This window comes from Daktulosphaira vitifoliae, unplaced genomic scaffold, assembly GCF_025091365.1.
Source record: "Daktulosphaira vitifoliae isolate Bord-2020 unplaced genomic scaffold, ASM2509136v1 Scaffold_1, whole genome shotgun sequence".
Classification (NCBI taxonomy): domain Eukaryota; kingdom Metazoa; phylum Arthropoda; class Insecta; order Hemiptera; family Phylloxeridae; genus Daktulosphaira; species Daktulosphaira vitifoliae.
In genome coordinates this window covers 56,007,918-56,148,633 of record NW_026099572.1, presented here as the reverse complement: position 1 = coordinate 56,148,633, position 140,716 = coordinate 56,007,918, and the positions used below count along the sequence as shown (strand labels likewise).

Here is a 140,716-nt window from a genome sequence, read left to right as displayed (position 1 = left end):
GCAAATGGCTACCGTATTCAAAAATATGCTATTTTTCTATTAAAATTCTAGGTTTTGTATTTTATTTTATTTTAAAATATCTTATTAGGAGAATATATTGACTTTCATGAATATTATATAATTTAATTGACATAGAATAAAGGTCATAAGACATAAGAAATTAAACTTATTAAATTTTTTTTACTTTTTTATTTTCATACTAAATTTAATAATTATAATTAGTATTTATTCATATATTATATTTTAAAATCAAAGAACTACTAATTAGGATATAATCAAAGAAATAAGTGTTGATGTTGCTTTTGGAATAATCCACCAATTTCTCTAAATGAAACACTATCTACAGATTTGCATCGAAGCGTTTCTTATGATAGTGATTTTAATCACTGTCAAATATCATCTATACTTGTCCCATCTATGTCTTGTCTACACTGTGCCTCGACCCCACTGTGCTACCGTTTTTTTAAAATAATAATAACTTTAAAAAAAATATTTTAACAATAATTAAATTATAATATTAAAATATATTTTTTGATAATGTACTTTTTTTACAATTAGGAAATTTTTTCCGATAATTACTTACTATTTGTAAAACGTATTGTTTCTGTTCTTCATTTGTAGTTAATATATTAATGTAGTCTTAAATTAATTAAATGCTACGCTAGGCTGTATCATTGATGACTCGTAATTTACTTATAGTATTTAAAGCATTTATGTAACTGTTGTTCGCACTCCAAAATGATGGATCAATTTTCAAAAAGTCAGTGTTCAGATTAAACAGTTGTAAATTTGATGGTAACTTACTATGAGTTATTTCGTGGGAATAATTACATTAAGATAAATATTAGTTCGTAATACTTTAAAAGACGCTAAAAGTATTGTATATTTGTGATTAAAACGTATCATTAATATATAATAATAAACAGGTAAAATATATTTAACGTGTTCACAAATTGTCTGCTGCATTTATACAACACAAATTATGTCAGTTGTCGAAAATAACTCAAATATACTTATCTTTAATAATAATATAATTAGTACTATCTTAAAATAATACAACAAAATGTAATAATACAATCAATTTTTTTAAATTTGTAATTAATCATTAATTAACTGTCCATAAAATAATAAATCTAATATAATTATCGTACTTGGCATAAAATATTAAACTTCTAGAATCTTTTTATAAACGAATATGCGTTTTCCAAAAAATAAAATGAAAATAAATAATTAAAAATCAACAAAATCAGTTATAACGTATTTTTAAGACTTTTACATGTTTTACTGTATGTAGTATTTTTGTGGGCTATTTATTGAGAAAACAACATTGAAGTTATTATTTTTGAATTTCTTGTAAAATTTCCTTTACTTGAGTTTTACTTTTATAATTCTAAGTTAAGAGAAAAAAAAGTTATGAGACATAGATCAGTTATTTCTATTAAATTTGACTCTTCGACTCAACTTAATAGGCCCGGGGACACGGGTTAACCTTAACGGATCGGTCCCAAATTTTGCACAGCTCATTTTTTTGATCATTAAAAAAAAATTAAGGGGTAGCGTAAAAAAAAAAAGATATTCGATTTTTGAGGGCCACCCTAGTCTACATAATCATTAGTTTTAACATAATAAATAATACTTTTTTAATTAATAAAAAAAAACCTCGTTTTACGTAAAATATTTTGAAAAAACAACAGCTACTTTTTGTAATGTGACGATATCTTGGTTTTAATATGAAAATATAACAAATATGTAATAACGTAATATTCCAAATAAATGTAATAATAAATTTTTAAATAATAAAACTTTAAAAGTCGAACGGAGTGTTAGGTTAGACAAAAAAAATTGTTTATGTACTAGTATAGGTATTTTAAATTATTTATTACTTAAACCGCTATTATAATTCTGTTTTTTAACAGTGAATCATTATTATTTTATAGGTTGGACTTGTTTACAAACAAATAGACGGATTACATGATGGTTATATTTTGGCTAAAACTCCTGAAATGGAGGAGTTATCTTGGGATACATTTTTGTAAGTTTTAGTGGTTACAGTAATTTACATTTTCAGAGAAAAGTATTTTATTTTTAATTTATGAATATTTAAAAATTTTTATGATTTAAGTTGGATGAATATACAAGAAGATCTTTATGATTTATCGTCTGCTCTTAATTTAACTAAAGTAAAGCATAAACCTTTTGGAACTGGATCTTGCTCAGCTCTTATTAAACTTTTACCAGGCTACAAAGACTTATTATTCTCACATGTTACTTGGAACTGGTAATAAAATTATTTTTTTTTTAACAAACATTTGAGTTGATTTAATTTCTTTTGGCACTTAGGTATGAAACTATGTTGAGGATACAGAAACGTTACCACTTACGATACAAAATCAATAAGATATCCAATCAGTTAGTGTTCGGACAAGATATAACGTTTAGCTCTTATCCTGGTTTTGTACATTCGTTGGATGACTTTTACATTACATCGGCCGGGTTAGCAGTGATGGAAACAACTAACAATATTTACAATAAGAGCTTATGGCTCGATGTTCAACCTATAGGGCAAGTAAGTCATTTTTAGATAAACAATTTAGTTAACGGCCACATTTTATATAATACAATGTTTTTATTAAATTATTTATTATTTTTATCAGATTTTTGTTTTCATACGATCTATGGTTGCGAATCGAATATCTCGCGATGGAACTGATTGGGCAAAAATTTTTAAACTTCATAATAGTGGCACATATAATAATCAATGGATGATAATTAATTATTCACTTTTTAAACCAAACGGCACGATTCCTAAACATGGATTACTGGTTGTACTCGAACAAATACCCGGATTTGTAGAAAGACGAGATTTAACGAGACATTTAATCAATCAAACTTATTGGGCTAGTTATAATGTTCCTGCTTTTCCAAACATTTTCAACATGAGTGGTAGTCGTGAAATGCAAGATCGTTATGGACGTTGGTTAGTTTTCAATACACAAAAACATAGATGGGGAATCCATTAATGGAATATTATCTGTTTGGAAAAATTTTAGACTTGCGCTTATTCTGATAAAGATATTTCTAAAAATTTTTAGCGTTTGATAAAGCAATAACAATTTTTATAGGTTTTCACATTCGGATACTCCTCGAGCAAGAATATTTGCTAGAGATCAAATTAAGGTAGTCGACGAACAAAGTATGTTAAATTTAATGCGTTCAAATGATTTTAAACATGACCCCGAGTCTGAATGCAACTGTACTCCTCCATATTCATCTGAAAACGCTATATCTTCTAGGTGAGAACCTCGAATGCTGTATAATACACAACATGTTATATTATAATAATAATTTTCATAATATAAAGTACATTTTTCTTGTACACTATAGTATATGCTTCTCAGATAATATAAAACACACCATTAATAACTTTTTACTCTTTCATATCATGCATTTAAACCGTCTACCGTTATAAGTTCAGTTATGTCAAAATTTCTATACAGGATAATTCTGGTATCGTGAACAACTTAACTACTTCCAAAATAAAAATAATTAAGATAATTTATTAATTACATTTTAGTATCAAATTATCAATAATCAATTATTTTTAAAGTCCATCTTTTTTACTGTAAATGGGTGTTAACTAGAGTTTTTTAAATGGCAACGTAAACATACCTAACATAACTATTTTATATATAAGAAAATAATCTAAATATCAAAATGATTAGTTGATAACAATTTTTAAACCATTATTTCAGATGTCACAAATATGTATATATTAACTGGGAGGGAGGAGACATGCAGCAAAGAAATGCCTATGATAAAAATAGTCACACTTCATACCTAGCCTATAATTTAAAGTGTTTATTACTTTCAAAATCAATAATTTTTGCACTAGTTTAATAAATTGCTCTTTAACAGTAATAAACTATATTTGTCAAGCTATAATAATATTATGTATTGCAAGCTATAAAAAAGGAAACTTAAATAATAGTCCGAAACGCATGCGCACATGAGACGGATTCAATCATTTAGACGCTTCTAAGAAAAGTAACCGTCAAAAAGTTTCCTCCCCAAACTGATAATATATATAAGAACTTAATTTCAGGTCGAATCTAACAAAAAATTAAACATTTGAGATGACTCATATTTTTATTATTTTTTTCATAGGAATGATTTAAATGATCCAAATGGTGTTTATCCTATTGAAGCATTAAAATATAGTAATTGGGGTGCGATAGATGTCAAGATAACATCAAACAAATTGTCTCAGAAACTCCAATTTATTGCTGCGTCTGGACCAACAAAAGGCACTAATGATTCACTGGGGATCTTTTGTTGGAGTAAAACGAATTTCAAAAATATAAGTCATTTAGGACAGCCAGACTGTTGGGATTTTCCGGCTAAAACTTACAAATGGAATAATTTTGTTAACCTTCGTTCAAATATTTCTAATTGGTTTTCTTTTGTTTTTAAATACGAGAAATATAATAATGCTTTATAAAAAAACACAATAAATTATTTTACAATTTATCTACTGAAAATATTTAGTGGAATCTAATTTTGTCTGTATTATATTTGTGATATTTTAACGCGTTTTTCATCAAAATTAACTCAATAAGTGCTGAGCAATTACTGACGACAAACATACACAAAAAATATTAATATAAAATTAAATTAAATGTCATAATTAGAGTTTGATTTTATATGGATTTATAAATTTTGTTTGAGACATTTTAAAAGAAACTAATTTAGTGCAAATGTGTTATTGAAATATAAAGTAACGTATTAATACTTTTCGTTTTCAGTGGAATTAACCTCCTATCCCCTTAAAATCTATAAACCCAGTTAGAACACATTAGTAAGTTTTCAAGTCTATTAGTTTAAGTTTGTACTGGCATGATTTTGTGTTTAAAATAGCTGAACAAAATTATTAATGCATCTAAATCTGGAATCTAGTCATAATACAATGCTTTTATAATTGCAAAACTTGGTTGTTGATATAAAAAATAGTGTCGCTTCACCCTTGTAATGTTAAAATAATACGGGTTTTATGAAACATTCTAAAATTTAAAAAATAGCAAAAATGTTGATATTTAGTAATAATATATATATTTATTTTTATTCATAGATATGCATTTCATATTATGGAATTTATATTAATTATAAGATATTTTTATTAGTGAATATACTTAAGATTCAATTTGATTCCCTAAAAATTGTGATGTAGTTCTCATAAATTTAATTTCGTTTCCGAAAATTCACCAATGTTCAAAAACTATGAACATTCAAAATATGTTTACTTCAAAAGAATTAAAATGAATTTATAAAAATTTGTATATATTAAGTACCTATACAAAATATTTTTACAATACATTCTGAAATCTCGGAAATTTTCTGACACTAATTCTATATTTTTTGCAATCACTATTTGATAATCATTTATATTTTAACTATATCTAGAAACTTTAAAAGGAATTTTTAATTTTGTAAAATTTTAGCAAATCATAAAAATACATAAATTTTAAAAAACCTTGAAAAATGCATAATAACTAAAATAAAAGATACCATAGAAACATACAAATTTTAAGAATGCCATAGAAATGCATAATGTTAAGAAGCCCTAGAAATGCACACTTTTAAGAAGCCATAAAAATGCTCAAAAAGTAAGAAGCCATAGAAATGTACAAATTTGAAGAAAGCCATAGAAATGCATAATTTGAAGAAGCCATAAAAATGCTCAAATTTTAAGAAGCCATAGAAATACATAAATTTAAGAAGCCCTAAAAATGCATACAATTTATGAAACCATAGAAATGCATAATTTGAAGAAGCCATAAAAATGCTCAAATTTTAAGAAGCCATAGAAATACATAAATTTTAAGAAGCCCTAAAAATGCATACAATTTATGAAACCATAGAAATGCATAATTTAAAGAAGCCATAGAAATACATAAATTTTAAGAAGCCCTAAAAATTGATAAAATTTAAGAAGCTATAGAAATGTATAATTTTAAGAAGCCTCTTGGGATTAAAGAAAAAACATTTTTTATGAAGCCATAAAAATGCTAACAAAATATTAGCATAAATATTTTTCACTATTTTATGTATTTACATTTAACATCATATTACAATATAATATAATTATTTCAACTGTATATTACACAATTGAAACTTTGTTATCTCTTAGATTAAAAGTCAACAAATAAGGTTATCTAATAGCTATGTAAATGTAATTCAATCAATTTTATTTAACAGTTACCATGTTTTCTAAACGTTGTAATGAACTATTGCTCCTTTTTGGCGTTTACATACTACAATGTTCAGCATTACTTAAAAATCAAACTTTGGTGGCTGTTTTAAAAGCCAATGGATCAATAAGTATTCAACCAAAACTTTACATTGCCAAACCAAATGAAACAATAGCTGGCAGGGCTAAATACATTCATAGTATCAACGAAACGGGGTACGTTTATTTAAAATAATTTAAAAACTATTAAAAGCTTAAAAGGTACATTGTTAATATTAATCGTGTAAATTATTAAAAACTACATTATAAATATCACAACTCTAAATATTTGATTTTATTCTTTAAACATTTTATAATATTTGAAACTCTTTGTTTATTACAAATATATATTTGTTTTATAGATGGAGCTTTTTAGAAATTCGAACATCGCCAAAAGCCAAAGACCCAGACCAAGCTTACGCAGCAGGATTTTTAGAAGGTGTATTGACTGCTGATTTAATATATTATCATTGGCGAAATAATATGAAAGATAATAACTGTGTAAAGGATCCTCAAATGTGTCCTAAGTTGACAGAACATATAACTAATAACAAAGAGTGGATAGAGTCAAGTTTAAATGCTTCTGATCCTTATTGGTACCAAGTGCGTTGATAAATTTTTGGTTAATAAGTTTTTGGTAAATTTCGAATCAAATGTATAAAAAATATATAATAAATATTTACTAGGTAGGTCTATACTTAAAACAATTAGATGGCTTACATGACGGATATATGCACGGAAAGTCTAAGGACACGCCGAGTTTATCGTTGAACGACATTTAGTGAGTAAAAGTTTCAATAATTAATGTAATAAAAATTAATAATTGTATTTAATCTGTATTTTAGTTTGTTAAATGCAATGGACGATATTAGTGATTTGATTAGTGCTTTGGAGCCAACTCAAGCAAAACTAAAAGTATTAGGAAGTGGTTCTTGTTCAGCTTTAGTAAAACTTTTACCAGGAAATAAAGACCTATTGGTGTCCCACGTTACTTGGTCTGGGTAGGTTAAATGTTTATTTTTTACGTATAATTAATCTAGACTTTAGTATTTACTGTTATATAAAAAGATGTTTTTTTACAGAAGAATATAAAAAAAAATTATCAATAGATTTAAATAAACTAAAGAATTTTTAATAAGTTAAGTAGTACAAATAAACATATTATACTTAAAAAATAAATTTTCATTGTATATTTTAATATAATTAATTTATGGGATTGGTGTAATAATCAGATAAGTCCAACTTTTTCAAATATAACTGTTTGTTAATTGACAAAAGTTGACATAAAGTTAAGTTTTCAGCGTAATTTAATACAAAAAAAAGTTCTATATTTATATTATTTGTGGAGATATTTAATTTAGAAAAAAAATTATTATTGCTTTAAAAATAATAATTTTTATCAAAATTTTCAATAAAAATTTGCTTCTTCTGGAAAATTAAAAAAAAGGACCATGCCCTTCCTTTTTGAATTTTTCATAATATTAAATAATGTCTTTGTTACAATGGTATTTAATTAAATACGAGTAAAGAAAATTAATCTTAATCTTATTAAAATATTGTTATGAAAAATTCAAAGTTTAAAATAATCACTTATACCGAATTGCAGATTGTTACCATCTAAGCTTCCTTAATACTAAATTATTCATTATTTTTACAGTTATGAATCAATGCTACGAATTCAAAAACGATACAATCTACGGTACAGAACGAGTTCTATATCAAAAAATTTGATTCCTGGATTTGATATGTCATTCAGTTCATTTCCAGGGGGAATTCAGTCAGGTGACGATTATTACTTGATTTCTTCGGGATTGGTTACAATGGAAACAACAATAGGAAATTATAACAATTCTCTGTGGTCAAATATCCGGCCAATTGGGCAGGTGAGTTTTTGTTTCTTACTAAATTGTGAAATTATTCAAATATTAGTTGTTTAAATATCAAAAAGATGATTTAATTAAAAATATGGCTTTATATTATTTTCCTTTGGTTAAATGTTTTAATATTTTTTTCGAAAAATTTGTTTTTACATGGATTTAAGTTTAAAAAATTGAAAACTTACTGATTAATAGGTATTAGAATTTGTAAGAGCTATGGTTGCAAATAGATTAGCTTATGGTCCTGCCGATTGGGTAAAAATATTCAAGCGTTACAATAGTGGTACATATAATAATCAGTGGATGATTATAAACTACTTTGCTTTCAAATCTGGTGGTCCGACACCCTCTCACGATTTACTACACATACTTGAGCAATTACCTGGTTATGTTGAATCGGATGACTTAACTGAGCATTTGATCAACCGAACATATTGGGCTAGCTACAATGTACCTTCTTTTCCATTCATATTTAATGTGAGTGGAAATTATGACATGCAACTACGTTATGGTGATTGGTAAGGAATTAATCATTCTTTTATCTACAAATATTGATGTTAAGGTGTCGTCGTTCTGTATGACTGACTATGCTTAACAGTTTATCAGTAGCCTCCATTTGAAGTTAAGGATACTGTAATTTATTTGATGTAACTATTCAACTTTATTTCTTCTACGATATAAAATATTAATTATTTAAACTTTCCTTTTTTAAATAAATATACTTCAAAAATCTATCCCATGTTCAATGCCATCTTCAATTGAATATCCTTCTTCATAATTTAATTTTTTTTTTTTAAATATTTTAGTTTTAGAACAAATTTTTCATTAATCTCATCCATTGTTTGTAATATACATGTTTGCAATATATGTACCTTAAAACTTTATTTTTTATTCCGGGACGATAAGTTAAGTGTTCGATTGTCCTGATTCTTTATTAGATCACGAAAATTAAGTATTTTTTCACAAAAATATGGTAATTATTTAACTTCTTTATTTATTCATCTTTTACATGAACTTATCTCATCGTTTAACTCAGTTTTTAATGATTAGATAGATAGATAGAAAGTTTTTTTTCTTATAATGATAGTTAAAATTCATCACGTTTCACGTGATTAAGTTCTTTCATTGTTCTTGTCAAAATAAAATATCAAATTGAATAATTACAGATTTTATTAAATACGTACATATTCGTGGGTATTCATTTTTAATGTTTTATCAGGTTTTCGTATAAAAATACTCCCAGGGCTAGAATATTTGCCAGAGACCACGTTAAGATTCATTGTGACAAGTGTATGTTACACGTGATGCGATCAAATGATTATAAACACGATCCAGAGTCGGCATGTGATTGCAATCCTCCATATTCGGCAGAAAACGCTATATCTGCAAGGTATTTGATATTAATTTCATAAATACGTAAGCCACATGTGAAAACCTATGTGTTATTTAATAGATGTGACTTAAATCCTGCCAATGGTACTTATCCTTTTGCTGCTTTGGGTCACCGATCACATGGATCGACTGATGTGAAAATTACTACAAGTCAGTTGTTCCAAAATTTACAATTCAAAGCTATCGCTGGTCCTACTCAAGGTACCAATAACACTTTAGGACCATTTTGTTGGAGTAAATCTGACTTTTCTCACAGTGTTCCACATGAAGGACATCCTGACTGTTTTGACTTCAGTCCAATAACACATCAGTGGTCTTTATAAACAGTACTTACAGTATATGAACACTTTTACAAACAATTTTTATTCTTATGTTAACGTTCTAAGACATTTGATCAACTTATGTGATTTTTTATCTAAAAAATTTCAGTCAAAATAAAAATAATACATATAGTTTTTAACTGTGTAAGTAATATTTACAATAAGCCATAAATCCGTTTAATTATACAAATTATATTTATTAATTCTGTACAATTATTATTAAAATATAGGATATTACACTCATACAAAATTTGCAGATTAGCTACTTATTTAAATTTTACTTCAAAGGTTACATACTTAAAGTTATAACATGATGAGACATAGTATAATTATGTCAATATCTCAAAATAATAAAACAAGTTCAACAACGAAAGGATTTTTAAATTCAACCTGGGTTTATAGAGAACTACTGTCATTAAGAAAGACATGAGAGAAATATAGATGGTATATCATTCCTTAACTAGTATATTTCTTTATTATTTAAGTTGGTATTTTCACATATAAGTGATTGAAATCACGCTCTGTGTATTTGAAAATCGATAAAAGTATGTATTGCAGCAGTTTTTTTTCTCTATTAGAATATCTAAGAAAAAAATTGATTTTTGTATATGATTGCGATTTATATAGCTTTCAATACTTGTGAATTTTAAGGGATGTAAATTTATTCTAAATATCATAATTTTAATTTTAAAATTTATTTTTTAAGTAAGAGTATTTGGTACTGTTGTAATTTACAACATATTTAGAAATAATTAGACAAAAAGAATTCTACAAAATGTCAATATTTAAAATTTTTGAACATCAACTTTAATTCTTTTGGGATGAATAATGTATTTTATTTGATAATTAAAATATAAAATAATATTTAGATTTAATATAATGATTCAAAAAAATATTCGTAAGAGTATTCTACCCAAGTATGTTTTATTTTTTAATTTTTTACAATACACACATTTTCGCGAATTTTTCAAATCTCGTTGATCTTCAAACAAATGAAAAAAATTAGTCAATTAAAAATTTCAAAATATAAGTGTTACAGGCGATCGATTAGAAATTTATTTAACAGTTTTCTTGGAAATTATTGATCATTATAAATTTTCGTAAACGAACAAATTGTGTGATTCAAAAAACTTTTCAATAATATGTAGTGAAATAACTTTTTTTTTATTCTGTCAGGTTTAAAAAACCTAAATTTTAATTATCCTTAATGAAAATTCATACTTATGGTAGTTTAATTATATGATATAATTTTTTTTTCATTTAGTTCTTATAATATATTTTTTTGGATGAACCGATTTTCTATTATTGCTTATTAAAGTTAAGCAATTTTTGACCAATTTTCGATTGATAATTTGCTGTTTAGTGTACAGTAGATGTTATTTCTCCACAATGTCAGATAAACAAGTTTTTATTGACAATTCTTCTTTTTATATTTGTCGCTTGCGATAGTAAAAATAAATACTGATGATAATTTATGATGCATTGAAACAGATTATTATTGTTACTAGTACAGTAAAAATCAAATTAATGATAAATTTTTATTTTAAATTCATATCTTTTAAAAATTTTAAAATTCAAACAATTGATCAGATGAAAAAAAATTACAAGAACAAAATTATTATTTTTTTTCTATTGAATCATACAATTAATAATATGGGTTCACATTTAATAAAGTGAAAATTTAGATTTTTTATCTTTGAAGTAGTGAAAAAAAAAATTGAATTACATTTTATTGTAGAGTTTCTTACCTTGACAATTATTAAAAATATTAAGTAATTTTTGGAAAAAATGGATGTTCATTCTTAATTGATTATTCTGTACTACTAATTTTATAGCAAACTTTTATTTTATTTATTGTTTTCATTGTAGCTAAAATTATTCTTCAAAAAGTTTTTTACCGTTATCAATTTAATTTATTTTAAAATAACTATCATGTTGATAATTAATTAAGTTATATTTTTATTTGTTTAGAGAATTAAGTATAATAATTTGATAATTATAGTCATCATTTCTACAGACTGAATAGTTTATTTGATTTACATTTGATCAAACATGTGACGTACCAAACTTCTGATAACAGACAATATATTAATGACAGATATAACACTTATAATCTTCACATATTCGCATATTCACTTATAATAACACATAAGCGGCAAACGTGATGATTATAACTTTTTAACGTCGCACAAGGTAGTTCAATATGACAGTCGTCACAAACTTCAAAAAAATAAAAATAAAATACTAACAATATTTTTTACACAAATAAAAATTCGTATTATTAAATGTATAAAAAAGAAAAATACAGTAAAGTGGAGTTGAAGCATTCTTTAGATTAGTTTTGATTGATAACTGACAATAATTTAAATCATTGTTGTAAATTTTTTTTTTTAATATTTACTAAAAATTACAAGATTTTTAACTTTAGAGTTGGCAAACTCTACGTTTTGGTACACTGGCAAGTGTACCAAAACGTTTTTCTTTTTTAATCATACATATATTACATTAAAAGAACTTTAATTTGAAATAATTAGAATGATATATTCCGTTACTATGTAAAATATTACAATGTTAGTTATTTTTTCCGAAAATTGTATGAATTTTGCTCTAATACTCAAAAACACCTAGAAATAGAGTTTTTGAATAGATTTTTTTTTTATCTCATAATACACTGTATTGTTTTCAATTTGATGTAGGTATAAGAAATCAAGTTTTAGATCATAAAAATTAAAAATAAATGAATTTTATATAATAATTATGCCCTCCTCAATACTTTCGTAAGAATGATAAGATTTAAAAAACTATGTTGAAAATATGGCACTTGTCTTAAGTACCACTTTTTAATTCAATGTCCGATAACTACTAGAGATCGAGATCGATATTTAGAATTATTTTTATTTTTTCATCATAAAATACATTGTAATAGTTTTATAAAAATTTAGGATTAAATAAATTGATTTTTTAGAACATTATCAATCTTCTTCTTTTTCTTCCTCGCCTTAATCCCAACTACTTGGGGTCGGCCAAATTTTAAAACATTATCAATAATTAAAAAAAAAGTTGATATGTTTTTTAAACTGTTCCAGTATTTTAGGCAGGACTATGACTAAGGGGAATTTTTTAAAATTACGATACTAATATCTTCAATTATCTTTTGAATGAATTTTAATTGTATTACAATATCTAGATACAATTAAAATTTTAAATTATTAGTAATAAAAATGTTAACTAACGATTTACACAACAATTTGAAGGAAGTGCATATGATCTTAATAACCTTAGTGTAATTAGCCAAAATAAGCTTAAAAAAACAATATTTTATTGATAAGGTAGAATTTTTCCTGCTAGATAGATAATTTATATTAAATTCAATCAGTACATAGCCAATCATTCAGTGGTGTAATTTATACCACAATTATAGCACATCATTTTATATTTTATTTTAATATCAATAGAACATGTATTNAATAACCTTAGTGTAATTAGCCAAAATAAGCTTAAAAAAACAATATTTTATTGATAAGGTAGAATTTTTCCTGCTAGATAGATCATTTATATTAAATTTAATCAGTACATAGCCAATCATTCAGTGGTGTAATTTATACCACAATTATAGCACATCATTTTATATTTCATTTTAATATCAATAGAACATGTATTACAGTAGCTATAGGCACATAATATTGTTGTTACAGTGCGATTTTTTACTACAAAATATACAATTTTCATGATCATCTATGTAAATAAATAAACACTTAAATTGGGATTCGATGATATATATTTTATTATTTGTATTATACATTCTCTTTTATTGTTACTTAATACATTCAAATTTATTATCACTGTTTGTTGGCGAATTTATACATTTTGTTATTCCAAACAATCTTAAGTCAGTAAAATGTTGTATTAATAAATATATACATTTTTAATAATTATTTTACGAGATATTGCTACAAATATAATAAGTCTTACATTTGAAACCGATCGCCCCTAATTACTATGGTAATTTGGGTAACATATTCCCTACGACTAAAATAATTGCATAGTGACGATATATTATTTTCGTTTTAAGGGGCAGTGAAAAACTTTCTTAGATATTTACAACTATACAACTTTTTTTTTCTATTTACCAATTAATATTTATCAAGCAGTATTTTGATATATTTGAAAATAATCAATTTGAATGAATTGTTGGATTGGTTTTCAAACAGTACTTTTTTTACAATAGACGAAATTTTTAATGATATATACTTTGTCACTTGAGTATTAATTTTTTTATTTACATTGTTATACAGACAAACACTCAGAAAAATGTTTCATAGAGTATTGTCGATGAAAAATGAACATGTGAAATTATAAAAAGTTTAGCTAAAAACTCTTCAACAGTTTAAATTTTTATATGTAACAAAAACACATTTAATGATGTTTCTCAAAATACAACTACAAATTGAAGTGTATCTCTATCGATTTAGAAAAAATTGTAAAAATCGTTTTAACTATTATTTTCTATTTAAGAACATTCTACTGCAATTTAAATCTAACCCAATCCATCTTTTTAGAACTTCTGATGAATCATATTAATACTGTTTATCAGTAGAAACTTGTGATATTTTATTTTTGGTGTCCAGATTTGGTTTAATTAAAAAATACTTTTGGGTTTGTAAGGGACAAAATATACATTGGAAGTATTAATACATCAAATTAAGGTAATATCTACACAGATAAAATTATAACAAATTTATTAATATTACTTTATTGGCCTGTACCCTTTGACCACATTTTCTAATAAATCAACAAAATTGACCTGCTAATGTTGTAGAGATTTTTTGGGCTCACATTCTTAATTTAAATTATGAATAAATTTATCATTCTCGTCACCAAATAATAAATTTAATGTGCATAATTACTTAATTAATTACCTAATTAAATTTAAGTAATAATTACTTAATAGTATAAAAATTCAAAGCATGTAAAAATAAAAATGTTTAAATTTTATACAAAATTAGCTTTATATTTATTTTTTACTTTTTTAATTTTTAAAAAATTTTGTCAATTAAAAATCTCATAGTAAATCATAAAATACTTTAAATTTTATTCATTTTTATGAATATACGGTTAGTTAAATTGGTTTTCATATGTTATATACAGGAAAACTCATTTCTCCATTTATCTCTCATTTATCTTTAGACGTCCTCAAATTCTTCTTAACACCATTCGCATATTTCGCATTCGATACAAAATTTTGAACCAAATCTGTCACGAAAGTTAGCGGGAAGATACTATGATAGAGCATTTTCTATTTTAGCTAATTAATAATAAAGTGTTGAGATAATAATTTTTCCACATTAACCAAAATCAAGCAAATTGCCATAAAAATATACATTTTATGTAAAATCGACAGAAAAATACTGTGGTAATAAAATTGATTATACGAAAAAAATCAGAGATTTTTATCATAAAAAGTATCTACTTTGTAAAAATATTAACCTGGAGACTTTTCAAATTATTTTTATGGTATTTATAAAAAATATACGTTATAAAAAAAATTAGTAAGTTATAGGACAGTAACATATTAAGGAAAATACATGATCCGAATGGTATGTGTTTAAAGACGGTTTTATCTAAAGAAAAATCATATTAACAATACTAATCTAAGAAGAGGTAAAATTATTATTCCATCAGGAGGCAAAATATTTCAAAAAGAATTACGAAAGCAGACTTAGGTTTTTTTTAAATATATTTTTATTTAGGTCACATTACAATTGTAATATGGCTTAAATCTTCAATCCATACAAATGTAAAATACTGCATATACTCGTATACATGCTTACAAAAGTTGTTTTAAATTTTAAGCAAAAAAATTTTCTAGAATAAAATTTTTTCAATATCATATTTTTAATTTATGCAGTGAAGAAATAAAAATATATAAATAATAATTATCCTGAATATTTATTGCTGATTTATAGAAAAATCCAAGTAACCAATACTTGTAACAGAAATATTGGTCATTAGTATATCTGTACATCACAGATAAACTATACCAAGTCACATAAAATCAATTTTTTAATCAATTAAATTATTAATCTTGCTAATAATTGAATAATATCAGAGACATTCACTTTACTTATAATTTCAAATGTCTAGTGCAATACTAGTATATGAGGTGAATCTTTTGTCATTGAACACATAATTAATCTAAAAATAAAATAACATTACCAATTTTTATATTTGTTTTGAAGTAATCTAAAGTAATGACTGAAAGTAAGGAGTGGGCGCTGCTACTTTTATTTAACACTAAACATTTCTTAGTGTCACTACTCCTCCCGCTAATGTTAAAAAAATTAATAATTTCTAAAATGCTGATCCAAAACTTCTTTTTTTCTTAATTTAATCATTATCTAATAAATAAAATAATTAATTATATATATTACCATTTGAAAAATTTAAGGGTTGACACCCTTATGAGATGTAAGAGGTGAACAAAAATACTTAATAACTGTTGATTTGAGAAAAATATGGTATATATTTAAGATATATAGTTAAGACACAACATTCAGAAGTGTATGGCTAATGTGTTTAACTAAGGCGTATAATCTCATAGATTATTCTGTCGAATAAGATTTTGAAAAAATCTATTATAGTAATTTTTTAACTAAATGCAATATTTAAATTGAAACAGTTAAATAAAGTATTTGGTTAAATTTGATGAAACCTATTCAACTCGAAGAAAATATCCTAAAATAACTCTTAACNATAAAGTATTTGGTTAAATTTGATGAAACCTATTCAACTCGAAGAAAATATCCTAAAATAACTCTTAACATTTTTTACTTGATTTAATAATGAAGATTTCAATCATAGTGTGTCTTTTTCTGAACTGAATGCTCAGATTCCCATAATGGAAAAAAATACGACAGACAGTCAATCGAATTAGACGAATTCGATTAGGTATCAAATTCAAATATTAAAAAATACAAAAGAATTTCTAGTTTCATATGAGAACATTATTGAAATACTTGCAATGCATAGTTTAATATATCTTACTGTCACTTTTTTATTTTCATTAATTTCTGTATAGTTTTTTTCAAAAAATATAATCCATCTGTTAACACGAAACTAGTGGTAATATTCGTTATCATAGGTCTTTGAACCTTGTTTATGGGTTTTTAATAAATTTAAAAAATATTGGCAGAGATTACCTGTAAAATTAAGAAATAAATATATTATTACCTTCATGAGATTTGAAACCATACATTCTGAGCATGCCTTATATCGTTATTTTTATAAATTACTATATTATTTGTAAATATATATATATTAGTATATACACCAGTAAGTACACCTGACGAAATTAATTATTTATTATGTATCATTTTTATAATATTCCATTTATACTAAATTGAATCAATGGTTATTACATGCATTTAAATGTTAATATATTTTTAACATCTATACAATTTTTACTTAAAGTCCTATTTTATGAAATATAACTAGTAATAAAGGACGCGAATAAACACTCAAAATTCAGATAAATAGGAATTAACTTTGTTAATATAGAAAACACAAAATTGTTTAGTTTATTAAATTATAAGGAACACGTGTTCAAAGTTATATGGGATAATTATAAGTCAATTAGAATAAAAAAGGTTGTCTAAATAAACATGTAAATACAATTTAATTATGATGCTGATGTGTCATTTTTTAAATACTTACTTGATAACACAGCTTATAATTTTTTTCTTTTGCAAATTGATGACCTATTAAGTGTGAGAACATAATTAAAATTTAAAAAATTATGCTAAACTAGATTCTCACAAAAATATTTTTGTATGTACATCAGCTAAATCTGTCAATGTAGCTAAACATATTCATATTTTCACACGTGTCATGAATAATTAATTTAGGTAATATTAACAAAATTGTGAATGATTTTTCAATTATTAAAACATAATAGCAAAAAAAACTTAAGAGTTAAATTTCATTAAAAAAAAAAATGATCACTATGTCTATCATTAATAATTTTTATAAAGATCAAAATTAATTTAATACTGCGTAAAAATCGTTATTTTTATAAAATGACTTAAATTATTTATAAATATTAGAACAAAAATGATTCAGAAAAGTAGTATTTTTGTGATAAAATACCATACACAACTATTTTAAAAAATGTACTAATAATTTAGTTAATTATTTCAAAAGCTTTGATTCTTGCTATACTTTTATATAAAGTGAATACGTTACAATAATTTAATTTTCACACATTTCTGTTATACTAATTGTGTATAACCTTTGCATTCCGAAAAACGTATCCGTCCCTTATGTAACCAATTACCCCACTTGAAGTTTATTAGAAAATATATCAGAAAAATATACTATCTACCTTAAAATTGGAGGGATCCTAGCTTGATTTACATTAAAATAAGTAAAAATAATTTTGAATAACCAAATAATGCACCTTTATTTTATTTCAATATATTCAATGTATACGATTTTTTTTTATCACAATAATATATATTTTATACTTACCTTTTCCTTTTGGAAATTATGGATAGTAAAAAAAAAAATTTTTACAGTCTTGACTTACAACTCCAATCATAAATCCTTTCCACGCTGGTTCACTATTAGATAAACTGAATTTCTAAAAAAAACTTCAATATGATATTTCTAAATGAAGTTCGATAATTTCTTTAACAAATAACTTTAACCAATATTACACAATTTAAAGGTTATTAAAATCTTTGTCTATAAATATTGAGTTGAAAATATTTGTATCTTTACAAAGCTAGGTAGACAATAATATTCTATAATACATCAAAAAAGCCTAACGCTCAAATTGGATAACACTGTAAATTCTGACAATTTCTTGGTATGCAGAACCGGTGCAGGGATTAAATAGGTAGCTCAGAAGATCGCCTGAGGTCTTTTTTACGTTTTTTTATAACTGACGTGTTCAGAATATGTTCATAAGTTCTAAATTCATTAATCAATTATCCTTGTTATCACTATCATTAGCGCAGTTATTAAATATTTATTATACGAAACGTTTAACAAGCATTTTTTTATGTTTTACGTATACCTTGAAGCTTAAGGTAATTCAAGCAGTTACTAAACACCATAAAGTTATTTAGGCGTTTTGCACAGTAGCCATCACAAATGTAAATGTATGATATTTAAAATCACTTCTAGAGCTTTACTGTAGTGTTCCATTGACCTAGATTGAACAGATTATATAGCTTATTTTATGGTTGATATTAAGTCATAAAATCTCAATCGCTGAAACCTAACTATGCCCCGGGAACATTTGTACACATGCAACTTTTGTGCATCAAATACAATACTGCGTTTGGTTTTAAAATAAGGTTTTGTTAAAATAGATGATATACTTGACTGGGCGGTAGATAATGTTCATATAATCCTTGTAGATTTTTTATCCATAAAAACATTGTCTTTACTAAACATGTTCATTACTTGAATTATCTAAATTTTCATTTACCCTTGGATGATTTTCAGATTCAATTTTGTAAAAGTTAATGACTCTTTAAAATGAATTGAGATAATGATGGGTGTGTACTGTACTAGTAGTATACTTCATATGTAATTTACTGAGCATTTGTTCATAGAATACGATATTGTTTTTCTATCCGTAAAAAAAGATGTTAAGCGTAAAAAACATAATAACCATTATAAACAATGATAAATTTAAATATTATAATGGGAATCATTATTCTACATAAGATTTGTAATCAAGACTTCTATAACGTCTAGACACTACTAGCGTCATGATATATTGGTTTAATCAGCAAACTTACTAGAAATATTGTATCGGACCTCCCACACATCACACGCGTTTACATAAAGGTAACTATAGCAAAAATTATATTAATTTTTTTTTTTTAAAGGGCACAATACATGTGCACAGAAAAAACTCAATATTACATCTTGCTTTGATTATGAGATTGTTGCAAATGTCAATCGATAGATCTTCTTTTTTCATTCATATATTTTGGATAAACGTTATATAATCTCAAGTGTTCACCGAAGTTGCTTTTCTATCGCTATAAAATTTAATTCAGGTTTCTCATTTAACGTATAATGTTTGTCCATCATCAAAAAATTTCACCAGGTCAGTTAGTATCAGTTTGTAATATAATTCTTATACAGTCGATTTATGCTATAACTTTACCTCTGACTCCGCACAAAACATCGTATTACATAAATATTTAAAAAAAATAAACACACTGTCAAATAAAAAATTAAAGTTGATTAGTATGGGAAAATTCTAAAGTAATACGTGCGAATACAAAAAAGCATTGTAGTGTACAATTAACAATATAATTTATAAAAGTCCTCACAAATCATTAGACTCAATGTCTTCTCGACACTTGTAAATGTTGGATTGATTAAAAAATAGTTAATTTAAAAGTTCAAATAATAAAATTAGTAATGTTTTTATTTAATATTTGATTAAGGTAAATATGATCTGATTTAGTTAATGATGACTATAAAAGACATTCATTAAAGTCTTTCAGATAATAAATATATTACTAATTAACTCGATATTCGACGTAAAATGTGAGAGCTGTCATTTTAATGCAGATAAAATACCGAATGGCAAAAATGAATTGCATTTACAAAAAACGTGATTTTGTGGGCGGGCAACTTAATGCCGAAATATTTACAATTGTATTTCTCTGATGGCGAACCAAATGTATGGACGCTGATAAACCCTTTTGTATAAAACATATACTCGCTGATTTTCTCTATAAACTGTTCAACAATGTATCAAAAACTAGACATTTAAACATATTTTTAAGTAAAAAACAACCAAGTTTTTATTGAGTTACAATTATGTAAATTTGTTGAAAATTAAAGCTAAATGACTGGGGATGACGTTTGATTCTCGAATCACGACCTTTCTAATTCGAAACCTGATACAATCTAAAACAAAAAGCGAGAAATATCTTACTCTACCATTCTAAATCCTTTTAAGTTCTTCATAATTTAAATCCTAATTAGTGCTTGTTAATACATGCAAATACGTCACAGACCTCCGTAAAAGCCAACGACATCATTTACGTCAAAATTTTTTTTTTATGTAAATAGAAAACTATTTTCAGAAAGGCGCATTTTTTCACACAAAATAAACATAAATATTTTATATTTATTAGAGAATTATAAAGTAATAAATACCATATCGGCCTTTGCAATGATAATAAAATATTTTTTAAATCTAGTTTTTTATTTCTTAACCGTCAATTTGTCGTTTTCAATATTTTTTTATCAATAAATAGTATTGAACAAATTCATACTACAATCGTAGTTCGACTTTATTTAAATTTGTACAGTCCAATACCTAATACGCAGTTTATTATGTATTATCATAAGGTAAATAAGCTAATGACTCTTGTGAATATTCTGTTATAAAATCAACAGAACAAACGGCTTGAAACAATTGAAAAGGAGATAAAAAAAAATCGTAACTACCAATAATACAATAATAACAGCTGAAATTTCATTAGTGAATTTATTACTTTTAATTAGCATGCAATTAATTAAAATATTCTACTTTAGTTATTTTTAATTAATATAAAACAAATTACCAAAAATAATTGTTGTTTAGAATGACACTTCACGCAAACTGACTTTCAGTATGCTTTGTTATATTCTATCATATGAATTACCGTTAAAATCTCACCACATGCAAATTTTAACCACAGGATATGATGAATGATTGTAAAAAATTAACCGTGTTTCAAAAGTAGTCTTAAATTTTTTGGATTTATTAATTGTTTAATTGTAAGCTAATTTTCAGTTAGTGACATTGACAAAACCATTTTGTTGATTACATTAATAATTTTTTTTTTATTTCTTATTATTTAGTTTTTTCTGAGTTAATATATCATTGGTAAAATTAAACAAAAGAATTGATGAAATTGAAGAGTTTTTTATTTGTACTAGAAGTACCGTAACAAAATTCTTTAATAGTTGTCTTCATATGTACTATTAAAATTTAATGTGAATTAATTCACAAGAAATAAAGATCCTTAGTATAGTAATTATTAGTAACAAATATAATTTATTAATTATAATATATTTAACTCCATAAAAATAAATTCAAGATATTTGCTAATATTAAGAATTTATCGATTTTGAGAATATATTTTGATTTCCGTTTATGTTGTCTGATAACAATTGTAATCTACACAAACTATAAAGTTTTCAAGTATCACTTGGAGATCTGCTAAAATAATAGAGATGCACAATCACAACATTATATTCTTATGTTTGAACTCAAACTTGTGAAGTACATAAATTTTATATAAAGATAATATCATTAATTTATCTGCATTCCTTTTGAAAATATTATTATTGCGTTGGTTACCTGTCACTGATGCATTTTAAATACATCCCATTATGTGCTCAATTAAATCTATTATTACCTTAAATCGTTTTGATTAGCTTAGTTTCCATGCCATTATATATGTGTGAAATTATATCTTTATAATTATATAATTATATTTTTATAATTATACCTTTGATATTATGTTTTGGTTAAATGTCGATAACACTATAGTTTGGTATTTGTCAATGAACGTTTTCAAATAACTCAATCCCTATAGTAATCCACAATTAGCTTTTGTATAAGAATTATATATAGCTCTTCTATCCACTGCGGCAGATATACCACCGGAGCAGATGGTGGAAATCATTTTTGCTGTTTGTAATAAGAAGTAGTACATTGCATGGATTATTCACCTAGAAAACGTAATGAGTTGCACAATTTCACCATAAAACATAATTATAAGATTCTTCAAGTAATTCTTAATGATACTTTAATCATAACACTAAAATACAATCCGTTCATTGAACCAGCGATCTGTTTGAGACTTCGATTCAAATACGAGGGCTATATCAAGACAGGTCAACTCCTCCTAAAAATAATTTGTTGACACTAAAATAAATATACCTGGGTGAGGGATTCTCCCTGTCATCTCCCTCAAATACGTCACTGCATTGACATTAAATTTAATAAAATCTGAAAAAAAATTCTCATAACATTGAATTATTTACAGTTTCATAAACCTAGTTTAAATAAAAATGAGTCATTTATTAGATTATTGTACGCCTACAAACAAATATCTATGTAGTTTAAGGTCAAATATTAAATTACTATAAGGATAGTTTACTAAGCATTTTTTAAACAATATCAACTGTATGACAAGGTACTAAAAGTATAAAATAACAAATCATAAGGTAAGTAGACTTCAGTACGGGGTTTTTTCCTTCTTTAAAAACTATTCGTGCGCTTATTGGCGATTTGGGAAAAAAAATAAAACATGATGTAGGTCAATTAAAAATAACCCGTGGATTAGCAAAGCGTCTTTTATCTATGAATAATTTTGCTTATATTTATAAATGTAGTAATTATTAACGTCTAAATGTTTTTGTTGTAAATTAGTTCCTTATTGTCGGGATTTATAGAGATATTGAAATAGAATTTATTACAGACTACTTGATCCCATTATCCATTACATTATAATTTTATATTTTTTGTCAAGCGACGACCTCTATAAAAATACCGTAATACGACATTGACTTACTACACAACACTAATTCTTTAAATAAATATTTTCTTTTAATTTATTTTATTTTTATCTAAATACGTTGCCTTCATAAAGAGATAAAAATACATTTTTAATTAACCTAGCAAACATGACGTTTGAAAACTGATAACGTTTGACAATTTTATAATGCAATAAGTTACCATAGGCATTGGTAAAACAATAAATGAATTTTGCGGATCTGAACTGTAGATTTTATCAGTAGATTCAATCAATCGAATTACCTTCAATTTAATGATACCAATAATATAAAAATTTAATAAGTTTTCTGAACTTATATTTGTAAAAATTTTCTTTTTCTTTTACAACCATTTTAATTTAGCCATGATAAAAATTTCAACTGGTACAATGTTAACGGAAAACTGTGAGCTACGATTGGTGGATTTCTATGGAGTACTACTATTTTTACAGTTACTACTACTACAACTACTACTATTGGGTTACGGTACGGCTTCTTCGATAACAGTAGTAGTGCGGTTACTTCCTACAACGCCAACTTATACCTTATGTTTTATACATTTAATATTTGTGCACTAATTGTACAACGTACGCACATATAGACCAGGGGTTCACAGAAACACCGACTTATCATAAACATGTATTTCTCCAGCAGCATGTTGCCATCATATTTTTGGAAGAAACGAAGTAGTATCGCAATGACGGTGATCTCGAGTAGGTCATGAGAAAATTGTAACTAAAAAAAGCGTTTTGATGAGACCCATACAGCTAACAAACGTTATGTTTACTGGATTCTACACAATACATCTTTTTGTGTATTTCATTAAATGGGTACTTCTTGGTTGTGTTAAATAGACAATAACACACTCGTTCGCGCACACACATAAATACAACACTCAGTGTCACAGGAGTTCACCGGGGGTTCGTCCCGCGATCAGGTCGTTCAACCCGTGCAATGTGTACAACGGCCGAACAAGAACACCGACATCGTTGAGAACAAGAGTTTCCTCGTGTTTTTCTGTGGGACAATATATTTGTAAGAGAAGACAACAAAAATTGTATACATTTTTCACTCTTTAAACACGTTTAGTAAACATAATGACTAAGGTAGTCACCGCGTGTATTTAAAACAGTTATTATCATAAAACACGCCGTGCGCATTTTGGCCACCATTGACCACGCAGTGCGCGTAACCCTATATAGAGGGGTCCCGTCTGCCGCGGTCCAGACATCGGCGGCGGCGGCGACCACGAGCACCTCTCTTTCGTTCAGTCGACCCGACAACAACACCGCAGCACCGGCACTAATCGTGGCCGCCCTCTCTTGTTCGCGCGTGCCGTACGCCAGTTTCGATCGCGGTTCCGTCCCGCGAATTTTCCGCCCCGTTTACGCTCGGGCAAATTATCGCGTGCCGAATCATCGTTTTTGAATGAAGAACACACGTCTAGAAATTGTGTCTCAGTACCAGAGATTGATCGACGTTACAGGTAATAATTCAGTACAACTACGCGTAACTGAAAATTGTCTCTTAAAGTATTGCATTCGATGACGATAAAATAATTTTCTAGAAGCGATTGGTAGGCGCGAATTTTTTTCCCTGTAAAAGTAAAGAGATAATATTATCGTTTTACAGTTATTGCAATTATACTGTGTGTGAAAAACTGCACTCGTCCATAGTGTAATATAATACTATAATAGCCATAGTAGGAGATACGATAGACAGCAACATTAACAGTTTTAGACCCTTTAAAAATGGGTTTATTATCAATGCATAGAATTTTCTCCTATGTAATATGACCAATAGCAATACAATTTCTAGGCGAACTCTTGTCGTGTCATCATCACGATTTATCCTAGTTGCCTCTACTGATTATACGGTTGTCCAAAATGACAAACGTACACGTGGCTACTATAATGTTATTATGTAATAATAAAAAAAAAGACGATTAAAAAAAATGGAATTCGTGTGACCAAACTTTTTCGTTTGTTCGAAACAAACGTCTTCCATCTTCGTTCGTCTTGAATATAATAATAATCTAAAACGGATCTCTGACTGTCCTCAATAAATACATGTATTGTACATGTAGGTTATTGTATATAACAAACATATACGCGTGGTAACGTTCAGGTAGACAAGACTTACCCTCTTATTGGTGTATACACGCCGATTGTGTCTGATGAAAAAATTCCTCGTCCCCAATCGACGGGTGTTCGGGCCAGATGCGTGCACGTTGATTGGGGGCGGCAAAACAATAATTTATTCTAGTCAAGAGTTGAACGGCCGGCGTTCTCAGGTCTATACGTCCATACTGAACTTCCAGTAAAGTTTAACAAACATAAATCAAAATAAATAATTATCCATCGACATGCAGCAAGGAAAAATTTCCATAATGTAATCGCTATAATTTAAATGCGTGTGACTCGTCAGCTCATAGTGACATAACAATGTATCGGTTAAGTGTTAAGGCTAAACACACAATTAAAATTCATTAATAATGAACATACGATCGGCACAAGAGAAACGATACCCGTGTGATTAATACCAATTGGCTTTTAACTATTTCACAATTACACTTTGTCATTGGCACGTGGTTTATTATTATTATAATGATAAATTATAGTCCACAGGTGCGCGTGTGTTTGTATTGTTTTATAAACACCTAAATACATAATAGTACAAATGCAGTTTGCAAGAGCAACTTTGTTTTTGTAAAATAAAACCGGTCGATTCGCAAAATCGAAAAATAACAATAAGTGCAGTCCATTGACGTTTCAAGTCCAGAGGTCATTTTTTTTTCAAATTAAAATCTATTACATAATATTTAATTTAAAATGTATATAAAACTGTCAGTATTTCCGGAACATTTTCAAAAGTTAATTTTTCGTGCCCATTTTGAAACCATCCCTGTAATGTAAGTAAATGGACAGATTTTCACAAAAATATACTAAATAATAAATAAATATCTAACGTATCTATGAAAAAAAATTATATTGATTTGTTCATTTTTAAAAAATATATGGCAGTTTTAAGGAAAAAAATGTCAAAATTTGCCGATTTTAAAAATTGTAACTTTTTGCATATTTCCCCCATTTACGGGGAAATTTTTTCAATTTTTAATGGCAATGTCTACGACTAGATACAATTTGTGATGTTTTGATGTATTGTTGAAAGAAATCGGTTCGGTGAGTGCTGAGAAAAAGTGGTAACAGACACAAAAACAAAAAAAATCACATCATAGTAAAATGAATACCTTCTCAGCTTCGCATCGAAGCTAAAATAGCACAGTTATGTTGTATAGTGTTATAATCTTAGTGAAATCCAAGTGTACATAATTATTGTGTAAATAGGACGTAACTAGTGGATAATATTTACTATCAATACTACTTACTATTTATTTAATTTGTGACGTTGAAATAATCGCGAATATTTTGTTCTCTCAAATAATTCTTTCTAATCAATTGTTATTCATAAGGACGATTACTTCATTTAAGTATACGATATATTTTACTATGAATTATGACGACAAAATTTATCTTGAAAAAATTTCAATTGCCTATTTAACACTTTATCATATATGGGGGCAAATATGATAAGTGTGCCAAAAAAATATGAATACATTTTTTTTGCATAAGATGTATTAGAAATAGATATTTTAAATCAGGCATTCACACTATTTATAAATCATATTTCATTATTTTACTTGTAGATTCACTTAAATCTAAAAAAATAACATTTTAAATTATAATTACCAATTTTTATTTGATTAAAAAAAAGTAGATTCACATATCTTATGATTTTTTATGCTGGACAAAAAGTATAAATATGTAACCTAGACTCAACTTCTTATCTTCTTATGCCCATCTATCCGTATGAAAATATGTAACATAACATATGAAGATATTAACTAAAAAGTTCCAACAATGATTAACTCACTATAATTAAAAAATATTCATTTATATTTATTTAGTTAATTAAATCTTTTATATTTATCTTAAAATTCTTTTTCATCTTTGAACTTTTAATGTAAAATATTTGTTCAATAAATTATATTCATTCGATAAAAATTTTTTATATAATTATCATTTACCTCAAATTGCCAATTGCATTATAAATACTAATTAAATTTCTCTGTTAATATTATTCTCGTGTATTTTTACTACTTAAAAGTTAAGTCGTTATAATTATCAGCAATTAATTTAACACACGTATACGATTAAATGTAATCTTACACATTAATTGTAAATATTAATGTTCTTTTCAGTCTCTTATCGCCACAAAAATTGAAACTGGAAGGATATTATATATTTTTTGTTTAATCAAATACAATTTCGCAATCAAAAGATCCGTGACCTTACACAATCTTCACTTCGCTTTAGTTTTAATTATTGAATTTCTATGTCAAACTCGATTTTTTAATGACGTAGGACGATTGACCAAAAAAAAAAAAAATGTAGCACATGTCGACCACCCACAACAAAATTGTATGAAATATGCTGATAATTTTTATAAAATGTTGAATCTAAACAAAGATATTCGATTAAACGTTTAATGATGTTTTTAGTGTATTATTTAAAATTGCGAATTATTCTAATCTATTTAGGTGCAGAAGAGTTTTTCATTAAATACGAATCCTATAAATTTATTCGTAAAACATGTATATTTATAATAATTAGAACAAACACATTTTACGTATCTTCTGGTATAAATTTTTTTTTGCACAAAAAATAAGCTATCTCAACTAAAAAAAGTAGAAATTTTTAAATGGTAAAATGATTTTATCTTTATTATTTACAAAAGTTATAGAATATGTCTAAAGATACGGTTCTTGAACTTTACTAGATTACACTATCTGAAGAATTCAAAGTATTTTAAATTTGCAATCCATTGATAACAGCTGATATCGATCTATATATTTGCTATCAAATGAAAATAAAACAAGATATATCATTCTCGTTCTCAACTTATAAAGTGATGGAAATTTTAAAAACAGTATTATCAGCTCTTTAAACACATTGTAAAATGTGTCAGTATAAGAAAACTTCCAATGATCGTTCATAACTGAATTTTAAAGTAACAAGATGTGATTACAGGCACGTATTCAGGAAATGTCTGAAAAAAGAACAATTATTTTGAGTTCTTCCATAATTCGTTTGCAATAAAAAATTTCAATTATTATTAATTTAGTTTTAATTCAATGTGCATAACCCCTAGCGTATTCTTGAAATTCAGTAAAATTAAAAAAAAAATTTAATTGGAGGACTAGTCATGGACCACAGATGCAAATAGATGAGTGCTTTGGTTGTTTAGCACCCACATAAGTTTTGAAAATTACATAGATCTTATGGGACGTTTTAAACATGTTTTTTAACAACCCTGATAATAGTAGTATTAAAGTGGGTCAAAATTACATTTAGCACACCCAAATTTCTTTCAATATTTACGCCTTTGACTTGAACAGAGTAAATTTAATGAAAGTTGGCCAACCCAAATATCCCTAGGCTAAATGCAAACGCGATCGGTACAAATATTATTTATTTATGCAGATGATAATTTGGTTAAATACACTTTCCTTATATTCAATCTGAAACAATCGTCTAATAAATTATTTACTTTATGAGAATTAATATTTGATTATTCTGCAGTACAACACGCATTTTTAGTAATATTACACAATAAACATACTTTTGATACACATCTATTACGATTAGATTTTTAATTTCGATTTTATTTTTCACTTATAAATAATTTAACCATGACGTAATTCTCATCATTGTTTAAGTGTATAAGACTATAAATTTTTATTATATTGAATTAATAGCCTGAACTGTGTATTACTTACACGACATTTAATCCAAAACACTGACGAATCACGATCAAACCATTTAAACAGAGATTGTCAAAAATAATCGATTTCTTTTATGGAAAAGTTTGACGCCTATTGGAGTTGACCTTCAAGTATTATGATGTTCCTGTGATAAAAATATTAATATTACAATAATTTACTATTGTAACTTTTTCATCCTAAACAGCCTTGTACTTGAGACAATACAGCACATTGCGTCGTTCAATAGCAAATTGATATTTCAATAATTAACAATATACAACACGAGTCCAAAAATACTTTTTGACCTTGTTTTGGAACCAAACTATACTTTAACAATGACTGTTTAGGGTTCCATCGCAATATAACACATTACATGTTTACCACGCTAAATAAAACTACAATAGTATAGTCAACCATATTTACTCAGATTATTCAGTAACTTTAACTCATTATCGTTCAAATGATAATTTTGTTGTTGAATCTGTGGTACCGGTAAAAAATGTATAAAATACGTATACGTTTACTTAAAATAAAGCGGAATGTGAAAAAAGTTTCAAAGGCAATAACATGTGTCATTATATATCCGTTAACATTTCATGCTTTGATAATCTTCTAAATCCTTTGAACTGAGCGGTCTTCCACAAAATAACCAATTTTGTTTGAACTATTTGATATTTATTCTTATACAAATATTTCCTATTTTATTTTTAATTTTATAAAAAAAATTGTTCTAATATTTACTACGTTATTTTTATGACAAATTGAAATGAACTAATTTATTTATTGTAAATTATAAAATTATGACAGTTTTCAAACAAAATATTTAATGCATACCGTGTGAAAAATTAAAATGTGACGAATTTAAAATACGTTGAAACTTTATTATTTAAATATTCTATCATGTTACTGAGTTAGATGCATTATTGTTTTTTTGATGAATTATTCATGTTATCATCTCGTTTAGTTTTTCACTAAAAAAAATTTAATAACACTACAGTAAATGGCTTTGACTAAAAAAGCCATTTTAATATCCATATGTTTTTACACAACAATATACAAATCGCAACTTGTAGAGACATGTGATTCGTTTATACAACATTACCTTGTATAAAATTTTGAGCAAGTACAAAGAATATTATTTTACATTGAGACGTCATTTTAGTATAATAAACACTGTTTCTTTGCTAAATTAATTACCGAGTTTTATTCAATCAACCAACTTTCTAATTTGGCGCATTTAAAAAATAATCAGCCCCTAACAACATTAGCCTATTCGTTGAATATCAAAAAATTAGTGGTAAGTAATACATGTCTACTTTAATTTAAACTATTTTCTTCGTCAAAATTTCCCCATAGCCTAAAAATTCTAAGGAATATTCGCGGTAACGATAGTTGGTATGGTATAATAGTGTAATGTATATGATTTGTAGTGGCTGGTCACTAACTAGAAATTAATGATGTTTCAACATCAATGCTTCAAACCATACGCTTATGATAAATACTCAACTCAGTATTTCAATCGATTAATTTTATTGATTTACATTTAAAGTAGTTTTTATCTATTTACAAATACCTGAATAACACTAGCGAATTGTTTAGATTCACTGTATTGTTTGATTGAACTTGACGTCTCCATCGTCTGATATCATTCCTTTAGCGATTATATTTAATGACAAACAATTATTTTTTTTTAAGTTTCCGTTGTCGTGTTAAAGTAATCGTTTTAAAACAGTTATTTTCTAGTAAATAGTTTACTATTTTTCACGTTTATGGACATATTTTTAGCCATAAGGTATTATACACACCAAGTACTACGGGTACATTAACACGATTTATAAAAACAAACAATATAAGCTCCTCGCCTTAAACTTAATCAAAATTCCGGATTCAAGTGACCTACATATTGTACCAGTTCCTATTTGATGGTTAACTAAACCATGTAAGGTATTACAATTACTGTAAGTACATTTAAAAATTATATATCTAATTAGTGCTTTGATTTGATATTTCTTCTACGTCTCCTAATTATCAATAGTCAATTAAATACTATAATTACTATTTTTAAACTTTTTTTTTTTTTTTTTTTTTGAGGAACAAAAAATGCGAGCGGCGACATTCTTTTTTGTTACATAGCTGTTGCACTATAATGAATTGACAGCTCTTTTTGCCTTTGCGTTACACTTTTAATTTAATTATTTGCTATGGATGATATACAAATGAGTATATACAATGTTTTTGTAAGAAATTAAGAACACGTTTTGACTTGCCGCTATTATAACCTTTATTATAGAATAATTTACATAGAAACTTGTAGTAATACAAGTTAAAGATAAAAAATATGTGAGCTTTTTAAAAAAAATACCATGTAATCGAATGATAGTTATTTTTTCCCCAACAGCGAAATATTATTTAGACAAGCGTCAGACTAAAGCGTGTTAGGATATAAATTTTTCAATCGCTAAAATAATATGCGAAATTTAGAAATAAGTGTAATGCATCTCACATGGTATTAAAATTAGTAATGCGTTTAATTAATTATAATTACGTTGTACTTTGTACATGCAATTTAATATTGTATTAAATTAACTATATAATATATTTTGTTTTATTTAATACCAAAATAATTAGTGATGGGAAATATCGAATAGAAACTATCGAACTATTCGATAGTCATTCAAAAAATATTCGAATAGTAAAAATATTCGATAGTCTATTTGAATAGTTTTTAAAACTATTCGATAGTTTATGCTAAAAATAAACTATTCGGTTGTATAAAAACAATTTGAATAGTTATACGATAGTTTAAAATATTTGAAATTGCCAATCACTAATTTTTACTATTATTAATTGTATAATAATTTATTTATAAGTATTCGTTAATTATCTTCTTATTATAATTAAGTATACTTAATAAAAAATTTTAGGTAGAACTAATCGAATATTTTTTAAAAACATTCGGTAGCCCATTCGAATAGTTTATGCTGAAAATAAACTATTCGGTTGTATAAAAACTATTCGAAAATGCCCATCACTAAAAAAAATGTTGTAGTTAAAAATCTAAAAAAAAATGTTTATATTTATATATCAACTAACACTAATATTGAAAATACTTAAACAAATAGAATAAATACTTAATAACCCCTCGCCCATTACAAAACAAATTATAGTTTAGAGATCTATTTTTGCGTAAATTCACATGTTTAATTTTACCCAGAAAAATATTTGGAATAATTATTAATTACTTACAATTAAAATTAGTTTTGATGAGATACCATTTTTTCATAAATCAACTAGAGACCTTTTAAACTTAGTGGAAATCGTCCGTTGAGCTGTTAATTTTATAAATGCATGGATAAAAAAATTTAGTTAAACCACACTCACTGAAAGAAATTTAAAATGAGTCAGAGGTATGCAGCTCAATACAGAAAGTCTAAACGGCTATTATCACTAGACAATACACATAAATTTATAATTACAGCAGTTATTCCAATAATTACAACTATTGAGAATTGTAGCTAGACGGTGTTGTCTAGAGTCTAATTATATAGCAGTATATCTGTTGATATTGTCTGTCAACGGGAAACAATGCAACGCCCGTTACACATGATATTATTATCATTATTATCATCGACGTTGATTATTATACTGTTCACGCCGGCGGGCAGCTTACGTTATTGCGTTAGGCGTATAAAAGTCCAATGCCAAAAGAGACTATAGTCAGTGCACAACCGACAGTCGCACGCAGAACAACAACTTTCGTCCAAAATTTAATATTTGCTTAAATGTTTTTATTTAATTCTTTAACCCTTTCGCTCGCCATCTGAGTCCTACTGTAACGCTAACTCGTCCAATTTTCCAACGTTTTGTATGGTTTACTCGAAACCAAAATCGCTAGCATCGAAGTCTCATAAAGTTATGTACAGAGCCCTTTACTTTCTGTTCTATCGTGATTCCGGTAAGTGTGCTTAAAGATATTAATATTCATTACTCTGACATTGGTTTTCCTCGTCGTTTTCTTCTTCTATTTTTGCTTATTTCTAACAGTATATAATCTGTGATGAATATCCCATCTACAAGTCTATCTCTTTTATGATCGTCACTCATTAATGCAATGTTTTCATATTATTTTTACTGCTAGTGTGTGTTCATGTTGATAGCGATTATATCGAACATATTATTTTTAACATAATAAAATAATATTTTTGATGTTTACACAACGTCCTCGGGCTATGGCGAAAAACAATAAATGTGGTTAATCGTTAGATCCGCATCCCGTTATATGTATTTGTTTAAGTTTTCGTTTATACATCGTAACCCATAAAATGCTACATAATAGTAAATACACTTATTTACTCGTCTCTTTACATTACCAAGTTTTTTTCCTATATAAAAATCGTTAAAAACATGCGAACACTCATCTCCGATAGTTAAGGCAATTCAATGGAACATAATACTACTCATGTTGGTCGCACATGGTTTTCTCCGATTATATACGTGAGAACCGGATTTTCGCCATCTAAAAACTCCGTTTGTGCAATTAATAAAATAATAATTTCAAACACATCTTATTATTAGTGTTAATTATTACGTACAAAAACGACGAATTAAAAATAATACTAAATTTACTCAGTAAAACAGCATTAATTTTACAAGTTTATCGTCTATTTTCCAAATATTGTTTGAACAATTTTCATAATAGATTAAAAAATTTTTATAGCGGTACACATCGATGCGATACATTCTTATTGTATGTTTAGTTTGTCAATGAAACCTGTACAACATTTTTATGATTACACATATACTAATGAATATCAATATTTAATGACTACTATGCGGTTCTCTATTTATATTTATTTTTCTCAATATTTTCTAATATTCAGGCTCATTATTGCTACTGAATATTTTACATTCAATACCTATTCCATGACATTAATGCCACTAAACAGATTAACATTATTATGTGTTTGACTGATAATAAGCTTAAGAGCAATTTAAAATAAAAGTGCACTTAAAAGACAGGGCATTTGAATATTAAATAATAAATAATCCGTTGAATGTTAAAAAATAGCATTTAAATTCAGCTAAACACCGGAAAGATTTTTTACAAAATATCTACCAGGAAATTTTTTAACGAACAATTTTTTTTTTATAAATACATCTACTGCTATTAAGTTTGGCCATGAAACATAACTTTAAACGTTGGTGGATACATATTGTAATATTCGAGTTGTACATTTTCCTGTAGTGCTTTATAAGTGAAACAAGTGCTACTGTTGAATTTGTTAGTTTCAAAACATAATATTATTCTTTTCTAAGGGAGCGAATAGATAAAGTTTACATTAGAATTTTTAAGTAGGTATAATAAATGTAAATAATATATTTATGTAATAATTTGAATGTACTTTATGATAAATGTATATTAGACGTTGTGTAATCTATTCAGTTCATAAATGGCAAAATTATTTTTCTTTTTGATCGTACATAACAAATTAAATCTCTGATGCACACACAAAGTATTCACCACAACATAATATTACTGACAGTTTGGTCGAAGTGCAGTTTGTACTTTCCGGATCAGATCTAATATTCTTGAAAGCTATTTTTGTAAACGCGGTAGTTGCATATACACGAGTATCGACTGATTGAGTAATAGATATGCTTTCCTGTACGATTAATCATATTATTGTATAACATGAATTTGCAGTTTAAAATTTTATCATTTAAAAACTGGCAAATGACATGATCAATTTGAATTCCAATGACGTATCAAAAAATAATTATTAGTCTTATAATTTTTATACTTATTATAGATCGTCACAGTGAATAATCACCAAGTTTAATTGTGAACTTGTTCATACATAACACTAGGCTATGAATTTGATCATTCTTTTTTAATAACAGTTAATTATGTCTCAGTATATAAATGTTGTAACGCTTCCTCGTTCTGGAGCTCTACGTTAATTAATTATTGATAAGCGACGAAAAAATAATTGTTCCAGAATTTCATTTAAGTCAATACGTCATTTTTAACATATATATCCGTGTTGATTTAATAGCTCTAGTGTGTCGTATTTAAAAATCATACTACGCCGTTATTCATTAATAGAATATTATTACTTATAAAGTCAAAATAAACTAATGAAAATTGTCAATTTTCTGTGAGCTTTAAATGCTTATATAAATGTAATTAATAAGATATTTGTTTAAGTTAACAGTTTTGTAGAAGTTAGTCATGAAAAATGGTGTTCTAGCCAAGTGATAACCGCCTGTGTACCTTATTTATAACCACACAGTTTCAACAATTAATCGTAACTAACGAATTTTATCGAACGGTAAAAAATCGTCGTATATAAATAATATGACAAAGTGAACTATAATGTTCGAAATTGAAAAAAATATTAATAATTAGTGGGATTTTTCTCCTAAAGCGTTCAGCGGATATTAATTTGAATTGTAGAGTTTTAATCCTTAGATTCGTTATACTCGTGTAAAAATATGTTTGCAATTAGGTATTAATTTATATTCACCCCATTTTATCCTACGTGGATTCTGCAAAATTAGTTATCGAAGACATCTGCTGCTGGCAAATGAATGTGTGCAATTGAAACAGTCAGCAAAATATATGTCACGCAAAAGACTCAACGTGACACGTGGATACGGTAGTAGTGAAGTATGGAAGTTACTTGGCCAATAGTGTTGTAATATTATAATCGACGTTAATTTAGAGAGAGCGTGATTTCGCACACTATTGCGGACATGCTATTGAAACTTTCAAATAGCAATGACGTGGACACAATTATTTTTAATTATAACATTAACTATTTATTTTTCAAGATAAATAAAAACAGTTTCTTGTCATAACGGAGTTTAAATTTAAATGGTTGCACATGATCTTGTTCGATTGAGGGGCACGTGAAAGAAACTCTGGTATAGCTTCTTATAATACATAAAACATATAAATACTTCTACTAGATTTTACAATAAGGCGTATTGTACTACCAATGCCGCGGGTGTTTCCTTTAAAACGACGTCGAACGTTTCAAAATATATTGCGTTTATAATAGTTTAACAATTTTTAAAACGTTATGAAGTTTGACATTGACTGTTCATAGATATATAAGAATTCATTTAATATTTTTACGAGACGATCAAAAGGACGAACGAAAATTAGTGTAAAGAGCATATATATATATATATATATATATATATAAGCTATTTAAGTGAAACATCATAAAAATTAATCAAAATCCTGGCCAAATTATTTTCTTATGATCATGTCATAAAATAATAAATAGTAATATTGCCATGTTTTTGTTATTTTTATAAATACGAAATATGTTAATAAACATCTAATTTAATAGAAGAATTATTGCAAGAAGCGTTTGCAAACAAACGCCAATGAATAAGATAAAATAAAATGTCTAAATTTTTACATATATGTACTAGAAATTATTAACGCATACAATGTAAGGGAAAATGTTGATAAACAGTGATAAAAATTTTATATTTGTGTATAAAATGTTGATACTTAATATCAAATCACACTACTTGTGTGTAACATTCACGTATATATTAAAAATATTATACAATTTTTGGATTATTTTTACAGTGTGCTATGCGCAACATTGAATTATTTTAATTCGTTAACTTTTCCGTTAAACGGCATTCAATTAAATGTTAAATGAGATAATAATTGTTGACAGCTGCAAAAGAAAAAGGTAATAAAACAAATTAAATTTGTACAACAGCTTATGCAATTGTTTCATAGACAAAACTCGAATTCTCTATATTAAAAATATATTTCCAAGTTGCTATTTTTTTAGCCAATGACGTACATTGTGGCTGTTAAAACTGTTGAAAAGGTTTTTTTGCTTTATGCCGTGTCACACGTGAGTTGAATTCTATACTACAGGCCAAATCTTACAAGAGTTAATTTCTTGTCTAAGTTTATTTATAAACATACATATGTATGTACCGCACGGCTTGGTAGCAAAATTTTGCCTATTGTGTAGCTTACACGACGCATTAATAAGCTACAGAATTTGACATGAAGTAAAGATATAATACATCTATAGGCGATTAACTATTTAGAATATTGTTTACAAGTTAAAATATTCCGATTGTTTTTTATTTTATGTGCAAAACGACTATAAAAATTAAAAATTAGTTGCTATTATATTTTTATTATTGTTTCATATAATTTTTAAACGAATAACACGTGTACATATTCGTTATTCGTTTAAAGTAACTACCAAATAATTTAGTGTTAATTTAATTTACATGAGTACCGATAACATTTTTTTTTTTTTAATGTATCCGTGATGTAAGTTATTCAATTGATTGATTCCATACAATACTTTTAATTTTATGCATAGCATACGATGGACAAATCGTCCAAACACATAAAACTTTAATACACTTCATTCATCATAAAAACGAAAAACACTAATGAAAAAAAAAGATTATTATTATGTGGTATTTTTCCGTATGACGTGTTATTAATATGATTTCCGTGACAAACAAAATTTTATCTAGCTTATAATTGGTAAATATTTATCTTAGGTTTAAGTATTTATTACTACATTGTTTTGGCGCGATTCTTGTACAGACAAAGTCAATATATGTCAAATCACTCTAGTGATGAGTCTCATACACAATATTTTTTGTAGATTAATCCTCTGTTATACCAAAGAGAAACGATAATTAATCATAATAATAAAAAATTGCCATTGTCACACTTGCTATAATAGTACAACTAATACACAAAGCAAATGATTTTTAAATTATAAGCTATAATCCAATAGTTAACGAATTCTTAAATTATAATTTCTATTCAGAAAATCATGAATATATAACTTATATAGTAACTTGGACTTTGATAAATGATGGATTTTCTTTTCTTTATATAATTATGTAAAAATCCTGAATTGTACATTGTATAGGATTCTAAATCCTGTTGTGTTGTAGTCTTTAGTACACTACTAGTTTACTAAAAATAATTTAACTAGAATTTCTCTTCACTATATTTTGTATGCATATAGAAGAATAGACTTTCAAAATTACTCTGTAGAATTGAATTAACATAAACTATGAATTCAAAAATGTATTTATCATAAGTAATGTGTAAAATAGCACCGCGCTTATTTACATCAAGTCCCTTGATGTGATGATTACAGTTTGAACACCAACCAGGTGCAGAATTCAGAGATCTTGGCCTTCAGACATAGCGGTCGTATCCTATTGTGCGTCAGACTTGTCCTGTTTCACTACTTCATAAAATTCATCTTTAATATTATTATACAGAGGACTAACATTTTCACTCTTTACATCCGAGTAAATAAAAAAAAACAATTACTCACGCATAATAGTATTGAACATTCCGACCTCGTTAAGGTCATAGACTCTTGGAACAAGAAACGTATCAAGGTCCTCAAGTTTATTACCCGATTGAACGCATCCTATTCAAAGCATGCGAATTACTTCCAGTTGATTTATTGGTGACTTAATTTTTAAGTACATATAATTTTTTTATAAAACTTGAAAACGATTTCGTAAGTCTATTCAGCAAGAATAGGTAAGAATATGTATTTTCCATACATTAGAACATTCTGTGTCAAAGGTTTCTTAACCAATACTTAGTTTTGAAGTATGCGTGGCAGGACAGTTTGCGTAGTTTTAAAGATTTTCAAAATGTTTAAATATTTAATTAAAATTTACCTTTATTGGACAAGGTTATATAGTACGGTTGGAATATTAAAACGCAACAAAGCGAAATTTAATACATTATCATATAGCATATTAATAAAATCAAAACTCTTTTTAAATATCTGCAAGTATCATATTCCTAAATGTGAAGTATATATCGATTACGCTCAGAAAATACAATAGATACAGCTCATATAAGTGCACTAATTATAATCAAATTATTTCTTATAATTGAAATCAATGAGGTCAACTCCTGTTATCTTACTAACAACAAAAAATGCTTTGAGTGCGCCTGATAATAATCAATTATTCACATTAAAGCATTGAAATTGCATACAGAAAGCGCCATGTCGGTATAAAGTTTTCTCTAAACATCTACAATATAAATAAAACTTAAGATTTTATAGTTTATTTTAGTGAGCTGTATAATGTATAGAATAAATATATATAATTAATTATAATAATATATATATATATATATATAATTAATTACAAAAATTCGATTCTAATTGCCATTGTTCTTGTAAAAAAAATTTATCCCTATTAATTTACATCATTTAAATAAATATATCTTTTTAAATCAAAATATAATCATTTAAGCTTTTATTTTCTTAGGGGTCATTCAAATATCATACCAAAGACGACTAATACTGGTGATTTAAGCTAATAGAAGCGTGGCAAGATCATATTCTTTATTTCGATGGGTTGAGAAGAATAACTGCTAGTTTCCAGAGCCTGGCAATCCTATATTCATAGACGGTTCAAAGGCCGAAGGAGACACTTATTGGATAATTATTTTATAACAAAAAAAATTGACTTTTATCAATTGGACTGTGAAAGGTTAGAGTTGAATTCAACTAGACAACAATTATTTTTCAAACACAAAACATATATGCATTTTTGTTTATTTTTATTATAGTGACGATAATGTTGAAAGTTGTTGGAGCATCATGGGCTCAAACAAAGTTATCATGGTGTTTGATAGTCACAATAACTTTGTTAGGACTTTTGTCATTCTATTTTGGAGACTCTATCACGTAAGTAAAGTAAGTAAGTTAGTTATTGAAAAATTATTAGCTAATAATTTATTTCAGGGACGAAAACGATGGAAAATATGCCGCTACAGTATTCTGGAGCAAAGAAAGTGGATTGCGTATTAGTTTTTGGGGTCAAAACAATGATCCATCGAGTATCCGAAAGGGCGCTGCCAGAGCTTATTACAGTCCGGATGTATTTAAGAATGGGTAAGTGTTACTGTATAATTTTTGTTACTATTTTTGAAATTTATAATATTATGACATCCATATTATAATATCTATAATCATTTAGATGGGCCGATTTAGAAATTGAAACTCAAGAGGAATATCCAGACTCAGTGCAAGCAATGGCAGCCGGGTTTTTAGAGGGTAGCTTATCATGGCAGATGATTCATTGGCATTGGAAAAATACTGTAGAAAATACTTGTGTTGGAAGAAAACGTTACTGTGAAAAGATGAGAAAGTTTTTAGAAGAAAATTCTAAAGAGGTTAAAAGATTGGCAGATAAACACGATAACGATCCATTTTGGCACCATGTTAGTATTCCTACACAAAAAAAAATTTATATCAAAATTTTGTTCAATATTATATCTATCAAGAACTAAATCAATAAGTAAAACAGTAATCATTTTCTAACTTTATTTAATTAGGTTAACTTATTCTACATTCAACTTAAAAACCTTGAAGAAGGTTGGCGATTTGGAGTGAAGAGAAGTCGACAAGACATTGATATACCTTCCATTGATTTCTTGTAAGTTGTTTTCCATGTATATATATATATATGTCTGTGTTATACATGTATATTTATTTAGGTAAACATTTTTTAAAAATATTTTTTCCACATTACCCTCTAGATTAGTAGTTAAGTTGTATAAGAAAATTATGTAGGCAAAATTTTACAATCAAATTCAATTTTACAATTCTTAAATTATAATATAATAATTATGGCGTCGGCATGCCAAGAATAATAATTCTCTTTCAAAACGTTGTTCCAACAAAACACATGCCCCATTAAGTCGTATGATATTACAGGTCGTAATATCAAACCTAAAGATTTGTAATTTTTCTAATAGTAATCATTTGAGCAAAGCTTCAAAAACAGCTGATGATCTTCTGTATCATAAACCTGTCCCTGAGGGTTTATGAGGGATTCAAAAAAACTGTTCAATATTTAAGACCGTTGTACTAATAGAAAAACGATCTACATTGTTTTTTTGTAATGGCAAAAAGTATTTTTATGTCCCAATGGATCACAACAAAATTAAAATTTTAATCATGAAATTTAGAATTAATATTTTCTCCAATTTTAAGTCAGTAACTTTCACAATACCTTTTAATTGATGATCGGTTTAAACCATATATATATATATATGGGGATCTAATGATATTGGGCATTCGTTTTCCACAAGCACCGCGCTTTTGTACAAATTCAATTGTGCAATTCTTAAATTATAATATAACATGCTTAAACAATTTTTTACAGAGGGCATTTTACTTCCAGTAATTTGATAGTTAATAGGTCCTATGATAATAATTATGTTTTTATAATATATAACACAATTTTTTTTTACTTATTTTAAGTCATAATTAAATAGTTGACTTTTTAAATATTTTTCACGTAATATGATATTTTAGAAATACTAGTTTTATAAAAAATTTCTGTAAAAGTATTATATTAACTTTTCATAAAACTTATCATGTTTTATTATTATTCTTAAAGTATAATTGATATATGTATATAAAAATATATATAAAAAAATTTTGTTAATACCTTTTCTATAGGCAATAATAAGTTCTACAATTAACATTCTATATATTTTATCGTTAAGTGTAATACTTATCGAGTTAAACTCAAAAAATAAAAAAATACCCTCCAATGTCAAATTTCAACCCCAATACGGCACCAGAAAGGGTTGAGTAAAACCGTCCAAATTTTGCCTACATAATTTTCTTATGCAACTGAACTAATCTAGAGGGTACTGTTATAAAAAAATATATAGAGAGAGAGCGTTATGTGGATATTTCAAATTAATTTTTTCAATTAAATTAATATTTTTTCAGATGGATGAATATTATGCCAGATTTGAAAGATTTTGAGAGAAAATTTAATAGTTCGAAAGATTTGAACCCAGATAGGCCCAGTTTGTCTGTTGCACTGTTGAAAGTTATTAATTATAAGCCGTTTGACTATGTTTTAGGTACATCATCATCGGGATAGTAAGTAAACGTTTTTATAAATGTTACCGAGATATACAATATTCATTTCTTTTTCAATATGCTTAGCTACGGATCTATGCTACGCATTAAAAAACGATATAATTTCGCTTATCATATCGACGATAACTCTGATAGCGAGGTCGTCAATGGTAGAAACATAGAGTTCACATCATATCCAGGATCTATATTTTCACAAGACGATTTTTACAAGATAACTAGAGAAGACCCAGGTTCACAAACTACAATAGTAGGCACACAGATACAAAATCATAACAGGCTACTTTGGGATAAGATTATGAAACTGGAACAAGTAAATAAACTTATGAAGCTCACTTTTATTAATAATTTTTGTATTTTTCAATTTAATAAAACCTATTATTTTAGGTGTTGTTGGGACCTCGGGTGATGGCAGCAAACCGGTTAGCTGTGGATGGAAAAAGTTGGGGAGAAATATTTACTAGAAAAAACAGTGGTACAGGTAACAAGCAGTGGTTGGTCCTTAACACAGATAATTCGTCAATAGATTTTCAAGTTTTTGAACAATTACCAGATTACGATTGCTCTGGAGACGTAACTCAGGAAATTTTATTTAATGGATACTGGGTTAGCAGTAGCTATCCTTACCATAAAGTAAATAAAACATGTATTTAGCTTAATAAAAATTTTAATAGATTCTTCTATATTGACCCGATTTTAGGTTTTTTGAAGATTAGTAATGTGCAAGCTATAGTTTTTCGTGAAAATCTAACTGAATATAAAACAATTAAATTTATCCCAAACAAATGAGTTTTATACATTTTATAACGATTTTAACTAAATTACAATGTATTATAAAGTAGCTTATTTTGCATAAATCACAATTGATAGATAAAAATTATGCTAAATTATATATGTATAGACTAAACATATATCTATATATCATATATTTCCTAATGTCACCATATAAAATTTTTTTTATAAAAATACATTTAAACACTTTTTTTCTAGGATTGTATTCGACTCAGTAATAACGATAAAGAGTATGTAAAATCTGATTCAGCCGAAAACTTACGACCAGACCATCCAATAGCAAACGTATTACACGAAGGTCAACAAAACGTCACCGATGTACAGTCAATGGTAGATTTGATGCGTGGGCCAGATTTGTCATTGATTAGTAGAAGTGATCTATTGGGTATCAAGACAAATACAATGTTCCGACACTTTTGGAATCAGTCGATGGTCCGACAGTGGATGAATGAAAGTGGTAAACAGCGGAGGCCAGATGCTAAGACACGACTGAGGCATGATCGTACTACAATTATCATTGATAAGCTTCCGGCTACAGCTGTGATCGACGAACGACTGGACATTGATAGGAATTACGAAGGTATTGTAGACTTAAAAGTGACAACAATACGGATGGAAGGATTTTTAGCAGCTGCTGGACCGCCTTTTACCGCAGACCGTTCCAAAGTTCAACCGTTTCAATGGTCCGATAGTTCCATTCGACATTTACCGCATAACGGACATCCAGATGTTTGGGACTTTGATTTGGTGGAAACTCAATGGGTTTGGTGAACAAAACATAATTCTCATCATTTTTTAGTTTAATTTTAATAGCTTAATACTTAATGAACCAAACTCAGTTATACTTTTAAATTATTAATTTTTTTATTATTGTGTTGTATTTTAAATTATTATTTGACCGAAATAAATGTATATGCGATTTTTTTTTACAAAAAAGTTATTACATGTGATACTAGAATATAGTCTAATAACTTGGTATTCTGATCAAAATAATATATATATATATATATTTTTTAAGCAATAATATTATTCGATTTTGACGGTAACTCTGACTTATATTGTAGTATCGCAGTAAACTATTTCTTTTAAATATTATTTTAAATATTTTATACTTTAGACAAATTTGTGTGTCGTCTATTATGTTCAGTATTCACTTTTTACCTAAGAAATTTGTTAAGAAATTTTTTTTTAAATAATTTTTTTTAGATATATATTGTGATTTATATTAAACACAAGTTATGTTCATTTATTAAAATTTATGTCATAATTTTCTGTTGGTAAATTTACTATGAAAGAGTTTATTCGATTGATTATAATCAGTATCAAAATATAAAACTCAATGCAATAATAGAATAATCACATAACAAGAGTAAACATTTGCTTCATTTGTAATTAGAGTTTTCAAACCAAGTCCTAAGAACGGTAATTAAAGAGATGTACTTTACAAAAATCATACTTTGCTGCTTGAGTTGATATATTTCAAATATTGATGTTACAAAAGATATCAACTTATCAAATTCTAATTCATACAATACTATTTAGGCCAAAAAAAGATATTCCAATAAAAATTCTACTCCGGATCCTTACCTTTCTCTCAATATGCTACCGAAGTTAACGGTATACTATACACTTTTAATTAAATAAGCATATACCTAAAATCAATGATGGGGAGCGAAATTTGGATTATCTTTTAAGCCACAGATTAATTTACAAAAAAACAGGTAGAATTTAGAATTTTATACTGTAACAAAGTAAAGGAAATTTTATGTAGTGCTGAGTTAAATAAAAAACAGAAAGTTAAATAAAATTTTGAAGAAAATAGTACACTCATTATACTATAGCGTGCAAAATTATCAAAGTAGAGTTTTTTTTTGTCTGTCTCAACTTTTCTAACATCTATTAGACCGATTTTTCTTGACGATATGTCAAATTATCATATATCTTATTTTGTTGAACCTATCGCGATCATAATTTGAAAAAAAAAAGGTAGCATAGTTGTATCGCGGCACAGTGTGGAAGTGTCATACTTGAGACAATTATAGATTATATCTGACGATGATTAAAATCACTTCAATGCAAATCTGTAGATAATATTTAATTTAAAAAATTGGTGGATTATACCAAAAGTAAAATGAATTCCTATTTCCTTATTTATACCCAGATTAGTAGTTTTTTGATTTATAGGTAAAATACACGAATAAATAAAAATTATAGTAATTAAATATTGTATGAAATTAATATTCAATAATTTAATATTGTAATTTTTATGGAAAATAAATTATAAAGTAATTGTATATTTTGTTATTTTTCTGGGAAACGTGTATAAAAATTGAAGAGCTTGATGAAAAACTTTTGAGAAAATAATTTTTTTTTAATTATATATAAATACACTGGTCTACAAAGATTTTTTATCACAGTAGGTAGTTTCGAAAAAACCACTGGATATACCCGATAATAGACTATTTGATAATTCTCTTCACTAATTAAATGAAATCAGATACTCTGATTAGGAGCTCAAGTAGTGTATCCAGCTACAATAATTGAATTTATGGTATGTTTCATTTACAATATATTTGTCACCCTGCCCGTCATTTATCAATGTTAATATTATCAGCAGTTCACAAATTATTATTATTACCCCATTGAGTAACTACCCTATGTGTCACTCCCAATTTGAAAGTTTATTAAATGAAGTTTTAAGGAATAAATGATAATTCAAAATATATTTTGATTGTTCAAAATGATATAAAATATATATTACTCAAAAAAAGAATTAGATTACAACATGTGGTAACACTAATTTGTGGGTGCATAGTAAACTTAATTTACTTAATGTTATACTGGAGAGATGAATATTATCGGTTTCTGTTATTACGTATAATATAGCTCATTTTTCACGTGTTTATGCATAAAATATTATATAGACCTCAAGTTACTTAGTGAGTACTTAGTTTGATCTGATTAAATCTATATATATATAAATTTATATATATATAGGAAGATTACATCCAATCAAAATTTTATACTTATGCTATAATTGAGCTAAAAATGAAAAATGTTATGTATATATTTTTTTAATAAACTCTTTTAAACAAATGGCTAATGTTAGTAACAAAGAAAAAATAATTAATAAGTCAACATCTCATGCTTCAAAATGTGAAATTGCTAACTGCAGAAATAACATAGATCTCAATACTAAAAAGTCTTACTTCAGGTTTCCTAAACAAGATTACTAGTATGTTAAGTAAATATTTCTTTACTGATTTAGCAAAAATATTTTGTAAATACTTTTTTTTTAATGTAAATTTAATATTAGAACACTAGTTCAATTTTTCTACAAAAAAGTATTAAAAATATTTTTATTGTCTTTCAAATATATAAAAATAACAAGATAATAGATATTTTCTAATAAAATATTATATAATAAGTTTTATAAAATATAGTTACTGTTTTTTTTAGTTGTAGCCAATGGGCTTTTGCTTGTGCACGAACAGAGTTGATTGATTTATTCTTAGAACAGGGATCTATGTACTTATATAAAACAAAAAAAATTTGTGAAGATCACTTTATAAAAGAGAATTTTAGAAATCCTGCTTCATTAAGTCAAGGGTAATTGTACATTAGAAATATTTACAACCATTAATTTGATTTATTTTAATATGTAGGAATATGGTGATAAAATCTTAGGTTTACATAAAATGTATAATTAAAATTTTTTTTTTTAAATGAAAAAAATTGAAGAAATAAACAGATTTTTCCTATAATGATTTTTTATACTTAAATAATATATGATATAAGTATAATATATATATATATATAGGATAGGATGATCAGCAAGTAAGGAAAATTATATCTATTATTCTCATTTGTAACAATTGACCTATCTACTTACTTTTTGAACACTATATATATGGTAAAATCCATCTAATATATTTTTGGTATAAAATCCAAAAGTTTTTTTCTATCCCTCTTATATTAATTTTTAACAAAATAATTTTTATATAGGAAAAATATTTGTTGCAAAAAGTAATTTTCTTTAATGTTATTAATTTCTGGGGTATTGAGAATATTTATTTATTTTGGAACAATTATAATTTGTATAGGCTCTTTTGAAAATTAGTAACTTTAACATAGCTAATTTCCCCTTACAAGAAATCTGAAATTTATACAGCCTCCTCATTTTTATCTGTATTATGAAATTAAATTATTCATTAAGTATTTAATTATTATCATGAAAACTCATAAGTTCTCTTTTTATTTTATATTCCACTAATGAATTGTTTTTAGGTTGTTTAAAGGTGTTATACCAACAAAAAATTTACCAGAACTTAAAACAATCATTCACATAATACGCGAGAATAAATTAACAGATGAACTAAGTGAGTCCAAATCTTGTAATATAAAATTAAAAAGAAGTTTCAGAAATCGGAAAATTAATTCTCGTTATTCTGATGATTTTGATATGACAAGCTACCATGGAGATGATGTAATAACAAAGTTAAATATACAAAATAACACACCTCGAAAACGTGGAAGACCCAAAAAAAATACTTGTTAAATTTGTAAAGTCATTAATTCATTAATTCATAAAAATTATAACTTATAGTATTATAAAAATATTTTTTTTTACAAAAAAAATTTTTTATTATGTATAGCTTACAAATTATTAATTGACATTAATTATTTAGATTTATAAATAACTAGTTAAAAGATTTATACAATTAGCAGTTAACAAACTGCTTGTTTTCTAAAAGTGGAACTTCTGAATGATTTAGAAGACTATAAGATTATATATTTATAAATACCAGTTTAATTGACATCAGAAAAATCTATCATAATAAATACCTTTAATGCTCTTTTATATTTATTAAATCTATTTTCAAAAAATGAACTAATTGCTAACTAAATAATACAATAGTCTTTAAGTGGATTTTGTCAATGTTGATATACTTAGTAATACGAATGCTGACTTTCTAGCCAGGAAAGGAGCAGAGAACACCTATGTTGGACCAGAACCAGTGGTAGGGCTCACTGAGCAATCGCTCAAAGCGTTACCCAAGAATTGGTGCAGAGAACAACACAGGAAAATCTGGAAGTACTTGGTAGTACCTAGACAATCTAAAATGTTTATCAAGACCCCTGGTTTATTGCTGGGTGATCTTAATAGCATGACTAGACATCAAATAAGCACCCTGACTGGTCTACTGACAGGACATGGTCACCTGCTTAAGCATCTTAACGCAATGGGGGTATCGGAATCACCATTGTGCAGGAAGTGTGGAGTAGAAGAAGACTCATTTCACATCATGTGCGAATGTGAAGCCTTGTCCACACTAAGATCAAACTACTTGAATAAACCATTTCCTGAAAAAGAGGATATTAAAAACCTAAAACCCAGAGAGATACTTAATTTCGCCAGAAAGACAGGACTCTTTGGTCATCTTTAGAGGTGACTTTATGGTTGGTAATGTATTAACACTTTGGTGATAACACTTAGGTGGGTAAACCGAATCAAGACAATTCGGTATGGACCAATGGACCAACAGGTCTGAGTGCATGGGCATTATGTCCACCTCAATAATAACTAAAACTAAAACTACTTAGTAATAGAAAAACTGATGCAGTTGAAAACTCAGCTATCTTATGCACATTACTTCAACAAATAACCTCTGAAGAAATGTATGAAATCAAGAATAAAATAATTAAACTTTGGCGATCTTACTTGAATAGAGTATATAGTATTTCAAACAAACATTAAAAAACAGTATAAAAATAAAATGCAACATGTACAGTACAAGGAAAAAATCACTACTATTACAAGACTTCGAATAGGATATACCCACAAATTCACTCTTACTCAATTAGTAAACATCCCAATTTATAATACATGTCAAACTTGCATATTAATTGAACACATCATAATCTACTGCCCAAAATACACAAATGAACTCAAAATATTAAAAATCACACCAACATTTAATGTAGCACTGAATGAGGACATATCAAAGAGAACATAGTTCTTTTTAATTAAACTTATAATTAAACTAATAGCATAAAACATAACAGTATGCAACTTTTAAAAGAAACTAATAATCGTGGTAATTGCTAAATAAAACAATGGTAGCAGAGTCAAAGTGTCATACTTGAGACAAGTATAGATGATATCTGCCAGTGATTAAAATCACCATCATATGAAACGCTAAAATGCAAATCTGTAGATAATGTCTAATTTAAAAAATTGGTGGATTATACCAAAAGCAATATGAACTCTTTCCTTATTTATATCCTGATTATAAGTTTTATGATATATAAGTGTAATATATGAATAAATTTGAATTTATTTATTAAAAATTTAATAAATTTGTTCAATTTCAACGGCCATTTGTATATAGAGATAGGTTGTTGGGATAATTTTTTTTTTACTAATAGTGCATAACATAAGTTAAATTTAACATATATCAGACGCAGTATTTTCAAAACGTTTTCAAAAGTTAAGTTGAAAAGTTTTACTTTTTAAACGTATGTTTCAAATTTTGTAAGGGAAGATGTCCGATTTAAAAAAAAAATTTTGTCGGATGAAGGGGTATATACAAAGTGTTTAGAAATAAAAGTTTATGTCGATCCGTACATTTTTTCAAAAATTATAGCAGTTTAAGGTTAAAAATATAAAATCGAAAATTTTAACATAAAAATAGCATGTTTTTAACAACGGTAGCCATTTATACATAGGAGATAAGTGGTCGGGACAAATTTTTTTTTTAATTTATAGTAGATAACATTAGCTTTAATTTAACGTATGATTAAAGGGCAAAGTATATCCAGAACATTAACAAAAGTTGAAAAAATTGTTATTTTAAACCTCCCCTGTGAGTAGGTTGTCAGGCTTTCAAAAAAATTATATCAAATAAAAGGGAAATTCATAAGGTTTTTGTTAAAAAAATTATTTTGATTCGTTAATTTTTGAGAAATATATGGCAGTTTTAAGATAAAAAATTGTAACAATTTACCACTTTTAAAAATCGTATTATTTTTGCAAATTATTCCCATTTACAGAGAACGAGAAATTTTTTTTCAATTTTTAAAGGGAATATCTTTAATTAGATACAATTTGTGATCTTTTTACGCATTGTTAAAAGAAATCAGTTTGGTGAGAAATAAGGAAAAGTGGCAACAGACATATAAAAATATATATAATATAAGGTTTAGTTATTTTATTCAAAAATGTGTATTTGTAATTGAATAATTATAAATATTCATTCATTACAAAATTTTGTTATAACATTGCATTGTAATAACAGAAAGAATTTTTTTTTTATGTTAATTATACTTAAGTAGTCTATTATTTGATTAGTTGTTATAGTGAACGCTTCGAGCATTGAAACTCTGCTTTATAAGTTTAATGGAAAATTTGCAGAACTTTCATTGTCTAAAACGAAGTATGCAAGATACTATTTGTTGAGAAGATAATAATAAAATTATTGTAGTGAATAAATTTTCATAAATCACCAGATACATTTATTAATAGTGACCATTTACCAACTCACAAGAGGATTCAAAATAACAACTTTTACATGAAAAGTTCGCCTTTTCAACTTTAGACAATGTTCCGGAAATACTGTAAGTTTAAATACATGCTATCCTGTTAAAAATCACAGTTCTTCATGTTGTTATAATTCTCTTTTTCAATTATTTATGTCTACACTTTAGGTCGAACAATAGTCACATATAAGGGAAAATTAATAACTTAAAAAAAAAAAAAAATAATAATAAAAAATTTGTTAATTATATTTTTTCAAGGGAGAATTTTTATAACTTAGTGTCTATCCAATGTATATATTTTAGGAGAGAAGGCTGCCTTTTTAAAAAAAAATGTTTAGTTACAAATGGCTTTTGATAAATTACTAATACAATTTCATAACTAATAAATTATAACTAACACAGGTCAGAATAATTAATCGACTTTTTATAATTTCTCGGTAAAAATTACTACACTTAATTATTAAATATCAATTTCATACTAAATTATATTACTATAATTAGTATTTTACTTATAAATCCTAAGACTTTTGATCAAGATATAATCAAGGAAATAGGAGTCGCTTTTGATATAATCAAAATTTATCTTCTAAAAAATTAAACACTATATATTTGCATCAAAACATTTTTTATGATAATGAATTTAATCACTGTCAAATATCATCTATATTTGTCCCAACTATGCCACAACCCCACTATGCTGGTTTTTTTTTTAAGATAATGTAAAAGACAGTATTTTCAATTTCAAGACTGTCTTTATAAAAAAAAATCACGTAATTATACATTAAACTATGATAACAAAATTAAAATTAAAATTAAAAAAAATAACCTTATTGAGTTTCAACACAAACCCAAAATATGATTACAAATAGTTAATTTATCATCTTAATCTATATGTAGTTAAATATTAAAAACCAAAAAAATATTAACATTGAAAGGTCTTTCAACTTAGTAAAAAGATAGTGATTTTAATTTAAAATGAATTGGCATATATTAAATTGTTTGTTTTACACTGATAAGCATTGATTAAAAATAGTATATGAGCTATACAAAATAAGCTCAAAGCTACTATTTTTTATGATGACAACTTTATCATATAAAATTATAATGAATATCTTTAACATTGACACTGTTAGGCATATAAATATATATATATGTCTCACATTTTAAACTACATTAATGCATTGTGTTAAAAAAACTATACTAAAAATCTTAAGGGGAGTGATTACGTAATCACTTTTTGTTTAACATAAAATATTTAAGTAATTAGTCATAATTACCAATTATAAATATGTATTTCTATAATAATTATAAAAAAAGTACAAGTTTTCATACAAAAGTAAGAGTAATACCTAAATGAATGTTTCTTCCTGAAAATTATACAATGTAATGGGAAACTTCTTACCAAAATGATAATAAAATTAAATGTATAATTACTCATTAAAAAGGGAAAACATTCAAATCATCAAATAACTAATTACTATTCTGGTCTTGACATTGCTTTAGCTTGAGCTCTGACACGTTTATCATATTCAACACGATTTTGACTAAAAATTGATTCACATTTGTATAATTCACTAGTTCTTCAAAATGTAAAATGTAATGAAATAGCAAATACTAATTACCAATATATTGTATATGCTTCAGCTTGGGCAGGATCTTTAATATTTGGTTCATTTAGAAGATCTTGAATACCAAGCAAAATTTGTTTGATAGTTATAGCTGGGCGCCAATCTTTTTCTTCGTCCAATAATGATAGACAAACTGTTCCTAATTAAATTATTAAAAAAATTATTTAAATTTTATAACAAAAGAAAATTCAAAATACTACCTGAGGGGTAAACATTAGGATGAAATAATGGTGGTTCAAATTTACACTTAGGAGGACTAGATGGATAATCATCTTTAAAAATCATACGTAGAAAATACATTCCACCTTCCCATGCAGTCTAAAGAAATTTTTTTTTACAAAATTAATTTTTATTTAAATTAATATATATAAATAATTTATAGGTATTAAACAAATTGGGTAAAAAAGAATTTAACTGTTGTAATTTTGTACATCAAAAGTTAGAAATAAATTTGTATTTTTAATGGAAATATGTTATAGTTCAAGTGCATACATCTTATACCTTCCAAAACCACACAATATACAATATACATAGTAAAATTTAAAAAACAAAAAATTTTATTTAAACTCTTAATAAAATGTAGTATTTAGAACAAAAATATTCACAATAAATATACATCAATTTTTATACATAATGATTTTTTAAATTTTTGCATAAGCTAAAAAACAATTATTATAATCGAGTTATACCCTTGAAAAATTAGACAAATATTGATATATATTAGCATGCATAGTGTAGTTTGATATATAAATATACAAATCATTTACAACTGTATTATACTACCATATGGGTATGACAGAATTATACAATCATGTTTGAGGGAAGGTATCCAAAGGATGATGTAGGCTTTAAATTAAGTAGTCAATTTGACACTAATAGTTTTATATAATTTATAAAAATAATCTATATAATATCTTCAGTTATATACTTATTAGAAGTTCACCAAAAAATAGAATTTTAGATCATGTTTTTATAAAAAAAAACATTTAAAAAATAAATTTTGGTATATATAGTGTTAATAGTCAATAGTTTGCTTCTTACTATTGAAACATAATCATAAATTAAAAAGATTTCACATAAGAAAGATTATAGTTAATTACTGATTAACAAACCACAACAGGATTAGTCTGTCCGGGAACTTCTCACGCAGCTTAGCAACTGTTTCTTTTGTAGTGTGGTAATTTGCACTATCTGGGTGGAACCATACATCCTCAATGGTTCTTTGATCAAATGAGGCTAAAGGAATTCAGTGAGCATTGCATAGAAACAAACTCTATTTGCTGTGACAGCATTTCCTTCTTAGTTTTCAAAAAAGTAAGGACTGATCAAACTCCACTCACACTAATCCATACTCTCAATGGATGCATTTTTTTTTTTTTTAATTACTCTTGGATTCTCAGATTTCCATATTTGTCAATTCTGCTTAATTACAAATCCATTTCAATAAAAATGAGCTTCATCGATAAAAATAATGCACTATGGAAAATCCTCGGCCTCTCATTTCTTTTTTCAGGATCCATTCAACAAATTATTGTCATTTTCCGTGGTCTGCTGGCTTCTCATGTTAATTAAAATTTATACCCACATAAATGTGAATCGTTTGTTAAAATTATTTGCATTATTGCTGATTCACTTTTTGTGCATGACAGCAACACGTTTTTCTTGGAATCACAGTAATAGAATCATGCACAACAGTAACATTCACCTCACTTCAAGAGTGTCCAGGGATTTTGTTGTCATATATAAAACAATTTTCTTAGAATTTCCTTATCAAGTGACGGACAGTTGAAACACACTGTTCTTTACTGTACCTTTCCATTTCAATACAACACAAGCAATCAATAAGAACCACAAAACCCCTTTTCAACATAAAACTTTAATGGTAACAGATAACAAAAATAGCAAAACCAATGCTACAAAAAAAAAAAAAAACGACAGTCTTTTCAAATGTGGCATTTATTATTGAGACATCTCATAATATCAATCATTGTATAATTTGTACAACATACTACCGTAAATCAGGCACTGTAGTATACTCATATAATAGTTGCCCCCAATGGGCAATAAAAAACGATAAGAAAAAATACATTGAAGTATGCAATTTTATTTCTTTAAAAAACAAAATTAATAAGAAAGAAATTTATTATATTTTCACTCACATTTTTCCTTCCTGGAATATAACATTCCCATATCATAAGATTCATACTACCATCAGGATTTTTGGCTGGTTTAGCAACAAATCCCTATATAAAAGAAATTATAGTATATTATGTCATAAGTAGTTGAGTAGCAAAGATGCATTAGAATCAGTGATATAGTCGTTAACTTATTAATGATTATACTAGGATGGTCCGCAAAATGAAATTTGATAAGAATTGATGTGGCAAACATTATTTAAAATGAAGATTAATTAATATATTTTAAATATTAAATAACTCAAAAATGAACTAAGATCACCTAATTTTTTTTTATTACTATGAAAAACAAATTAGGGTAATGTTTGATAACAACTGGTCAACTTCTTTTATGCTGCAATATGGTTGAAAATTGGACAAACGAGGTAGTTTTGTTTCATTTATAAATTCAATTATGACTAAAATGAGTAATGTTGATTTTCTTTTATAATCTTCATTTATCAAAAAAAAAGAATGTGTGTTTAATATCATATAGAAGAAATGCTGAATTTGTACAAAATATTTCAAAATAATAAGGATATATGGATAATAAAATAAGTTTGTCTGATATTACTCAAAAAGTTAAAATGTTAACTTAACCCCTTTAAATCAAGCAGTGAGGATTTTTCTACACAAAGAATATCTTAAACTAGTAATCTTACAAATGGATGATCCTTTCTCCATCCTTTACGTTCTTCTGTTAAGCGAGTTAATGCAATACCAGACATTTTTGCTAAAACAAAAAAAAAATAGAGAAAACATATTACACAACATATAATATTAAAAATTCATTAAGCCATAATTCAGTTATAATTTTACCTTAAAATATTGATAATTATTTTAAATTGTTTATTTTTACTTAATATTATTGTTTTGTACAGTAAATTTATAATAAGAACTATTTAAATATATAATTAATAATAATAATTAGAACTAGAATATTTAAATCACTTTTTCAAAAGAAAAAAAAATCAACAAAAGAATTTAAAAACACGGTAAGACTTTTGAAACGCCGAAATTAATTAGAAATAGATACTAAACGTAAATTGAAAAGAAAATCTAACGATAGAGGTATCTTTTATTTTTGCGGTAAAACCATGAACAAATAAATTTTTGGTATATCAAAAATATAATAATAACTACTTACAATTTAAAGACAATCTTAAGTAACTAAAGTAAACAATATAAAAATGGAGATACTATGAAATTGATTGTATTGACAAGTGCTAACCTCTAGTAAACACACGCGGCACGTCAACGAACGGTTAAATAATCGAAAATGTTGCTATTATTTGAGGGAAAATAGAAAATTTTGATAAATTGAGAAATTTACAAATCAATGTAAATCACAATGAGTGTCCACCATACAGGAAGGGATATCGACGCTAACGTTTTATCCAAGATAATAATATATTATAAAATGAACGTAAAAGGAGTAAGTAAACTAACATATAACAATGCTGCGCAGTGTAACCAGGTGTACGATCTAAATTGTACTTATACGATAATTAAAGGTAATATTTGTTGTACAATCCAAAAATTAGGATCGTGCAAAGTTATACGTCAAGAATATAATTTTACTTAAAAAGTAATAAGAACAGTGACATATCTTTATTACAATACTCAAATTACAGACTATTACTGTTCTCCTAAAACTTAAATATTAATTATCATTTTTATGTTTGTTAATTATTTTACATAAGGAAAAAATACCTTTATTATCTTTATACATAAGAATTATAGTTTTTTATTTTACTAGTTTGTATAATTCAAATTGTTATCTATATTACTTATTATAAAAATACTGATGTACATTATGACAACTATTTCTTTAAAAATAGAAAATATTTATTAAAATGTGTAATAATTTATCAATGTTATTATGAACACTAAACATTTATTTTTGCATGATTCTTTTACATAAAATACGATTTTGTTAATAATCTTAAGGGATCATGACGATTTATAATACTAGCAACACTGGTACTTTGTTAGAACCGCTAGTACATAGAAAGAGAATTATTGTACATTCAAACAGTGTATCCGTTGAGAGAAAATTTATTTAAGTTGGTATTTTTTCTATATTAAAATCAAACTGATTAGATATTGCGTTTCTTATGAAATTGTAACCAAGGGGGTCCTGTTTCCAGAACCCCAATGAACATAAAATCATAGTTGCAGGAGTGGTAGAAGGGTGAGTCAGCCCACTATTCTACATTCTATAACGTAGCTATCTGAACATTCACCCATACAAAATTTCTAGTTAGATATATTATAAAAGCACCGATCATTAGCAAGTAACTTGAGGGGACTTAGCTCTCCTTGACTAAACTTGACTTAAACACATTAGTAAATGATCCAAATAATTTAAAATTAAAATTTTTAGGAATGTGGTTATGTCTATAATTAAAAAAACTAAAATATTAACTTTGTTGATTCATTTAAAATACTATGTTGAAGTTTCAACTCAATTTTTGAAAAATAGGCTTGTATCACTCATGATTTCAAAATGAGGGTAATTAAACAAAATATTAGTTTTTCAACTTTTTTCAGAACGGTAGCGTTTTTCTAGAAATGGGCAATGATGATTTCCATGTGGGAATTGGCATTAAATCATAGTAATAATAGAGAATGTAGGAACATAGCTCCTCGTTACATGATGTTTTACAAGTTATCTGGACATCCTCATATCTCTAAATATCGCCCACACTTAATTCTGTGTCTTGCATCCTCGTCAATACCACCGCTCATTTGCACAACTGACCTTAAATACTTAAAACTTTTCATATCTCCAATCACATCTTTGATTATTGTCACTGCTCTCCTCATTTTATCTTCCTCGTGTCTCCTTTGTCAAACCCGTAGTCTATATACTCCTTCTTACTCCTATTATCCTTAAATCCTTTTCATCATGAGCTGATCTTCACACCTCTAGATTTTCGGCACCTTACTTTGTATTTCTCTAGTAATTTCATCCATCACTATAGAAAATAAGTAAGGGCTTAAAGCAGAACCCTGATGCTCTCCTACTCTTACCCGAAAACCTTCTGTCATCATTCGCGTCTTCGTGGCACCACAAAAGTATTAAAAAAGGAAAATTAATTATAATAACTGTTTTGCGTTGATTGGAATATAGACTAATGATGACTGAATGTGTCTATAAAAATACATGACACATTTTAGACACCCAACCCTATTTATGCCGTTCGTGATACATTATTTAAAGGCTGTTGATGACCCTGTTTTTTTATTCACTCGCGTATCTCTTTTTCTCATTTTACATAGATTATTTCCTAAAATACTCTAGTGTATTTTTTATGTGTGTTTCTATAGTCTTGAATTCAATTCAATCGCATAGTTAAAAACTTACCATTGTTAATATAATTAACACTATTCTTATTAATAAATACGATTTCATAATTCACTAATAATTTTCTTTTATTAACATACCTCCTATAAATTTAAACAACTACAAGTCAACAACCGAGATTCAATCATAATTATGATTATTATTAATTATAATCAGTGGATATCAAGTAAGAGTAGTTTTAATACATTAAATACACTAATCCAGTAATAACTAGAAATCAAAGTACTTGTATGTATTATGTCTTTACGGATGATGCTATTACCATTCTTCTTTATTAATACCATCCCCAATTACAGTATTTTTAGTTATTACATCTCCTTTATCTTTAAATATCGGCACCATAATACTATTCCTCCATTAATTTGATATTTTCCCTTCTAATAAGATTTTATTTAAAAGATCCTTCAACCACCTTATACCAACACCGCCTAATATTATCCATACTTCTACTGATACTTCATCTGGTCCTACTGCTTTATTCTTTTTCATTGATGCCTCAGTTTCCCATACGTATTTCTAATTAATTAAATCTACAAATCCTTCGTTCCACGAGATATCCTCTAATGTCTCTTTTGATACATTTCAATCAGTAATTTTTCAAAATACTTTTTCCACATCATCACTAGATAGCACCCTATTATTCACACTTTTTATACATCTTACATGGTGATAATCTTTAGACCTTTTTCTATTACTTTTGCAAAATCTATAGACTTATTTTTCACTTTTCTTTGTTCCTGCCTATCATACAACTTATCATATCTTCTAAACTTATGAAAAAAATATTAATGAGAACCTAAAATTTTTTTATTTGTTTTGTACATTTTTGTGTTGGTTGCATTGTTTTATCATTGAAACTAAATAAAAATCAGTTAAAAATCATATGCATTTTGAAAAAATTCAGAAAATTATATTTATTTTATATTTTATAACTAAAATATTTGGGGGGAAATTACTATTTTTTTTTTTAATAAAACCACATACGCAGCGTTTAAAGACATACATTTTTTTATGAAATATTGAATTTAGCTTAACTGTTATTTTAACTAATTAACTGAAAAAGCTAAGCTATTTTAACGGAAAATTAAATTAGTTAAGTTAAAAAGTTAAATAAAAAAATAATTAACTAGTTAAGTTGAAAAGTTAATCAAAAATAACTTATTAATTTATCTTTATCTTTTTAACTAGTTAATGCCCACCATTGTAGAGATGTATTTAAAGAGCCATTTTATGAGAGGCACGAGTGTTAGACCATAGAATTTTAGGACGTCATTGGCATATGTATAGAATATCTATGAACTAAGTACCCCCACTTTTGGAATATTTATGTTCCAAATATTACTTATTATGATACAACACATTTATTAACAAATTATCACTGAGTAACAATAATATATATATTTTTGAAAAAAACAGCTAAAAAATAATTAAAAGTATTTAAGGTGTACATAAAAATACATTGACTTATAGTTAATAATTTTTCATACATTTTCTATAGTAGGTATTATAATAATTTTCGATAGTCATATATTAGATAAGTCTTTTGCTCTATCTATTAGTATAATATGTATGGTTTAGTGCCATCTGTTATATTGGCATCACTGCATCCCCAAGTATTTTGTCCTATTTGTAAAGATGTGTCAGGTAAGTATTTGCTATAACATTTGGCAACACTATTAACCGAATGCCGATTGTCCGATATTGGCAATGCACAACATGTCCGTCAGCTAACCACGAGATTAGCGGTATTGCTTGTTTTTGTTTAATATGTGATTTATTTTTAACGTAATTATTTAAATTGTGTGTCAAAAACATTATACGTTTCCTTTTTATTATTATTCTTGAGTGTAGTGTGTGTTTTATTACCGTTAAACGGTTTTTTATCCTTAAAAATTACTTGAGGTTAGTATTACTATATCGTAAGTGGCCGTAAGAGTTAAATTTTAATAAACCGGCGTTTTAGGTTAGTTTAATAACAATAACACAATATTATTGAATGCTTAATGTTTGGTATACTACTGTTTTTAAGTGATGTAAATTAGTAAATTCAAAAAAGTTAGTATACATTTTCTCATCTTATTATATAATAGAACAAGGAAAAAAATTAGGATATACGAGAAAAAAGCACATTATACTAATTATTATTTAAATTTAAAAAAATATTTTTTAAATAATGAAGTAAAAATAAATTATTTTCTAAGTTTTAAAATATATAGGTAGTTAAAATTTTATTTAGTTTAAGAAAAGCAAATTCAAAATTCTCGAAATCAAAAGTTTTTAATTTTAAAGAAAACTAAAAGTCTAATTTATATGTGTGTTTGACATAAGTTTTGAACACAATTCTTTTAGTTTTTACTAATTAATTGTTAAAATACTTCTCCATACAACTTTTTAGAACTTATTGAATAAATTTGATTAACCTTTTGATTTTTAATTATTGATGTATATTAAGTTTTAGAGCTCTAACATTTTTTCTATATTAATTGGTTGTTTGTATTTTATTATTATTATTATTTTATGTATTCATTATGTTTTATTATTTTGATGTGTTTCTTAATTTCTTTTGCGAAATGTTACTTAATTATTAATTAATCATAAAAGTTAATGATAATTTTAATAATATGATGCTTTTATAACAATTCATATACTAGTGTTATTTTTCAAACTAAAATAGTAAATCCAACCGAATTTAATGGAAAAAAATATTCATTCAAATCAATATGATTTATTAAGCTTTTCCATTTCATGTTTTTTTAAACATTTAATGTAAGATGATTAACTATGTCTTACTCAATAATTTTTAAAAAAATCAAACCTATTATTATATTTTTCATTTTAAAAGTTAATAGTATCCTATTTTCTGTACTTCAAAAAAAAAAAAAAAATTATGTTTAAAATTATATTAAAAATATTAATAAAAATTAATCAAATTATGTTTTTCAAATAGAAACATATATATTTAATTAGCTTAAAAGTAAAGGAGGGTAAGTAGTAAGTTCATTTGTCCAGAGATAACAATATACAGATTAATATAACTCCTTCCACTTAAGTATAAAAATTCTAACGTCGTTTATAATACTGGTTCATAAATTGTTATCGACTAGTCATTTATTTTTTATTATTATTTTAAAGCTAATTTAACATATATGTTTCTATTTGAAAAACTTGAAATAAGTTGATAATATTCTAAACTATAGAGTTGGGAGGTAGGATTAATCTTTTTTTAATCAGGACATAGAGTACTATTAACTACTAAAATGAAAGAAATTATAATTTTTTATGATTCTAAAATATTGTGGAGGTATAATTACTTAATCACACTGTATAAGGTATTGAGAATAATGGTTCAAGGTAAAATATTAAGTCAAATAAAAAATATATATACAATAGATATCGAAACTATATAAATAAATCAAATATTGTATATGGATAATAGTTAAGCAATTTGTTCAACTCTTAACTAATTTTTCATAATTATCATTGATAGATTTCATAGATTTCATAGGTTTTATTTATTTACTTAAGATTGAAGATGATTTCTTATTAAAAATAATCATTTCCAAAATTTATTCTTTTTATCAAAAAACTGTTTTATATTGCTAATTAGCAAAAATAATGACACAACTCAACATTTTTTGAAGTTTCTGGTTTTTATACCAATATGAAAAAAAAAACAATATATTAAGTTTGAAAAGATTAATTAATTTAGGTATAATAATTTCTATAACAGCCCTGTGAACATTTTATTTTGCTTCTATTATTCTTGTCAAAAGGCGTTATTTTCTTAAGCACTAATATTACTTTTTCTATTAAAAAAATTATGGATTATAATTGTAAAGTATGAGTATGTTTGCACTTTGACAAGTATTTTAAAAAATCATGTGAAATACATTGTATTTGCTCTAGACATGTACAATTTTGTAGACTTTTTAATATGATTTTAAAATGGAAACTTAAAGTACAAAGTAGCTGCTATCTTAATAATTATTATGGGATAAGATCACTTCTATCGATTCTTAAATAATAATGATGATATGATACATAACCGTAGATAATTTTAGATATTGGATAAATAATACTCCTTAATGAATAGATGTGTCAAGTTCCCATATAGTTATTTATACCATTTTATAGATAATTATTACATAAAATTATAAATTCAATTTGAAATAAATTGTTGTCATTATCTAGACTCAAATGATAAATAACTGTTTCATTTAACATAAAGCAATTAATAAATTTTAATCTTGAATTGCAAAAATAGTTTGTTCAAAGTGCTAATACATGATTAACCTACATAAGCTTATTTTTTATCTACAAATGAAACAAAATCTATAAATTTTAACTGATTATCTGTTGGTAAAAACATTTAAGCACTAAATACAAAAAGAAATAATTATTTAACACAATTCATTTAAAGTATTAATGTAAGTATGATTTGTACTATTTTTTTATATATGTGATTAATTTTGTCAATTTTATGCATTATGTAAAATATATGGAAGTTTTTGGTATAACAATCTATGTATAAACCATTTTTTATTGAAAGTTTATTTTAATAAAAGTTAAAAAAGTGTAAAAGTTTATACATATTAATTTGTTATATTTATAGATATATTTTAAGTTTGAAAAGATTAATTAATTTAGGTATAATAATTTCTATAACAGAGCCCTGTGAACATTTTATTTTGCTTCTATTATTCTTGTCAAAAGGCGTTATTTTCTTAAGCACTAATATTACTTTTTCTATTAAAAAATTATGGATTATAATTGTAAAGTATGAGTATGTTTGCACTTTGACAAGTATTTTTATTATATATTTGAAAAATAATATTATTGCATTAGTTTATAAATAATTTATAATTTTATAGTAATTATGAATAAAACAACATTGATAATTAATTAGCTTACAGAATCATCAGTTGCGTTATATTTTAAACAAAATCAATAACCATGTAGTCTATGAAATAAAATTGGAATTATATTTTTACTATTGATAAAATCATAACTAAAATTTAATCAATCTTCATTACAATTATGTTTTACCAAACATAATTTACCAAAAATTAATAAAATGTGTGATTTAGAAAGAAAAGTCTATTTAATATATATATTATTAATTCATGACTGATTTTTTAGTTGTTTTTTAGTTAATTCTTAGTAATTTAACTCTCAAAGATTTTTTATTTTTTAATTTATTTTTCATGCTTTACAAATGAAATATAGGTTGTTCTCTATTAAAACAATGTAAACATTTATAATTGGGCTAACACCTGTTTTGTTTAATAACTAAAATAAATAATTCGGTAACAACAATTTTAATTCATTATTTAATTTTAAAAGTAAGACATTTTCATTAAATAGCAACTAATAACATTTTCATAAAAAATTATCAATTAGAACTTGTAATCAAATTACTCTATTATTAGTAAAACGTTTGGTGATGTTTCTATACTGATCAGATTTGTTGATAATAAGATAATTTGTAGTAAGAACTTTCAAGTCATTGCAATATTTGATTAAAGAATCCATATTATTGATATATATAAATCCTCTTTTGAGTCAATGAAATTCAAATAATGAAAAGTTATTCCTTAATCATAACCATATTTTAATGAATTTGTTTGGAATTTTTGAAAATTGAATTAACCCATCTTAAATTTAGATTATGTAAAAGAGGGGTTAGAGTTAAATTCCCTTATTCAATTTTTTTTTATATATATAATTAAAAATAATGGGATGGTGAATTATATATAAGAACTATCCCAAAAATCTATACTTATACCCCTTTGCTAAAAGTGGGTTGATAAAGAAGTATTTTTAGAGTTCATTCCTCCATTTATGAAATTCGAATTGATAAAAAAACTAAAAATAATTGAGGGTGTTTGATAATATCACCCTATATTATCAAACACCCTCACACAATAATGTATGCCTACATCCCTTAAGTCAAGTATGGACTCTTTTTAAATCAACTGGAGTATCGTAGAAAAGTCAGGCAATTGCAAAATTATATTATTTATGGCTATTATGAAGATTCTTATTTAGTAGTAAATAGCCAAAAACTATTTTTTTCATTCAGAATTACTCGTACTTGTTCAATGTTTTATTACCAATTTAATATTATCCTGAATTTCCTGTTTCGAAAAGCTAAAAAATCTCAATAATATGAAAAATTTAACTAATATATAAAATAAAACATATCCTGTGTAAAAATAATAAAAATATTAGATAATAATTAATTATTTTATTGAAAAAGTATAATTTCATAAATAGAATTTTATAATTTTAAATATCACTTTCGTTAATATAAATAACAATAAAAAATTGAATAATACATTTTTAAAAATACATTTCTTATAGAAACAAGTTCTTTTTGGATACTTTAAGTACAATCGTATGAATTATTCCTATTACTTATAAAATAATTATTGCCTATCGATTAAAAAAAAAGGGACTAATTATTGTACGTTTTGTAAAAAAAAAAATATTATTGGTGGTAGTAGACTTTGTGTGTACTTCGAGAAAAGTTTTATACCCTAGAACAAAATATAAAAATAGCACCATATGAGGTTATATTTATAACATACTCCATGTGTTTAACAGGTGTTTTTAGAAATAATCAATCTACTTTTCAGACCCTTGAACCTTAATGGTATTTTTACTTTCTGGTTTTTACAATATTTTATATTTGTTCATAATTTATTGAATTATTTTCCATTCGTTTGAAAATTAGATTTTCAAATAATTAAATTAATCATATTTTAAGCTAGAAATTGTTAGATCTTGTAAATATTTTAATTAAAATGGATATTAAATTACTGAAATATTTTCTGTGAAAAATAGTACAAACCGAAAGTTTTATATAAAATAATAATATACATAATATTTAATTATGGTAAAATATGAGTAAATTATTAAGTCAAGTACAAAATTTTTTAATATTATCTTGGATTCGTGATGAACATATTTTTGAATGAAAGATTATTTTTATCTCTTCCGGATTACACAAACGTATTATTTTTTATTATTCTAAATAAATTTTTAATATAAGATTAATATTTATGCAGTAATTTGTTAAATCTATACTTATATATATATATTTTTTTGTTTTTTTTCAAATATCATTATATTATTGAATGTTTTTTTTTTTTTTTTGTATATAAAATATTAATAAAATATGAACTTAAATTTGTTTGGAGAAAAATCTTAAGTTATTTTAATATATCAATTTGTTAAAAAATATGTCATAATATATGTTATTACAAATAAAATTATCCGATAAACAAAAAATTATATTCAAATCATTATTCGTCTAATTGTAATTAAATATGGCATAACGAATGGTATTTCTGTATATAAAAAAATTTAAGTGAATACCAAGTATTATAATATTATAATACTTATAATTCATAAAATTATTTAACAATATTTTTTCTCTATAATCTCTTATTCTTTGATATTTACTTAATCACTAATGAACCTATTGTACAAATATTTAAGTACAACCAAATACTTATTTACATACATTTCGAGAAAAAAATTTTCGTTGTATTATTAAGTTAATGATTGATACTATACATTTTGAATATGATAAACTTACTGTAATACAATCAATCAATAATATATCTAATATATAATTATTATTATTAGATAGGCGCACATCCCAGTTAATAATTTTGTATATATTCATTTTATCATATTTTTACGGGACACCATAATTTTTTCTGTAGTTCTATTTTGGATAAATAATTTCATAATTTATGTAATTTAATTAGTACGGCATTCAAACTATTAGCGTGACTACTACTTAGAGGAATACATCTGACCCTACCCTAGATCTATCAATCTGTATTGAGGTGTTACTAGTGATGGCAAATATCGAATAAAAACTATCGAACTATTCGATAATCATTCAAAAAATATTCGAATAGTAAAAATATTCGATAGTTAATGCTAAAAATAAACTATTCGGTTGTATAAACACAATTTGAATAGTTATACGATAGTTTAAAATGTTTGAAAATGCCCATTACTAATTTTTACTATTATTAATTGTATAATAATTCGTTTATAAGTATTCGTTAATTATCTTCTTATTATAATTAAGTATACTTATTAAAGTTTTAGGTAAAACTAATCGAATATTTTTTAAAACCATTCGGTAGCCCATTCGAATAGTTTTTAAAACAATTCGATAGTCTATTCGAATAGTTTATGCCAAAAATAAACTATTCGGTTGTATAAAAACTATTCGAATAGTTATTCGATAGCTTTTAAAACTATTCGATAGTTTATGCTAAAAATAAATTATTTGGTTGTATAAAAACTATTCGATAGTTTAAAATATTCGAAAATGCCCATCACTAGGTGTTACTCTCAAGCTCATCATATTATAATGAAGAGTTGTAATACAAATGATTGATCGTGTATGGCTAAAATTATTGAAATTAATTTTAACATTTCAATCTTCAAATATAATTTAATCACATAAAAATATTATTTTTAAATATTCTACCAATTGTAGAAATGAATTAAAATAATTTATTTTTATAATATATGGCGGTCTTATAAAACATTAATATCTTGTGGATTTAGACTTCAATATTTCAAATTTTTAAGCCTGTGATTTATCTTTTAAAAATTAATTTAAAATAAATGTTTTTTAATACGTTATTTTTATTTCTTTTAAAATTTTTTAATATTTATATACTGTTCTTATTAAAATATCTTTTAATTTAAGAATAATTTTGTTATTCGTTAAAGCGTTCAAATTGTTTTGCAATTTCTTATTATTTAATTGTTGTGTATAATTATTTATGTAAATGTAACATTTAATTTTTATTATCAGGCTGTATTGTCTATAAAAAAAAATAAGAAGAACAAAGGAATACGAATATTTATCCCATCATAATCTAAGTGCACACGTTTTTTATATTAAACTGTAAGTAAATTATTATTATAGATGTTTTTAAACTTCACGTGTTGAATTTTTCTTTTTAAAAGTATTAATATACTGTTCTAATAATATCTTAATGCATTTTTAAATTAAATATTGTAAATAACGATTGATATATGCATCAAAAACGCATGATTAACCACATTTTTAAAAATGTTATTTTTTTTCCTAAAATATTGATTTATGTTTGACGTTTGGGTATTAATTAAGTTGCAAAAATGATTATATTTATAAAAATTGTGTCATATTCATCGTGAATTGTTATAATTTTGATCTATTATGCAATTTAGCCACTTTCTTTGGTGTTTATGATATTAATAAATCTCATAAAACCTTAAAACTTCACCAATATTTACATTTTTTTTGTTTTTTTTACAGTGTATTTTATTAATGGCTATATTTGAAGCTATTTATATTTAGTACGTATTGCACACGTTCGTTTTTTATTTGCATGTATTTGACATTTTTAAGTTATTCTTTAATAAAGCTGATTCATTAAAATTATTATAGTCGGCATTTGTGCATACAAATATGATAACATTTATGAAAATAGAGTTTTAACCTAGTCTCTTTAATAACCACTTTATAAAACAGTTTGAAACCAACGTTTTTTTAACTGAATTTTATTTAAAGTATATTTTCTCATATTTTTTAAGATTTCATTTTTTAATGTTAAGATATTTGTTTAATTCTGACATATCTAATGATTAAGTTAAAACATCGCAAATATATTTTCATTATTGCGCATTTCCATACGTGTAAATTAATAATTGCCTTGACTCTTTGATATTAAATTGATCTTAAAAAATATTAATTGCTTATCTTATGATTTTTATTTCTATGTTCGTCTAAATCTTTAATTTATTATACTGACATTTTTCAATAGAACACTATATAATCTTAACAAATCGATTATCTTTATATATGGTTGCAATTATTCAATATTTTTTTCTGCTTAACTAGACATTTTTTATAGTTATAATAATGTTGTGAGGTTAAAGTTAACAATTAACACTTAAATCACGTGTTTAAACATAGAAAAATAAGATAATTTTCTAAACAAGTAAATTAGTAGTCAACATTTCAAATTTTCTAGTCTGTCCAGCTACTGGAAAACAGTTGTAGTGATTTAATATTTTTTTCCCATTTGAAATATTAATCTATTTTAAATTATTGAAAATGGTTAAATGTTTTAAAATTATTTATGTTATCTAAGATAAGCTTTTATACTTTATCTCGTACTTAAATATTTCTTCTAAGTACATGATTTTGTTGAATACTTTTTGTATATATTTTATTTAAATTATTATTTTTTGCAACATTTTTAATTAGTATAGTTTTGTTTTTATTGAATTCAAGGTTGACAGAAATTGTAGTCATATTATGTTGTATGATTGGTAGCTTGTCTAATAAAGGCCAAAATAAATCCTTTTTTTTTTTTAAAAGTTTTCAACAGCTTAATATATTTTTACCTTGAATCATAATATCAAACTTCCATAGCCCCAACTTAAATTTCGTTTGTTTTTATTTGTCTATTTTTTCATAATTTATTCACTATTAAATATTGTATGACCTTAATTTGTATACCTATTAAATTGAAGTATTATCTTGAAAACTACCTAAGAAATTTTTTAATTTAACTTTTACCAATGTTCTACGTACTGTATAAGTTTAGTTTAATTATAATTTATTTTTTATTATATCCTGATTACTTGACTATTTAATTATATTTGACTATTATATTGACTATTAATTGACTTTTGTTTTACTAAAACAATAAATGGTTTCTAGATCATCTTTCTAAGGTTGTTAGTACTTTATTTTTTATTAAATTAAGTTAACGTGTATATTTAATTTTTTTATGGATTGTAAATTAATCTTATCTTTGGTATATTTTGACAACGGTAATGACAACTGGTATGATATAATCGATTTCTCAAGCCAAAATTGCTTAATGTTCGTAAAGTATATTTATTTTATTTTTAATAAATGATAATGTTTTAATAATCAAGGATTTGTAGCTTCTATACCGTTTGTTTGATACTGGATAAGAATAAATAATTCTTCGAAATGTCATTATAATACAGTAAAAGAACTAAATAATGGTAGAGTTTTTGATTTTACAATATTTAATTTATTTTAATATATTTTTAATTCTGCTGCGTATGCTGTTATATGGAGGTCAATAATATGGCTAATAATTAAGAAGAGTTTTTAAGCGAAAATGTTAAATAAATTTAGTCGCTAAAAATGACCAAGAAGCAAAAACGAGTTATTGTCAAACGTGTTCGTTGTTCAAATATTGAAAAGTTGGGTTTTTTATTATTCGTGTAACGTGGTATACACGTATTTCATCAGAATTTTTATCTAATATTCGTTGTAATTCAATTCTTGATCTGTTCATACGACGCAGATGTCGGAATTGTGAACAATATCCGAGCCAGCTGAAATTTGAGGTATTTTTCATTGTGTGGGATATGCTCTTTTAAAATGCTTTAGACTACTTCACGTGTATTTTTTTTTTTTATCGGGTTAGGTAGTACCAAAAATTTTCAATGCAAAACTATATTATAATAAGAGACATAATTATTTAAAGACGACTAATGCAATTTAATGTTAACCTTTATTTTATTATCATAAGGGAGACACTAGCTGCATTCACACAAATATTTTCCAAGCAATCGTCATTGTTCCTCATTTCAATTAGTATTATCTTTTTTTTTATGACTGTAAATGAATTATTGTCACTATAAGAGCTATGGAAACTCGTAATAACCGTATGTTCTTGTTTCTAATGAAATATTCTTACCTTTGCATGTTGAATTTTAAATTTAATCCAATGTCAATTCGTAATTGCTAGGGTTGTCTCATGTTTCTTAACAAGTTGTTATATACTACCAAAAAAATAGTATATACTACTAAAGGAAGCTGTGTAGTTTTTGTATAAACTTTGCATACCTGTATGAAACGTGATACTCCCGAGTGGGCGTTGGGTAAATGCAGCTTCGCCACGTGGTCTTACTTGCTACACGGTCATTTTCGTTTCGGCATTCTGGTCGCACTGTACAGCCGGTACCCCTCCGTCCCGTTTTACTACTATAATCACCTACGATGTGACCGTAACCGGCATATACACCCTCCCACCCGTCATTTCGTTTCTTGACGACTATACACCATGCACGGTGCCGCGTACATGCAACTCTGCCGGCACAGCACTAGCTTACACACCGCCACGCCGCAGTGCCATAATATTCGCTGCTACCACTTTCTTGTGTTTCGTTCCGTACAGTCTACGCCGTGTCGACCACGTAGAAAGATTTCGCAGTAGTCGTTCAGTTTTCGCGTCACTCAATTGTCGTGTCGTACGTTTATTTTAATATTTGTATGTGAATAACATCAATAGTTTGAACATCAGTGTTTAACCGCTTTATGAAGTGTTAGCCGGCAAATATAGTATTAATTTGTGCTCACCTATATTAATATTATTTTTTCACGCGTACAGACATTTATATTTTCAAATTAATATATTTTAAGTCTGTACATTCACTATGGCTCCGGACAACACGAAAAAGGTTTGTTAATAATGTTTTTTTATTATTAATTTGGACCGCGCACGCGTTCTACACACTACACGTGTGCAACGATACCTTTATATTCTCCACGTTATCGTCTCGTCCTGCTCACAACGTGGTTTTTATCGGCACCGCGTAGACTCGTCATGCAGTTTTCATGATAAATCCTCGACTATTATTAGAATATTCGCGGTTTTAATTATTTATTTAGCGTTATTTGAACTTGAATTTTGAATTATTTTTGTACAAAATTTTCCCTTTGATCGAAAAACTTGCCTGTCCGTATCATACCGTCGATTCTCCTCTCTTGCCTCTCTCTTGCCCCCTCTCTCTGATAGCTGTCTTTGCCACGCTGTCGTCATGTCGATTTAGTATATGGAAAGCATTAAAACGTTTGTTCTGACTTTGATGCACATCGTCATCGCCGCCGCGAAAACTTCTTATAACATAGTTTCGACATAACCTTAAATATTCAAAAGCATTACGCAGTGACATTATCACAAAATGTACAATTTAAATATAGCTACTCGACACAGCGTAGCAGTTAATATGTTATCGGTTTGATGTCCTCAGCTGTGAAAATACTGCCTTCCTACAAATATAACATGTGACTAAAGAAGCTTTCCTAGTTGTATGTTTGTTATTGTAGTCTGTCACTCTAAAAATGACTTTACGGGGTCAAGAACCGCTGAAAATGCTATGGAAATTTTACTCGTAGTTTTATCTAAATTTAAGTGTATGTGTAGTTCTTCTATCTACTATTTACACCGCTTTCAACCTTTTCATGTAACATTACATAATCTTTAGTGGAAAAAACCTAAAGGTCGAACGGTGGTGTTATTATTACCTGTTCAGAATTAGGCCCATTTATTTTTTCATAATATTTAAACTTGTTTGGATATCAATTCAGTTTTTCCCAAATACTATAGATGTCTTCGGGATTTTAGCTGCACGAAATACGTATATGTTTTTATTTTTTTTATCATATGACAATAATGTTGATAATTCAACGTTTTCAAACATAGTGCTATACTTTCACGTTACCTTAACGGAATGTAATAATATTATAACGTATCATGTCTTGTACAAAGTATAATGCCATTAGATTTGAATCTAATTACCTTTCTAAATTATTTGTACTTGTGCTTGAACACCCTGAGGGAAGGCTAATCGTTTCTAATTTAAATGTAGTAGTTCAGTGTATTTTAAATCTAGACTGGTTTCTCGCAAATTGCTGGTTAATTTGCTGAATCAACCGCAAGAAAGGCTTAACTAACACACCGCAACTCATCCACTTTATGCCACGCGATCAATTATTCAAATTAATACATAATTTAGTGTATAATAAATATGTAAATGAATCATTTTTTCCTGTTATTGATTTGCTCGTTGATGATTTATTATGGTGCTGCTAAATTAGATCGTGTAATTTCATTTATTAAAGTTGTTCGTTGCACGCTCTTTTTTCATTATTCAGCAGCCTTTGAATTTGATTATATTCAATAAATTATCTATAAATAAATTTTAATTTTTTTTTTAATTTGATTAAATTTGTATAGTATTCTTAATTTGAACACCTAGTTAAGTGATTTGCGTCATTAATAATTTGACATTTTTATTGACGTTCGGTGTTTTAATGACAACCTTATCTATGTCAAAAAAAAAAAAAACAATATATTTTTTATTATTTACTGCAGTTTTATTCCATTGTTGTTCCGACCGCATCTGAACATACAATTTAGCGTAACATGTACAGAAGCCATAAAGTTGTTACATATTTTTAACATGTATTTAATAGGCCACAGGTACATCATACACTATAGAACCATGCGGATTATTAAACATAATAACTATTTCTAGATGGGTGAACTCGATAATACATCGTATCTTACACGTTGTGTTTGTGCATGAAATATGTCATACAGAATTTTTTCGTTATATGTCCTTCGTTGATTATTTTGCAGGTTGTTAGTGGCGTAATCAATTATAGTATCGTCAACTTGAATAATATTAAGAAATATTAAAAAAAAAAAAAAAAAAAATTAATGATATCATTTTTGTCGTAATTCCATTAAACAGCTCATATTATGAAATAATTAATAATGAATTGCTCGTTAATAGTTTATCTTTTAATATTAATATCGATTTTATAAATTGGCCTCTCTCTCATTGCTTAGGGCTTGTTAAAATTCATCAAAAATTTTGTTGATTTATATTTCACTCTCCACCGTTTAAAAATCCTCCCACGTTTGATAGCCATTCTAAATGAGCTTTGAAATTTTTTTTATGATTTGTGAATTTAACCAGAATTTAAAAAAATTCACACGTTTATGACTGATAGTGTGCTTTCCGGTAGACATTTTTGATGGTGTTATCTCCCTCGATTATAAATTTCTGTATCCATCACAGTTGGTTTCTGATTATTTGTTGCTTATATTATCTATAACTAATAATTCATTTTTATTCTAACGTATAAAATAAGATTTAACAATATAGTAGATAATTTGTAATTAAACGATTGATGGAGTCTATCTAAAATGCCATTGTCTATTGAATTTAAAAAATAACAATTTTTTTCGTCAAGGCCTACGGGCAAATCTTAAAATCCATTTACATTTATTTTTGGGGAACCTTTTTTGTTGGCCATAAGAAAGTGAGAACGGCGCTCTTCGTCAGGGGTGTAGACCGTTTTGCACAGAACAATTTTTATTAAGTTGTATTACCACCACCAGTCTTCATTTTTCACCAAATTATAAAGAAGTAATTTGCCTGTGATTTAGTATCTTTACAATTTTTATGACACAATTCTAAAGTTTTTTGTTGAACATTATTTTCCAAAATTAATTTAAAACCAAAATATAACGAAATTTACTAAAATTACTAGTAAATATAAAATGATTGAAATTATATAAACGAAAAAATAGAAACGCTAGATTTCAAACATTTTGTGATTCCTGACATCAATACTGATCAAATAAAGTTGTTTCACTCAAAACATGTATATAACTTTTTTCTCTTTGTATAACGTACTCTTAAAAAAGGATTTACAGGTGAATTTTCAACAGGTATAAAAAATATTGTTCTTAGTTGTAGTTCTGGTCCGTTTCATATGTTGTATATCTTAGCTAATATTGTGTATTTGTAATATGATAGATATTTTTAAAAAAAATTTCGTTGATTAGAAAATCGATGATCCCCATGAAACCAAGTCATTCTTATCAGCCTATTATTATTAGATTTTTTTTTGCCACGAGTATGCCGGAAGAAAAGAAAAAACACCTTTCATTTTGCAGTAGTGTAGGAGGCTCTAGTTTTCGATCATGACCCATTATTGTACCAGAATTGTCTTTAGTACAATGATCGACCATTATATATATATATATATATATATATATATAATCGCACGTCATGAACGCGAAGAACACATAATACAAAATCATATAAGGCATATTGACTGAACCGGCTAAACCTGTTTATACATATCTCACTATGTACTCGACGGTTGATACTGTTTTAAATCTGTCTTATAGTATAAAAAAAGGATCAGGTATGCGGTCCGATTTCTTTCTCCATCTTAACACACAATCACTACCGCAGTACAGTAATCGCCCTAAGTGAGTGGGGCTGCTGTTGTGGCGCTGCGGTAGTCAGCGTTTGCCGGTTCAAAATTTATCTTAAGAAGAGATTGAATATCTTTACACGTGTTCATGATTTCGCTAAAAAAAATTGATTTCTTCTTTTAAAAGTATTGAAGAATAATCATAGCAACCAACAGAAGTTGCTTTAGAACATCAGATACACATAAAAATATGTATTCAATAGTTAAATTTGATTGATAGTGTGTACTTCATTATTTTTGTGCAAATTGTAGTTTATATGTAGTTATTATTTGTCACAAGTATTTCGAATTATGTTCATATCGTATTACATAATATAATTTGAACGACAGCAAAAAGTAATCCGACTTGTAAAAAAATGTTTAGTTAACATTTTTTTTATGACATATTGTTGTTTAGTTATTACCTGCAAAATAATAATAATTTTATTCGGCGGATGTAATTTTTGTGAAACTCATCTGTGTCAGCAATCATAGACGGTAAATGCGCGATTTAAATGGACTTGCTGTTGCAGAACAAATTCAAAAAATAAAAATAACAAAAAACTATTTATTTGAAAAAAAAAAAAAAAAAAAATAGTGTCGTACATTTGTTGTTAATAAATTAAAATGTAATTTAAATAATGCTTATTATAATTTAATTTGTTTGTAAATAGATAGTTGAGGTAATAGTTAATATCCTTAAATTTTAGTTTATTAATATTTTACTTTATTAAATATTCTTACGCAGTAAATCCTAGTTTATTTCCGAATTTTCGTCAAAAACCAGTTTTTATAAGTTATAAAATAGAAATAAATATTTAGATTTTAACAAGTTATAAGTTAATTTTATTTTTATTACAAATATAAATAACTAATACAATTTAACATTATTTTCAGGTTTTACACTCGTTTCAAAGTGGATATCATACGATATGTTCAAGGTGAGGACTGTATCGCTGGGGAGTATTATAACATTTTCGACAGCCGTCTTATACCTCGGTTATCTTTGGTACAAGCGCAAGAGGGTTTTGTCACATCGCCTGAGTGACGATAAGAAATCAGGTTCTGAATCTCCAGAACTTACAAAAATTGACGATAAAGAATTAATAAAGGCATTGGAAAAAGCCTCTCGTACTCTAGAATTATCAACACAAATTGTCGAAGAAGATTTTGGTGTAGAATATTTAGCTCATGAAGAAATCATGGAGCCTGCTGTAAATCTAGTTGAAATTAAAGAAGTGGAAAACTGTTGTAGCCCAGTTCGACAAGAAATGAACACAATTTTAAACTTACAAGTGTGCATAGAGTCAAACCTTAAAATGAATAATGAAGTTGAATCCTTAACGACGGACTTTAATAATATAAATTTAAATTCAGGTTCAAATAAGTCAGTAGAAAGTAATGTACAACCTCTAAATAACCAACAACTTGAATTACCTAGTGATGAAAAAGAATGTTGGATTGAGATGGTTGAGAAAGAAGATCGTTGTGAATGTCCTAAAGCTAGTGTAGCTAAGAAAGGAAAAAAAGATGAAGAACCAATGTTATTTGAAGGTTTAAAATTCAAAGGAAAAAAAAAAAGAAACCGTAAGAAGAAGCAAACAAAGGATACTATTAAATTATCTACTGAATCACTAAAAAACAAACCAAACAGTATGAAACCAGCCAAAAAAAATACTATATTAGTAGTTGAAGAAGATTGTGATTCAGCTCATAGTGTAGATCATAGTATTGACACCAATGATGCCCCAAATACAATTTATTCAGATATAAGAAGCGAGGTGAGTTTCATTCTAATATTTTGTCATTAAAAATATCATATCAATTTTATTAATATAAACTATCTAATATAATGAATTATATTTAATAGGGCTCACAAGACAGTGGTAAAGGTGGAAGTTCTATATCTGGCGAGTTAAGAACAATATCAGATTCTGACGAGCAAATTAGTTATGATTTTATGGTTCCAATTGATTTAGTTGGTCCTATTATTGGAAAAAAAGGGGCATTTGTTAAATATATTAAAGAAAAGAGTAATGTTAGGCTTTTTGTTGAAAACAAAACGCAAAGTCCTGAAGATAAATACAAGATGTGTACTTTGATTGGTAAATATTTTATTTTTAATTACATTTTGTTAAAACAATATAATATTTATTTTTATGATTTGAACATTTTTTAGGTTCTGAAATAAATATAAATAAAGCATTAAAATTAATAAGAAATAAGTTTCCAGAAAGAGCATATCCAGAGTTTACATTGGAATGCGTAACTCCAATTATGATGGAACCTCTAATTTCTCAACTCTTTAAAGTAAGTAACTTTTAAATAAAAAAGTAATTTTTTACTAATAAAATTTAATTGAAATTTATTTTCTTATTAGTCGGAACTAATTGAAGGAGTTAATAATCATGTGATAATCACGGATGTTGTTGCACCAAATCATTTCTTTGTACACAATGCATCCAGTCCAGACTATGCTTTACTCTCATCATTGAATTTTGCAATGAATGATACATATGGCAGTAGTAAAGAAGAAATACCTGATGTAGATCTAAGCACAGTTACTCATGGTATGAATAAATTTTGTTTAACGTAACTATAAAAAAATATTAATAATGAATTGTATTTATAGGTTCTGTAGTAGCTACATATAGTGAGGGTAATTGGTATCGAGCTCAAGTGATGGATGTAGATGAAAAGAAGTATGAATCTGCAAATGTGTTCTTTTTAGATTATGGTGGTTGCAAAAAAATTGACCAATGTGATATGAGGCCAATGCATGACTCTTTAATAACTTTAAGTTTCCAAGCAATTGAATGTAGTTTAGCTAATATTACTCCAGGTATTTATTTAAAATGTTCATATTTATACAAATTTTAATGGCTCATTTCTTTTAAAGCTTATGGTGAATGGTGTGAAGAATCCCTTAAAATATTTGAAGATTTAACCTCTGGTAAAATGCTATTTGCCCAAGTCATTTACAAGTCTGATAGTGTACAATATGTTAACCTATTGGCATTTGATGGATTAACAGTAAGAATTTATATAGAAAAAAATGTTTAATTATAAATTAATCATCTATTATATTTGTTTTAGACATTATCTGTGAACGATGAACTGATTAAGTGTGGATTTGCTGTATATATGCCAAATGGTATTTACCAAAGTCAAACTGTTAAACCAGCTATTGAGCTTGAAATCACGTGTGCATCTACTTAGACTCATTTGGTTTATGGCTTGATTAATTTTATTTTCTGACTGTTGTGTTAATTTAATTTTCATTCATTGTCTTAACAATTTTTTTTCCATCTGAAAATTTTCATTTTAACTCATTGAGGTATATTATATTTTTGGACTGTTGAAACACTCATTTTTTTATATTAAATTAGTATTTTTTATTTATTTACTTTTGAAAACTGCTAATATAATAATTTAATTATTTATAAGATATTTAATTTTGACTTGATATAATATATTAATAAATCAACAATTTATTTGTTTTCCTTAATTTCAAGTACCAAATTTTATAAATTAAAGAAAAATATTTTAAAAATCATTGCATATATAACTTTTTATTAACTATTTTTTAAATATTTTAAATACTTTTGGTCTGTTTGTATATTATATTTAATTTTAAAAAGTACAAAATGACAAAAAAAGTATACAGTTAATAATTTAATTTCTACAATGAATGAATTGTATTGTTTTGCATTTTTAGTTTAATAATTATAAGTTGAAAATAAAAAAATGTTAAAATTTGTTTTTTGATCTTCGTCAACTGTATTTTAGTAGAATTAAGATATTTTAAAAAGAGAAAATCTTTTAAAACTGTATGTTATATATTTTATATATAGGATTATGTAATTACTTTAATTAAAATTGTCTTTGTAGAATGTCAGTAGCTCACAATAATGTTTTATTAGAAGTATTATCATCTCAATATGGTTTCAATTAATGTAAAAGATATGTTACATTCAAGTTTTTATAATAAGAAAGTGATGAACCTTAAACAAACTTGTAATGTAATTTTGTAATTTTAGTTTTATATATACTATTTTATTTTTAAATTATAAATGAATATCAAATTATATATATATTATTTATAATAAAAATAAATATTGTTATCTATTAATGTGGAATAGTGAAAATTTTATTATAAGGGAAAAAATTACTTGTTATCTTATTTTTTTATTGTATTGGTTTTGTAAATATGTTTAGACTGATTGCAATGAAAAATATGTATATACGGTACTTTAGATGCAAATTTCTCCTTATCTAACAAAAAAATCAACTTCATTTTTAATAATTTAAAAAAAATATAAAATTTGATAGAGAAATTTTTATGTTCAGACTTCCTATAGTTGACTAACAGGTGATAATAAATGTAAGGTTTGTAGAACATCGATTTAGTCAACTGTGGCCAGTGACTTAACTAGAGTTAACACTTTGAGGTTGTTAATATTTTTATAGGATTTTAAAGTCATGGAGATTTCTCTCCTACACCTGCCAATGAATTTTTGAGTTTTTTTTTCCAACTAGGCGATTCATATTTAACAAAAAAAAAGATAACTACATCATTTCATAATTGGCTATTAATGTTATAAAAATTATTTTTAAATATTTCTTGTCGCATAAACGACGAATTGTCACTAATTGGTAACAATTTGTTAAAGAATACACTGCCCCTTGGTTGTCTCGTAATGCTTCTTACTGAATATTGCAAAATTCATAACATTCTAACATACAATTGATTGCAAATTTTTACAAACAATTCAAATTTACGTATGTGTACATTGAAAATACAATATAATGGAGCTTGAAAGTTCGTGTACCCATAATAATTAACTTATAGAAACTTGAGACACTGCAATTTTCTCAAAACCTATTACTGGTGTGTATAATCAGTGCAATTATACAAAGTTTAATTTTTTGTTTGTTTTATTTTATTAACTGTTCTTGAATGTTTAAGAACAAATAAATTTTTGACAATAATTTACCCATTAGTGAATTGAAAAAAATTCTATAAAATCAACGTTTTACTATAATTTATTAAAATTTTGTTCCGAGAATTCATAAGTTATTATCATGAAACAAGTTTGTGTAATTATTATCATAGACATAAATTAGATAAATAAATAATGAAGAATAATTCAGGAAACTAACTTTTAAAAGGATTTATCAAAAATATTTAATGCTTTATTACAGAATTATATTTAAAACCACACTATTTTGCGATTCTTTAAATATCAAAATTAATACATAGAATAACACAAAATAATCAAATTCACCATAAAATATCTTGGGGATATCGACTGTAATACATTAAACAAGATATATATATCATTTCTTTATTAATATAAGTCAATGATTAATAAAAAACTCAAAATCAGTATTTTACAACAAATATCAAAATCTAGTACCAAGAATCTATAATGACTAGTGTATATGTTCACATATTCGGTGTCCATTGGCCAATCACAGCAACTTTTTCTGGTTGTTAATAAATTCAGGTGTCCAACTTGCGATATAGCTGGACGACTCCACAAGAGCCACCACGACCCGCAACTTTACCGCATCGATACTATTCACATCGGTAAAAATTAGAAAATTTATATCAGGAATGTATAAGATTTTATATATGCGAGTATTGCATATAGAACACTATATGGTGTCTAGTTAGACTTTTATGTGGCCACTAACATAGACAAGCATACTAATATCATTTAGTTAGGCGATACGGAACAATGAATTCAGTCAAACGATATTCATGAGCTCCTGGTACTAAAATTTTAACTTTAACCTGAAACAACGCTGTACCATAGTTTTAAGATAACTTATCATAAACATAGATTTACGTTACACGATAATTCATCGGTTAAGTTGGTTGGAACAAGTTATCAAAACTTATCTTAGCATACAATTAATGTTAAACTCACTAAGGACTATTAAACTCCAGTAGTGTTCTCAAGACTATATGAAAGGTTCAACTTTAACTTCACACTGTTGGCACATTTTTTTTGTGAAAAAAAAAAATAAAATAAACAGAAGAGCTCATTAAAATTTGTATTTAAATTGCATATAATTTTCTAATATTTTGATTGGAAAATATCGCTTAAATAAATAAATAACGGCTATATTTATTGTTGACTTTTTTTATGTAACTCAGTTTTAATATTTTTGATTGAATTATCAAAGTTTCTAGGTCTGAGACACTATGTATTTGAAGAATAGTTTGTATTTCGATACAGTGGCAGATCTTGGATATTTTGACAGAAGGTATTAGCATAGATGACCATCGTTCGAGGTTAGGAAACCGAGTATCATGACTAAAATGAGAAAAATTGAACTTAATTCAATTTTTGATTGTTACAAATATCATTAACACTCATAAAAAATCAGTAATAATTTTACAACATAAACAAATCTTCACATTACTATTAATGAATTTCGTAAGAATAACTGACTTTAAATATTTGATTAGAAATAATCAATAGAGAAGTATTACTAATATTATAGTAAAAAGGATTTAAGATGATACAAGAATCACAAAAAAAAATACACAAAAATAATAACCCATTAAACATAATGTATAATGTTTATAACTGTAATGATTAAAAAATTATAAATGACATTTACATGTGTAGGTGGTAATTATAAATATTTCTATAGTTGCAATCAAAACATCTAGGTATTCAATAAAAAATATGTATAAACATAATAGAAAAATGAAAATAAAACAATAAATTTGGGTTGAGACTTTAGTTTTGAAAAAAAATACTTATAATAAGCATATATACTCAATAACATAAAAAATTGAAGTTATTTAAAAATAGATTAATAAATTAATAAGTGGTTGATGAACATTTATATCATTGTTTCAGTTTCACTTCAGTATCATTATTATACACATTCATTTATTTATTAATTATAAAAATCAACCATGACTCAATAATTTCTAAGATACTATACTTTACAATTAAATTTTTATGTACACAAACATAATTTAATACTTTACAGAAGAAAAAATATTGATTAAAAATGTATTTATATTAACAAATAAATGAGTTAATAAAAATTAATAATTTTAGTCTCGTATCATTTATATTTATAAATATTTTACAAATGCCATGCACTAACAAAATAAACCAAATTGTTTTACTTAATCGTTAACACACCCCTAAACATGTTGCCAATGTTATAATATATAAATCCTTAAAATAAATTTGATAGTACTTTTAAAAGAAGACAAATATAAAATTGTCAATGATAGACAATTATTAGCATTCATAATTAATTACTATTTTATTTCATAAATAAATAAAAATATATTTGTTGTTTAAGATAACCCTGCGTTTGCTTCCACATACAGAAAAAATTAAATACTACCCAATGTCTAGGGAGGCCAACTAAAAAATATAAATACCTAATGATCCAATGGCTCACTAGGTATTTTTGCATTTTGACATTTTAATATCTAAAAAATAATAATACAACAAAATTAACTTATACAAAATATATTCTCATTATTCAATATTTCACAGAGTACAAAAATACATACCACAAGTGTATGTAAAACTATTTATCTGCTTTTATTGTCAAATGCAGATAGTGCAGCAATAGTGTCATTTCTTCTATAATACAACAAGTATGGCATGCATGGAGGTTTTGGTTGATATACTTCTTTATCAGTCACAAATCTAACAGTTGCATCATCAAACCGTAACCACCGACCCAACGCTACATAGAACACATCAGCAAAATAGTGACCTTTTGTTGCTTCTTTTCCATCATGATAAACCACTAAAACAATATATATTACTTGAATTCATATATTTGACACAAGAAAAAAAAAATATAAACATAATGGTATTATCTTTAGAATAATTCAATTTAAGAAAAATTCCATACACACTAGCTGAAGATTATATACCCATCTTTTGCACACCCACTAAACAAACAACAAATAGTTTAATGAGCTGGCTTAAATAAAACGGGGTTAAATATTTAATAACTAAATACACTTAAATTATTTCAGCGTTATCTTTAGAACAATTCAATTTAAGAAAAATTCCATACACACTAGCTGAAGATTATATACCCATCTTTTGCACACCCACTAAACAACAAGTAGTTTAATGAGCCGGCTTAAATAAAACGGGGTTTAATATTTAATAACTAAATACACTTAAATTATTTCAGCGTTATCTTTAGAACAATTCAATTTAAGAAAAATTCCATACACACTAGCTGAAGATTATATACCCATCTTTTGCACACCCACTAAACAACAAGTAGTTTAATGAGCCGGCTTAAATAAAACGGGGTTTAATATTTAATAACTAAATACACTTAAATTATTTCAGCGTTATCTTTAGAACAATTCAATTTAAGAAAAATTCCATACACACTAGCTGAAGATTATATACCCATCTTTTGCACACCCACTAAACAACAAGTAGTTTAATGAGCCGGCTTAAATAAAACGGGGTTTAATATTTAATAACTAAATACACTTAAATTATTTCAGCGTTATCTTTAGAACAATTCAATTTAAGAAAAATTCCATACACACTAGCTGAAGATTATATACCCATCTTTTGCACACCCACTAAACAACAAGTAGTTTAATGAGCCGGCTTAAATAAAACGGGGTTTAATATTTAATAACTAAATACACTTAAATTATTTCAGCGTTATCTTTAGAACAATTCAATTTAAGAAAAATTCCATACACACTAGCTGAAGATTATATACCCATCTTTTGCACACCCACTAAACAACAAGTAGTTTAATGAGCCGGCTTAAATAAAACGGGGTTTAATATTTAATAACTAAATACACTTAAATTATTTCAGCGTTATCTTTAGAACAATTCAATTTAAGAAAAATTCCATACACACTAGCTGAATATTATATACCCATCTTTTGCACACCCACTAAACAAACAACAAATAGTTTAATGAGCCGGCTTAAATAAAATGGGGTTTCACTAAAACAAAAAATTGACGAACATAAGTCAAGGATCAATATTTCCTACAAGCTAAATTAAATACAATATAGTTTGAGGTCATGGACCAAGTAGATTACAAAAAATATAAGGTTTAACACATTTCAGGTTAAATAAAATGGGATAAGATTATTTTAGAATGAATTTTTAATTAAAAATTTTATGTAGAAATAAATAAACATTTAGTAGCTTATCGATATTACTAAAACTTATAATCAAAATGAAAAATCATTATTTAATACAAGAGTAATTATCTAGTAACAAATATAACTACTATAATACATATATTTAAGTATTATTAAATATCTTACCAGCAAAAAGTTTGTATTGTCGAGTCTTCAAACTATTCTTTGAATTCTTTGATATCAACTCTATAAAAAAATATTAAAATGTTATAATCAACAAACACATTCCTTGTTTAAAGGAATTATAAAACTTCAGTAAATTAAGAAATTGAAAATATGACTTTATTTCAAGGACAATATTAATTAAAATTCAGGTTAAAATAATATTGAGGTGTAGAAATAGTTCTCAAAAAATCATTTAAATACATTTTATTTTTGCTTATTAGTTAAATTAATTTTAACTAATTAACTCTTTAAAATTTTGGAAGAAACAGAGATAGATTTTAAAGACAGACGTATTCTCTATAAGATTTATGAAGAACAAGAAACCATTTTTAACATTAATACAACAACAGTGACTGCCATAATCCAAAATGGGGTGAGAAAAGGGTGCCCACTTTTACCTGCATTTTTTAATGTATTTATTGAAAAAGCAATAAGCGTCATAAAACTTTGGTTAAAACAAAAAGGAATTGCAGTGAAAATAGGAGGGGTACTAATAACAATGATTTGCTTCGCTGATGATATAGTCGTTCTTGCAACATCTGAGGAAGACTTACAAGCAGCGTTAGATGTAAAGAATACTATGCTCAAAGAATATAGTCTGAAAATAAATGTAGCCAAGACCAAGGCCCTAGTATGCTGCAAGAAAGACATACCATATGTAAAAATATATATTAGAAAATAAAGAAATTATCCAAGTAGACTATTTCAAATACTTAGGCAGCATTATAACAGATGACGATAAATCAACCAAGGAAATCAGGAGCAGGATAGGTCAAGCAAAGAATACATTCCTTAAAAAGAGAAAAATACTAACATCAAATATAAACATAGTAATGAAAAAACGACTCATAAAAATATACGCCTGAAGTGTGGCATTATACGGAAGTGAAACCTGAACAATTAATAAGAAAGAAAAAGATATGTTAGAAGCTCTGGAGATGTGGTGTTGGAGAAAGATGCAGAGAATAAGCTGGACTGATAAAAGATCAAATGAAAACATCCTGAGGACAATAGATGAAAAACGAACACTGATTGATATTATAAAGAGAAAGAGATGGCAGATGATAGGACACACGTTGAAGCATGGAGATAAATTGCATAGTTTAATAATTGAAGGAATGATAGAAGGTACAAGATCAAGGGGAAGACTTAGGACAAGGTACATTAGCCAAATAATGCAGGATGCAGGAGTCACTTCCTACAGGGATTATGGCGAATGATAGAGAAAAATGGAGAAGCCATTTATTGTAAAACATTTGTTAAAAACCAATCTTTGGATTGAAAAAACAAAAAAAGTTAAATTAATATTTAAAAACGACCCAAGTTGTAACAAGTTATTTGATCAAATATTACAATCTTGTTTTGTTTGACTCAACACTAAGCATTTGAAAAAAAAAGACTATTTTAAATACTACTCTTATGAGTCTAAATAATTTACCCAACAATTTTTAACCAAATCAATAAATAAAACAGATTTGAAAAAAAAAATTATGGAATCACTATTATTATTATATTTGCTAAAAATGTATTGCCTACTTGGTTCTATTTTAAGGTCTACAGAAAAATCAACATTTTTAACTATTTTTGTCATTTTCTGTTGTTTATATTCAAAGCATTTTAGGTGCAGTAGTAAAACATATGGTAGCTCATCAATAGTAACTTGTTGATAAGCATCAACTTCACGATTTGTTTTGGGGCATGTAAAGCCTTCAAGAGTATCTTTTGTAACAAGCATGTCTAATGCTTCCCGTACTGATTTAGCTTTCTAAACATAAATAAAAATGTATATAATTAAATAATAGAATAAATAATAATTCATTAAAATTTACTTCAATATCAAGTTTAAGAGTGAAAAAAGGTTCAATATTTTCTGTTGGTTCACTTTCACCATTTTTAACAGTTCGCGTGCGTAATTGTCCACGGAATATTTCAGATAATGGTGTTTTTTCAAGAACTGTTCTTCTTGTTACCATCTTGTGTTTACCATTTACTTCCTGTAAGGTAAAAAATGTGGTAATACGACATATGTGTTTAACAATAAAACTATGATCAATTACCTTCCATTCATTATTATTATCAATGCCTTCAGTTTCAGAAAGTGCTTCACCATTGCTAACATTGGATTTGCTTAATTTTATCAACTAAAAAAAAATATTATGTGTTAAATTTCAAGTATATTACAAAAAAATTATAGTAGTAGTAATATTAATAAAATTAGAGAAAACTTTTACTTCAATCATCTCATCATTTATGCCATTAAGAAGATAACTCATGAATTCCTCAGCATCTTCTTGACGACCTTCTTCAAAGGAAGGAAGTATCTTATACACATAACTTGGTTCAAAAGCTGAGCCAACATCAGGAACATCTTGAGTAGAGACAGAAGATGCTTGTCGCTGTTGTTGAGTAGTCCTCCCATTTTTGATACCCAACTGCTGGAATTCACCAACAAACTGAACTCTGTAAAAATAAATTAAATTAAAATAGGTTAAATAATAACTGATTTAACATTATAAATTGATAATTTTATTAATATAACATTGCATTATACTAGTACAAATATCAAGTATATCAGATGATTCTAATATATGAATACTTACAAAACAAAACTAGTTTTGAAAATATATATTTTTTTGATAATAACATACATAACTTAATTATATATTAGGAAGTTATCTAATTAAAACATTACTAAAAGAGTCCAAATATAAAAAATTTAGTAACTTCAAAACTTGTTCATAGTTGTACTGACATAAAAACAAGCAACTAGTATACAATTTTTGAAGCAGTTAAAAGTATTTCTTTAATAAAATGTATTAATAGTCCAATTACAATATGTAATCCAAAAAATTAGAAAAAGAAATTCTTAATATTACTTTATTTTTGTAGGTAATTCAGTTGTTCATAATGATATTAAAAGATTGTAGTCATAAAAATTTAATCTAATGGGTATATTATTATTATAAAAACATTAATACTTCAATAAAATCAAATTAATCAAGTTATTAATTATCTTTTAATAACAAGTAATTATACACTTACATGCTTTCTAAGATTGGAGTTGATGACTTTTGCGTAACGCGATTACTTCGATTCTTTAATTTGAATTGTACACTTTTCATTAGATTGAAAAATGGAGGACATGTCAATAATGCTTGTAAAGTGGCATTTATATAACAACGAGTGTTACGATTTATAAGTCCACGTGGTTGCAAATTAACAGTCTTGTGATCCAAATTATAACCAGAGAGAAATTCTAAAATTTAAATGATATTTGTAAAAAATAATTTAATCTAAGTATTATTTTATCTAACAGAACTTACCACCTAATCTTAGCATGTAAGTTGAATTTTCATCAATACTTGATATAGAATTACTACTTGAAGGTCTAGGTTTAGGCTGAGTAGGTTGCTTCTGATTATTATTAGTGACAAAAACTGTTGACCTTACAGTACTCTCTGGAATACTTCTAGTTGGCATCACTATGTTTTCTGTTTGACTGGTGCTAGAAACTGGTTGGCTGCTACCATGCAGTGTAAAAACTTTATTATCACTAGTACTAGGGCAACCAGAGAATAGTCCTGCCCAAGTTTTAGCAACAGGCTTGGTAGCTACAGGTTCCACAACTTCAAGTTTAACTGATGGAATAGGTGGCTGGGAAGAATCTTGACTTTTATTAGATTCTGGGTTTATTTTTCCTGCTGGAATAGATGTAAATTCTTTTTCTGTTTTTTTTTTATCTTGGACTACATTTAATGAACCATTAGTTGGAACTTCCTTTTTTTTTTTACTTTTGTTAACTACAGGATGTTCTTTAACTTTTTCTTGAATTTCATTTAATGCAATATTTTCTACATTTGAAGAAATTTCTTCCAAACCAACTTGTTGATTTTCTTTTAAAAGTTCAACTGATTTGGTGTCATGGGCATCTTCAATTTTAACATGCTCTAAGTTTTGGTGAATTTCTTCACTTTGAGGAATTGAAGATAACATTTCTAAATCTAAAGGTGAATCACCAACAATGTTTTCTGGTACTTGAGGATAAATACTATGTACAGGTGGTATTGGATTGATATTGGGTTTGCATGATTCGACTAGAAGTGGTTGTTGAGGTACTTGACCAGCTGGAGGTGAGTGAAACATAGGTGGACCTGGTTGTGGATATGGATTATACATACCTGGATGTGGATGGGGATACATTGGATAAGTAGGATGTCCATGATGAGGTAAATACAAAGGACTATTTTGAGGAGAATAGTAATAATGTGGTGGTGGAACTGCAATATATGCAGGTGGTGTTTGGTAGTTAGCCATTTCTATGTTTTCTGGATGCCGATATCCCATATCATTATTTCGTTTCACATTTGGTGGAGGAATACCTTTTCCATTCCTTGATAAATTTGGTCGTCTGTGATTAGGGTCCATAGGTGGTTCTGGACCTGGATACATCGGTTGTTGATATGGAGACATTGGTGACTGAACATATCCATGTACAGGAGGAGGTACATTTCCCATGTAAACTGGTGGGTTTGGTACCATTTGGTAAACTTGCTGAGGAGGACCAGGGACAAAATTACCACCATTCATTATAACTTGATTCTCTGGTTCTCCGTCACCATTTACTGTTGGATGACCACTATCTATAAATAAAATTGAATAATAACATACACATTAAACGGGTTGTTAAACAAAACATACCATATTCATCAGCTGCAGTATTCCAGTCAGCTATATGTGTAATGTTTCCCACTTCGTTCACATCAGGTTGAGGAGTTGGTTGTTGTTGGTTGCCTCTAAATGTCCAAGGAAAGTCAGGGTGTTTGAATCCATCTTGTCCAGATACCCATGACTCGTTACGTGCGGAATAGAGCATGTGTAGCAACCGACCACGTTCCATGTCATTGATATCTGTGAAGTCAAGAAACTCAAATTCCTAAAATAAACATTAATCAATAATTAAAATTTCATAAATAGTCAATTAAAACAAAATCGTAATATTATTTATTATTTTTTAAAAGTTATAATAAAATATAAATATATATTTTTTATTACATAAGGTAGCATTTTAGAGCCAAACATTAACTTATTTTTATAAATTATCAAAATAAAAATATTTTTAAATTTCTAGGGTTGATACAAGTTTAAAATAACCATGGCAATAAAATTGTTAGGTAAATAATAAAATTAAATATATGATAGTGAATATTACTGTTAACTAATAGAGCAACTATAATTTTTTCGATTCTGATAATCACACCAACGTGAAAATCGACTGTTAAAAAAATCTCTTCAGTTTAAAACTATCAAAACAATAGTTTTAATTTGAAATAATTTAATTTTCCACATTTGTAACGCTCATTTGCAAATAATTATCACAAATAGCTGACTTCAAAGTGGAAATATTGAAAAATAAAATAAAATAAAAATAAAAATAAATGATACATAAAACCTGTTTATAATTTTTTTTTTTTTTAACATTTATAAATACTATATAAAGTACTTAAAAGAATTATTATAAATTGTAATTTTGACAGAAACTTTTTTCATGGGGTAAAAACTAAATTGTATAACTAGTTTATATCTGTGTAAAATTATAACAAATGATCAAGTAATTTGAATTAAGTACAAAAAATGTTTTAAAAGAATCCAATTTCCTTAAAAAAATTAAAAAATGATTGTTTTCAAAAATCATTTTAGAATAAAATGTTAAATTCAGAAGGGCTCTTGTTTTTTTTTTTAATTTAATTTGAGAAGTTTAAACAATTTTAAGGAAGAGAATATTTAATAGAAAGTGAATAAGAAAAACCTAATTAATTAGTAAACAAATGATACTGGATAAATTCATCACAATGTAACATTTTTTAAAAGAATTAATAAAAAAAAAATGATGAACTCTATTCTTTAACAGGATTATGCAAATAATTAAATAATTTAAGAAGTAGTAGTTTGTTGTAATCAATCAATACACTAAATTTTGTTTATTAGTTCATTGTTCGTAAACAAACCTTTACACATTCATTAGTTTTTATAAAGATATTCTAAGATGCGTCATATGACTTGATATTCAATATCTCGTTATAGCTAATTTGTAATAGATGATGAAAGATGTATAATATTTAATAGTTACTTATAGAATTATTCTACAAGTATTTATTAAAATAGGTTCATAGTCTATTAATATAATATTTAACAATTGTAATTTTCATTATTCTGATTATACTTATTACAAAAAAGTAAAATCGACTGTCTGAAAATCTATTACAATTTGATGTATCAAAACGATTCATCAATAATAGTATAACTTACTGTACCACTTTTGTAACGCTTATAATTAATTATAAGTTTATTACTAGCTGACTCAAATGTGGAAAATAAATATTTGTATCTAACAAATTTAATGTTTAAAGTTACAGTCAAAAACTATTAATAATCAGGTGAAGTAAAAAATATTTCTCTTATGCACTAAAAATTAAAAAATATAAATTATAAAAATTTGATTACAAATATCAATTTTAAATACTAATAACATAACATAAAATAAATTATCTAACTAACGATATAAAAAAAAAAAATTAAGAAATATATGAAACTATTTTTTAATAACTGTTTTATTGTTAATATGAACTTGAATGATAACATTTAATGAAAGGTTAAAAAAAAGATATACTTAGATCAATGGGGTATAAATATTTTTTTATTGGACATATCACTATCTTAAAATTATTGATTAAAAAAATTTGTATAATTTATAATTGTATTTTCGACAATAATAGTATTTTAAAAGGGTTCAATAATTTTATTATAAAAAATTATCTCGAACAACTTAATTAATTTAAATAATTCCATTTGAAACTTTACAATTGCTTCTAGGAGTTATGGAATTTTTGTTTGTAACATATCCAAGCTATCGCCCTTACCAAATATGCACCGGATACATAACCTCAAAAAGTACTGGATTAAGTAGCTGAATAACTCCTAAGGCCTCATGTATGAACAAACATCTAATGATACTGTACTTTAAAACGTGTTATCCATATGTTACAAGAAATTTCTAAAAGTTTTTAACTTTATCTTAACAGTTTTAAGGAGAAGGTAACAATGTAACTCTAATGAATTATAAAAATGTGATCTAAACACAAGGGGATTTCATAAAATTTGTCGTAAGGGCCTGGACATTATGCTTAATATTTACACCACGTGTAATGATCTAAGTATTTCTAAAGACTAATACAAAAGACTGCTATGGGTCATATTTCAAACGTTGACCTAGTCGTTGGCCAGGTGGCCGATGATGAATGTTAATTATTGTTAGTGTACCTGTGTAGTGTTGTCCATGTCGGTGGAGGTCCGGTACAACGTTTTGCTCTATCATTCCATGATTTTCGTGTATCACAATCGGCCGGTTTGTTGGAGATCGTTGAACGGGATGGTGCGCGAGACGTTTAAACGCAGCACGGGACGAAACATTGCAATGTAGAACTGCTCGAGAAAAACAGAGTGATTTGCGAGTGAGTGAGATGTACAAATTGTTAAAGAGAGAAAAAAGTCAAATGATAGTGAGGCAAGGCGGAGAGAGACGCAGAAAAATGTTGTAGTTACATGTAAAAAAAAAAAGTATACGTATACACCGTGTGTTTCTCGCACGCAGAGAGAAATGCCTGTATCTGTGTGTGTACAAGTATGCCCTTTTAATCGTGCGTCCCCGGTGGTGAGCGCCGTCGTCGTCGCTGCCGCCCGTCTACTAATCGAGTGTGTTGGTGCGACTGTTGACCATCCGCTACAGTTGCCGCGATAAACGTTACGCGCACGATGATTGGTGACCACAGCAAGCTTTGGTCGTTAATAACCAATCAAAATTGCTAATAAGTTTGGTTTCGCAAAGGTCCTCTTGGAGTAGAAAATTATGTGAAATTTTATACCCATATTATTAAATGACAACATTAAACGTCCGGCTGTTTTAATAGTTATGATTATAGTTCCTGTAAATGGCGGATATGAGTATTCATTACCTATTGATGATTTTTCTATGAACCGGCGTTCGTCAATCGTTTTAACATATGGTCATAGATATTTTGTGAGGTTATTGATGAACGCTACCGGAAGGCGGTTAAATATGAAATATAATTTTATCAATATAAAACATTAATATTATTCAAAAACTCGACGAATTGAATTTTAACGTTTAGTTGTTGACACTAGAAATCGAGTTTTATCCGCTTATTATAGCCGTTAATTATTCAAATAATTGAATAATATCAATACCTTAAGTGTTTCGTATTACATTAAGTTCATTGCTTATAAATTCATATTTTCAATGATAACTGAAATAATATTTACTAATCTATAACTTATGTGAACTAATAAAATCGTTCAAACAATTTACTTTTATTTAGTGTTTTTTTGTGAAGTGAATAACTTATAATTGGCTTAAAATAATAGTCTTACATAAAAAAACAAAACCCAGTACACTAGGTTCGCGACATAGTTGGGGATAAGTATATATACCAATGTTATAAAAAACGCTTTGATGCTAATTTGTTAAATTTAACAATTTGTATTTTAATCATTTTTATTATTTAAATATCACTTAGGTATTAAATGTATGTAAATAATTTTTTTTTGCTTTGACGGCTGATTGTTTTTTTGTAATATTGTAATACACTACAAAAACTTTAATTATATATATATTAAAATTTGTTAAATCTTCCAGAAAATTTTCAAAAATTGAGTTAAAAATTTTTCCATTTGATTTTCATGAATAGTAATGAATATATAACAATTAATTTATTGCTTATAGTAAGAATAAATAAATTTTATTAGGATTAGTGTTTTTTTTTTAAATTTATTTCAGTTTATAATGCAGTATTTTTTTTTAATTTCATATTTACGGTAGTGTAATTTTGAAATATTTTCTTAACTTCAAAAATTTATTTCTAAAATTTCTAAAAAATGCCAATTTTTGACACTTAGGGTTCAAGTAGATTTAAATCAAATTCTTTTAAAATATTGTGTATTAAAATTGATTCAGTGAGAACTGAAAATTTTAATGGACACAACTTAAAAAAAACGCTTTCCATCACAAAACTAATACCTTCTCAGCTTGATTAGGTTGACGCCATTTATACAAATTACATAGATTTACTAGAGTTTTCGATTAAGTCAACGACAAACTATTAATAACTAAATTACACAAACTTGGATTAAGTAATCTCATAGAATCTCTTAAAGCATATATGTTTTTGCGGCTATCTGCTTAGAGGATAGGATTAAAAAAATAAAAATATGGGTGTTCCATCGAATTGCCAGTTATCTCTTTTATTTTTTCTTGTATCTGTAAATGATTTATTGCATTTTTTTTAGTAGTGTAAATTCTTCTTATTTGCCGACAATATGAAAATGTTAATGCAAATAAACTCAAAAGATGATATTGTAGCTGACTAAAATCTTTTATTACATTTCGTAACTGGTGTAACTTAAATGGTTTGTTTTTTAATTAAAATAAAAGTGCTGTTGTATGATTTTCTTGTTTAAAAAAACAATACAATCGTACTATAATATAATTGATATTACTTTAAAATCAGTTGACTCGATTAAAGACCTAGGTATTTTTATATTAGCTGATTTCAGTGTTGAGAAGGAACGGATTCCTGGAACGAGTTCTTTTTGAAGGAACGATGCTAGGAACTGCTTCCTTTTAAAATAAAGGAACGAGGAAAATGAACAAATTCCATTTTTTAAGGAACGTGAACGGAAATTACAGTTCCTAAAATTTTTTATAAACATGTTTTAGTGTAGTTTTCTTCGTATCTAGACATTAAAATATTATGGTATTTTTAGTTGACTTTTGACAATGGAAGTCCCCTATATACCCAGCCGAGATCGTAGGCTGTTTAAATGAATCAATTGATTATAGATAGAGTTATTATCACATGTAGGTATACAGTAAATATTTAATATATGTGTACATATATTAAATAATGCACCGAATATTATCGTCGTTTCTTGTTAACTAATTTATGTTAAAGGTTTTGGGTTTTCTGATTTATTATTTCTAACTTATATGTAGACAATAGACATTGGTCGCGTTGACACAAGTCGTTAGCATTTACTACCTGCTTATAAATATAATTTTCGAATACTTTTAGATAAGGAATACTACAAATTTGTTTTGTATTCGACTGCTGATGAAAATCATTGATGACCGTTATCATGATCTCATTGCCACAATTTTTTAAATAACTTATAAAAGGAACGAAGAGTGGAACGAGTTCTTATTTTGGAGGAACTGGATCTGGAACAAGTTCCTTCTTAATATAAAGAATTAGGATCTGGAACGAGTTCATATTTTAGAAAATGAACGGGGAACGGAACGAATTCCATTTAAAAAGGAACTTTCCCAACACTGGCTGATTTATAATTTAAACACACATAAATACATTGTATGCGAAAAACTTGCGTCTCTTAAGTTAAATTAAATTATTAAAAAATCCATTTAAAACTGTTCTCGTTAATTTTTTATTTTTGAGAGTTTACAAAAAACATTTCTATTAAATCATCAAAATTTCTTAGATTATTTTATCATTATATGATGGTACTAAAAAAACAGTTAAATTTAAGAGTTGTAGAAATTGTAAAATATTTATCAATTTTTGAGCTTCTAAAAAATATCTAATTGAAGACATGATACCTCAAAATTTGAAAAAACTTTTTTTATACCTCCTAAATAGGATAAATCCCCCGAAAAATGTTAAAAAATCAATAATTTTCGACTTTTTTTACTTAAAATTATCATAACTTTTTAAAAAAAGAATGATTAGAAAATATTTTTTTTATAGATTTTAATCTAGTTGAACTTGTAGTCACGAAATATTAAAATCACATCTCTAAAATGAAACATTTTTTAATGATCATAGACTAAAATATATTTTGCTAAACCGAATTTTTACATTGATTTCAAATCTGGAATTAGATTATTACTAATTAGAAAACAAGTATTTTCATATAATAAAACAAAATAAGTTTGTTATTCAGTTATTATTGATTTTGCATATGTTAAAAAATTTTTTATTTAAATATCATGCTTAACATATTTTTTTGATCCTTTAAAGTATTTTTATGAAAGTTTATAATTTAAAAATGTTGAACTTTTAAACACTTTTTTAACTCAACTTGTCAGTTTAAAATTCACATCATTAAATATAAAATTTTATGAGAATTTTTGTAGTTTTATTTATAGAAAATTTATCCGGAAAATTCAAAATTTCATTTAAATCTATTTTTTTTTTGTATTGTATTGAAATAAATATCTTCAATTATTATTATTTTATGGTATACAAGCAAATAAAATCTGTAATATTAATATTAAAATTAAATAACATGAATAGTTTTTGGTAACTGTAAATTGATAAAATATAATGGTATGTTTTTTATTTTTTTTCCTCTTCTCTTATTATTTACTTTTTTTTTACGGAATGCACCCCATATACGCTTCTTATACACTGCGAAGAAGCGTATTTCTTTGCAGTGCACTCTGGTAACGGTTGATGAAACTTAGTATCATCAAACGGCTACAGTTACCCTAATATTATTAAATATAGATTTGAAATAACACGAAAAATGATATTTATTGATACAAAATTCAAATCTTAAATTAGGTTTTTTATTATGACATTGTTGTTATTCCTATTTTTAACAAAACATGAACAAAGTAATGTACACCCAAAGAAAAACCTCAATCAAAATTGAAAGAGAAATTTTATCAAGGGTTTATGATAATGTTTTATTAATACGAACAAAATAACTATTCTTATAAATAATTATTGTTCAAGACAAGAAAAAAAAATATCATATTGATAAATATATCATTGATTCAATAGTAATGATGTATTTATCAAGTTGAACAATGAATTTATCATATAGATCGAGGTTTTTCTCTTGGTGTACGAGAAGAATTAGAGAAAGAAATGTCAAAATTAGAAGATATACAGCAACAACTGGTTAAAACTCAATCTGATAAATAAAATGAAATTATTAAGCCCCCCCAAAAAAAATTCTTATTAGACCATAGTGATGCAGGTGATGATGTTTTATTCTGTAAGTTTTTGAAATTTTGAAAAGAAGAAAATTTGTTTTCAGTTATGACAAAGGAATAAAAAAAACCCAGCACAGGGGGGTCGCGGCACAGTGGTGACGTGGCATAGTTGGATCAAGTATAATGATATCTGACAGTGATTAAAATCACTATCAAAAAAAAACGCTTCGATGCAAATCTTTAGATAGTGTTTAATTTTAAAAAATTGGTGGATTATTCCAAAAGCTTCTTTAACTACTAGTTCCTTATTAATATCCGGATTAAGATAAAGTATGTCGAATAAAAAAGAGATTATTAGAAAATAGTATTTCCCATAAAAAAATTATATTGATCAATACACTTTTCAATAAGTTATAGCATTATAATGTTAAAAATGTAAAAAATAAAATTGAGAATTTTCACACAATAATAGCATTTGGTAGCCATTTTCACCTTGAAGATAAAATAAAGTCCGAAATTTTTTTTTTCCATGATAAAGTATATTACATTAGCTTTAATTTAAGATATATATAAAAGTGTCAGACTTTCCGGAACACTTTCAAAATTTAAGTTGAAAAAGTCAATTTTTTGTGAAAAAGTTGTCATTTTGAATCCCCCCCTGTAGGCAGGTAAAAAGTCAGATTTATAAAAAAAATATACCAAATGATAGGTAAAGACATCATGCATCTACAAAAAAAAGAATTATATTGATCCATACATCTTTCGAGAAGTTATAGCATTATAAAGTTAAAAATATAAAAAAGAATTTTTTTACAAAAATCGTATTTTTTTTATTAAGTTTAATGTCTGTTTTCACCATGAAGATAAAATAAAGTCCGAAATTTTTTTTTACCATTATAAAGTATATTACATTAGCTTTAATTTAAGATATATATAAAAGTGTCAGACCTTCCGGAACACTTTCAAAAGTTACGTTGAAAAAGTTCTACTTTCTATATGCATTTTTATGTTTTGAATCCCCCCTGTATTTAGGGAAATGGTCCGATTTAAAAAAACAGTATGTCGAATGAAAGATCTATATAAATACTACTTCTCATAAAAAAATTGTAATGATTCATACATTTTTCAAAAAGTTATAGCATAATAAAGTTAAAAATGGAAAATACAAAATCGAAAATTTTCACACAAAAATAGCATTCGGTAGCCATTTTCACCATGAAGATAAGATAAAGTCCGAAATTTTTTTTTTTCATGATAAAGCATATTACATTAGCTTTAATTTAAGATATATATAAAAGTGTCAGACCTTCCGGAACATTTTCAAAATTTAAGTTAAAAAAATTAATTTTTTGTGAAAAAGTTGTCATTTTAAATCCCCCCTTGTGGGCAGGTTAAGGGTTAAATTTATGAAAAAAATATACCAAATGAAAGGTAATGATATTATGCATCTATATAAAAAAGAATTATATTGATATGTTTATTTTTGAAAAAGTTATGGCACTTTTAAGTAAAAAAAATTGAAAAAATTTCGAAAATTAGCGATTTTTAAATTTGTAATTTTTTTGGAGGTTTCCCCCTTTTACGGGGAACGAGGGAATTTTTTTCAATTTTTAAGGGTAATGTCTTCGACTAGATACGATTTGTGATCTTTTGACGTATCATTGAAAGAAATCGGTTCGGTGAGAGCTGAGAAAAAGTGGTAACAGACACAAAAAAAAAAAAAAACACATCTTAGTAAAACCAATACCTTCTCAGCTTCGCATCGAAGCTAAAATATAAGCAACATATAATATACAGGGTGTTCAGTAAGTAAGAAAAGGAGTTTTTATTGTTCTCATTGTTTGTAACAATTTACCTGTTTCCCTTATTTACTGAACACTGTATAATAATGTCTTATTACGAATAAAAAACTTATTTCTTCATAATAAAAAGTAATTTAAAAATATTGGATTATCGTTATGAGATATAGCTATATCTCATATATATCTATTATCTATATATATTTTATATTAATATCATTATTTGATTTGGATGGTATACCATAGTCTGATTTTTATAAGGATGGTAACTTAACGATATTCTTGAAAAAAAAAAATGGTGAAAACATTCAAAATTAAAATTTTAATTTTAAATATAATTTTGTTTTCGATATTGATTTATTTTTTCATACGATTACAGAAAGAATTTTTTTTTCAATATTGCAATATAATATCGCTGAAATTCAGTATTTGATATTCAAAAATATATCGTTAGCAAACCTTACTAATTTTTAATAATCTTAAAAAAAAAGTTGATACGAACATTCTAATTGCAGATTTGAAATCAGTACAAAAATGTAGTTTTTATGATACTTTAATTTTTACGTTTCTTTTACACACAAGTAGTGTGATTTTGACATAAAGTATACAATATAACATTTTTAACAACATTTTCCCATACATTTTACATGTATGTAAAATTTTGGATATTTTTTTTAAGAGTGACATGATAGAAATTAGAGTTTCATTGTAAAATAGTTAATAAAAATGAAGTATTATAAAAATGAATTATTACCGATTAAAATAAATAATATCCTAACGCTATGGTAAATATTTACTGTAATGTAGGATTTTTATCATACTGTATTAACAAATTATTTAAGTTTGGTTAACTTATCCTGATCCCCTTATTATAATAAGTTTATGTTTATATTGGTACATCAAAAGATTATTATTATGCAAAAAGACTTTACGTTATTTTTGAAAAATGTTTAATTGAACATAAAACATTAAAACTACTTCCTAAATATTAAATTATTATAATAATAAATTATTTCTTTTAGTAATATAAATAAAGTTTATCAACAAGTTCCCTAGCTGCAAATTGTTACGGCAAAATTAATGAATAGAAGTAAATGTTTAATCATTAAACAAACGTAATACGTGTCACAGTGTCTTATTTTTGTATGTCATGTTATTGTTATTTCTAAATAAGAAAATTCAAAGAATGCGACTGCATTAGAATCTTTAAATTTAAATAAATTTTTTTTTTCACCAGAATTGGAAAAGGATTTTTTAAATTTATTGCATTAGGACTAAATTTGTATACTTATACTTCTGTTATTGTTACTTATATAGAAAAATTAAATATTACAATTTTTAAATAAGGAACACAAATTGATAACATAACAAAACACTCAATGTTTATTATAATAACAATGATAAAAATAAACAATAATATATTACTTTTTATACATAATACGGGAATAGCCATAAAGCCATTAATAATTTGTATAAAGTGATTAAATTTGGGAATTTTAACACAACACATTTTTTTATCAATTCAATAAATCATTTTGTGGCTTAAAAAATTATTTTCAACATATGCATTTTTTTTATACAATACAGGTATAATGTTAAATTATTTATTCACACGACATCTCTTTTCACAAAAATTAATAATTAATTTGAAAAAAGCTTCTTTTTAATAAAATATAATCTTGACCAGTAAAATATTTAATAATAATTTTTAACTATTGTCTGTAAAATACTTTAAATAAAAAAACATTTTTTCTTATCCATTTATTGTTGTTTTTAATCATAAAATTTTTCATTTTTGTATAATAGATGAATCAGTTTGTATACAGTAAATTTGTTTATGAAAACAGATGCCTCACGATGTAGAGGAGAGTATTTATTTTGATCTTACTTATATAACTCTTAAAATTAAACACACAAAAAAAAATATATATTAAAAATAAAAATTGTGTACGGCTTGTATAAACTCATATACAATCTTGATTTTGTATATAATTTTTTGCATAATTTTAGGAGTTATTCAAATAACATTAAAGTACAATAATCTCCACTATATTGGCTTTGTGTAATCAGTTTAATACAAAAAAAATAATTACATAACAAATTTTTGTATGATACAATCACACAAAACATATATTTCTTACACTAACAACAGAAAATACATATATCAATTTAATTATTGGTATAAGAGTTAACTTTAGTCACCTTATCAATAATGGCAGGTAGACAAAATGTTTGACATATATTTTATTTTTATATAATATATTATATATATTTTATAGTACTGCTACGTACAAGATACTCTACACTTTTTAAGTTTTAGATTAAATTTAAAATTTAATTTTTTCATATATATTAATACTCTAAGCCTTTTTATATATTGCATAAATTCAATTTAGGGCAGAAGTTATATAAAAAAGTGTCATTTTGAAAGTATTATTGAAATTACATTAATTAAATTTTACAGCTTATTGGGCGCAATTTACAAAATTATGTATAACATTCATAGAATGATACAAAATTTTGTTCGATCGCCAATATTATCACTTATTGCCTTTCAATTGTAAATTTACAACATTGTTGCATGTAAAATTTCTTAAAAACTGTTTAATAAAAATTACATAAAATATACATACATGAGACATCAAATTTCAATATTTTTGACCTATTCAACTTAATAACATTAACAAAAAATTTAGCATTAGCATATTTTCATAGCATTTTTTAGAATCGTTGGTATAATAAATTATAATACAAATTATAAATTAAAGTAAAATTAACGTGAACAAAATTTTTTTTAATTAAAATATATTATAGAACTATTAAAATAAAATCCTCAAAAAAATATTAATACAAATTTTAATTTACTAATAATATTAAATGATTTTAACAAAACAATATTGTTTTTATTACATAATAATACTTTACTGTATATTTACATGCACGGCATAATAACAATATAAACATTTAATAACAATAATGCAATTTTATTAACTAATCAACAAACATCTATTGGTAATTATACTTTTCGAGCAAATTTAAATAAAAATTCTCTTAAATAATTACATTGGTGAAAAATCTGTCAAACTGACAATTAAAATTTATTATACTTTGTAAAATATTATATGAAAGTACACTATTTTTTATATTTCTTTAGTTTGTTATATAAAGTAACGCATTAATGAAAAAAATTACGTTGGAACTGTGTTTCTTTTTATTATTACATTCTATTTTAAATGACAATGATACCTTTAGGAAAATTATACATTTTTTCAGTTGATACGTTCATCTGATTCAAGCCCAAATAAGATAAACGATCATGTAGAATGACAGCCTCCAAGTTTAAAAATTTAGGGACCTCTTTCGTCAAAGCGCAACATAAAATTTAAGGTTTAAAGAACGCCTACGATTCAGAATTCTCAGTTAATGTTAGCCCTTGGGCTTCTGGGCTTTATCTAATTCGATAAAAATTTTATGTGGTACTTTTATAAACTTATTATAGTTTTAATATTTTAACTTGAATAATTAGTGCTTATAATTAGTAAGCTTCTATAATAACGCACATAATATTGAACTCTTTACACAATAATCATTTTCTATATATATATACAATTTAAAAACAAATTTAATAACATTTTCAGATAGCTAAAATCTGATTATCACATATAAGTGATATTCTTTTTGAGCAAACCGATGATAATAGGTATAATGTTTATTAATTTGTAAAATGTATTTATTATCTTAGTTTTAATCAACAAATGTATAAATACAATACTTTAAAAGCCGAGCAAGATTAAAATTTTTATTCATTTTATTTTAACTATAAACAAAAAAAAAAAAAATGGTTTGTGAAAATTTGTTTTTATTTTTGAGTTTAACTATGACTTAAAAAGACAAGAGAAGAATATCTAGTAAAAATAATAATTGTTTATTTTAAAAAAATGCGTTATTGTCCTTATTATAGCTCAAACAAAGTCAATTATAAATATTAATATATTAGTATTGAGCATGGTTTAATTTTTTTCAGTTTCTTTTCCTCTCCGTCCGCATTTTATGGCAATGCAAACAAATATTAAAAATGACAAAAAAATAAAAATGTTCATAATAATAACATTATTTTAATTGTTTATCCTAAATTGTATAATTATAAACTCCACATTTACAAACTAAAATATTTTGCTTTTGATGATATAATTTGTCGTTTAGTTGAGTCTATACATCAAATAAAATCACAGAACTGTCTCCATTTCTGCGATTTCTGTCCTGGAAAAATTTTTTCGATTGATAGCAAACATTTAAAAATTAGTTAAATAGTTAAAGTATGAATAGTATTTCAATAGAATGAAATCAAAGTCGAAGGTATGATAATTGCGGTAATTTTTGATAATAAATAGATAAATGATAGTGTAGAAATATTAACTTCATATTCGATATTAATTAAATTACATTACTTATTATGGTATTGAAAAATATTAAAAAACATTCTTTATTCTTTATAAGATCAATGAAAACTATCTAGTTAAAACGAGGTATGGAGACTTTTACTGTGTCTATATCAATTACTACTACACGATATAAATTAAGGAAATTTCAAAATCCAAGTTATTAGTTTTGTGAGATAATTAAGTAAACTATACAGTGTTTTAATGAACATTTACGGTTCAATATGTATTGTTGTTGGATTCAAATCGATCTTATGTCGACTATTGTTCTATTTTTCATTAGTGTCATTGAATTCATATAGTACAGACTAATTTATTTTACCTGACTGGCTCATGATCAAATCTATTTATATACTCTGTCGAAACAATACTTGGTCTCACGACGTCTCTTTGTCTTAATGGTGACGCTGGTGAAAATTGGAATCTATTAATCAAATAAAATAATAATGTATCAAAAATACAAGTGATTTAAATATTCATATACTTATGCTGTTTATTAATTACTTAAATATTAAAATTTAATCTTGCATTTGATTAACGCACATGCTACTAACTATTTACAGTTCAACAGTGTAAAAAATATACATATGATTGTTCAATATTATTTTCAACAGCATATAATTATTTTGAATTATCTAAATTGCTCCTAAAGCAGTTATTTATAAAAATAATATTAAAAGCTATAACAGTTTGTTACTTTAAAGATAATCCCATTTTTTCGAACCATTTCTATACAATTAAATACGTATAAGCTTGTAAAGCGCATAGGTTCCATATACCCAAACTTATAATAATACAGCCTAATACTAATATTCAACGCGGCAAAGCAATTTTTATGCTTCATCTTTCTACCGATCCTATGTTCTTTTTTCTTTTATATATTCTTACTGTTTTTTATCCGGATTTTTATCTTGACCTTCAGTCAAACACTGAAATAACCTAGAAGAAGATGCCGATCTCTTCCTCCTGACGACACAATGCAAAACATAGTTTCAAAAAATCCTACGTTGTTAAGTATTAAACAAATTATAATTAAATTACCTTCTTTCAGTTTTTAACTTTCTCAGCTCTAATTCTTTTTCTAATTGTTTCATTTTTGAATATGTACTCATTAGTTGGCTCCTGAGAAGTTGATATTGTGAATCACATACAGCATCTTTACAACGACGAAACTTCAAAAAATCTTGGGCTTCGTACACGGCACCTCGGAACGTTAAAGACTTTCCCATGCTCTATAATTATTTAGTATATTAATTTTGATGAAATTATTTTCAGAAATTTTTATGTACTATAAATTACACATATAAGTACACTAAACAAATAAAAAATATCTAATTGCATTTTAGCATTAGTTACCAAACTTATAAGAGCACAACAACCTCCTTGATCTGTTTTCGCTAGTTTCTTCCGGAAAAAATTAAAATACAAACACTCCAATAGTAATATCAATGCTGCTAATAATGTACCACCCATCAACAACAAAAAAGCTGATAAAAACTGTTCTAAAGCCAAAGGGTCACTAGTAGCATGCTCATCGTGATCATCTGGTTTACAAGTTCCGGTCATCCAAAATCTTTGCAATCTTTCCAAATCACCTGTATAAAAAATTTAAAAAAATTAAATCACAATCTCAAATATGAAGTTTTAATTTCAATAAAAGGTAAACCATTTTCACGGAAGTCCAACAAACGTTTGTTAAACATTTGAACATATTTTGAGTTTCTCTGGAATGCTATTGCATAACCAGTTTTAGCGTACCAGGATCCTACGGTTAATAGTCTACAGTCATCGTCTTGAGTTACTAAATAGTCTAATACAGTGCCGTCATAGATAAATGCATCTAATTCACTAATGAAGGTAGATAAAAATAATATAAATACTAAACCGATAAATAAAGATAAAAATTTAATTTTACCCAGTCAATAAAGAATTAAGTCCATCTTGAACTGTTGATCTGTTAAAGTTCTTCATGTAATTGAACATCTCGGGAAAATATCTATGAATAGTTGAGTCAATGTGTGAATGTGGTACCGTTCCAAATTTAAACATAGGTTTGTGACTATGAGGTTTACTGAGCTATAAAAAATATACATTGTTTAATTGTTGAACTCCAATAAGCTATGGACAGTTTATTAATTAAAATAAATTTTTCATGTAAAATATATTACCCTGTAATCATCAATTCCAAGAAAATCATAATACTCTTCTCTAGTTATCATGAAAGCTGCCAAGTTAGCAGTGTATATGGCCAAAAACACAACAGCGAACATAGCCCATATATTGGTCATGAATCTATTTTTTTGTTTTAATTTTTAATAAATTATTTTACGTAAGATAAAAAAAAAATTGTTAAATGTATACCTGGAAGTAATTCCCTTAGGTATATCAACTTGAACTGCTGCTTGGAAGAGTACAGCCCATATTAGCCAGTATGTTCTGAACAGAGAAAATCGGTGATTTGGTGCTTGCGATACTGACTGAAACAGTATTTTATCAGCAATAATAAAATAAATAAAACTATAATTATGACTTTAACATGATACCTTCATATCAAATCCAGAAGGACTCATCCATTCAAATGCAAATATAGAAAATGTCGCTGCTTGGATTGCTACTACTCCTACCATCATCCATGATGCAGTGTCGAAAGGTTCTGTTAAAAATCAACAAAGAACATTAATGTTATTGGAATAAATATTTTAGATTTGATTTACCTAAAAATGCGGTTGGTGAAATGATACCCGTACGTTTAGTGACGGCTATAGATATTCCTGTTTCCATGAATGGAAGACTAAAATCGACCACAGCTTCACGATCCGAGTTAATCATCAAAGAAGTCATTACCATATCAGTTTTTCTATTTACTAGGTCCGAAATTAAACCATTCCATTTGCCATTCTATAATATAACATATAATAATATCTAATACATTAGTAAAAAGTCGTTGGCTTTTAATTAAAATGAAATACTGACCTCTAGCGTTCCCCATTTACCATCCTCAACACGAACGAGCTCATATGTGAAACCCAAATCTTCTGCAAATTTTTCCAACAAATCAATACAGAAACCTGAACAGCACTGGAAATAACTTCCGTTGCGATGTGCTATTGGAATATCTACCCTAATTATATATAAAAAAAAAGAAAGACTATTTTTATAAAGTAATTATTCATTGTACAAACAGTTAAATTTTTAAATAAAATATGTTTATGATTATCGAAATTTCACAATAAGTATGAAATAGTTACATAGTGTAGTTAAATAAAATTATTATAGTGTAAATGGAACATGGCAATAGTTTAATAACGTGGTTTTGATATTAATTTAAACTTAGACAACTTGAGACAGCTGTGATAGCATGAGTTGATTATTAAATAGATTTGTGATAAATTGTTTAATGGCGGATGAATCACAGCCGTTAATGCATGCACAATCCCTCAAGTCAATTTATTCATTGAATTTCTGTTAATTACGTTTATTGAATACACTTAATTAAGCCATTATGTTTATAATAAGTGATTTAATATAGTTTTCATTAAGTAAAACTAGATAGAAAATGAACATATAATCTGTTGACTCTTACTCTTCCATATCTTCTTCGCGTGCGATTCGACATATAACTCCTCTGTTCATACTACATTTTCCAGTAATTGGATCTGAAGGTGCCATAGTAATATAAGGAGCTTCTTCAAGAAATGTTATCTTCAAATGAAACTTTTCTGGCACTCCTTGAGGTGGAGTATGACTGTCACCAGGCCAAACAATGTCTTTAATGTATAGCCCTTCTCGTTCCCAAGATTTCCAGACTCCAATCTACGAATAAATGACTTACTGAATTTACTTTTAAAAAAGAAATTAACTAAAAAGTAATTTATTTAAGGCGATAATAACACAAAAATGAACTCATTCTACTTGTATGAGATATTATAATTGGCAATAACCATGAAATATTTAGTCAATATTGTCTAATTAATTGAAATGAATTATATTTTTTGTTATTTAAGTTAGAGGAAATAATTAATAAATTAATTTAAATAATAATAAAAAAATCTGATAATTTTTTAATAAAAATCGTCATGTAATTGTTTATTTAAGATAAGGATGCAGTTATTTCATATTTGATAAAGTAAGACTATAATTATAGATAATGGATATACTAAATGTGTAAAGAGAAATAATTGACATTGTCTCCAAATAATTTAGATTATTTTACTGGCAAAGAATAATTTATTCATGCACACGTATTTTGTTGGAGTTAACGTATTTCTAGTAATCAATTTTCTAAGCACGTTATGGCTCACATCAGAAAAATATCCCGTCATCCACAAGGTTGCTTAATGTTGTTTTGAATGTGATAAACATATTAAAACAATGTAGTCGCACAATAAATGTTCATTAAATAAAATTTACCACCTCTCACCTCTTCCCAAACGAGAGAATTCCCAAGACCAGGTCTAAGATTCATGATTTTCAGCTCTGCAGACTTTAAAACACCATCTGCTGTAAATTCTATCTTTGGTTTTGCTGGTTCAATATTCTCAACACTAACATTTCTCAAGTATCTGAAATAAAATTTTTCAATTCGTCAGTTGAAGTAACTAAATAGTTATGGTTCATTAAGCAATTCATGGTTTAGATTACAAAGGAAGTACCACACAAAACAAATAAAATATGTTTCCATTTGCTAATAGCCAATAGAATTAGTAGTGAACATATATTTAGGGTTATCCTTGGGTTTTTTATATATGTTTCTTAATAATATTCAGTGTGACTCTTTCTATAATTTAATGTATCAAAAAACGTAATAAATGGAAATTGACAAGGGTCCCGATAATTTATTAATATTATACAATTCTTAGTGATTTTTATTTAAGAACTCTATAGGAAAGTTAGATTATTCAATAAAAATATTATTTTTCTTTCAAATTGGCGTTGAATAGTCTATGTTAAATTACTTTTACTTCATTTATTTATCAGGAGTATAGATTATACCAAACAATAGATACTTTAAGCTGACTAAAGTTTGTGCAGAAATCTTAGATTTAATTTTGCTTCACTCTTTTACCTGTTTACCAAATACTCTATATTTGATAATTTATATAATAATAACCTTGGCCAATCCCAAGTAGTTGGGATTAAGGCGAGGAAGAAGAAGAAGATTTGATAATAAACTAGCTCTTTACATAAAACGAATATGAGTAACAATTTGTAAAATACCATTGATATTTTTAATTTATTTATAAATGTGATCATTTTTTTGATTAGATAAAGAAAGTACTAACTTATAAAATTTGTCACCAGTCGTCCAACGAGATTCTCCATCACCTTCACATGATAATTGTGTTGATAATGTTTCATTTACATTGTCAGGATCACTGACAAAATCTTCTACTCCATATGCAAATACTCTAATTGCTGTATTGATTTCTTTAACTAGACTTTCGCTGCTGGTGTCAAAGTGAACTCCTAAATTTACCCGAAATACATTTAATATGATCAAAAGATACAGTTTAAGTTAGAAAACATGTTTTTCGATAAAAATTAATTTTTTTGAATCAAAGTTAGTTATAAGAAGAATATGTTCTAAAAGTTTGTTTTGCAAAAACATTTAATGATACATTTAAGATAAAATTTTCAAAATAAAAAAAATTTTCTCATTCAGCTTTAAAGAGCATAAAAATTTCTATGAATAAAATAATTCTAACTCTAAGTTACTTAGATTAACATATGTACTAGTATTAAATCCGATATCTGTAAATATTTAATTCTTAATTTTGTGATTAATAGTGGAACAATCCAAAAAAGCATTACTGCTTGTTTTAACAAATATTTGAAAAATACTTAAAATTTTTTGTCTATTAAATGGCCATTTAAATAAATATTAAAAATGATTGAAAAGTAAAAAATGTTATTGAGTTACTTATGATATAAGTAACTTTATACTAATATTATGAAATTAAATTATTTGAGTTTTCTACCCACAAGATTGTTTTATTTAAAACTTGTTCTTTCTGAATGATTTTATAAAACTATATGAAATTTAGTTATTTAGCCCAAACTTTATTTACTTGGCAATTATTTAAGAAACTATAATTTTTTTCAATTGTTTGTAAAAATTAATTTTGTATTATTTATTTTGACTTGTATAATTTTACATTTATTTTTAAGTAATGTTTTTTACTAACCAAAATATGGAATAAATTATTTTATTTTGAGAATATAAGGTCAAAATTATTTCCTTAATTGAGGACTATATTATTTATACTCATGAATAAGATTGAAAATTAGTTTTATTATTTGAAAATAGCGTTTTCTTGGGAAAAATTATTACAAATCTTGCATGGAAAATTATTTAAGTACACTCACCCAGCATACCGACGGGGAACAGTTGGGGTGCTTGTAAATTTTCCATGACACTTTGTGTAACTACCCAAACGTAATTTTCTCCTGTTATTTTGTAATGTCTGGCTGCTGTGAGTATTCTAAGAGCTTCTTCTCTGGTACAGTAAAGTAGCATAACTCGTGATTCCGAATTGACCAATTCCAATAAATCCTGACTTTTGGTTACCAACACATTATTTAATATTGTGAACCTGTGTATTATAATATGATATATTGTTTTTGTAATTATTGAATTTACTAAGCTGTTACATTTTAATGAAACACCTGCGTTAAAAAATTCAAATTAGCCAGTCTAATTGAGTTTATAATTAAATATATATTTAACCTGTTAAGGGAAGAAAAAACGGCAAAGATACGACCTTAGAGCCTAAGGTTATAAAGAACATACTTGTGAATGACAAGCAATTAAAAAATAACCATTGACTTTTTTTTAGATAATTATTGAAGAATACAGTTAATAAGAGGCTTACAACAACTTAAAGTGTACAATATAAAATGATGCTTTATATCAAAGTTATAGTAAAATATGTCTACATAGTCAAGTGGTATAAAACTCATAGACAAATCGTGATAAATAGGTATTTTGTAATTATCGATGTTGACCCTTAAATTTAAATAAACATATATAATAAGAACTAATTTACATTACTAGTTCAATTACAGTATTTCGTATTAAATATAGAAGATCTGTTTTCAAATGGATTCATTTAAGTTTGACAAATTTGTGTTAGCAGTTGCAATGTGCTATTTTCAATTCAATATATAAATTTAAATAAGTCAAAATAAAATTAATATCGCAGTTTGTTTATGTTCCTATATTTGTCAATTAATTATTTAGCATTAAACACATTTTCAGTACATTATTTTCGACTTGTGGAAATCGTATCTCTAGAGAACCGACAATACCAACTTAGAATTACAATGTAATGACATTAATTTCCGTAAACCCGTATTTCCGTTTGTGAAACATCCGTATTTTGCATGAATAACGTTCACTGTTTGTTTTTGAGTCGAAATTCCGGATAAATTAGTTGTGTTAACCTATGAAATTCTTCGCTATAGCTGTAATATTTTAAGGCTGTAAGTGTTAAACGTTGGCGGGTTTAATAAACATCATATTGATTTGAAATGTACTATTAATTTCAATAAAGTAACTTAAGAAAGCTCATTTTAGATAAACTTTTAATATTACTTTGTTTCATTGTAAAGAATAAAAATTATACGTCTTAGTAAGAAATATTACTGTATCTTTTGCAAATTATATTATAATAAATAAATAAAACTTATAATTACACCCATAAAGCAAAATAATTAGTAGAAAATTACATTTTATGCAGTATAACAAGTAAATTTGTTAACTATATAAAGGTTGTTAAATTCAGATGAGTTAGGAACACGCCAAAAAATAAATTATATATATACGTTATAAATTAAAAATCTTCTAGTGTATCATAATATTAAATATAATACTATCAGTATGAAAATTGTAGTATTTATTTATATTTGATGTTTTTTTTAGTATGGACTCTTATTAGGGTGTGATGTTTTAAATTCATTATTATTCATTATTATAATTTTGTTCCAGGACTATTTCCATTTATTGACGAATTTTGTTTTAACTATTCAGTTTATTTTTTAAAGTTTTATTAAACGGTTGGTTTCATTAAATTCAAAAGGCTACGGACATTTCAATAGCAGGTAAACAAAAGCAGTGAATATATGAATTTGAATTTCACAATTAGTAATATAACGTTTTAACGACTACTGAATATCAATTCAACTAAATGTATAGAGTTTTGTTATTTCAAAAATCAATATTTTTACAAAATTCTGTAAGTACCTCTCGATTTTTATAAGAGATTTATGAATTATAACTCTTTTATAAAAATTGGTATAAATCATAACTTATGATTTATACCAATTACTTAACATAGTTGAATAACTTTAAGTTGCAAATCATATTTTATACGTATAGGAATAAGAAAAATTGTGTTAAAACTTATTTAAAATCTCATGGGAGTTAATTACAAAGTAGATTCATTTTTTTTTTTTTTTGAGAATTTACTGGTAAGATATAGGTAAGTTAATATTTTATCATCAATAATGGCTATTATTAAATTCAGAATTTTTAAAAATCAAATATTAATATTGTTTTTAATATGATGTATAATATATTCCAAATAAATATCAAAAATAATAATAATGCTAATAAATTCAATGAATTAATAAAAACATTCTTTCACTAGCTAATACAATAAGTTATATTAAATATATTTTTAAATGAAAATCTTATTAAAAGTGCTATGCTTATTTTTTAAAAATAAATCTCGTTAAATTTATTACAAAGAGGTTGAGTTATAATGCGGAGTTCGATGAAAACTGCAAAGGAAAAATATAATAAATTACAATATAACCCAACCCTTACCTTATATGGGCAAGAGAAATGTTAAATAAAGTTATTAAAGGTACGAAATAATTCTCAGTTATGTAAGGTAAAAATTGAGGATATGTTGTGTTTTTAAAATGAACACCTTAATTATAACTTTTTAAATTAATTATGATTAAATAAAAATTCCACAAAAGAACAATATCTGTTTTTAAACTCACCCTTAACTTAAAGACTACGTATCAAAAATAATAAGATATTTTGTTGTTAAAAAATTTTGTGAAATTAACACATATATTTTATTATTCTTTAAAGTGAAGCTATACTTCTAGGTTTTTTTTATGCATCGACATAATAAAATTATGCAGCTAAAATAATAAAAATGGTTTTGCAATGTGTTGAAAAAAATATGGTGTTTTTTTAAAATTAATTAAGTGAAATATGCTAGATTCATCTATTTCATTAGATTTATTACTTCTTAATTCATTAATTTATCTTGTCACATCCTTAGAAAACGACGCATTGTTCGTTTTCTGATTACGTCATGACTTACCCAGAGACGGATTTAGTACTTTGGGGTCCGCAAGCATATTACTCAGATAGTCCTAAGTGATTATGGGTCGGCCATAATCATGAGATAACTTTATTCTTATATACAGATTTGTATATAAAAAAAAATTATTAGTATACAGAATATATATATTTTTTACTTTTCACAAGTTAATAGTATGCAACGTTTTATAATTTCCAAAAAAAATTTTCTCTATTTCTCCTACATTACCCTCAACATTTTATTGACTTTAGTTTTTTAATAGAAACACGTATGATTAATTAACTTACTAATAAAAAAAAAGATCTATTTGAGGAATTGATTGGTCGATAACAACTTTTATGTTCTTTGTTCGTTTTAATAACAAGACGGAGGAATATTGCGGTATATTAATATCAAGAGATAAAAATAAACAGAGTCACGTTTCAACCTCAGAATTCATATTTAAAAATTAATAACTATCAAAATATTGGTCCAAAAGTTGTTATTGATCAAATTTTCTAATAAAATCTGTATAAAATACCCATAAAACAGTTTGAAATCAAAACTGTTTTCATAAGTCTTAAAACTTTTTTAAACAATCTTGACAAAAAAATAAATGGAATAACGTGAAAACATCCTAAGTTGTTTTAAGTTTTTGTAATATAGAATTTTAGATTAATGTTAGAATTTTAAAAATAGAAACTTATGAGAATCATCAATTGTAACATTATTATTTTATTAAATAATGTATACGACCACAAGAAAATTACTAGCGAGACGTTACACATATTCTCATGTACCTGACCCATTGACTATTTACAAAAGTTCACTTAAATTTCTGACATAAGATTTTTTTAATAATAAGACATAATATTTGTCGCAAAATGCCGAAGTCCCTCGTAAAAGTGAAATATTTGACTCATGGTGCGATAACTTATGAATTCCTGGTAGGAAATTTCAATAATGCATATTTTTATTTGAATGGTAATGGACGCCATAAGCCGGTGGCTTATGGCGTAACTATTGACTTTTTAACGTCGAAATTTTTTTTATTAAGGCCCATCACAGCTTAACCATAAATACTTTGGAGTGGATAGTTAGTCCGTTGTCAGAGACAGAGATGGTGATTCCAATAACTGAACTGATCTCTTCCTTAGCAAACGGAGCCGTCCGCGATCGAATCTCGGACCTGAGATTATTGCTGAGTTGCCTGACTACAGTTGCGCATGGGACACTAAACTATACAAATAATGGGATAATATTATGACGGTGTAATTTTTTTGAAAAAACGGACATATTACCGCATACATTAGGATTTATAAATTCCTGGTACTAGATTTTGATATCTATATAAATAATCATAGCCAGTTCAAAATTTTAATTATTTAAATTCGTTCATGATTTCCTAGAGCAAAATTTATTTTTTTACAAATTTTTAATCAACTTTTAACATTAGCATAATTTGGATTTTTATCATAAGAAATCTTATTCAGAATTAAGATAGAGTTTTTAAGTTATAACTTGTAACCGTAATACAATAGAAATACTTATGTGCTTAAAATGTGCAGTAATAGTAAACATTTTTCATACGTATATCTCTCACCGTAAAAATCCTAAGAAAGCCATTTTGTCAACATTTATTGGCCAAAATTTGTTCGAGAATCTTAAACAACAATGTTTATTTTGTCTGTAGGGTAGACATTGCCTTAAATATTACAGTAGTACAGCCTCTTGTAACATAAGCGAAAGATGCTTTATTTTATTAACTATTAGAACGACAAAACTAAGTTTATTTTTAGGTACTGCGTACATATTTGCAAACTATGAAATTGGTTATAAAATATTAATTCCTTTACGATAGTGAAAAAATATACGTGTTTAGAATTAATAATTAAATCTTATGTCAGTCTAATTTATAACGAGAGATAACGATAAATTGTTTATTTAAGTGTTGTCTTATAAAAATTTAAGGCACTTTAAATAAAAAAATGAAGATTTCTACTTTAAAACAGCTGACTGGTTACTGGCCACTTTAAGGTATATAATAATTTAAAAACATAAAATATTAATGGGCTTACTTAAATCTGTCTTGCATGTCAGCCACACGTTCTCTGACAGCTTGAATGAAGTCGTCATGTCCTGCAATTTGTGATGTTACCACAGAGAACTGATGCCACTTGTATCTCTCTAATATGCTTAACATGGCTGCCGTTTGATGTTCCAGTGATGGAGCTAACTGCAATTGTAGACTAGACCTCGAAGCTCTCTGTAAAATATAAAATTGGTTATTTTTCTATTAGGACTAAGAATAACTTAACACACGATTAATTGTCAGTAATGAAAAGTTCATTCAAATTAATTTTTTAGTTTTAAAATGTATTAAAATTTTATTTCGCTGTATATTTTGTTTTATTATAAATTAAGATTTATAATACACATCGGTTTAGATATGTTTAAGAGAAACCATTCGAAATAAATATAGTTTTTTTGCGGCCATAAACATTGCGACTTATAGTTGTATTTGCAAAGTATTTACTAAATTACATATATTAGATTACTGCAAAAGCAATTACGAAAATTCTATTTAACAATTGTTCCATAATGAAATTATTTGGATGTCTGTGTTTGTTTAGACAATATTGCTATCTTATTATCGAAAATCGTATAAAACTGGGATTTGTTATAAACTAGTACAGATTTTAGCTAAATTATATAGCTTTAGTAAAATGAAAACGTTTACCAATTTAATATTTTACATCTACAGCACTTGATAAATTACTAAGGAAAAAATTCAACTATTGAAATGAATATTTTTAATAACAGTTATTAGATTGTATTTGAAGTAATGCTGAGCTCCAAAATAAAATATAAAATCGTTTTAAAAGTTTTAATCAAAAAGTTTTTCAATTCATCTATACTCTAGCACAACAGTATTTACTGTTGTTGAACTATTGAACAATAATAAAACAACTTTAATAAATAAATTAATAGAAAATACCACTATTAGTATTTCATATTAGTAAATGAACCAAAGTATTTCTAAAATTATTGTTTGTAACAAATACAATTATAGCTATTCAATAAAAATTGGTTAAGGTAACGATTTTGTTTACATTTCTAAATAGATAAATATAACTTTTTTGTTAAAATTTATATATTGAATGAATGGGCCTCTTCTTAATAATAATTATAAAAAATGAATAGAAATTAAAAATCGTCGCTTTTTTCTAAATTAAGTAGAATTTTTTTAATACGTGTGCATACAATTAAAATTTTTCTAAATAATCTTATAGTATAAATCAATCTATTTCACCACAAATCTTTCTAATATAATTTATAGCCTTACTCCGAGATAATTTTTTTACATGTTATGTGTAAAATTTGAATAGTTAAATCTAATAAAAACTAATACTTCTCAAAAATTAAGTTTTTACTTTAAAAGAAATTTTTATCTTATTTTTTTTTATTCAATTTCTGTAAATTTAATTTACTCATAGACTTCTATATTTCATAAGCTATACAAATGGTTATAGTAATATATCATCATTGGCGTAACTAAAGGGTATCTTTTAATATCGCAAATCTTTTAATAGGGTTTCCAATATAATAACCCAAGTTGTAGTATTAACAATAACTACACCCGTTTGAAACTAGGCAAAAAAAATTGTTTGTTCAGGTAATCTTGATTGATTGTTAATCGATTAAAAAATCCGTGTGTTAAAAAAAAAACTCATTTAATATAATAAAATAGAAATAAAAAAATGTATCTCAAGTAACACCAATGGTTGTAAAAAGGTGCATTGAATTTACTATCGCCCAATAATAAAGTTATAATTATACCAACAAAAATTGGCGAAAAACATTTTTTTAGATATGAATTTCATTATGTTTTACACTAAAAAATATATTACGGATAATAAAATAAAAATTTCATGACAATAAAGTTATGACAGGCATACTTTTATATAACTTTATATTATGTGAAAGTACCTACGTCAAAATAAATAAGCAACAAGCATTGTATGCCAAACTGATGTTATTCAATTTTATTTTCATTAAACCATAAGCTTTGTGTATGTATTTTACTCATGCACTTACTCTTTCCAGTCCCGAATTGTCAGCATTCCAAGCTATCACTGGTATACCCAAATACCCAGCCAACTGTAAAAAATATTGAGCTGACGCTGTACTCCTGCCGTATTTTTCGTAGTTCATTAAGTATAATATTGCCGAAACATTCATGGTTAGGAAATCCTTACATAGTGAGTCTAGTATAGCTGGAAAAAAATAAAAAATCGAAAATATTTATGTGGTCCATTTATTGTTAGTAAATATTATTTTATATCCATTTTGTTTTTTCGACAAACATGACTAATTTTCAAATTTTAACTTTTTGGATTTTAGTAATAGGGAACTTTTACACAACGATTAACAATTTCAACTTATCACCTAAGTTAATAGTAATAACATTATAATATTATTATAATAATTTATAGATATGAATTTGAAAACAATGTAAACCAGTTACTACTTTATTTTTTATTAAAATATTACAACTTTTTTGTCATTCATACTTGGTTTGTTAAAATTCTTAATTTAACTGACTAAAACTTCACAAAATAAAGGACTTGAAAAGTTTGTACACTTGTTTTATTCTTTATGAAACAATATTACGAAATTTTAGTGTTTTGGTTTACTTCAGAAAACTTATATTTCACCAAAAATATATTACAACATCGTATACAGATTGTCTCATACTTGTCTGGCAACCCTTATAGTTCTTAATAAATTATCATTCAGTAAAAAATTCATTTTTTAAAATATTTTTTATCATTTTAGACTACGTTTTAAATATATTTCTTTATTATTTATCACCAATAAGAAAATGCATTATTTATTTTTGTTAAAATTTCAAAATAATCATTTTTGAACGTTTTTCTTGCAAAAAATGTTCATTGGACGATAACAATTTTAGAACAAGCACTCATTGAGTTAATTAGAAAATTATTTTTTAACTAAAAAGTTGGTATTTAGAATATAAATCATAATTATATCATTCTTCAAAATCTTCGAGTATTGAAAACTATACTCTTATGTTAGATAATAATTTAACATGTATTCCTAGGGTATTCAGGAAAGTATTCTGCTCAAGTATAATAATTGGGTTAGGTTCAAAAAAATGAAAAAAACACAAATTAAAGTCTACGTTTTGATTGGCTAACAAGAAAGACAAAATTTTTATCGTCTTTGTAAAACATAACCTATAGACGTACTAAATAAATGATAGATCATTTTAACCGATAGTTTGACGTCATATATATCCTTTTTTTTTAACAGGTCTTCGCATCATAAGAAGTCAAAATCCACCTATTACCAGTGTAATGTAAAGGGACTCTCGAGTACTCATTGTCATTCAAACATCCAATAGTTGTGCATAAAAGATACTTACCTACTCACATCACGTATTTCCTTTTTTTTTTGTCACTCTATGGAAATCCATAATGACTTAAATCGTCCATTGTTTGTGGTTCCTAAGCAATCAACCACGCCTTACTATATTTTCAGCTAAAAACTCCAGGACAAATTTTTTGAATCACTTAGCAGACAATATGTTACCTCAACACGCAGTAAGTCGCTGAGTATAAAAAAACTCGACAGAAAAAATTATTTCCAAAGTATGAACAGTGTAATTTTCAAAACTTTATATTCAGGAATATGTTAAAATATTTTTTATTTGTTTTCAAGTAGTATTAATATCTAGTTTATTAAAATATGTTTATGCATGTAAGGAGCATTGACCTTATAAAACCTACATAAACCATATGTATATAGTAATATTAAAACTTAGGAAGAACGTGCTTCCTAAGTTTTTATCTTATGTAAACATTTATAATCGGTAAAATTTTACTGTTTATACTAGATTCAATGATTATTAGATTATTAGAATATTATTTTAGCAAAAAAAATATTTATTCTAACAAAAAATTTGTGAAATCAATTTTTTTTTGTTAAGTGCCAGAAAAAACATATAGACTGTATATTAAAAATAACTTTAATGGTGTGAATAATTTTTTTCTCAGAGTAATGTAAAATTAATGATCTAAAAAATCAAACATAATCATTGTGACTTTAGTATTATTTATTTATGCCATTTTTAGTTACATTTTAAATATTATTTTGATAACTAAACACTAAAAATGTAATATAAAGAAAAGTTATAAAGCTTTTTCAAGACTAAAAATATGGCTTACTAATTACGTCTGGAGGATCATTGTAAAATGGTATTATAGTATTAAATTGTAAATTGGCAAATATTTATAGCTACGAAAAAAATACATGAAACATCAATAAAATGCTGACCAACAGACTCTTATCATTTTCTTTAATAATAATCCCTTTACTTTATTATCATATGACTGTTTTTTATTTTTACTATTTATTTTCTTATTTTTGATGAAAATATTCAAATGAGCAATGCTCAAAGAATTACGCTTCAAATGTATCGACAAAATTAGTTTAGTTACGCAGAAAAATTATACTTTATCGTTCTACAGAATGATCCATGAACTATGTTCCGTGCAATATCATCAAAAATAATAAAATTTTTTCTTTCAGAAGTTATTACCGCCTTACCCATTTTAACTAACACAAAAATATAGTTCTATTCCCTAATCTTTCCTCTTAGAATTGTGTCTAGTTAAGTTTTTTAAATGAAAATGTATGTATTAACTGGCTAACAAAAAGGAAATGATTTAACTATTTTATTTGTATTTATATTTAACTAAGGAAATGGCAGGTATAAATAGATACATGATGGTGGGAGGAGAACAGCGGTACAAAAATGCTTAGAAATGAAAACTTCACCTCTGCCTTATTCCTTTAAGTGTTAATCACTTCCGAAATACTGGTTAAAAAGTTTTCATATTATTATCCTTAGTAAAAATGTGAAGAATACTATACTAATAACTCCTGAAAATGTTGTGTGTGACATTGAATTGCGTTAGCGGATTACCCTTTATATCTACTTAAAAATTAAAGAAATTGTATAAAAAATACATTGCAACAGGATTGAAATCGATTCTATGATATGACATTTCTACGATTCGGTGAGGATGAGAACGGTCATGATCGAATAAGTTCTAATGCGCTAACATAATGTTTTTTTGTCCAGAGAAATGTTGTTAGCTGAAAGTAATAGGATTTTGTATGTGTTTTTAGCATAAGCATATGAAATTTACATTTTTAATGAAAAATTCTTGTTGATCAAGATAATATTTGCGAAAAAAACTATTTTAAATATTTTACGTTTATATTATACCTTTACATATACTTATACTTTTTTAAAGATGAGCAAAATATGAATATGCTCTGATGATTTAGAGATTAATTATAATTTATGTTGCTTTATTCAAAATTAAACTCCTAGTTGTATCTCTGTTTTTGAATCTATTTCGCACAATTTTCTTCCTTGGATGAGTTTGCATGGTTGTAATCCTACAGTAGTACACCTCAACATAAAAGCAAACACGTTATTATCACTAGCAGAAAATCTCGGTCGATTTTCCACAGCATTAAGCGCATTACAGCAACTCAGGACAAAATAAAACGTGTTCTGAAATTTATTCCAAGGCTGTTTTCTGGAGCTCCTAGATTAATGTAATGACGTTAACACACATAAATATAATACCTCTAAATTCAGCCACTTTTCAGAGCAAATATAATACAAGTAAATTATCTCACACAAAATGCTCTACATGTACAATTGTAACCATGTGAACTCAAGACATGTGAGTTGTATAATGATTATCAAGTCTGATTCATCTTTACTATATTATCTCAAACTATTAAGTAAATATTTAATAAATATATTCTGTTGATCGAGTAAAATTTTTATTATTATTATGTACGAGAAACAACGTTTGTATTCATTTAGCCTTTTGAGTTATTACTTGGATAAAAATCTGTTTTTTTCTTGTCATGTGTCGTGTTAACAGTTAACCTTCATAATAAATATTCCACCACCTTTGTCAACAAAAATCTGCACCTGCATCATCTATTGTACGAAGATATTGTTGAAACTTGTTTATATAGTTTTTATAACTTTCATTAAGCTTTTGAGATTTATTAATTATAGAATTTAACTATAGTTACAGAAAGCTTCATATTATCTTAAAAAACACAAGATTTCGTAAGTATGTAAAGGAATATAAAAATATTTTGTAGAAAAAATAAAACATTTTGATAAACCTTTTAAGGAAAAAGAAAATAGAACGATTTCTTCTTTCAAATGATTTTTTAATTTTACTTTTAATGCTTATTTGGTTTATATTTTTATAATACAACTATAAAGAAATTGTACTATATAGATTAATGAACAAAATAAAATTACAATATTACAAATAATAATAATAAATAATAGTAAAAAATCAATAAAAATTAGCGAACTTAAATTTAAATATTTGAGCATCGCATTTAAAGTGTATGTAAATAATATAAGTGAAGGGATTAATTTGATATGTTGTGCATATAAAATTTCATTGTTATAAAAAATGCTATTTTGTTATGAGTTTAAATATTTTAAATGTGACAATTTAATTTGTATACATACAAGTATTTTATGTAATTATTATACATTTTGTAATGATGTTATTTCATGATAAAATTTAATTTATAGTACATCTTTATTTGAAATAAAACAGGTACCAGCGATAACTATTATTTTATTTTTGTATAAACATAAACTGTCTAATGTTTCACGTGCTATTACTGTTTAGCAATATTTGTAACTTATAATGAACCGCTCATTAAAGCGGCTCAGTGTATATATAATGTCCATTATATTATTGTTTATATGTATCTACTGTTTCATTTATTCGCAACAATAAATTACCAGTGAAAAGTATTTAATTTATAACTTAAAAAAGTTGTGCTATACTAACAACTATAAATAATACTTTATTATTTCCTGTAAGTAAATAATTTTTTTACTAAGTTTATGACACCTTATTATATAAAATTTTTCATTTTCTCACTTTATTGAAATTATTAAGAAAAAACTTTAAAAAATATTACAATTTTGATTGGTTAAGAATTTGAAAATTTTCTACGGTATAATGCACAATAGCACTTATTAGTTCAGTAACGATGATATAAAAAGAAATTAATGAGCTACCTAAAAGAATTAAAATACAGTAAAGAAAAATTCATGTTTTGAGCGTTTACATACACTTTCAATTTAAAGAGCTTTACATTTCAATGATACTTTTTGGGAACGTTTTATGACAATATATCTTTTATTCATTTTTGATTAAAATACTTTTTTATATTTCGCTTATATAACTATTCGTTTTAGTTTGTAAATTATGTGTTGAAATCGAAAGAATAAAATGCGCCTAACAATTGAAAAATACAAGTGAAACATATGAGTAAAACTAAGGTTGAGTTTATTTATATTCAAAGTATATTATGATTTTTTAATGTCTTCACTTTATTGGTTCGTTATTTAGTAACAATAATAAAAAAACATTTTTTTCATTGCCTTTGTATAGGACATAATTTTAAAATATTTAAATACCTTTTAAATAGTTGTCAATTTAAAGTTCTAAAAATTGACAACTATAAAAGAAAACTTTGTCTTTTATGAAAAAATAAAATATATTAACTTCTTATGGAAAGAAAGTATTCAGTTTTTTTTAATAAAAAAAAAAGTGTCGGCTCGCAAATTTATTGATTTAAAAATGGTCATTCTATGATTGAATAGTTTTCTTATGATCAACATTATTTAAAAAAAACGTTTTTAAATTTATTTTCATTGTTTTTTCTATAAAATTGCAACGTAATACAAAATTGTTAACAAATTAAGAAATACTAAAAAATCATTTTGCAAAAAAAAAAAATTCAAAATAAGCAAATATGTAAGTTATGTATCTTTCAGTGTGCTTTGTTATCATCCATTATGGTAGTTGACATATCTGACTTCTTGCAATGTGATTAGATTTGAATTGACATAATTTGCCATCAATTATATTATAAACAACATATGATTTATAAATTCATAACAAAATGTATAGATTTGTGTTGATATACATTAAGCAATTTAATTATTTTTACTGTAGGTATTTAAGAAGTAAATTTAAAAAAAAATGATTTCAATCAGTTTTTCAATATCCCATTAATTAAAAATAAATATATATGTATTTATATATGATTTATATATATATGATATAAATATCAATGTATTATTAAGTAAAATTTCGACACTTATACTAAAATAGTGTTAAGCTCAAAATTTGACAGAATGAAATTTTAATAAATATTAATTAAATAAATGTTTTTATTTCTTCCTGTTTAATTTTAATGTAAATTATGAAAGTAAAATAGTTTGTTGTATTAAAATATGAATTAAAAACTGTTGCCGTGTGAACGACGTTTTTGTTGTTATTTTTCATTTTGAATCATATACCTTTTTGTATATAGCTTATAATACATAGCTCGACAATTATCTTTTATTACTGTTATTATTTTTTAATGAGCATTTTGAAGAAATAGCGAAACAAGTTTTGNATACGTATTGAGAAAAGGACAGAAGAAAACGCTATCTTTTCAATATACTTTTGAATGAGAGTGATAAGTAATAATTGCCTTATCTAATTTCTTATTGAGAGTATAGAATTATATAGTTATTATATTTTTTTTTTTTTTTTTTTTTTGAATATTTAATTATGTAATTTGTACCCAAAAGCGATAAGTCCCAAATTTTTTTTTTCTGTTGTAATGTTTATACAGAAGGGTTTTTTCTGTCATCGGCCAGAAAATGACAAGTAAATTTTACGCGAAACATTGTTATTTGCATATCGATAACGCCGAATTGTATTGATTGGCATATTGTGTTTTGCCGTTGAAATTTGAATGAAAAATAAATAAAGACATAAAATACAATTGTATTTAAAAATTCCAAACCCTTATCATTATTCAATAAGAAAACATACATTATTAGAATGAGATCATTCTAAGAGGTATCATTATTATTTTCGTAGAATGTTTACCAATGAAAAATGAAGCTACTTCGAATAAGTTAAAATATTTCAATTAGCTTTGTATTAACTTTACAAGTAAGTGTAAATAAATAAAATTCTTACAAAATTCTAAAAAGTAACTTCAGAAAGAATTAAATAAAAGTGATATTTGACACGAAAAAAATAACTTTTTGAAGTTTGTGAATTGATTAAATGACATTCTTAATATTAACGGTTTTATTATGTTTTATAGTGTAGAATAAAAAAAAAAATGTTGGCAAAGGTGGACATTTAAATATTTAATTCATAAATTTTCGATATTTTTAGTTTAGAAAGGATATTTATGTCATTTTGCATCTACATTTTAGATACATTGGTGCTTAGCGTCATTTGATTTTTTATATTCATGATTAAATCTAATTTTAATATATTTATAATATCAAAACTTTCATATTCCCATGTAATGATTTCTATATGGTAAATTTTATTGTATTTCAAACGTTAACATAAAATACGTGACTGATTATAAATTATATGCTTACTAAATGAAACATAACATGTTATTTCTGATAACTTCTGTGAATTTATAATTTTAATAATAGCAAAGTTATCGAAATTTAAAAATACATGAAACAAGAGTAAAATGTTTTTTTTTAAGTTTTCCCAAGAAAAAAGGATTTATACAGTAATGAAATGAATAATGATTTACAAGGATCACAGAGTTCAATTGACTCGAATTACTATTATCTTATACTCTCAATATAGTTGACTACTGAAAACTCAATTGGACTTGCAAACTTTAATTTATAAAAGACATTTTGCTATGCGTAAAATGATCTTTTTGTGTTCTAAACATCATAGTCAATAACTATAAGATTTTACTATTTTAAATTGTTCAATAATGTTTTGTGTTTAACAACTCAATAAATCATATGGATACTATGTACATTATAGTCATACTAAATGTAAGATTTGAGATATTTATGTAAAGAAAATTAAAATAGAAAATCTACCTGTTTTCCAATCACTCTGTCCATAAAAATCTAATTTTTATCTATCACTTGGAAGAAAAAACGAAAAACAACACGTTTGCATAGTTTTACTATATTTTTGTTTTGTTTGAGCAATAAAATATCTCTTAAGAGTTTCTTAATAATTTAAATTATTTCAAAGGTTAAGTATTTTTAATTCTTTTAAATATCATTATCACTTCTCAATTTAATTATTATTATATAGGTATATTATAATAAGTTAAATTATTTCAAAAAGTTATTTAATAAATTTATTTAAAGTAAAGTAGAGGCTCAAAATTTAAATAAAACGTATTTGAATTACTAATTATGTCTTTTTATCTTAAGTAAATTAACACTTGTCAATATTTCTTAAAATTATATTTTTTTCGCGTTTTAGGTCCATTAATGACCCAAGCGCCTTCTCCAAAGGAGGAGGTTTCTTTATCATTGATTCTTCGGGACGGGCAGTTAGTCCGTCTTAATACTATTTACATTTAGGCTTTTATGTAATTTAAAAATATATGACTTTATTTAATAGAGTTATTGTATATTATAAAGTGATTTTAGGAAGAACATAATGAAAACTCTTGCGATAGTCCATATCTAAAAATGTTCTAATAATGCTTTAAGTAACAATATATTTTGAATGTTACATTGAAATGGAGATGTATTTTGAATATCATCTTGCCAAACTTAATTGAGGTTTATTTTGTTATACAATGTGACAAAAAGAATATAATAATGTACATTTTTAATATTATGTTTTATTGTACCATTCGTTATTCCTGTAATATGATATTTGCTGCAACTCGGTAACAGAAAGAAAAACCTGATTCTTTTCTGTTTGAAGATTTCTTATCTTTTTACTACAAATCTCGTTGTTTTAAAAATTATATCACATAATCCACTGCAATAAGTAACCCTTCTTTTGCTTTACTACGGACCAATGATTTCTGTTAAAGTTGAAACCGAATGGCTGGAACAAATATTTATCTCTTATCGGTTTCAAGTTATTCCAATAAAAATTAGTCCTGAATGCTATTTGCTTTTGTATTTTATTTACAGATTCATAATTTATATTTTTAGAAGGGTAGAGTTATAAAAATCTGTTCAATCCCAAACATAAAACAATTATATTTTTCAAACCTTAAAAAAAAATCACACGATCAACCATGATTTAACTGGCGCTATGTTCAATCTATTTCAAAGCTGTTTTTCATCTCGTGGTCTTTTTTTTTTAGGCGACACATAACTCGTTCGGTATTATTTGCTAACAAAACCACATAAAACGTTGTTTTACGAAAAAAAAAAAAAGGAATGTTAAATCATTGATTTTATAAAAAATAATACACGATAACCAGACAAACGTTGACAAACGTTGACAAACGGTTAGTCGTGTATCATCTAAAAAATCCGAATTTTCTCATAGGGTTTTGAACACAACAAATTGGATCGTAGCTATCGACTGAAATCCTTTATGACGGTTGTTATAAAAATAATAGGCATATTTTTCTTTTGAGGTAAAACCGCTTGTAAGATAATAACTTGTCGAAAAATGTAAATAAACAAATAAAATAGTAAAACGATTGGTTTGTGTAAGATAAAAAAAATATATATATTCAGTGAATTTTTTGTAAACTAGTACAATTTTTATTCCAGTGATATTTATTAAATCTGTTTACGTGATTTAAATGCCATATGAATTTAAACGTGTGTTCAATAGTGTTTTCTTTTATGAATCGTAAAAGAAGAATTTTATTTGAGAATATAAACGTTTGCGTTGGTTGTTTAGTATAACAAAACGTTACTGAAATTTATATATTTTCCTATAGTTTTAGCGAATTTTATATGAAGGAAAATCTAGTCACGTCGTGAAAACATCTTCACAAGTGGTGACCAAATTATTGAAGTTTATATTTTTGTGTTTTATATTTTGTCTACAAACAGAATATTTTCCTTTATAAACATGTGATACATATATTCTTTTCTGTTATTTGTTCGAAATATACAAATATTAAATATTGACATCATAAATGTATTATAAATTTTTTTTTTTTATCTATTTAAACAATGGTATTCGTTATTATAAATATGTGAATAATTATCATTTTTCTATTTTATGTAAAATCATTAGAAGAACAAGTATTGTTAAGTTATACTTCATAAACCTTTCATTAAATCAGATTGAGAAAAGAAATACATTTCTTTTCTGTTTTGATAATAAGACTATTATAGTAGCCTAATCATCAATCAAACTACATTAAGCGTTTTTAATTCTTGTAAAAAAAAAATAAATTTCATAACTATGTTTCGAAGTTTTAAAATTAGTGGTTTTACAATGTTTTTTTATTTGTATACCTCTTCTAATAATTTTTTATTCTCAATTAATTCTTATTAATGTGTTTTTTTTTTGTTTTTACAATCTAAAAATGGAGTTCTTAAATTGCTATTATAATAACTTTATTACAACTCTTTTATATTTGTTAAGTCAAGCTAAGTTTTGTCAACTTTGTAGTTATTATAATACTGCATAATTATTATTATTATTAATTAATTTTTTTATGGAATAAAAAGGCTTGAAACTGCCATGAGAAATTTCTTAATGGTATTTAGTATAAAAAAACAAGTACGTTTAAATCTTGTTGTATTTTATCTAATATCTTTTAGTACACAGAAAATGAATCTACTTTAAAATAACTGTTGTTAAATTGAATTCATTGATTTTTCAATGATAATTACAATACTTTGTATAATAATAATACATTTTTTTCAATAGTATTGCCTTTTAGACTATAAATAAAATAAGCAAAGTTAAAAATTATTCTAACATAATTTCCTCTATTCATATCGATCACCTAAAAGATTATGGTAATTTAATTTTAAAGATCTTTTATATATGTACCAGTACAATATTTGTATCACTATCGAACTAATTCCTAAAGATTTTAATTTCAAATTCTCTTGTAGTAATATTCTCACTAAACTTTCTTGATTTTGTCATATATAATTTAATCGTAACAATTAATTGGTATAAAACTGTATTACTTTTAAATTCAAAAATATTTCTATGTATTCTATAGTTGATATTTTTTCTATTACTTATCATCATGTACAGTATATTCTATGTTATAAATCACGCAAGTATAATTTTAATGGGTCTAAAATGTAAAGTTTTAACCGAGCTTATTTAATTCTTCTTAAAAACTATATTATCTCAATGAGTTACAGTAATGTTGAGGTAGCTGTAGTTAATTTAAGTAACTTTCCACCTTTGGTAATTGTGTGATAACGTAAAACAAATTGTTATTATTTATATTCCTAAAGTTTGGTTAACCAAAAATTTTAGAACTAATATTTAAGAACACTAAAAGCGTATAGAATGGTATGTGTGCAGGCGGAGAAATGATCAGAGTTTAAGCAAATACGATTTGTTTGAACTTAGTGTGTAAAATACAAAATCATTAATTTAATTTATTATTAGTTAGAGCTCAGTTTTATGAAATTAAATAAAAAATGATTAAAACATTGTAACTTCAATAAATAGATGAATAGATTTTAATTAAAAAAAGTAAATATAACATTATAAATAACAATATTATCTAATAGACAAATACTTAATAATAATGTATAAAAAAAAAACTTTAAAACACGGATTCTTAGCGCTTGGGAAAACTGCTGAAAAATTTTAGTTATTGTCGTTACCCTAAAACAAAAATTTTATAGAACTCTTTTTATTATACTTCTTTTAAATTGCATTTCATCACGAAATAAAATTACAAACAGAAACAAATGGATAGATGTTAAAATAATTTTGTGATCATTCAATTGTTTGTGTAGACTTTTGTTGTTTTGTCTATAACTTTTTAACTCATAAATTTATATTACTTTAAGTAATATATTATAATTATTCAGAGTTTATAATTTTTTGACAAACATTTTTTAATCTTTTACATATTTTTTTTGGTTGAATAAAATTCTTTGAATAGACACTTAGGAATCATTACATTTTTTTTTATTTAACAATTTTTGATTTATATTTTAAGTTTTAGCAGTACATCTCTATTTTTAGTAAAATATTTTATTAATAATCTATTGCACTTGTACTGTTACTCACAGATGTTCAACACATGTGAATGTATCAATTAGCAATTGAGAGTATTTATGTTGGTACATATTTTGTGCCAGACAATACGTGGCCACTAGTGTGAATGAATACACAGATTGTAGATAAATCATTTAAATAATATCCTTCTACGCGGTACACGAGAAAATTTGTTTTCAAATTTAAAACAATTTTCAGCAAATCTCATCACATGTCTGTAACTCAGAGCGCCCCCCCCCCCGTCAATCAGTTTTAGCTGACGTGCGATTTCATTGTCCCCAAGTGAGTAAGGAAATTCAATTATATCAGAAACACTAAGCAAATAATATACACGTATGTATACGATTAAACACTAAGCACGTGACAGCTGTTTAGGTGATCCGCTTGCTCTCATAAAGGAACCACAAAAATTTCGTTTCAAAGTTTTACGTATTTACTTAATGTCGTTAACGGTCCACTTATCAGGTGGTTAAAATGCACGTTTTTTTTTATTAAATGGTTTTTTTGAAAAAAAAAAAAAAAGTACAAACAAAACGAGAAAAATGTAGACAAATAACTCGAGGTAATATATAATATATATCATATTATGAGCTATATTTTTGACAAAAATAGTGTTATAGTTGATTATTAATGCAATTATTTTCTCTCGCCCCTAATTGTAATTTATAACCCTCAATGTATGGTAACAGCTTGCTGATGTCTTTTTATTAACAATTTATATTGATTCTGTTGTAAGCTATTCCAGTTAATTATTGTTTTATTGTTATGGATATGTTTATTAGACATTAGACAATAATCAACAATAGTAATGATGCTGGAAAAGAAAATCTTATTGTCTTGGTCTTACCGATAAAACTCGAACCTCAGTTAACTTTTACACTAAAAAACCTTTTCAGAAAAACAACTTTTATCTGATTAATTATAATTACTCAGATGTTATAACATCTGTTTATATTTAAAGGACATTTTCGCTATTGTTTATAAATAATAATTAGTATTTCTGTTTATACTCTACCTCACCGCTTAGTTGTTGACGTTCGCATTAAAAAAAATAAACGGTTTTTACAGCCGAGTATAATTTAATAAGGTGGCTCTTGAGAAATAAAAAAATGGCACGTTTAGTATCAACCTGTTCTAATTTAATCCCGGTCTCTTTAAAAATCACCTCTCTTTAAAAAAAGTACGTGGGTACTTGTGTCAATTGACATCGTTGCAAGTTTCGGTTCTATTTTTAACTATTTACAAAAGTTTCGTTATATAAAAATAGTATTAATTCTTTCAATATCAATACTGTTACACGTTTTCTTTTTACTTAAGCACCTGTACGTGTCTAGCTTGCTAAAGTTACAATAAGAAACACTTCATCGTTTATACTGTAACAGTGCGTATTTCAGTGTTTCACGATGATCAAAAAACAAACATGAATTATACACGTTTCAATACAAGTGGTCATTTTATTTTTATTATTTATATGCTACTGCGAGTCTTACAAAAAAATAATATATATAAATAAAAAATGTTCAAAAACAATTATTTTATCAATAATAGTGAATACCTAACTTTACAACATTTTGAGATACACAATACATCAGTATAAGTGACGATTTCTAAAAAGGTACGTACATTTATAACGTTAAAAATAACATATGAATTATACATTTTAGAAACAATTGACAAACAGATTTTACTAGACGTCATAAACATTTTCATGAACAAGTTTCATAAAAAAAAAAAACATTAGGACCTTAATGATCCTAAGAAAATGAGTTCAATTTAAAACTTTTGATGGAAAAGTGTCTTAGTGATGCTTTAAGTGAAATTATCCACATTAAAAATACTTCATGTGTACCTAACTGATTTGAACATTTTAAAAAATAGTTCTGTTGAAAAAGCGTAGGGTAATTTATTATTTTTGGAAGACTATCAAGCATTAATTGAGTGTATCGAAAAAGTCATGAAATTATATAATGTAATAAATTATTAATAAAAGTATTGAATAGTCTGAATATTTTAACGTCAAAAATCGTAAATAGTCTGTTGTTCAATTATTGTTTACATTAATTTGGCTTCAGATTTTTTCAATCATCTAATTTTCTAGTTAATTACTAATCAGTAACTAAGCGATAATTACAAAGTAAAATAATTAAATAATTAATCTATAATAAAGAAAGGTTTAAAAGCGATTTGGTAAATACGCTTTGATATTTGACGTTTAAGAATAATATTTATGACAGGTAGTCCAAGGGACATGCGTTCACCCAATCAAACTCATATGATAATTAATATTTTATTAAATATAATGAGCTTATTTTGCTTATAATTATAATTATGGTATATTTATTTTATGCCTTCATGAGTTCATTTTTTTCTTACAATAAAAAATTCACAACAAGTTGCTTGGCATATTAAAACTAACATAAAGTGTTCAGAAAATAAGAAAAAGGTATTTATTGTTTGTATTAATTAACATGTTCCTTGAACAATCTGTTAAACATGTATTTATGTTACTTTCTGATATTTTATTATTTAAGTCTTATATTTTATTATTTACCTAGTTTTTTGCAAACAATTTTTATTTGATACCGTTTTATTTTCATATAAAAACTCCGTTTATATTTGATTTTTCTTTAAAAATATCTGGTGACTGATCACGTTGTAACATCCAACAATAATTTGTCATCATGGTAATATTCCACCATCCCTGATAGCGCCTTTATATTCCTTCATAATTATATAGATTAGTTAATAATACAATTGGCAAGCATAAAATAGAAATACACCAACATATTTATCGTTAAAAATATATTGAAAATACTATATGGTTGTCATTATAATATTTAATTTTTAGAGTGCCGATATTTTATTGTAAAATCAGTTTACTTTGTTCGCTATACAGATGACATATATTCGCTTTCCAACTTTTATATTATACAAAATAGTTTGATGAGTTTTGTTTATTTGAAAACTTTTCTTTCGTTTAAACATTACCAGAACTTAAAACATATAAAACGTTACTCGAAGGTATTCATTTATTTAATATAATTTAGTCAGTGTCCAATGCATGGAAATCTCTCGTCAGTGAACACATTCAGTGTTGCCGATGAATAATTAATATTAATTTTATCACATTGTATCATATTTGCTGTTGAAATTAAATGAGTGTATCGGAAGTTTATCGATCTTTTCAGTTGCACATAATTAATTGAGTATGTGTGTAACCGTTTATATTATTAATTTACTTTCTGTTACTGATTCAAGTTAATAAATAGAACATGATAATTCGAGTGGAAAATTGCAGCCTATAATTCCAACGTTGCGACCGTGGACATTGTTCGGTTATTTTGTGTTGAGAATTTAAAAAGTAAACTATAAAAATTTCATATGAATTTGTATACTTTAACATAAAACGTATTGTACATTTCTTTGGGCCTTCTGTACAGTTAGAAGATATTTTTAATAAGCAGTCACTTACAGTAGAAGACGCAAAATAAGATTAAAATATCCTTCAATGTCTGTTTGTATCATATCTAGTAGTAAATATATTTTGTTATTTACATTTTATATAAACATAAGTATTCCTATGAGTTATTGTTTTTAAATTTAAAATATCGTTCGTATTTTATCAATAAAATAAATAAATACCGTTATGCCTATCTTATTTTTTTGAATTTAATATCATTTTTTGATATTTATTTAGTAAATTAAGTGAAGCGTGTTCAAATAGAATAATAGATACAAGAAAAAGGTTTACATTAATGCTTTTCAGTACTTGTATACATTTTAAATGCTAAAACTGAATCCATTTAAATTACTTTTTAAACATATATAAAATATGACTATTATTTTTTTTAATTAATCCGTATTGAATGATGTAAAATTCTCACTAACTTGTTTTACTTCGCGAAACATCATTGGTGTTCCTTTTGAAAACATTTATACAATGTTTATCTTGAATGAAAAATAATTTTACAAAATTTTGAATATTTCTAGCTAACATTTTAAATTTTCTTTCAGTTTTCACTTTGAAAGCTCTGAGTTTTGTTGCCTTAGATCAAATAAGTTTTAATTTAATTTTTCTGTTTTATGGAGAGCGCAATCAAATTTTAAGTGATTTTTTTCTATTAAACCATTGGAACTGTTTGGTATTATGATCAATTTGAAAATTTAAATAAATATATAAAAATCGTAAGATATTAAAAAAATTAAACAATATTAATAATTTAAAGAAATTAAAAAATATTAAGAAGTCATAGAAATTTAAATCTATTAAAAATCATATAAATGCAAAATTATTAATATATAGTATGTATAAATATTAATGTATAGTATATATTTGAGGATTAACCAAAGGCATGTTTTTTTTTATGTTGTGGTAATAGCTAATTTTGTAATACATAAAGTGTACAATTTTTAGATTTATATCATTACCTATTTAAAAAAATACTCATAATTTAAGGAAAAACACTAACACATGTTGCAATATTTCATTAATTTGCTTATAAGCCACTCATATGCATTTAATGTAAGGAGCATATATATAATTACTTTATGTAAAAGCATGTGTTTCCTATATTATTAAATATTGATATTACACAAAAGTGTGAACAAACATGGCATAAGTGACTCATTTAGTATGTTGTACTTTAAATTATTCTGTTATTGCTATTAACATTTTATAGTTATAAATATAATGACGTAAAATAGGAAATTACAAAGAGTATTAAATAAATAATTTGCGGTTTTGTTCTAATACAAAGTGATTATAAATAAAAATAACAACTATGCTATTTTTAAAGATCATACAAAAGATAACATCTTACTTTCAAGTAAAAGTTTTTACAAAAGAAAAAGTTTTTGACTAATAATTATGAATATTTTTAGAAGTGATCACTTAGTTTAAAAGTCACCGCCAAGGGCATATTTAGTAAAAACACGACCATTACTTTAAGTTGAAAGTTAACAAAATGGTTATATTTCCAGAAGTGTTAAACGAGTACTTAAATTCGTTTTTCATGTTACTGACCTGTCGGACTGGGTGTCAAAGACATCATCAGAGAGCGGACGTTTTGCGAACCAAAATCGTAGAGTTTGTTGTACCGAATCGTATGGTTCTTCTTATTGGCTTTGCTTATCTCGCGCATGGCCTCATTAATGGCCCTGTAATAACCGCGCACTCCAAAATTGGTTTTCGGCACCAGCATGCCCACGTTGAGGGCCAGCTCAGGTTGACCACTACTAACGGTTAAAAGTTGTGCGCCGGCACCTCTATGATTTCCACGAAACCGTTTACCGCCACTACCAGAACCTCCGCCGCTGCCATCGCGAACCTTGGCGGCGTCGGCCGGCCACCACCAGCCGGACGCGACAAATACGGCCACGGCGACGACCACTTGGATCGTCGCGGCCGGCCACCACATGTTCGAATTTCAAGGCGATACTCGTGGCGCGTGTGACGAGCTACTGGACCTGGATGAAAACGAGAGTTGAACGCGCGCGAATTCGGAACCTCTCTCACAAACCGTCGCCTTGACTACCGGCATTTCTACATCACCACTATACCGACACGCTTCTTGTATTTTTTCACGGGCGCCCTCTCGTGTGTGTGTGTGTGTCCTGCCACATTAATTTTTTCCTTTGTGTGATCGAACCGGATATGTTACGCCGTGCAGTGGACGTCAACTACAGTGCTCCCGGAAACAGATCGAGTGACCGACTGTAAAGTCGGTGGCCACCACTCGAACCCGAGACGAGGGTATTTTGGCCGATATAGAAATGCCTTTGTTACATAACACGACATACGTTGTGTTGAATTCCAACCGATACGACCTTTTTACATTCTCACCTCTTACTAATTATTTCAACGTCACCTATAACGACAGTTGATTTTATTAAAAATTAAAACCATACGGTGACATCCATTTATTGGGTCGGGTTAAGTGCCGATTTAATGTAATTTTTTGCAAAGCGAGGGAACTTTGGCCTAACGGATAGCCGTTTCTTTTTAGTATTCATCGCAACCATAGACCGATGGTCCGTCGGGAAATTATTGTATTTTTTCAAATTCATCGCCTATATTCTGCATGTTCCTAAGTATATATATTTGTTACACGAGTTCTGGTATGGTAAAAAACGAATGTGCCATGTAAACCCGGAACCGTGTTCATAATTGACCTGTCAAATTCTCAAAGGACCGATTGAAAGGTTCAAATGTTTTGCGTTGCTTGCATTGACTCAAAAGCAATAATGCCCTGCCAAATCGAATTCTCTCCCACATTTCTATTTACAACTATTATTCCTGTTGTAAGCGTTCATTTAGATATTTATTTATCGTTATTTTCTTACGGATATATTTTAACGTTCCCTTCGAATAGCCAAAAGAGTGAATTTGGAAACAATCATTTTGAAAATAACTCCATTAATTTCAGTTTTGAACTGAGAGTTAATTTTTTCAAATATTTTACATAATTTAACAGACGATTGGTTTTTCATGTGTTTTATAGTTAAACAACAAACTAAGTAAATTAAGATAATTCATATAAATACACGAGGAATGATAGAAGGGCATATAATTCTTTCACAATTAAGTTTTAATATGTTCAACATAAAACTACTATTTAATTACAACTAAGCGAATAATATAATCAATCTTCCATAATTTTTAAACCCAAAATTTGATTTCCAAGCCTCTTTTGTGTTTCTGACCAAAAGTATTAGATAAAAACTGCAATACTTTAAAAATATCAATATTTTTTCATATAATTTTCATTAATAACTTATATTATGAACGATTTTAATTCATTTGTATCATTAATATTATTAATTTATTTATAATTATAATATTTAGGTGCCACTCTGTTTAGTGACGACGTTAAACGCAGAGTACAAATGATAAGTTTATTTTTTATCGAATGTAACCTGCATAAATAATATTATAGTCGCGTTTTGTACATTCATAAATAAAAAGTTGGAAAGATCTATGTGTATGATTGGTAGGCATCTTAATATTATTCGGTTTAGTTCGTAATCTCATCATCTAATAAATTTCAAGTTAATCAAAAGAAACCAACGATTTCAGGCAGTAATTAAAACATTTATGCAAACAATTGTTCTGATAACTGACCTCTATTAATAAAGTCGTGTCCAATGTACAACTACGGCCTTCGTTGAGAACGCAAAGTTTTTTAACCAACAAAATGTTAAATAATGACAATACAATGAGTGTGAAACCTACTTAGAATGGTACACGTAGGGAGCTAGTCACGCTCCAAAAGTTAGGGAACACATTAACAATGCGCTCAGACTGACATTATATTCATAAGTTTCCATTTCCAATTTGTGAACTGGCAAACAAGATCGTAGTGCAAGCGATTGTACTCAAAACGCAATCTCGATGAGTGCAAAAACTTTGCTGGTGTTAACAGACGGGAAATTGAAACATTTATCACCATTTTGATTAGAAGTGAAAAAGAAAACATATTAGACTTAAACTTAGAATGTAAGTTTTTAAAAGCACAATAGTTGTTTTAAAAAAGTTATAAACAATAATAGCTACTTTACTATGGCACAAGTTTTAGAAATTGTTACGAGTTCGGTTCGCATAAATCTTTATTTACCAAAGACTGGAACAACTTAATCATAGTTAGCAATAATTTGTTTCACTTACTAAACTTTTAGGTCTATTTTTTATTTTTTATGTTTCATGGAATTTTTATGTGTATTGATGATAAGTAAGATAAAAACCAGAAGTCTTCTTACTAGTGTTAAATGAATAAAATAATAATAATGAAATCCAATTTTTAATGGCATAGTTAATGTAATTTCCCAACGGACTTTTAGAACCGTTTCTAAAATGCTGAAGATAATAGACTTTACGGCTTTAAGTCTTTATATTGTGACGGTATAACTTAGTTTTTTTTAGTGCTGTTAAACCTTCGAGTGTCTATATAGCGACTGTACTGTTCTGATAATTGTTGCTGTTATTTATATTATTATAATACGGTACAATAAAAAAACTACATTTATATAAGGAAGTGGGACTTACAAGGATTTCTAAAAGTATGATTTATTTCAGCTTAGATTTTTTTTTTACCGCGAGTACAATTCATGTTGTTCTTATAAGGAAAAATTCATTTTACGCATTGTATGAATAAAAAATAAACTTCAGAGATTGTTCGCCAACTATAGAAACGAGAATATCTTGTAAAAAATCGTTCTTCAGATTACGAATAAGACGTACAGAAACTTGGTGGTAAAAACATGAAAGTAAAATACACAACAAGACGGCGACAAATTGCTGAATTCATTCCGTCTTAGACCATCGTAAATAGTATTACAAAAGCCGCTGATTGTCCTTAAATTTATAGTTTTATGGAACGTAACCACTTTTGTGAGCATTTTCGTTTTTAATATGAAACGTTTGAAAACGGGATGATTTCTTCGACAGAGTAAACAATGACAATGTTATTAACAATTTTCCCGTAAAACCGCAGACCTGAGAAAAACAGCAATATCGCATTACATTGTAATCAAAGGAAAAAATATAGTATAACGTTAGAAATGAATCAGTTGCCTGCGACAGTGATAAATGGTCCATAGTAAACAAAGCGGTAGTAATTAAAGTGTATATCGAATGACAATAACGGTCATATTTCTCTACAGTGTCTACGAGCATACATTGACTGAAATGTTTAATAAACTATAGTACGTAACACTTCACGACGATATAGCTGAAGATTAAGTAAAAGTGTATACATGCAAAGTATGTCTTGGTAAATTCTTCAAACCATTTTTATGAGAAAATTGTTCATCAGTTTTCTAAGGACATTTGTAAAAAGTTTATTCATTCAATATAAAACATTTACACAAAGTTGGAAAAATTTTAGGTTTTATAAACAAAATTGTTCAAAAGCGCAGAATATAACGGTCAATTAGCTAAAACTCGTGATGTTTTGACGTTTAATTGAAAGATATTGAATTCAATAATGGCCTCAAAAATTGCTCACAGGTATGAGAAAAAAATCACTACCGCCGCGATTTTTCAATTGTTTTTGTAAAAACAATTCTCTTTGTTTTTCGTCTATTGTTTTTCACCCACTCGCATCATAAACGAACAATATAGACCCACATTTATTGTATTCTCTACAAAATGGTCTAATTTAATAGCCGTTTTTGAAATTAAATTTTTAACCAACGTTTTGATGATAAACTTCAATCTTTTATTTTTCACAGTTTTGTTTTGTACGACTTGAAGTGCCAACATCTGAACGTTGTGTTGGTGTATAATTACAGCGATTTGTAACAACGCGCCAAAACAGAGTCGTTGCAGCCACTCGGTTTTGGCGCGTTTAAGTGTAAGTGTAACATTTTGCTTTGTTGTTTTACTCTTAATTATTCGCTTTACTTTGTGTAGAGCTCTTCGATTTAAATTCTTATTCCATAAAAAAACAGAGGAAGAAGGGAAAAATAGGCGTGTTGTTTGGTATAATATAAAAATTTGTTTGTCGCTTAGAAACGAACATTTGAATCACACCCTAAAGATTTACAGTACGCCCGAGAGGATAAAGTAATTTTTTCGAGGTCAAAAAACACAAATCTTAATTTTCTAACTTCACAATAAATTATATGATAACAATCTTTTTAGTTTACTTTAAAGACACTCTTGGTTGTGATTAAATAAAGCTTAAATCCGGAACTCGTTTCATTTCCTAATAACAACACCTGCCAAACGACAGCTGTTACGTGCATCACACAATATTTTACTAAAAACCCAAAGGAGATTTTACAAATTTTCTTTATTGTCATCAGTTTATAATATAATACTAAGACAGTTGTGCATTACTCATAAACAAATCTCCCTTAAATTCAATTATATATATATATATATATATATATATTACAAAATTAAACGTCATTACGTCAAAATCCTGATTGGGGTTAAAAGTACTTTCGAAAAGGCCATAAATCATTTAAAAATATCTACTGACGAGTTTTCCTGAAAAATTCTAGCAGTTAGTTGAGTGTTGTTTTAATTTTAATAAGTATCCATTTAACGAAATAAAAAAAATTTCACTAACTCAATGTTTTTAATTCCTATTTTTACATAGAAATTTAATAAATTTTATGTACACTAAAAGTTCAAGCTTATTTAAACTATTTTTATTCTTGAAAAATGATTTTCATGAATACGTTGATTTTTTTGCATTACAGGATGATCGGTTTGTCATAAACCACTCGATTACTCGCAAAATATGTATATTTATTTTACTAGTAATCGAGTAGTTTTTTTGTAAAACTGATCACTCTGTATTACAGATAAACGTAAAATGTGAGTCTCATATTGTAAATAATTAAATTCATTAAGGTAATTTTGATAGAATACCCTTTTCAAAAATATTTTTATACGCCAGGTTGAAATAAATCCTTTGTTTTAATTATAAACTCAATCTTCTTACCGATTGTCTAATCATTTTGCCCACAGTGTAATTTGTCCGTTATTAATATTCGACCTACTAGTTATCATTAATAACGGCAGGTAACGATGACCATACTGATGACACTTTACTTAATCCTTTTAATTTAGTTCAGTCATGTGATTACACTATTCGATAGCATTGTAATTTGATATAAAGTTTAGACTGTTGTATTTCAGTTTTAAGTTCAATTGTTCTGTTAGTCTCCAAATTACTTCCAAATTATTTTTTTCTAATAATTTAAATTAAAGTACTATGTACATTGAAAAATTTTAAATAATTTATAACATAATAGTAAAATACTAATATGTGATCAATTGCTGTTGTTTTTAGCTAATGAACATTTATTTTATTTAATATAAAAACAAGGCTTGATACGTTTTAAACATGATATGTTTAAAATATCAAAATTTAATTTTTGTTTGAATTTGTCCTTTGAATGCTTTATAATTTTTAATGCGTGAAGAAATTTATTATAAAATACATTATATATAGATTCAATAAATGTATTATTGTTATTTATTATTTTCAATGGCTTTTACAGAATAAAATTAATGTTATATTGTTTACTATGAAATAGAGTGCTTTTGAACAAATCTAGAAATAGTATTGTGACTCGAAGTAGAATGCTTTTGAAGACAATAAATTCCTATAACTGTACATTATAGTATTTAGTGATAGAAGAATTTATGATGTAGTTTTGAAATCGGTATGTTAAATTCCTTTATTTTTACCAACAAAAATATTGATATTTGAAATTATTAAAACAATTGCTCGACAAAAGAATTTCCATATTTTCCGGATTAAGTTGAGTTATGATGTACAGGTAACTTACTTAACAGATTTTATTAGAAGTTTTTTTAAAAATTTGCATATTTAATCTAAACTTAACCGAAATAAATTATTATATCATATTATATAATATCATATTTGTGATTAATCTGGAATAAAGTTACATCGCTTCAAATTAATCAAATAGCGTATAAGATTTCTAATAAAAATTCTGCTGTAACGTCAATAAAAACAATTGAAGCAGTATAATATTTTTAGTATATTAAGTATGAAAACAATTTTTTTTTTCAAGTTTTAATTACAAAAGTTTAAACAAATAAAATCTTACAACATTGCAATCCAAAATAGTTGTTTATATGTTACTATGTTACAGTATTTTAAATGAAAAAATTATCAAATCGTATTGAAAAAGGAAAAAAAAGTTCTATTCATTATACATGATTTAAGTTAAGTATAAGAACCTTACCAAAATCAGGTTCTTTAAAAGTTATTAGTATAAGTTTAAACCATATTACCGTTTAAGTCTATATGACTCACACGTTTCACTGCTAAAATATTAATTATGTTATTTTCATGATTATATTTAGTGGTAGAAATCATAGTAGCGTATGCGATTAATTAGCTGTTTTATGGTGTAACCACAGACAATACGAAAAAATAGTAAGTAATCAAATTTTATATACTAGCGTGTTAGGTAATTTTTGATTAATATGGGAATGAAATAGTTTTTCAAAAACACAGACCAGCACAAAAAGCGCACGAAACTTCAATTTAATTTGTAAAAAAATCAAGTACCACCGGAATTCGAACCCATGTCATCCTCGTTGTATTATTAGTGTTATCCTGTTCGTCTTCAGACCATTATATAAAATAGAAAATTGTTCACTAATCTAAAATTAAAAATCAGAGTGAACACATTTTAATGATATTTTATTTAATCAACTGTTATCATCATCTATGGTTGACAAACTATCAATTTTATCACAAAATCACTTTCACCGTCGATCGTACACAACTTACAATTCCTGACGAATTTTATCGGTAAAATAAAACTAATAGTATGAACTGTGTTATAATAATTTTTATAAATTAATTAATAAAGATATAGGATATGTATAAAATTTTGCCTTAGCATTGTCTATGATGAGATTTAATCCTTTTAGATTTCTTGATTACACAACTAAGTTTATAAATGCTATAGAATATCATAACAAATTGATATATTATATTGCATTTTACTAAGGTTGAATAACTCTTAAGAAAAAATATCATTGTATTATTTTTTAATATTTCAATATTAGTTTTTCGGAATAACATTCTCAAGAGTATAACGGGGAAAACTTATTTGCATAATAAAGTAAAGATTATTAAAACTTAAACATTTGACGGAGTTTTAGGTATGTTTTTTTAATAGATTTTTTATTATAATAAATTATTTCTAGAAAATATTAAATACGTTTATCATTTTGGAAAATCATGTATGCAAATTTATTATTTCATCATTTATGATATACAATGATACATATCAAACAGATTTTTTTATTTTTCTTTAAGGTAAGACAATATTAAAATAAAAAATAAAGTTCATTTTTTTTTTTACATGTACATACTAGAGAATGAAAAAAAATTTTAAGATATGTCCTCGAATAAATGATCTCAAATGATCATGACAAATTATCTCTAAAATCAACATGTCTAAATCCTAAACCGACTATTTGTTTGTCTTTTATGCAATAAATAAATACGACTGTAAAATATACTGGCAGGAAAGTAAAATAAAGGAAATACAATTCTAAAAAATGTGAACAAATTTTACATGGACTTATGGAACCAAGTTCCGTAAAAGTTTTTTATGATTGTATGATTCAAAATAATGGAATAATAAACTGGATAGATTTGCTTATAATAATTTTCATCAATAGTACTAGTTAAATTTTAAAAAAAAATTATGAATGTATGGTTCGTCATTATCTAAAGACAGTGTTTTAATTTATTACAAAATGTATCAAAAATTTTCTCCGTGAAACTCTATGGGACTCTTTAAGGGATCAATTTTTTATTTTTCGTTGAAATTCAATATGACATACATGCGTTTTTAAATGAGGAAGTGATATGTTTTGAAAATATTTTCATACGAATTTGCGTAACTTTCAGGCTTAAGAAGTGCAATATTATTTTCATCGCCGAAAAATTTAAGATATTTGATCATATATTTTATTAATATGTTTAAAATAGCAGTACTATTAGAAAACTCTTGGAAGTTTATGATTTTGTCGTCGTCGTTTTTCGAGTACCAATATAAGTGGAATGTTTATTACAGCGAGTTGTTTACACTACCTGATTTAATTTTAATACAGGCAAATATAAAATGTAAATTTTCATTTTCTTAGAAATTGTTTAAATACATTATCAAATTCAATAATTTTTCTTCATGTATTTCCATTTTTTCCTGTACCATTAATGTATACAACAATTATTTTAATATTATAATCATAAAATCATGCTTCTTTTTAT

At 26.0% G+C, this 140,716-nt stretch overlaps 8 protein-coding genes and 1 long non-coding RNA gene across 19 annotated transcripts in view; 5 read left to right on the top strand and 4 right to left on the bottom strand.

The window, feature by feature from the left end:
- LOC126901512 (putative phospholipase B-like 2) overlaps positions 1-4,555 on the top strand; it is a 7,782-nt gene extending 3,227 nt beyond the window's left edge. The window contains exons 3-8 of the mRNA XM_050677993.1: positions 1,938-2,032; positions 2,123-2,278; positions 2,341-2,566; positions 2,655-2,977; positions 3,123-3,293; positions 4,165-4,555. Of these exons, the coding sequence (XP_050533950.1) occupies positions 1,938-2,032; positions 2,123-2,278; positions 2,341-2,566; positions 2,655-2,977; positions 3,123-3,293; positions 4,165-4,498 (1,305 nt within the window). The 3' untranslated portion in view covers positions 4,499-4,555. The remainder of the gene's footprint in view (positions 1-1,937; positions 2,033-2,122; positions 2,279-2,340; positions 2,567-2,654; positions 2,978-3,122; positions 3,294-4,164) is intronic.
- Positions 4,556-6,231: 1,676 nt separating this feature from the next.
- On the top strand, positions 6,232-10,012 carry LOC126893733 (putative phospholipase B-like 2). The gene is made up of 8 exons (XM_050664188.1): positions 6,232-6,460; positions 6,646-6,886; positions 6,970-7,064; positions 7,129-7,284; positions 7,941-8,166; positions 8,356-8,678; positions 9,380-9,550; positions 9,614-10,012. Exons 1-8 carry the CDS (start codon positions 6,258-6,260, stop codon positions 9,873-9,875), a joined length of 1,677 nt encoding a protein of 558 aa, XP_050520145.1. The 5' UTR covers positions 6,232-6,257; the 3' UTR covers positions 9,876-10,012.
- Positions 10,013-19,709: 9,697 nt separating this feature from the next.
- LOC126900032 (putative phospholipase B-like lamina ancestor) lies at positions 19,710-43,948 on the top strand. Of its 4 annotated transcripts, none has more exons than XM_050675433.1 (10): positions 19,710-19,730; positions 39,598-39,822; positions 39,902-40,019; positions 40,077-40,226; positions 40,312-40,555; positions 40,670-40,770; positions 42,081-42,236; positions 42,303-42,546; positions 42,621-42,866; positions 43,224-43,948. In XM_050675433.1, the coding sequence occupies exons 3-10, from the start codon at positions 39,910-39,912 to the stop codon at positions 43,794-43,796; spliced, it is 1,824 nt and encodes a 607-aa protein (XP_050531390.1). In that variant the 5' UTR covers positions 19,710-19,730; positions 39,598-39,822; positions 39,902-39,909; the 3' UTR covers positions 43,797-43,948. The 4 variants fall into 4 exon arrangements, with proteins under 4 accessions (XP_050531390.1, XP_050531369.1, XP_050531379.1 ...); XM_050675412.1 differs by lacking the exon at positions 19,710-19,730 and adding an exon at positions 24,706-24,939; XM_050675422.1 differs by lacking the exon at positions 19,710-19,730 and adding an exon at positions 30,940-31,235.
- Positions 28,155-32,857, bottom strand: LOC126900039 (uncharacterized). The gene is made up of 3 exons (XR_007702779.1): positions 32,524-32,857; positions 29,293-29,422; positions 28,155-28,562 (listed from the first exon to the last, which is right to left on the bottom strand). It is a non-coding gene; the product is annotated as an uncharacterized LOC126900039 (long non-coding RNA).
- A 1,703-nt stretch (positions 43,949-45,651) lies between the features above and the next one.
- Positions 45,652-49,342, top strand: LOC126900867 (uncharacterized). 2 transcript variants are annotated; one of them, XM_050676874.1, is made up of 4 exons: positions 45,652-45,964; positions 46,023-46,260; positions 46,485-46,634; positions 47,313-49,342. In XM_050676874.1, exons 2-4 carry the CDS (start codon positions 46,121-46,123, stop codon positions 47,581-47,583), a joined length of 561 nt encoding a protein of 186 aa, XP_050532831.1. In that variant the 5' UTR covers positions 45,652-45,964; positions 46,023-46,120; the 3' UTR covers positions 47,584-49,342. The 2 variants fall into 2 exon arrangements, with proteins under 2 accessions (XP_050532831.1, XP_050532824.1); XM_050676867.1 differs by having other exon boundaries at positions 45,652-46,260.
- Positions 49,343-51,837: 2,495 nt separating this feature from the next.
- LOC126900877 (SUMO-conjugating enzyme UBC9-B) lies at positions 51,838-55,779 on the bottom strand. 3 transcript variants are annotated; one of them, XM_050676897.1, is made up of 6 exons: positions 55,598-55,779; positions 55,029-55,099; positions 54,352-54,435; positions 52,393-52,510; positions 52,187-52,331; positions 51,838-52,108 (listed from the first exon to the last, which is right to left on the bottom strand). In XM_050676897.1, exons 2-6 carry the CDS (start codon positions 55,092-55,094, stop codon positions 52,042-52,044), a joined length of 480 nt encoding a protein of 159 aa, XP_050532854.1. In that variant the 5' UTR covers positions 55,095-55,099; positions 55,598-55,779; the 3' UTR covers positions 51,838-52,041. The 3 variants fall into 3 exon arrangements, with proteins under 3 accessions (XP_050532854.1, XP_050532845.1, XP_050532861.1); XM_050676888.1 differs by having other exon boundaries at positions 55,514-55,778; XM_050676904.1 differs by lacking the exon at positions 55,598-55,779 and adding an exon at positions 55,186-55,278.
- Positions 55,780-59,430: 3,651 nt separating this feature from the next.
- LOC126896955 (KH domain-containing protein akap-1-like) lies at positions 59,431-77,997 on the top strand. 4 transcript variants are annotated; one of them, XM_050670234.1, is made up of 10 exons: positions 59,431-59,638; positions 66,588-66,680; positions 67,074-67,114; positions 74,763-75,646; positions 75,736-75,970; positions 76,045-76,175; positions 76,246-76,435; positions 76,498-76,707; positions 76,765-76,898; positions 76,962-77,997. In XM_050670234.1, exons 4-10 carry the CDS (start codon positions 74,798-74,800, stop codon positions 77,082-77,084), a joined length of 1,872 nt encoding a protein of 623 aa, XP_050526191.1. In that variant the 5' UTR covers positions 59,431-59,638; positions 66,588-66,680; positions 67,074-67,114; positions 74,763-74,797; the 3' UTR covers positions 77,085-77,997. The 4 variants fall into 4 exon arrangements, with proteins under 4 accessions (XP_050526191.1, XP_050526161.1, XP_050526181.1 ...); XM_050670204.1 differs by lacking the exon at positions 67,074-67,114; XM_050670224.1 differs by lacking the exons at positions 66,588-66,680; positions 67,074-67,114.
- A 2,434-nt stretch (positions 77,998-80,431) lies between these two features.
- Positions 80,432-90,914, bottom strand: LOC126897092 (ubiquitin carboxyl-terminal hydrolase 10). The gene is made up of 11 exons (XM_050670526.1): positions 90,540-90,914; positions 87,921-88,155; positions 86,546-87,862; positions 86,265-86,478; positions 85,454-85,682; positions 85,280-85,363; positions 85,052-85,216; positions 84,759-84,987; positions 83,184-83,243; positions 81,424-81,665; positions 80,432-81,339 (listed from the first exon to the last, which is right to left on the bottom strand). Exons 1-10 carry the CDS (start codon positions 90,555-90,557, stop codon positions 81,445-81,447), a joined length of 2,772 nt encoding a protein of 923 aa, XP_050526483.1. The 5' UTR covers positions 90,558-90,914; the 3' UTR covers positions 80,432-81,339; positions 81,424-81,444.
- Positions 90,915-98,412: 7,498 nt separating this feature from the next.
- Positions 98,413-140,716, bottom strand: part of LOC126894128 (glutamate receptor ionotropic, NMDA 2B) — a 107,311-nt gene continuing 65,007 nt past the window's right edge. The window contains exons 1-19 of one of the 2 annotated variants that reach the window (XM_050664890.1): positions 131,965-132,436; positions 114,910-115,088; positions 112,890-113,077; positions 107,858-108,084; positions 106,774-106,957; positions 105,912-106,053; positions 105,075-105,304; positions 104,465-104,612; positions 104,206-104,389; positions 104,035-104,144; positions 103,853-103,968; positions 103,660-103,783; positions 103,407-103,567; positions 103,158-103,339; positions 102,848-103,086; positions 102,533-102,723; positions 102,380-102,457; positions 101,814-101,915; positions 98,413-101,307 (exon numbers count right to left, since the gene is read on the bottom strand). In XM_050664890.1, coding sequence (XP_050520847.1) covers positions 101,262-101,307; positions 101,814-101,915; positions 102,380-102,457; positions 102,533-102,723; positions 102,848-103,086; positions 103,158-103,339; positions 103,407-103,567; positions 103,660-103,783; positions 103,853-103,968; positions 104,035-104,144; positions 104,206-104,389; positions 104,465-104,612; positions 105,075-105,304; positions 105,912-106,053; positions 106,774-106,957; positions 107,858-108,084; positions 112,890-113,077; positions 114,910-115,088; positions 131,965-132,358 — 3,225 coding nt within the window. In that variant the 5' untranslated portion in view covers positions 132,359-132,436 and the 3' untranslated portion in view covers positions 98,413-101,261. Of the gene's footprint in view, positions 101,308-101,813; positions 101,916-102,379; positions 102,458-102,532; positions 102,724-102,847; positions 103,087-103,157; positions 103,340-103,406; positions 103,568-103,659; positions 103,784-103,852; positions 103,969-104,034; positions 104,145-104,205; positions 104,390-104,464; positions 104,613-105,074; positions 105,305-105,911; positions 106,054-106,773; positions 106,958-107,857; positions 108,085-112,889; positions 113,078-114,909; positions 115,089-131,964; positions 132,437-140,716 lie in introns of those variants that run through there. The other variant, XM_050664889.1, reaches the window with a different exon arrangement.

What these genes read in the sequence shown, in the direction of transcription:
- LOC126897092 (XM_050670526.1), bottom strand. An exon ending in TACTGCAGCTGATGAATATG is followed by an intron (nt 87,863 to 87,920) that starts GTATGTTTTGTT and finishes TTTTATTTATAG; the next exon opens with ATAGTGGTCATCCAACAGTA. An exon ending in ACTCCAATCTTAGAAAGCAT is followed by an intron (nt 85,683 to 86,264) that starts GTAAGTGTATAA and finishes TTATTTTTACAG; the next exon opens with AGTTCAGTTTGTTGGTGAAT.
- LOC126900877 (XM_050676897.1), bottom strand. Translation starts at nt 55,094, where the DNA reads ATGTCTGGTATTGCATTAACTCGCTTAACAGAAGAACGTAAAGGATGG. An exon ending in ATATTCCAGGAAGGAAAAAT is followed by an intron (nt 52,511 to 54,351) that starts GTGAGTGAAAAT and finishes AAATTTCTTTAG; the next exon opens with ACTGCATGGGAAGGTGGAAT. An exon ending in TCCTAATGTTTACCCCTCAG is followed by an intron (nt 52,332 to 52,392) that starts GTAGTATTTTGA and finishes TAATTTAATTAG; the next exon opens with GAACAGTTTGTCTATCATTA.
- LOC126893733 (XM_050664188.1), top strand. Translation starts at nt 6,258, where the DNA reads ATGTTTTCTAAACGTTGTAATGAACTATTGCTCCTTTTTGGCGTTTAC. An exon ending in TTATCGTTGAACGACATTTA is followed by an intron (nt 7,065 to 7,128) that starts GTGAGTAAAAGT and finishes TCTGTATTTTAG; the next exon opens with TTTGTTAAATGCAATGGACG. An exon ending in ATATCCGGCCAATTGGGCAG is followed by an intron (nt 8,167 to 8,355) that starts GTGAGTTTTTGT and finishes ACTGATTAATAG; the next exon opens with GTATTAGAATTTGTAAGAGC.
- LOC126896955 (XM_050670224.1), top strand. Translation starts at nt 74,798, where the DNA reads ATGTTCAAGGTGAGGACTGTATCGCTGGGGAGTATTATAACATTTTCG. An exon ending in CAAGATGTGTACTTTGATTG is followed by an intron (nt 75,971 to 76,044) that starts GTAAATATTTTA and finishes AACATTTTTTAG; the next exon opens with GTTCTGAAATAAATATAAAT. An exon ending in TTTAGCTAATATTACTCCAG is followed by an intron (nt 76,708 to 76,764) that starts GTATTTATTTAA and finishes TTTCTTTTAAAG; the next exon opens with CTTATGGTGAATGGTGTGAA.
- LOC126900867 (XM_050676874.1), top strand. Translation starts at nt 46,121, where the DNA reads ATGGCTAATGTTAGTAACAAAGAAAAAATAATTAATAAGTCAACATCT. An exon ending in TTTCCTAAACAAGATTACTA is followed by an intron (nt 46,261 to 46,484) that starts GTATGTTAAGTA and finishes TGTTTTTTTTAG; the next exon opens with TTGTAGCCAATGGGCTTTTG. An exon ending in CCTGCTTCATTAAGTCAAGG is followed by an intron (nt 46,635 to 47,312) that starts GTAATTGTACAT and finishes AATTGTTTTTAG; the next exon opens with GTTGTTTAAAGGTGTTATAC.
- LOC126900032 (XM_050675433.1), top strand. Translation starts at nt 39,910, where the DNA reads ATGTTGAAAGTTGTTGGAGCATCATGGGCTCAAACAAAGTTATCATGG. An exon ending in ATACCTTCCATTGATTTCTT is followed by an intron (nt 40,771 to 42,080) that starts GTAAGTTGTTTT and finishes ATATTTTTTCAG; the next exon opens with ATGGATGAATATTATGCCAG. An exon ending in GGTACATCATCATCGGGATA is followed by an intron (nt 42,237 to 42,302) that starts GTAAGTAAACGT and finishes CAATATGCTTAG; the next exon opens with CTACGGATCTATGCTACGCA.